This window comes from Balaenoptera musculus, chromosome 4, assembly GCF_009873245.2.
Source record: "Balaenoptera musculus isolate JJ_BM4_2016_0621 chromosome 4, mBalMus1.pri.v3, whole genome shotgun sequence".
In the NCBI taxonomy this organism is placed as follows: Eukaryota; Metazoa; Chordata; class Mammalia; order Artiodactyla; family Balaenopteridae; genus Balaenoptera; species Balaenoptera musculus.
The window spans coordinates 140,962,463-141,084,358 of NC_045788.1; the positions used below are offsets into that span (position 1 = coordinate 140,962,463).

The 121,896-nt window shown below is 53.4% G+C and overlaps 2 protein-coding genes across 7 annotated transcripts; both read right to left on the reverse strand.

Annotated features, from left to right (window-relative positions):
• Window positions 1-16,709: 16,709 nt before the first annotated feature.
• RIPK4 (receptor interacting serine/threonine kinase 4) lies at window positions 16,710-40,564 on the reverse strand. 4 transcript variants are annotated; one of them, XM_036850638.1, is made up of 8 exons: window positions 40,335-40,564; window positions 31,116-31,407; window positions 25,671-25,819; window positions 24,037-24,086; window positions 22,365-22,523; window positions 21,479-21,582; window positions 19,799-20,060; window positions 16,710-18,009 (listed from the first exon to the last, which is right to left on the reverse strand). In XM_036850638.1, the coding sequence occupies exons 1-8, from the start codon at window positions 40,514-40,516 to the stop codon at window positions 16,850-16,852; spliced, it is 2,358 nt and encodes a 785-aa protein (XP_036706533.1). In that variant the 5' UTR covers window positions 40,517-40,564; the 3' UTR covers window positions 16,710-16,849. The 4 variants fall into 4 exon arrangements, with proteins under 4 accessions (XP_036706533.1, XP_036706535.1, XP_036706534.1 ...); XM_036850640.1 differs by lacking the exon at window positions 40,335-40,564 and adding an exon at window positions 39,412-39,623; XM_036850639.1 differs by lacking the exon at window positions 40,335-40,564 and adding an exon at window positions 32,379-35,989.
• A 21,889-nt stretch (window positions 40,565-62,453) lies between these two features.
• Window positions 62,454-118,737, reverse strand: PRDM15 (PR/SET domain 15). Of its 3 annotated transcripts, none has more exons than XM_036851763.1 (24): window positions 118,679-118,737; window positions 104,127-104,172; window positions 103,506-103,599; window positions 101,917-102,070; window positions 99,388-99,640; window positions 92,556-92,657; window positions 91,053-91,277; window positions 89,427-89,547; window positions 87,848-88,029; window positions 87,639-87,733; window positions 87,217-87,304; window positions 82,392-82,559; window positions 80,142-80,239; window positions 77,814-77,945; window positions 77,107-77,241; window positions 76,245-76,408; window positions 75,272-75,351; window positions 74,877-74,996; window positions 72,085-72,216; window positions 70,416-70,499; window positions 69,848-70,023; window positions 65,570-65,650; window positions 63,751-63,960; window positions 62,454-62,924 (listed from the first exon to the last, which is right to left on the reverse strand). In XM_036851763.1, the coding sequence occupies exons 2-24, from the start codon at window positions 104,161-104,163 to the stop codon at window positions 62,454-62,456; spliced, it is 3,402 nt and encodes a 1,133-aa protein (XP_036707658.1). In that variant the 5' UTR covers window positions 104,164-104,172; window positions 118,679-118,737. The 3 variants fall into 3 exon arrangements, with proteins under 3 accessions (XP_036707658.1, XP_036707659.1, XP_036707660.1); XM_036851764.1 differs by having other exon boundaries at window positions 118,675-118,724; XM_036851765.1 differs by lacking the exon at window positions 118,679-118,737 and adding an exon at window positions 104,846-104,975.
• Window positions 118,738-121,896: the final 3,159 nt, after the last annotated feature.

The window sequence follows — 121,896 nt, forward strand, 5'->3', positions numbered from 1 at the left end:
CTGGATTATCCGGGTTGGCCCACCGTCATCCCAGGGGAGGACAGTCAGAGGAGGAGACCTTTGGGGAAGCCGAAGAGGGAGGGATGCGATGGCCGGCTTTGAGGATGGAGGAAGAGGCCACAGGCCAAGGAAGATGGGCAGCTTCTAGAAGCTGGAAAAGGCAGGGAAAGAATTCTCCCCTAGGATTTACAGAAGGAACCGGTCCTGCTGCCACATGATTTTATCCCAGCCGGGCCCACATCAGACTTCTGACCTGCAGTACTGTGAGCTGATAAATGCGTGCTGTCTCAAGCCACTGAGCCCGTGCTGACATGTTACAGCAGCCACGGGGGGTCAGCCCGGCCGCCCTCTCACTCCCGCTCCATCCCCGGCTCCCGCCCTGGCCTGGCCCTCCTCCTTGCGCCTGACACCTTCCTCCTGCCACCTTCGACCTCCAGACTCTTCTCTCCCGATACGGCCTCTGAGCACGATGGTCCACTTTTAGGCCTAGGAGGGACCTTACAGGCCCCAACTGTAACTGCCTGGATTTACAGCTGAGGACCCAGCGGCCAGGACAGGGAACTCGGTAGAGCCCGAAGGCCTTCATTTCCTCAGGTGCACACAAACACAGGGCTGCCTTCAAGAAAACCCAGCCCAGAAAATGAGGCTGCACTCGTGTCCCGAAAGGAGGCCTTTCCCCGCTGGGGAACACCCCTTCCCCACCAGTCACTCCTCAGGAGTAAAGACCAGGCTACTCACATCTTCAGGACCTGAATGCCACCCGCTCTCTGCAAGGGGCTGGTGGGCCTGACGCCTGTCCATCCACACCCACTGGACAAATGGCCTGACCCTGCTCCCCTCACTGGCTCTGAGCCCAGAAAGCCACAGCAGGAAGTGTCTCTCCATGAAATACAGCCCTGGGGCAGGGTGGGGGCGGGCAGTAGTTACCCTCCTTGCGTGGGCTGCACAGAAAAGGGCCACGTGGACTTAGGGCGTTAACCCTCTACCCCCGCCATAGCCCACGTAGTTTGTTAGTTGAGGAGAGAACGGGCGTGGGGTTGGGGCTGCGGCCCCGCCTGCAAAAGCACAACTTTGTCATTGCGGAGGCTTCCTTTCAGCCAAACCTAATCCATCAAGACAAGTCATGCTCTTTATCTAAATGGTATTTTAAAATTTTAGGTTGTGTTGACTTTACAAGTTTGCTTTGCTTTTATGACTCTGTGAGATCTATAAGTAAAGTAGCTTAAATCGGCATTGGTAGTTTGCAGGAATAGCTTTCCTCTCACCCCGTCTTCACGCTACCCGAGAGTATGAGTTAACCAGAGCTGCTGTAACAAAGCACATTTATTCACTCACTGTTCTGGAGGCTGGAAGTCTGAGGTCAAGTGTCACAGAGCCCGTTCCCTCTGGGGTCTCTGAGGCAGGGCCTGTCCCAGGCCACTGTCCAGCTTCTGCTGGTGGCTGACAGGCCTTGGTGCTCCCCGGCCTGTAGACGCACCACCCCGTCTCTGCCTCTGTCACGTGGCTTTTCTCCTGGGTGTCTGTCTCCGTGCTCCTCTTCTGGGTGACTAATCCCCTCTGCCTCTGTCTCCTAAGGACACCAGTCGGTGGATTTAGGACCCACTCCAAATCCAGGATGATCCTTAAATGAATTACATCTGCAAAGCCCCTATTTCCACATAGGTCACACCCATAGGTACCGAGGTGTAGGACTTGGACATACTTTGGAGGGGACGCTGTTCAAGGCAGTACACCGAGGTCGAGAAGTAATGCTCCAGCCCAACCCGCCATCTTTCAGAAGCAGGAACAGGGCCGGGGAAGGTAGCGCGGGGGGCCTGGCACCGACCAGCTGTCCTCAGACCTCACCCCTGCAGCCGTTGCCCACACGACTGCTTGGTGCCTCCTCCTCACAGGACTGTAGAATCCGTGTCTTCTGTTGGTCCAGGGATGTCCCTCTTGAGGCCAGGCCTGTGGCCCGAAGCTCTGGGCAGAGGGGCAAGAACGGCGGCATCAGAGACCAGGGTCGGGTCCTGGCTCTGCCCCTTTTTGGTGTCATTCAATCTCTTTGCCACCGAGGCTCTGAGGGTTCCCCTTGGGAGCGTATAAACATATCTGCTGGGCTTGGCTGTGGCCACAATCCACGAACATGTGTCCTCTGTCTCTACAAGTTCAGAAAACAGCAGTTAGCAGTTCACCTGGGACCTAGAAGCTGGAGGCCAGCCATCCCCATGAGGATGGAATCGAGAATATCAGGTCCGAGGCTGCACGCAGCCCATTTGTAGAATTGGCAGCTAAGGGCCGGGGGGGAGGGGGCCCACATCCCAGACAGAATGTGTCCCGGGAGCTGCTGTGTCCACAGCTCAGCTAAGCTCAGTTCACGGCAGGGAGGGCAGTGGGGCTGGTTATCAAGCAGCCATGATTTTTTTAAACAGCTTTACTGAGATACAACTCACACACCATACAATTCACCCCTTCAAAGTGTTCAACATAGTGGCTTTTGGTACCTTCCCAGAGTTGCGCGACCATCCCCACGCTCAACTTTAGAGCGTTTCCATCACTTCCGAAAGAAACACTCTACCCTTTCACTAACACCCTGCAATTCCCCCCCAGCCCCTGGCAACCAAAAATCTACTTTGTTTTTCTTTGGACATGCCCGTTCTGGACATTTCATGTGAATGGGATCGTGTAATACATGTTCTTCTCACGCCCTCCTTTTCCTCCCTGCCACCCCCAACCCTTCACCGCTACCTACACCCATCTGCCTGTCACCTGCCGGAAAGAAAATGACTCCTTTCTTGATGGGGTGGGGCACCTGTTACGAGTGGTACCTGTTACCTGTTCTTTGGTGGTTTGGAGGAGAGGTGTCTGGGGAGACGCCCTCAGCGGTTCCTTCAGTGCAGACACGCGGGAAAGTACCACAGGCGACAAAGGGCATCCTCCTATGGGGTCCATGCGGGGACCCGACACTCCTGGACGTGGGGCACAGAGGCTTCCTGGAGAAAGCGGCCAGGACTGGGTGGAGGAGGGGGAGGGCGGGCAGCAGGACCAGCCAGGAAGCCCCAGGGGGAGGGGACAGGTGTGTGAGTGGGGCCGCTGGACCCTCAGGGGCCGGGAGGGAGGTCCAGGATGGTGACCGGAAGTGGGGCTGGACAAAGGCTAGAGTCTAGCTCCACCCCGGGCACTTTGCCATCGTGTCCTGTCCCAGCGCCCACTGGGGGCTGCAGCCTCTGCAGACGGGGGCCGTGTCGCCTCCGATTCTGTCACCCTCACGCCTCCCCCAGAGTCCTTGGCCCTGAAGTGGCAGCCAAAGACAAGAAACAAGCAACTCACCAGGCTGGAGAGAATCCTGTTCCCCTCATTTCATGGCTGGTGTTGCAAATGGCAAAGCATGTTGTCTTTGTAACGCAAGAAATGTAACCCCTTTTCTAATAGAATTATGACATCTGTGGGTTGCAGTAAAACTTATGGAATAAACTTACTTGGGAGAAATCCAAACTCTGAAGTATATAAAAATAATTTTTTGGGCGGGGCAAGGGATAAATTAAGAGTTTGGGATTAGCAGATACACACTGCTATATATAAAATAATAAGGACCTACTGTATAGCACAAAGAACTACATTCAATATCTTGTAATAATATCTTGTATAATGAAAAAGAATCTGAAAAATAACACACATATATAAAACTGAATCACTTTGCTGTACATCTGAAACTAACACAACATTGTAAATCAACTCTACTTCAATAAAACAAAAAACAAATTTAAAAATTTTTAAGTTTTATACTTTTCAAACAACCAGGAATTACTAGGAAGATGTTACATAAGTAGGGTTGCCAGATAATATATAGGGCACCCAGTTAAGGGTGCATTTCAGATAAACAACAATTTTTTTATCATAAGTAGTCATAAATAATAAAGTACAAGTATAAATTATAAATATCTGTAAGTTATTCATCAATTTTTGTAAGTCTCTTGCAAAATTTGGGGTATACTTATGCTAAAATTATGAATCATTTTTAAAATTTCAAATAAAATGTTAGTAAAATTGAGAAATGTAAATTTTAATAAAAAATTAATAAACTGTGTTACAGCTAACTTTTTAGCGTAAAAGGATGTCTCATGCAATATTTGGGATACACTTTCACTAGAAAATGATCTTGGGCCATAGGTTTGCCTCTCTGGGGCCTCGGTCTTTCCACGGCTAAGGTGTCAGTGCCGTCACCCACACCCCCATCCCCATTTAGTCAGGACCCTCCTCATCCCCTGGCTGTGGCCACAGTGGCCTCGGTTTGAACCAACAGGGTCAGGGCAGTCGGCCCCTGGCTGTGACGCTCTGACTCAGGCAGGCCAGGAAGCTTCCCTCCGAGGGGCAGTGGGAACGCAGGGAGCCCTTCCCCGGGGCTGAAGGTGGAGGGAGAGCCCGGCTGTGAGTGAGGACGATGGGGAGGCCACCCAGGAAGGCGTGTTCAGGTAGGTCGACGTGATGATTTCCTGTGGCAGGTCCCAACGGGCCATCTCTGGCTTTGATGAATGAAGGAAAAATGTGCCCAGATCAGCAGAAGCGGGTTCCTGTGACTCGGCAACCTCAGCGGCCGTGTGGTTGTCTGTATTAACCTCTTCCCTCCTGATGTTTCATCTCCAGAGAGGAAGTGCGCTCCAGGCCCCAGCGGCACTGCCAACCCACCCTGCGTCCCTTGGGAAGCCAGCACCTTCGGTTCTGTGGGTTTACCTGGGTGCCAGGTGGGGGCACTGATGTTCACCCAACGGAAGGGGGCTCCGTGGGAGCCTGGTGACGCTGTGCAGCCCTCAGCACCCAGAGCCGCTGGTAAGGGTGGGGGGAATGCGATGGTTAATTTCATGCGTCAGCTTGGCTGCACCGCGGTGCCCAGACATTTGGTCCAACATTATTCTTGATGTTACTGCGAGGGTGTTTTCGTATTTTTACATTTTTATTTATTTATTTTATTTAAAATTTTTTTTTGGCCTCACTGTGAGGCTTGCGAGATCTGACCAGGGATCAAACCTGTGCCCCCTGCAGCGGAGGCACGGACCCTAACCACTGGACCGCCAGGGAATTCCCACGAGGGTGTTTTCGGATGAGATGGGCATTTAAACTGGTGGACTTGGAGGAAGCAGATTGCCCTTTGTAATGTGGGTGGGCCTCACCCAATCAGTTGAAGAACTTAATAGAACAAAAGGCTGTCCTTCCCTGACGAAGAGGGCTTATGCAGCAGATGACCTTCAGACCTGAGCTGGGTCTCCAGCTTGCTGGCCCACCCCACAGGATTGGGACTTCCCAGCCTCCACAACTGCACGAGCCAATTCCTTACGATAAGTTTCTTAATTTACGTATCTCCACATCCTATTGTTCTGTTTCTCTGGACAGACCTGACGAACGCAGGGCGCATCAGGCCTGCTCCCTCCCCCAAGACCGGGAGGAGCGGACAAGCATCAGACACGCAGCTCCCCATCCTCGGCCAGGGCTCGGAGAAGCCTTTTGGAGGGGGCCAGATTTGGGCCAAGTAACCCAGCAGAGCCCACAGAACTCCCCAGCCCCTCCTGCATGTGCCAGCCCCACCCCTCTGTCCTCGACACTGCCACGGCCAGGGCGTGGAGATCATTACTGCCGCCGCCGGTAATCACCAGGAAACTCCACCCGGCCCTGCACCCACACAGAGCTCCAGACCACCCAGGCCTCCTCCGACTTCTTGGGAGTATCTTTGTTTTGCCATTTCAGAAGCGCTCCTACAAAGGTGTGGTTCTGGGGGCCCAGGTCTGAGCTGCCGCCTCCCCAGGAAGATGTGTCCTGTGAGTGGAGACTCCAGTCACGCAGGGGGTCCTGTCGTGGAGATTTCCTCGGGGAGCGAGCCCGGCCAGCCACGAAGGAAACGGTGGAGGACAGGGTGGGGGGCGGGGACACCTGGACAGCCACCCTGGCCTGAAGCCCATCTCGCCAGCCCACGAGGCCTGGTCCTAAAGGCTCATCCTATCTGTTGGGAAGAGCCCAGGCCGGGCCAGGATACTCCCTCCTGATTCCCATGCTGGGGCCACAGGAGGGAGTGTTCTGAGCCACTGCTCAGCTGACTCCAAAAAGAGGCCAGAATTCACTCTGAAGGCGGCACAGGCTGCTTCCCGCAGCCCCTGTTTCCGGCCAGCATCCAAGTCCCTCCCAGCGTCCCAGCCCATGACACACCCCAGCTCATTGTCTGCACCCGCAGGGGCTTTCCTGGTCTCCCTGACCTCCCTGTACCGTCACCCAGCGGCCACCTGAGGGCTGACTCCTCAGGCTGGGGACCTCTGGGCCTGTGGGCTTGGTGGCACTGCCCTTTGTGACCCAGGGGACAAGAGATGGCCCAGGCTGCTTGGTGGGAATGTGGTCTGTGCAAACGATGTAGGAAGTGAAGGCGTGAAAGATGGACTGAACGGATGCTTTAGTCCAACATCTTCACGCTGCCCAGCTTCATGATACCTATAACAGTGGCACGGCAAATCATAAAACAAGATGGAAATCAGCTTCATGATACCTATAACAGCGGCACGGCAAATCATAAAACAAGACGGAAATCAGGGTAAAATATGGGCGCTCCGGGCACCACCCACCTCGTTAGCGGGACTCTAAGAGGAACTTGGACAAGCAGCCCTTTGCTGGCATTACTTCGGGTCCCGGCAGCCATGAACTTGCTTCTGTTGAGGGACCTTTTTTTTTTTTTTAATTTATTGAGGTGAACACGCACAACATAAAATTAGCCATTTTACGGTCATCGATTGGAAGCATCCAGTACATCCGCAGTGTTGTGCTACCCCAGCGTTTCCTGCCCTCCAAAGGAAGACCCTGGACCACTAAGCAGTTTTTCCCCAGCCCCTTCCCCCAGGCCTGACCACCACATCCGGGACATTTCCTATCAATGGAATCATGCAATACGTGACCTATGGTGTCTGTCATCTTTCACCAAGTGTAGTGACTTAGAGGTTCATCCACGTGGTAGCAGACATCCGCCCTTCCTCCCTTGTTATGGCTGGATAACATTCCATTGTTGCTCCATTGGGTGGATCCCGGCATCCGTTGCTGGATACTTGGGCTGTTTCCCCCTTTGCTGGTTGTGAACATGCTGCTCTGAGCGTGGGTGTACTTGCACTTCTCTGAGTCCCTGTTTGCAACTCTTTGGGTATATACCACCGATAGTTCTTCATAGTTCATGGACCTTTGGACCCTCAGTTTTCAGGCGTCACAGCTTGACCAAGAGCACACAGTCAGGAGCAGGAGGCCAGGCCTGGGACCCAGGTTTCCGGCTCTCTCCCAGCAGAGATGAGGCCGCCATGGTGTAAAGGAAGGGAAGGGAAGGTGCGTCCACTCGCCTTAGCAGGTTCGGCAACACCCATCAGGCCGGGCCGCAGGTGGTGTTCTCGGCGGTGGGGCCCACGTTGCTACCACCACCCACCCAGGCCACGTGAACTAACCAGGTTGGTCCGCATGCTGGGGCGGCTAGAGGAAACCTGGTTAGGGCCGCAGAGAGCGATCGAGGTTCAGCCTCCCACAGACAGAGGGAAATCCTGAGTCTGGGTGGAGGAAGGGAGGGGAGCGGGAGGAACAGGTTCACGAACGAAGCCGGACCCAGTGACTCAGCGCCAAGTAAACACTGGTTATTCCCACTCGGACTAAAGGAATGAGAAGGAAAGTTCCCTGGTAATGCCACCTTCCCAAGAAGCCACCGTGAGCCTTTGAGGGTGGGTTTGCATAGAAAGGAAAATCTGTGTGGACTAATTACAAAGTCGGTGTGTCAGATCTAAATCAACGGAGCAAGTCTTTGAGGTCGATTGGGTGGGCATCATGCATGTGCATCTTCCTTTCTCCCTCGTGAAAGCCGGGAGGTTCTCAGCTCCTAATTCAGGCACTGGCACTTGGGAAGTACTGAAGAACGCTTGTTGAATTGATGTTGAAAGTCAAGGCAGCTGCCCTAAAAAGTGAAAGCAGAGATTTCTGCAATTTGGGATCCTTCAGAGAGACGGGTCTCTGCCGTGACACCCTGCCTTTTGCTCTTTCCCAAGCCCCAGGGGCCCCTCTCATCAGAAAACCAAGTGTAGGCAGTGTTTTCAGACTCTTTCATGCTAGCTTGTGTGTTTTTAAAATCAAATCAGTAAAAATACACAGTGTAAAAAGTAAAAAGCTCAAGACAAGGAAACAGAAAATAGCCGTCCCCTGCCCTAGTTGTCGCCCACCACCCGGATCCATCTCTCACACGGTGGGGCAACCACGTTCAAATCTTTAGTGTTCACCCCATCACACATGTTTACTGCTGCTTGTCTGCTTTTTCTGTTTGATTTTAGGTCTTCTTTTCTGACTGTGGAAGATGAAGATTTAGCCCTTTCATAACAGCCCCACCCATACCCACAGCCACCCAAGGTAGTTATGTCACCACCCACAATGAAATCAGAATTCAATATATATCCCTAAGAACCTCAGGTAATGGGATTATCAGATAATAGGTTTAAACGGGCATGTTTAAAATGATTATAGATGTAAAACAAGGAAATGAACACAGGTACTACTGAAAAAAAAGAACAAGACATAGAAGGAATGAAGTAAAACTTTTAGAAATAAAAAATATAGTGAGTGGAATTAAAATGTCAATGGATAAATTAACTACAGATTAGACACAGCCCCACTATCACAAAGTCAGCTCCACTCAGCAGCTAGAAGATACAGCTCCTATTCAGGGGTCAGTCATGCAGACGGTAGCACAGGGAGATAAAAAGATGGAAATACAAACAGAAAGTTGAGAATTAAAGGAGAAAATTCACAGAGAAAATTCTAGATTGAAAAACCACCTTCCTTAGAGTGTTGACAGCATTGTTCTCTTGTCTTCTAGCTTGTCTTTTGTTGTCTAGCAGTCCAATGTCATCTGATTTAGAATCCACCCCCCAGCCCCCGGAAGCTTCTAGGACCACCACTTCATCCCCATCCTGACTTTCCAGGGTGCTGTGCTTTGGATGGCTGTCCACCCAGACACTGCTCTGCACCGTGTGATGGGACTTCTCTAGCTAAGGGTCATGTCCTTTACTTTGGGCATGTTTACCTCCTTCTCTATTTCTGGAACTCCTATCATTGGGATGTTGGGCCTCCTGGAATGATTCTGACTGTCTTTCCTTCTTTTAAGACTTTCATTTCTCCCATCACATTTAAAAATTTTTCAGTTTCTGTTCTTTAAATGTTTACACACACACACACCTGTTCTGGTTTCCATTTATTTAAAATCTTCTGTTTTCGGAACTTCCCTGGTGGTCCAATGGTTAAGACTTCGCCTTCCAGTGCAGGGGGTGCAGCTTCAATTCCTGGTCAGGGAGCTAAGATCCCACATGCCTTGCAGCCAAAAAACCCAAATCATAAAACAGAAGTAATATTGTAACGAATTCAATAAAGACTTTAAAAATGGTCCACATCAAAAAAAATCTTTAAAAAAAAAAAATCTTTCGTTTACTCTCTGAGATGATTGTAGATTTTTAAGTTTTCTCTCCATACTTTGTTTTCTGTGATTGTTTTCTCTGCTTGTTGGGCTGGTTGGGGGTGGTGTCTTTGTCTTTCTTGTGAGGGGCTCACTGTTTATCTTACTGACACGAGTTAGTAAGTGATGTTTGGAAGCCCTGTGTGCGTGGGCCGGGTTTATCAATGAGCGGGTTTCTCTGCAGGATGATGGAGGGTGGGGACCTTTAACTGTCAGGGCCATAGATCTTTTCCTGCCTAGAGGTGCTGGGTGCTGAGAGAAGGGAGAGAGGCTAGAGGGGCGGGGGAGGTGCCATTCTCACCTGCGAGTATAGAGAATTGGCCTAATTTCCTCTCATTGAGTTCCCTCCCCCAACACCACTCTGGATACACCGGGGGTCACTGGGTCCAGGCATACCTGGTTCAAACGTGTCCCGTCTTTGATGGAGCAGGGGCAGGGCTGGGAGAGGTCTGCGTCTAAGGGCCCCCAGGAGGATGTTGAGCAGTCCTTGTGTCTGTCTATGCCCTTCAGCATCTGGTACCTTCACCCCTGAAGACTGACGTTTTTAATGTCAGATCAACACATTCAGTTGGCTTTGTTCCCGGAGGCACAGGGAGAGGCTGAGGGGCAGGGAGATGTCTCCTGTCCTGGGAAGCTGGTTGGTTAATTAGCAGGGCTCTCTCCCCACAGCCACCCAGGAAAGACCAAAGGAAAAGGAGGTCCCGTGGCCACAGCCCACAGAGGAGGCAGCAGTGTCCCCAAGAGCCAGCTTTCTCCCGAGCGGGGGCCACCTCCCCACCGACCACACTCACCGTCCCCGCCAGGTGCCATTTCACCTGGGGCTCGCTTTTCCAGTGGCCCAACCAGCCCAGGCAGTGACTCAGGGAGGAAGGAAGGAGGGAGACCTCATTTTCTTTGGTTGCCACAGAGGGACCACAGCTTGAGGAAACCTCCAGGCTCTGAGCCAAGCGGCAGCATCCAACTCAGACACGTGTCATAAAAAGTGGGTGTCCTCCCCCAGCACCCTGGACCCCCACACTCTGGGGCAGCACCCCACAGACTCTGAGGAGCACCTTACTGGAGCTACATACAACTCTCCATTTATTCTTTTCCCTACACGTACTCGTAGGTGTGAAATGACCAGCAGGGGTGCCCCCTGCCCTGGCCCGTCTTGTCTCCCGTTGCACTGTTTTCTCATCCTCATCCAGCAGCCAAACGTTTTTCTTTTTTTTAAATTCGAGCTTACTTCTTGTAGTGCAAACATCTTTATTATAGATGTTAGCACCTTCCAACAGCCAGGGAGGCAACTTACTCTTTGTGTAACCCCTTCATTACCGTGGTCCACAGCAGTTACCTGGGGGGCTCTGGAATGCTCTTCCCTCCCGCAGCCCCCAGGGGCAGTCACCTGAGCAAGGGCATTGTTCCGTTACTTGGTGGCTTCGTCCCCTTCAATCAGGTGGGCACCCTCTTAGGTCTGGCTTGGCTTGGGGAGGGCAGGGGTCCTGGATCTGTACCTCCCCTTCCAGGGAAAGTTCAGGAGCTAGGGATGACTCGTCTTCCCTCCAGAGGTGGTAGCCACCTCACGGAGCCTGGGAACAGGGGCTCTTCCCCCACTTCTGATGCATCTAGTGGGTGACCCCAAGATTCGCTCTCTGACCCACCCACTGTGGCTTGGAAGCCACTGGGTACTGTCTCCACGGCCCGGCTGACGGTGGTCCTTCCAGGACACTCCTGCCCTTCTCCCGGGGTTCTGAGAGGGGCCTGGATCAGGGACCCCTCTGTCCGATTCCTGAGAAGATGCCCAGACACACATTCCACATGCAGCTCAGGTCCCCAGGTGGTTCCAGCTGTTCTGAGGGCTCTCTGTGGGGGTCCCTGTGTGATGACACCTGTGGCTGTCACTATCCAGCCTCTAATCCACCTTTTCCAGCAGAAGTGTCCTGATTTTCCTCTAGGAAACTGCCACCCCCATGTTCCGGGGTGAGATTGACCAGCCTGACCCAGCCTGCCAACCAGAACGTTCTCTTCCCCTGGCTACCACAACTGGTCTCAGGAATGGCTCTACCAGGCAGAGAGGCCACCATATTACAGCAATTCTGAGATGCCATGAATGATAAAATGTACCATTACCTAAAGCACCTCCAAAAGAGAAAAAAATGCTGCCAACTTCAATTGTAAGATGCCATCTACTCTCCCAGGGCTGTTAAAATGTGGGGAGAAAAAAAAAGTGTCTAAGTTTCTATGAATGATGTGTAATTTGGGGGTTGGGAAGGGGCAGATACTGGGGGAAAGAAGCTCTCTTTCTACTGGGATCCTCGAACTGAGGTTATTTAAGCTTGGAGAGGCCAGGGCATTTTTTTTTTTTTTTTTTTTTTTTTGCAAGGGGCCTGCCTGCCCCTTAATGAAACCAACACTGGGGAAGGGTGACACTTGTGAACACCTGGATCCAGCCATTCCTGACACTGGCCCATGAAGCAGTATATTTTTCTTTGCCAAGGGGTCCCAAAGCTATGACTAGCACCACTGCATGGGACACTGCCCACCCGGTGCCTCTCCTCACTCAACAGTCACCATCAGGGCCACTGTCCCCTGATCACGATGTTAGTGCATGGACACAACAGAATGCCTGGAGCTCCAGCACCTGAGAAGGTCATGCAGGTCCTTGTGTGGCAGATCCTGACCCCCTGACCTCATAGGATAATTGTAAAGGAAAGGAGGAGGAGAAAGAGGAAGAGAGGGAGATAAGGATGGGAGGAGAGAGAAGGAGGGAGGGAGGAATGGAAGGTGGGAGGAAGGGCAGAAGGGAAAAAGGGGAGGGGAGGAGGGGAGGCCGAGTGGGGAGGAAAATTGGTCCAGGGTTAAGAGTCAAAGTTTTCCATAAGCGGGCCACCAAAGCGCAAGCTTAGGGGCAAGGACTGCTGAATGTCAGCGTCTGCAAATGCCCACTTTCTCTCTGCTGCCGTATCCACAGGAGGCCTTAATCACACTGCCTGCCTCACCCAAGACGCTGGACAGTGAAATACCTCCAGCAAACAAAGGCCCCGGAGAACTGGAACCCGGTACCGAGGCCTGGAAGACGGTGACTCTTGGCGAGTCAGTGCTGGGGGGGGGGGGGAGGGCTCAAGTGGGAAGCCAGTTGTCTGCGGAGGGAGCCCCCGGTACCCAGACACGTGTGCTGGCGGCCGTCTCGGGAGCGCACCAGGAGCTGGCTGCCGGCCCCTGCCCAACGGGGATTCAGAAGGAATCTGCACCCGCCCACAATGTCCTAACCCTTGTTGGACACGGAGTCACGAAACCGTGGAAACAGAAGGGACACACCAGTCACGGTCAGGTGTCCGACCGACCTCTCCACTCTTGAGTGTGGCTGCAGGTGTGTCTCTAACAGCGACATGGTGACAAGAGAGTCATGCGGCACCTGAGCCCAGGGGACCACATCCCCGAGGCCGGGGTTGAGACCTCTGCGACTATGTGCTGGGTGGGTCCCGTCCTGGTGATCCTGGTTGGTAACAAGGGAATGTTTGGTGTGGTGTCGCCCCTGGTTCTGACCTCATTCCCAGGCTGCGGGAAGGACTGCAGTGAGCGGGGTCACTGTGGACCTGGATGCCAGTGCTGGAGGGCACTGCCCTGGGCATCCACTTGCTCCAGCTAAGAACCACTTCTCTTCCAGAACCTATCATCTCCACTTCCCAGAGCTGCTGAAGAAAAGGCTGGCATGCCTTTCTGATATTGCCCCGGGCCAGGCCCCAGGGGGTACCATCTGGGGGTGTCCCATGGGACCCTCAGCCCCAGGGCAACAGCAGAGCATCTGGAGTTTAAGACTCACTCTTGTTTCCTCCCAAGAACAAAGAGGCATTTTTTTTTTTTTTTTTTTGCAGAAAATCTAAGAAAAATTCATGCAGTCCTCAAAGCAGAAGATGCTCCTAAAAGAAAAAGCATGGAACAGGGATCAGAGAAAAATGGGGGAAAGGCCCGACTCTTACGGGAAGCAAAGAAGGAAAAATGTAATGTTGTTCAACTATCTCAAGACAGGAAGGGAAGTGAAGAAGGTACACACTGGAAGAAAAGGAAACTTAAGCCAAACGGCAGAGGCTTAGTAAGTGAAAGTTCCTGTGTCTTGACTCCTGGCACAAAAGGATCTTTGAAAGAATCCTCGTTCCACGGACCAGGGCGCTCTCAGCTGGTGCACTGCTGGGCACAGGCAGGGAGGGACCTGCTGGCTCAGGCGGCGAGAAGGGACAGAGGCTGAGGGGGACAGCCAGCACAGCGGGGAGATTTGTTACACACATGGGGACGGGGCAAATGGGCACAATGTACTGAGGACGATGGGGACCAACCTCCTCACTGTCAGAGGAAGCAGATACAAGTACGGAGAAGCTGGGATATACCCTGGGGTGTTGGGCCGTAACTGAAGGCATCGATGTGAAATCATGGTTCTCCAGAAGATATGGGGACATGTATGTGTATATACATGTAAGTTACACACACACGCTTTTCCCAGATCTGTCTCCTGAGGGACAAGAGGCCATGACACTCCAGGAACAATGAGCACATCTAATGCCCAGATCTTGGCTTCTAAATACCATTCTTCACTGAAGGAAACTGGTTGCCTTGGAGAAATGGCTGCTTCTGAGGCTGGGGTGAAGGAAGTACAAGATGTGCCTGGACCACCTCATTGTGTCAGAAAGCAAGAAGTGCTCGAAGACTGATGCGGATGCATCAAAGGGACACAAGAGCCAGTGTGAACTGGCCAAATCAGGGATAATCCCAACATCAAAATAAATGATAACAATCGGTCAAATAGGAATTCGTGAGCACATGATACAAATAAAAAAATTAAAAGGTAAGCTGTACTTCATACACAGTGTCACGTCTGTGGTATTTCTGCCAAAAATGCTTAGCCACCACTGTAAAGCAATTATACTCCAATAAAGATGTTAAAAAAAAAAAAATGCTTAGCCTAGGTCAAATCCAGAAGAGACCTAAGACAAACCTAAGCTGAGGGCAGTCCACGAAATTACTGGCTGTACCTCCCCGAAGGCAAGGTCATGAAAGACGAGACTGAGAAACGAGGGCTGAAGCCTGAAGAGTCTTAACGACTCAACACAGCGAGATCCTGGGCCAGGATGGAATGGAGCCCTGATACTGTGGTTGGCAGGTTTTTTTCCTATAAAGGACACTCTGGGGACAATCAGTAAACCCTTGAAAAGGATTTGTCGATTAGATGATAGCGTTGTATCAATGTTCATTTCTTGATTTTGATAGATACACTGTGGTTACCTAGTGGCTACAGTCCTTGCTTTTAGGAAATACACACTGAAGTATTTAGGGGTCATGAGGCATATTTTCTGCAACCTACTCAGACAGATGGATGGATGGACAGATGGACAGGTGGATGGAGAGACGGATGGGGGGATGGATGGATGGATAAGTGCATGGGGGACGAAGAGATGAATGGATGAGTGGGTTGGGGGATGGATGGATGAACGGATAGGTGGGGAACAAAGAGGTGAATGCATGAGGGGGTTGGGGGATGGATGGGTGGGTAGATCAGAAAGAAAAGGGAATGACGAGGCAAGAGAGTTAAATGTAAACAAATGGAAAATCTACGAAGGGGACACCAGGGTTCTATGTACTATTCTTACAACTTTTCTATAATTTAAAATTATTTCAAAATGTAAAGTTAAGGGGAATTCCCTGACAGTCCAGTGGTTAAGATTCTGTGCAGGGAGCATGGGTTCAATCCCTGGTTGGGGAACTAAGACCCCGCATGCCACATGGCATGGCCAAAAAAAAAAAAAAAAAAAAAAAAAAAACCTTACAAAGAAATAAAAACTATGGTGTTGGGAGCTTCTTCCCTAACGGTTCACACATGGGGAAGGAAGGTCCCGGGCTAAGGAGGCAGGAAGCCCGGGTCCACCCTTCCACCTCCTCCATACCCCCCCAGATCATGGGTAAATTCAGGGCACACAGATTGCCCTTCCAAAGGGCATCTCCACACCACACGTGACTGCCTCAAAATCTGGTTTTCAGAAATCAGATTATTCGAGCTCATGTATATGAAAATGTAGTCTCATCGGCTTCAAAAAGGTCGGAAGAGAACTTAGCTTTATTGACATCAAACAGAACTTTTTTCTTCCACGTGTTCTACATACAACAGTAGCACAACACATTAAAAGCACAAGGCATATTAAAACATAGCCAGTTCTAAGCAGTCCGGATATTTCCTGTCACAGAAAAGAAGTATCCTGCCCACAGATTCACATTAACATACATGGTACGTTAACATCAATCTCTGTTTCATACACCAGTCCAAAGGGCATGTTTGCATACAGGGTCGGGTCCTGGAGCAAACTGACTCTAATAATAGTATTGGCGGGCGGGTGCATGTGGGACACAGGTGACAACGAAAGAATGGGGTTTTTACATCCAAGACCGTGAGGCTGTCTCCTGGAGCCGACTCAGGGGGGGGTCACACCCCAAAAGCTGAGGCCCCTGCACAGAGCAGCCATTTGTAAAGCAGGTCAGAAACCCCCTTGGAGACCCTAAAACAGCATCACTCGGCACAAACCGCCACCCTGCCAAGACTGACGGCTGGAAAGAAAACGGTGAGGAAGGTGGTTCATCTAACTAGGTAACACGGTTCTGAGTCCGAAACCGAGGCTGTCAGTTAATTTTTCTTGACTTTTAGACACTTGACTCTAAAGTTCAAACATTTTCTGCAACAAGAAATGAACTAGGGCAGGTAGCACTCATGCATACGTGTGTGGCCAGCCATGAGGACTGAGTGATGGACAAATCTGGGTATGAAAGGGCTGGTAAGATGACTGTTCTTGCTTTAAAAACCAACCTACCAGTTCACACTCGTGGCGCAGAAAGCAGACTATCCAATGAGATGAAAGTTGTTAACAGATCTGAAGCGACAGCTGACACTGTTCGTGAATATTGAAGATATTCTTCCGCAGAACAAGAGTTCCACGAAAGACTTCTGGAACAGGCTTCTCTGCCTGCCGCCGCAAATGGAGAGAGAAGACACCGCTCCTCCCGCACGCCCGCCTTCCCAGCCGCAGGTGGCTCCGCTCACGACGGGGGGCTCACGGCCCTGTCACCGAGGGACCGACGGCAGGAGCGAGGGGTGCAACCAAATGCCTCCGACCCACTGTCCCTCCGACACCGGGCGCACCCGTGGGCAGTGGTCGCGCACGCTCCGATCAACCGCATCGGGAGGGTGGGCAGGCGACGCCCAAGCAGACGCCGGCGCGAACCCGGAGTCAGCGGCCACCGGCCTCCCGACGGCCCACTCGGTCGGCATCCCGCAGGCCGCAGACGGGGCGAGCAGAGCACGCGCGGGGGCCGGAACGCTGCGGGGGCCCCGGCTCCGGGGGCGGCAGGCTAGGTCTTGCTCCGCCGGAGGAGCGCGGCGGAGGGGCCAGGGCCGCCCTGGAACTTGAGGCTCTGCAGGTTGACGTGGGCCCCGTGTCTGAGCAGCGCCTCCACCGTCTTGGCGTGCCGGCCCCGGGCGGCCAGGTGCAGCGCGCTGAGCCCCTGCTCGTCAGGCAGGTCACGCACGTCGGCGCTGACCAGCTCCTCCACCACCTCCGAGTGCCCGCCGGCGGCGGCCAGGTGCAGCGCCGTCTGGTGGCGGGGCCCCCGGGCCAGCACGTCGGCCCGCTCCTCCACCAGCAGCTTGACGGTCGCCAGGTGCCCAGCGCGGGCGGCCAGGTGCAGCGCGGTGCAGCCCTCGGCCGTCACGGCCTCCCTGCGGGCGCCCCGGTGCAGGAGCAGCCTGGCGGTGCTCGTGTGCCCCGTCTCCGCGGCCACGTGCAGGGGCGTCTGCGCCAGCAGGCCGCAGACGTTGACGTCGGAGTGCAGGTCGATGAGGACGCGGGCCACGCGGTAGTGCCCGCGCTGGGCGGCCAGGTGCAGGGGCGTCCTCCCGTCCAGCGTCTGCGCGTCCACGCTCACCCCCGGCTGCTTGGCCAGCAGCTTGACGATGGGCAGGTGGCCCTGCCAGGCGGCGTAGTGCAGCGGCACCCAGGCGTCCTTCCCCGGCAGGCCCGCGTCCACGCCGCGGCGCAGCAGGATACGCACGATGCTCTCCTGGCCGTGCTGGCAGGCCACGTGCATGGGCGTCCGGCCCTCGCAGTCTGCCTCGTGCACGGAGGCGTTCTTCTCCAGCAGCAGCCGCGTGCTGCCCTCGTCCCCGTTCTGGGCCGCGAAGTGCAGGGCCGTCCACTGGTCCTCGTCCGCGGCGTTGACGCTGATCTTGCGGGCCAGCAGGAGCTCCACGACGCCGCGCACCCTCTTCTCCACGGCCAGGTGGAGCGGGGTGGAGCCCTTCCTGTTGGCGAGGTCGGGGTTGGCGTTGTTAAGCAGCAGCCACTTGACGCAGTCCTCCTGCCCGGCCTGCACGGCCAGGTGCAGCAGGCTGGCGCCCCCGTCCAGGACCAGGTCGACGTCCTGGGGCTGCAGGATCTTCATCAACCTGCTGGTGTCCCCGTTCACGATGGCATCCACGAGCTTCTTCTTCTGGACGTCGGTGGCGCTGAGATCTGCGGGGAGAGCAGGTGCAGGGGTCACGTGGGGCTGCCTCCCCAGGCCCGGCCGGTGTTTTCTACGTGGCCCCCAACTCCCCGTGGCCTCCAGGCCGCTTTTTATCTGAGATCGCTTAAGCGCTGTGCTGTCCATGCTGGTTTAGTTTAAGATCGAGTGGGGAGACCTCGGGCAGGGCAATGAATGTCTCCAAAGCGCTCTTTTGTCAACGTACAAAGTAAAAATCATTCTACCCATCCGGTAGGGTCGTGATTGGATAACAATCCTGGGACAGGGCAGGGGCAGGGGAAAGCACCTTCTAGACAGAAAACCCAAGGTATATAACCCAGGCCCCTGCTGGTGCTCAGAAAGGGCAGCACAGATCAGGCAGCAGCCCCCAACCCGCCGGAGAGCTGGCAGCCCCTACCCCAGGCCACCCCTCCAGGGCCCACCACCTGCTCCCAGCCCAACCTCCAAACCATGCCTCTTGTCTCAGCACCACCACGGAGGATGCTTTCTAGAATAATCCTTAAAGGACTGAGTCTCCCATCTTAGAAGGACTGTTATTCGCGATGTAAAGGTTAGATTTAACGTAAAAATCCTATTACGTTGTCGGGTTCCGATTTAAATGAAACAAGACGCCCTCACGTGAAACATTTTCAAGGGGCCCTGCGCAGGAGGAGGGGGCGTGGGGTGTATTAAGAAAACGGAATCAGCCCAATGGGGACTTAGTGGTTTAACGCTGGCTTCTGAGATGGGCCAGTGACTGATCCTCTCTAAGCATGAAGATGTCACTTGAGGGCATCAGTCCCCGAGAGAAAGTTCTACATCTCTCTCCGTGGGAGGCGGGTGCTTCTTTCTTTTCAGCCTCATCGCCGGCTGCTAACCTGCAGCCCAGCCAGGCCTTCCCCACCTCTGCGCCTCTGTAAGGAGTTTCCTCAACCCTAAGTGCCCCCTTTCATCCCAAATATTCCACTCTAAAAGTTCCAGGAGGTCCACGGCATCTAGGAAAAAAGTCCTCACTCCAGGAGGAACTCCCCGATTCCCCAGGAAAAACAAGCTCCCCTTCCTCCTGGGGTCTGTACCCTTCCCACGCCCCTCTGGCCACCCCTGCACTGTAGCCCTGAGCACGAGCATGCGTATTTTCCTCATGGAAAGGAAACCTCACCCGTCATCCTCACAGGCAGCAACGAGGGGGTGCAGTGGGCACCAGCCCCCCACCCGAGGGCCAGCACCTGGGACAGGGCAGGGGCAGGGGGAAGCACCTTCTAGACAGAAAACCCAAGGTATATGAACAGGACCAGGGAGTTACAACCCCCAAGGACAGCTCGCCCATCAACATGCACGGCTACGGTAAATGGGAGCCCACGAATAAGAAAGAAAGGGGGTGTTTTCCCAGCACCGTCTGGGAAAGGGGGTACAGGGCTGACGTTACGAGAGAGAGGTCTCCAGGGAGAGGGGTTCCATACATCCACTGGGCTCCCTGATGCAACTCTAGTTCTTCAACCTGCAAGCCGGAGGTCAGCCCCTGCACGCCGTGTTGGCACGGGCGAGACCCTCCCGCACAGCCAGGGGTGTGACTCACCCCTCTTACACCTAAGTGACACCCGCTCGGCCCACGTGCATCTCTGCATTTGCACTGACGCCCAAACCCAATCAGTGAAGGGCTGCAGAAAACACAGGAGAGCTACTGTGAGGTCAGGAAGCCGGACGCCTGATCCTTTTCAGCAGCTCACACTCTGCCCGGCCCCCCAGCCCCCCGGCCCCCCGTTAAGCTCATTATTTCCCAGGGGCGGGTCCTCCACTCACCGCCCGCTGAAGGCTCCCGCTCGAAAGACAAGGACAGCGACCCTCTGGAGGAGAAGGCAGAATCCACCGAGGACACCCCGGAGAGCCTCTTGCCGCTGCTCGCCGACGGAAGTCTGGATTCGGAGGAGCTGCGGCTGAGCTCTTCCGGGCCCTCGAGGGTCTGGGAGATGCCCGAGTCTAGCTGGGACAGCAGCTCGGAGAGGCTGTAGTCGTTGTCAAAGGTCGGGGCAGAGGCTCGCTTGAGCGGGGTGGCCACGGGCGCCTGCAGAGACAGCAGACGGAGGGGCTGAGGCTCCGTGCGGGACCTGACGGGGCGGGCGGAGGAGGTGGGCAACACGTGGGTCCCCCGTGAGCCATGCAGGGAACTCAACTCCCGTTACCATGGTTCTAGGGGGCCCAGAGACCCTGCGCTGGGTCCACCCGGCGGGAGGACATGGTAAGAAAAGACGACGACGGGGACGGAACACCCGTCACCATGTGGGGCCCCGTCTGCGCAGTGACGTGGCCCCGAGTTATCCGGACGAGATGTGAATAAGCTGCAGGAGGTGAAGCCTGTGTGCTGGCCGTGTCCACCCAGGACAGGTCAGCGCTGATACGAAACGGAGGAAGGAGATGGGACGGGGTCCTAACAACCTGCCACCCTCCCCGGAGCTGTGCGAGTCTAGCTGGGGGGTCGCATGTGTACAAGCGTGGGGGGCAGGGGCCGAGCTACAGGGACAGCACGGCACTCCAACCCAACCCACCCTAACGGGCCCTTCCGAGGGCACTCTCCTGCCCGGCCGCGAGAAAGGCAGCTGGTGGTGAGGGGTTAGAATCTGCAGGTGACGCGTGATCCTTCCCGGTTCCCGCCCACTTGTCCCCAAATCCTCCCTCTCCTCGGGAACTGCTAAGCTGCTCCGACCCGGTGGCCTGGTGCACTGAGTCACACCCACGCGCTGCGCCTTTCTTCCCCTCTTGGCCGGGGGGCGCGGGCACCAGGTCGCCTTCCCTGCCCCTTTGCCCTCTGACCTCATGCACACGCCCCTTCCTGCTCAGACAGTAGACACACCATAACTGTTTACTTATCTCCCGGCCTTACAGCACAGCCTGGGACGATAACACCAGATAACACCCAAGAAAGTCAGTTTAGCACACTCCACTTTACAAGTGGTGAAGGTATTTATTTAGTGAGCATAGTTAGAATTTATCACATCTTACCTAACCTGTGTGGCACTCATAAAACAAAACGTTTACAGGTGGTTAGAAAGTGGCCAGATCCCCAACCTCGAGGTGCAAAAAGACACCCAGACCCCCGAGCCCAGGCCCCCTCCCCAATCTGGCCTAGCAGGGGCCTTCAGCTCCCCTGCTTCAAAGAGCATCCAGCCGACAGCTACTTAACGTCAAGCGTGGGCCCGCTCTGCCCTTTCCTAACCACAGACAGGCGATGGGGACGGGTCACTGTCAGGCAGGAAATCAGTCTGAGGCCAGCGCGCCATGGACCTGCCCCCTGCAGGCTTCTGAGGCCAGCTCACCAAGGCAGCAAGCTCGAGGCCGACCAGCTAGGGACAGGGGCAGGGGGACGGCCCAAGCCTCAGAACAGGGGGCGAGTGGTCCAGGCTGGCAGGGCATTTGCAGAAAAGAGAGACTCAACCCCCGAAGCCAAGTTAGGGGAAACCAGGCCCCCGGGAGGGTCCCCATTACCTCGGCCTCGGCCTCAGGGGGGTTTCTCACATCTGGGTCTTGAGTCGTCTCTTTCACCTCATCATCAGGTTTTTCACACAGGTCCTCGGTTTCAGAAGTGATTTCTTTTGGGGAGAAAACACAAAAGGATATATCTCCTCGACACTGACTTACACAAGTGCTCTACTTACATGTGTGACCTCGGGCTGGGACAGAAGAGGCAGCACCTGCAGCGTCCAGTCTCTTGACCGGTCAGCACTGCGGCCTCCCAGGCTGCTGGCCCCCGGCCAAGCTCACGGCAACCCCGCAGGGGCCCCCATCGGCAACCACACACAGGGTCTGGCCACACTCCAAGCAGGAGTCACCGAGGCCCCGTTTCCCCAAGAAGCCAGGCCCGCCAGAGCGCGTACCCCGACGGCCCGGCGGCCAGCTCCTGGCGGGAGGCTCCCACTTCATTCACGCTGGTTTCCCCATAGGTTTTAAACGTCGTGATCAATTCCAACTGCGTCAGGATCACCCTCCTAGCCAAAGGACACAGCCGTTCCCCAGGGACAAGGCCCCATGAGAAATGCAAAGAGAGCCGCAGGCCAGCGGTCACATCGTCCCTAAAAGATGCACTGCTGCATCCGAGCCTGCAACACCAAGAGCAGCCTCCTGCGGGCCACAGCAGGCCACAGCCAGGGGCGGCCAGCTGGAGCTGACCACGCGGTTCCAGCCGCCCCGCCCCAGCCACAGGCAGGGGCCACAGGCGGGGGCCACAGGCGGGCACAGCCTGTGGGTGCCGGGCTCGCCCTGGTGCTCCTGTCTCTGGACAGCCTCCCCTGTCCTGGCCGTCGACTCTGTCACCCAGGACAGCGGCACGACCCTCAAGCAGCCAATACTCCGGGAACCCTCTGGGGGCACTCACCTTGGAAGCTGGGCCTCTCCCGGGGGTCCCCGTGCCAGCACCTCTGCATGAGGCGCAGGAGGCTCTCGCAGGCGCGAGGCCTGGGTCTGCAGACAGGCGGCAGCTCGGGGCGGTGGCCCTTCACCACTTTCACCATGATGTGCAGGATGTTTTTCTCATCTGCAAAGGGAAGGTGCACAAGTCAGGGCAGCTCGTGGGGCTGAGGCAGGATTCCTTATCTTCGGGAGGAGTGACAACCGTGGGAAAGTTTGGGGCACGTCACCACCACCCACCCAGGAGACACTGTATTTCCTTTGCAAAGCACAGAGCATTCTTTAATCCTTAACCTTGCAGGGCACATCTGTCCTCTGTTTTCCAGGTTTTAGAAACTATCTGTGATCTACCAAATGGAATCACTGCCTTGTATCACAGAGCAGATCTTTCTGGGCATCGAACTCAAAGGAAAACCAAGTTCAAAGGAGAAAAATATCAAACGAGATAGGTTCCAAAGGGGTCCATGCCCACCAAAGGGAAGAACACTGATAAATCATGGAGTCACATCGCCCAGCCCCAAGTGGCCCAAATTGCCCTGCAGTGACGAAAAAGTCCTCCTGAATTTCTACCCCAAAGCGCAGGTCCCCGGCGGGCCAGGCAAAGAGCCGGCCCGAGCGACAGGGCACCTGGCCACGCTGAAAAGAATCCAGACCACGGCCCTCCACCGAGGAGGAGACGGCAGGGAGACAGGGTAACGACGTACAGACAAAACCCTGCAAAAGACCTGGGGGCCACATGCTGACTCTGATCTGCATTCTTAGATCTTTTTGGTCAGACCAGAAAAGAGTGAGTAGCCCAGGTACTGGACTTTTCCAATAAACCAAGTCATGGTACTGAAACCTCGGGGCCGGAAATCAGCACGGTGGGTGCCTGGCAGGGGGAGGAAACCCACAGCTCTCGGGCCGGTTTGCTAACCCGGGGAGCAAACGCCCAACAATTCTGGAGGCTGGTTGCCCCACAATAGGAATACACTTCACATGACCGAACTGTACACTTCAAAATGGTTCAGATGGTCATTTTTATGTGATGTGTATTTTACAATCAAAAATTAGAAAATTAAAAAAATATGTATCTGGAAATCACTACAACGGACAAACCTACAGAGACAGAAAGTAGATTAGTGGTCATCAGGGGCTGGAGTGGGGGGATGAGAGTGACTGCCTAACCAGCCCGGCGTTTCCTTTTGGGGTGATGGAATATTCTAGAACCAGACGGTGGTGATGATTGTACAGCACTGTGAATGCACTTAATGACACAATGTACAGTTTAAATGGTTAAAATGATAAATTTTATGTTATGTGTATTATATCACACACACAAAAGAATGAGCTAGTACCTAACAAGAGTCACTGAAGAGACCCCATCAGATCCGTGCCTTTCCCTGTATGTGAGCTGCACGGCAGAGCGCCTTGTCGGCATATACGAAAGCCTGCGATGAGGTGGGCCGTGGGTCTCTGTGCGGACCTGCTGGGCAGGACAAGGCAGCCCTGCTCCCCACCAGACGGCCCGCCAGCACCACGGCCCACAGCGGCCCCGACTGTGATTCGCAGGCACTTCTGACACAGAGAAAGGACCACAGAGCACGCCCTCCACTGCTCGGGGAGAGGCAGCTGCATCACCCCTAGACATGTCCACTCACCTGCAAACGGTTTCTTCTGTGTGAGCACGCCCCAGATCACGATGGCAAAGCTGCAAGGGAAAAGGCACATCAGTGTCTGCGTGCCAGAGCCTCATGTAAAGCCAGAGGCCCCAAACACAGCAACAAGCTCGAGGAAAACCACCCCAGAGTCTTCGAGAGACTCAGAGAGAGAGAGAGGGGACACCAAGGTATTTTTCATGCATTTTTTTAAATGGGCAAATACTCTTATTGTGGAACAAGGCATGTGGAAAGCTCAAATGTCAGACAACAGACGAAACTCCACCAACTGAACTATGAGTGCAAACAGCAGGAGGGCTTCCTGAAAGGAACGCCACCCTGTCTCCGGACCATCAGCTCGTGGGGAGAACGGCGGGGTCCGCTTCACTCACACCATCTTCTTGCAAACACTGGGCCTCAAAATACCGACTACAGCTCTGGGCGTCTCGAGCCCACTGATGTCATCTGAGTGCATGGAAAAGATGAGGGGGCACTGGCTCCCAGAGCCCTTTTTGGTTGTTAGAAATTATATATACTTGTGTGTAATATATATATGTGTGTGTGTGTATGTGTGTGTGTTACCTTTATATAATTTATATATTAATTATATATATATGATTACTCTGGATATACCCCGAAAGAGCTCAATCTGGTAAAATTTTTAAAAAAAACAGAACCAGAAGTCCAACCATTGAGCTACCAGCCTGCACTGGGTTAAGAGCAGCTGTTTCCTGAAACGCCAAGAAGTCCCCATTGAAAATTAACTGAAATCTACAAGTTCAAAAGTTGAAACTCTCAACTCTGAAATAAACAGAGAATCTTATTCTCCCCAAACCCTCCAGGCAGGTGCCCAGCGCCCCGCGCACCACTCCCTGACAGACGTCCAGCTCAAAGCCCAGCAAAGCACATGCACCGGCGGCTACAGTCAAACCAGTCAGCCAGGACTCCAGGAGGTGTCCGTGACCCAAAGGCGGGGCTCAGGGTGACAGTCACATCATGTGAGACAAGAACCACAGTGAGGGGCTTAAGTGCCTGCTGGCACCCGCCCTCCTGCTCTCCTTCTCCGAGAAGTCTGAGTGATTAAGACCTTTACCATATGGAAAAGGAAGGCGCCAAATGATTCACGACTGTTCTCTAGCACAGAAATCCCCGGTGCCAGTTTGTGAACAGCCTCTAGGGTGTCTGTGCTCCTGTCACGCGTAAGTGACGTTCAGAAGTGTGAGTTCTGGGCCACGAGGGACTGGATTCTGGAGCCTGAATCCACACGCAGACAGACACACAGACCACTTGGAGCAGCAGGGTCTCTCAGCAGACAAGCTATAGAGCCCGTGTTTCCTACATCCTACAAACACCAAAGCTTTCGTGGTTTGGGAGCTGCCGATCCGGTTGCATAACCGGCTCTAACTGACACCAACCATTAACGTTCTCCAGCCGGGGCCAGCAGCGCTCACAGCAGAGAACTCCCGCTTGCAAGAAAGCCCTGGGGTAGCCCGTACCCTCCGCCTAAAAGCCCTTTCATTTGGACTGAGCCTCTTATCTGGCGGCACCGAGGAGCCCCTGGCAAAGCCCCCCTTCAGAGCACGAGGAATCCAGGTGCAGAGCCCCTGGCGGTCTGGGGCTGCACGCCTGACACACACCTGTACACGTCGTGCTTGGTGTCGAAGAGCCGGCTCTTCTCCCGGATGCGCTCAGGAGGAAGGTAGGCGATGGTGCCGAAAAGGCCGTCCATGCTGAGGTCGTGCGAGTGGGACAGCCCGTTGCACTTGGCCAGCCCGAAGTCGGAGATCTGCAACGCAGCGGCGGGAAGGAGCTCGTCAAGCTTGGCTGGCAGCTTGCTGAGAGAGGCAGCCGGGGTTGCTGCTCTGGGACGTTTTAATAGCATGCCCTCCCCCCCGAACCCTGGCAACATCGGGAGACGGCGCGGTGCCCCGACCTGGCTGAGCAGCCACGTTCAGGAATCAGCGCCACGGCTCTCACATCACCTGCGCGCCCCGGCGCAGGCGGGAAGGCCAGGCCAGCCTGGGAAGAACCAAGCCTGAGAGCATTAGGAGCTTGACGGACAGGGGAAAAGATTACACTTGAAGGAAGGAATTCACTGGGAGAGGGAAGGCAAGGGAGGGGGCAGCCCTCAGAGGCAAAGCAGTTATGCAATCACACAGCTGGGCCGGCGGGCAAGCGGCAGCTGGTTCTTCAAAGGGAAATGCGCCTTCAGAAGCCCTTTAAAGGGAGCAAAACACACCCTGCCAACCTCAGCGGGGCCTTCTGTCCTCCACCTGGAACGTTCTAGGAACAGACACTTGCTGGCTCCAAACACAGCACCCAAACGACAGGTGTGACATACATCCCCTCCGCCGCAGGGCCCACCGGCCCAAGGGGCACCTGGACCCGGCAGCTCGGGCCCCATACACCTCTACCTCCGCGTCTCCTTAGTCCAAGGCGTCCTGAAGGCTCAGGGGAACCCACAAGGGGGAAGTCACTGCGGGGCGCCCGCCCTCCCCCCTGCAACCCAGGGTGTGAATCCAGAGCCCTCAGAGGTGGTGAAACGCTGTGTGGGATTAGGCCACACTCTCTGGCATTAAAGGACTCAGGATCCACGTGGGAAAACAGCCCCTTCATAAATTCTCCTCCGAGGCGCGTGGGTTTTTCTAAGCCTTCCAATGAACTCTGGGCTCCCCTCAAACACACCTCTGGAGTGAGGGGAAATGAGGCTGAGTCAGGCCCTTAGTTCTGGGCTCACCTGCCCACAAGGTGAGCCAGGGGCCTGGCGTCATCACCGCTGAGCAGGGCGAGTTTAGGACTGGGGACTCGCTCCTTCAAGGGGTCTCTGACCACATCTGCGGTGGGGGGGGGGCGGTTTGGGCAGAAAGCCTGCGACAGTGGACCCGGCCCCCCACTTCTGCAGTCAGGCTCTGCCCGGGGTGGGGCGTGGGTCCACGCGAGTGAGGCCGGCCTGGCCATTTCGGGGTCCCCAGCAGCGGTCCGTTCTCTGACCTCCAAGAAACTTTCCACTCAGGAAAGGGAAGTGCCAGTTCCCCAGAACGAACCCATCACCCCGACCCTGCAGCTCGGGACCGGGCACAGAGCAACGCAAGGTAACAGGTGGACGAGCGGGAAAGTTTTAGTACCAAACTCCCAGCAGCGTGGACGTGTCAGATTCAGGACTGCGGACGGACGGGGACGCAGGGATCCTGGCACCTGGTGCCCCACCCCCATGTTGGCAGCCTTTTCTTCTTATTTCTGCTGTTTTCAGGTACAGCCAGCTGCTTCAAGATACACACTTGATGAAAAGAAAATAAGCCTAAATTCTACGTAAAAGCTCCGGCATCAAAAGGCAAACTCAGAAATGAGAATTCTCTGATGGCCACCGACCCTCCGGCCCACAGGATTTCTCCACCCGCCCTTTCTCACCTGTCCTGCCCAGGAAGGGCCTGCCTCGTCTGCCCCCGGGTTCCCGGACAGTGGGACAGTGTGGCAATCCCTGAGAACAGCAAGCGCCCTATAATTTACAAACGAACCCGCACTTAGCGCCCGCCTCGGTACTGCCCGGAGCCAGTGCTCACAGGGGCCCCCGAGACATGGCCCTTCCCCTGCCAGGCCCAGCTGGATGAGACTAACAGAGACTAACAAAGGGCCGGGTCAGGGCTGTGCCACCTTGGAGTGAAAGGCCATTCTGGACCACAGAGAACAGGACCCTGGGTATCCCTGTGAATACAGCCTGGTCTGCGCAAAGTGGGCCCCAAGTATAGCTTGAGATTTTAAATCGAGTTATTCCCTTACCAACTTGAAATGGGTTTACTACTGACGCTAAAATTAATATTTTAGTAGTGATATTTATCATACTTAATATTAACCTCACGTATTAATTTAATATTAAAGTGTCTTGAATACACTTTCCAAAAACAGGTGGTTGCTGTGAAATTTTCAGTTCCAATCATCCTACGTATGGACAAAAAATGTAGCCTCCAGGGACCAAGGGAAGGGGGTGGAGTGACAACTTAGGATCTTATTTCAAGATTCCAGATTAAAGTTGTATCGCTAAAAATAATCATCAACTAAAAACTGCCCAGAAACCCAGCGGCCGACCTAGAAGCTCAGATGAGGCTCCCACTGAGCTGCTCCTGAGGATGAAAGAAACGCCTCCTGTGAATATATTTTCTGCTTGTTTGGGGCTGTGCAGGGTGACTGCCCACCTGGTTAAGGAGCCACAGGGCTTCCCTGGTGGCACAGTGGTTAGGAATCTGTCTGCCAACGCAGGGGACACGGGCTCGAGCCCTGGCCCGGGAAGATCCCACATGCCGTGGAGCAACTAAGCCCGTGCGCCACAACCACTGAGCCTGCGCTCTAGAGCCTGCGCGCCACCACTACTGAGCCCGTGAGCCATAACTACTGAAGCCCGCGCGCCTAGAGCCCGTGCTCTGCATCAAGAGAAGCCACTGCAATGAGAAGCCCCCGCTCGCCACAACTAGAGAAAGCCCGTGTGCAGCAGCAATGAAGACCTAATGCAGCCATAAATCAATCAATCAATCTATCTATCTATCTATCTATCTATCTATCTATTTAAAAAAAAAGGAGTCACAGAAGTGCATTCCCGACCCTGGGAAAGAGGGGCCGGTGGCCTGGCCGCCTCCTCGGAGCTGCAGTGTCCCCTCCCTTCCTGTCAGTGGAGACTGCTCCCAGCCACCCCAGGTCCTTATTAACAAGCCACTTGGTCCTTTAAGGAATGTTCACCCACTTCCTAAAACTGCCACGAAGTGCCAGGCCTGCCAAGCCAGGGGTTGACAAGCGGAGGAGGAAGAAAGCACTCAAAGCGAGGGGCCCCGGGAGCCAACGCAGAAACGACCACAAGGACATCAGCCCCGGGCGCCAGTGAGCGGCACTCAGCGCCCTACTGGGCGAGCGCTAGGTCCTACTGTGTACCCAGCACCGGGGACCATCCCTGGATGAAGGTCAACATCCCGGCGTGGACAGGACAGGAGGAGACTAAGTACTGGCCACTCCCAGCACCCAGAGCACCAGCCCTCGCCGAGCGCACCCACAGGCCAGGCGAGGAGCCCCCCAGGCACAGGGCCACCACCCCACCTGCCAGGGACAGAGCGCGCGAGGGCTGTGCTGCCGAGCAGGACGTCACCGCGGTCCTCAAAGGGCGGGCCTCCTGCCCCAAACATCCCACATGGCTGTTAGGAGAGCGGCCCGGACGGTGGGAAGGGAGTGAGCTGAGATACAGGCCCAGCTGGGCCAACTGCACTCCGGGACTCTGAAAAGACCGCTCAAAGGGATGGGGTGCAATCAGCGGGGTCTCCCTAAGAAAGGCACGTTCTATTACAATGTCATCTCAGCATCCTTAAAGACGAGTGGAAGGCCTTCCCACACCCTGTACCCTAATCCAACTATGCCTCCTGCTTCCCCTGCCCCTAAAAACCCAGAACTTTCCGTGACTTTTCTTGGGTTGCTTCCTCCTCCTAAAGGCCCTCCTGCAGGTGCCCCCACTCCTGACTGGTCCTCTCCGAAGACCAGTCCCATCCAGTGACATGCTCACCCGAGCTGGAGTTTCAGTGACTCCTCTCCCACTGCACCCCAGGGGCTGTCGGGACACCTACCGCCTGCTACCCCCTGTGCCCTCGTGCGCCACTGCGTGCCACCCGTGACGTCTGTGAGCATCTCACGTACGGCAGTGGGTCGGGTGGGAGTCCAAGGGCTCCAGGGCCGCAGAACCTGGTTCTAACCTCTGCTCAGCCACCTACAGCTGGACAACACTGGTCCTCGATTTAACCCCTCTGAAGGGGCCACCGTCCAGTCGGAACCTCCCCTGGCAGGTGGGGCAGCTCCCGCAGACAGGGCCTTTGCACACAGTGGGGACCCCTCCTCACCCCCCTTTGCTTGTGCTCATTCAAGTTTGAGATCAAAGGTTTCACTCTGACTTGGTGCCCACGGACCCCACGCTCCTAGTCACAACTCTGCGACATTCGTGGGGGGCAGAGTCCACATGTGAAGCCAGCACCCCAACCGGAAGGAAACAGGACTGCAGGGGTGCTAGAACTCAGGAAGGCTGGGAACCACCACTTGTTGTTTGTTTCCTCAATTTCCCCGCTTCACTTTAGCGGGAGGGTACTTCCAGCTTCTGATAAAATCTTATTATCGAAGGACACTGCCTTAAGGACACCTTGTCGTTAGTGTCCGACGTGGAAACCGATTCCCCCACCGGCCACAGGCTGGCTCCGCCGGAGTGCTGTGCCTGCCGCAGAGTCGGGGTGCAGGGGGGTGGGAAAGGATGCTGAGGGGCCGGAGGGGACGCCGGCCACGGCGTGTGGCCCTTCCTGATCCGCCCTCCTGAGGGACAGGGTGACCTCGGCAGGCGGGCGAGCCTAGAACCCACGCCACTGAGTGGGAAACCCACGGCTAGTGCCCCCCACGGTGCGACACGATGGCCCTCCAAGGGAGAGACATTTTCAAAGAAACACAAACCTACCACCCTAACAAGGGCCAATTCCAAGGGGACGGCCCCTGATTGTAGTGATATTATCCCTCGTGCTTTTCTGCTTTATAAACTTATCAAAAAAAGAAGATCGGAACTCACAGGCCTTGAAGGAAGAGAACAGAATGCGTCCCTCCAGGGCCCCTCTCCACAACACGCCGCAGCCCCCATTTCCGAGCACCCCGAGGCTCCCATCACCCTGAGCCCGGAACCACCAAGGGGAAACAGGCTGACCCAGCCTCACAGGGAGACGGCCGAGCTGAGGTCCGCTTTCCAACCTGATTTTGTACGATGGCCAACAAGACCGGAATCCACAAATCCACAGTCTCTTTTTCCAGGGTGCCCAGAACCTAGCGTCCTGATCCAGGATCTGGGGGAGTGACCCTTGTTCACAAGAGTCCATTTTCCAGTTACACACCTGTGGCGTTTACACCAGCCACACATGGCAAGACTGGGGATCCTGGTGCCGAGAGGGGCCTCTGCTTTGCGTTCTTTCCCGCAAGGGAACCACCTCTTCTTCGGCCCTCTCGCTGGCCCTGAGGTTCCAGTCCCGTGGCCCCCCACCCAGGGCATCCATCACTCCGGCCACCTGGCCCCCTCAGGTCCCTACCTTGACGTGGTAGTGGGCGTCCAGCAGGATGTTGGCGGGCTTGAGGTCCAGGTGGAGGAGAGGCGGGGACATGCAGTGCAGGAAGTTCATGCCCACGGCCGCCTCGTGGATGATGCGGAAGCGCAGGTCCCAGGGCAGCGGCTCGGAGGCCAGCAGCTTCTCCAGGGAGCCCGTCTCCATGTACTCCATGACCAGGCCCACGGGCTCCTGGCAGATGCCGTACACGGGCAGGATGTAACGGAACTTGGCCATCTCCATCTTCTTGGCTTCCTCCAAAAGTTCCATGCGCTCCCTGGAAAAGTTCAAAGACGTGAGGAATGTGTGTGCAGCGGTCACCTGGCCACAGGCACTGTGGCCAGGAGATAAGCAGCTCCACACGGCTGACTCACTAAAATGCACGTACACGTATGTACAAGTGCACGTATGTGCGCATGGGCGCGCGCGCGCACACACACACACACGGAGCTCACTTTAATGTCACACAATTAAATTCTAGGCCTTCCCACGTCTTCAGTCCATGGTTATTCAAACGCATCTACGCATCGTGGGGTTGTTGTAAGCGGGGAGGAGAGAGATCGCAATCATTATCTGAAAACACTCAGGAAGCACTGAGCCAATGCAGGCTCTGAGCTTCAGATGAGGAGGCGGACATGGACAATCCCTTCTCTTGGGATGACGGAAGGGACGTTAAGGTTTGACCAAAAGCTTTAACGAATTATCCATCCAAAGAGCCCAGCCCCCTTCTTTGTGAAGCCCATCCCTCTAGCTGGCCCCATCATTCCTGAACCCTAACCCCGCACTGAAATTAACGGAGCGCTGGTCTAAAGCAGGGTCTGCAGACCGCTGCCCAAGAGCCACCTTCTTTTTAAAACCATTATTTAAACTGTAGTAAAATGTACGTAACACACTACCTATCGCCGTAACCGTTCACAAGTGTGCAATTCACGGGCACCACATCCGTTCACGACGCTGTGCAACCAACACCACGCACTCCACCCAGAACTCTGTCATCATCCCAACAAACACTCTGCACCCACTCAACAGGAACCCTCCTTGCAGCCCCCGCTCCCAACCTCTCTTCCACTTTCCGTCTATGAATTTGCCTGCTCTAGGGATCTCACGTAAGTGGAATCCTGTAACATCCGTCCTTTAGTAACTGGCTAATTTCACTCATCATATGTTGTCCAGGTCCATCCACGCTGTAGCACACACCAAAACGTCACTCCTCTTATGGCTGAATATTATTCCATTGTATGAACATACCGCACTGTGTTTATCCGCTCCTCTGTTGATGGACAAGACACTTGGGTCGTTTTCACCTTCCGGTTACTGTGACTAATGTTGTACATTTATACACACAGGTGTTCAAGTCCCTGCTTTCAACTCTTTTGGATACGCACCGAGGCAGAGAGTTGCCTGGTCACGTGGTACTTTGGTGTTAAACCTTTTGAGCAACTGCCAGACTGCTGTGCACAGCCAGCCCCTGTTTTGTAAAGAAGCTCCGACGGGACGGCAGTCTCACCCATCCAGGTCCAGAGGGACGGAAGCTGTCTCTGCACTCGCGGCAGAGATGCGTAGCTGCAACGCAGACCCCGTGGCCTGCAGAGCCTGAAAGGTCTGCTCTCTGCCCTTCACAGAAAGCCTGCAACCCCTGGTCTAAGGTCACTTCCTGGTACAGCCTTTACAGACTAGCATCCACGGCCTTGGTCGGCGTCAGCGTGATGGGTCCAAGTCTCAGAGTGCACTCAGGAGAAGAGGCCAAATTCCACAAGGACAGGGTCTGGTCTGTTCTCAAACACGGCCACCGTAGAAAGCAGCCGGGGAGCTGGCTGAAACGCAGGGCTCCGCTCCTGGAGAACGGGCTCTGGGTGGGTGCCAAGAACCTGCTTTCTAGGAAGCTCCTAAAGGATCAGTCTAGAACCACACAGCCTATGGGAGCTGGGAACTGAGGCAGGAAGCAGCCGAGGCGGCCTCAGGGACACCCCCCGCCCGAGAATGCAGATTCCCACACAAGCCCCCCAGCCCATGACCCAGGACGGCTCCGTTCCCCCCACAGGGGCTCTTCCGGAGCTTGGGTGCACCTGCCACCCCACCTGCCCAGCCTGCTGCAGAATCAGCAACTACCACGGAAAAGAGTCTGTTTCTTACTGATCTGACCTCCTCTCTGAGACCGCAGCTCACTCCCAGGCTTCCCTTACAGGTACGAAAACACTTCCCAGGGAGGAGGCGACCTGCAAGGAGGAACCACGCCACACTATTTACCAAGGTCTGCTGCACCCAGCTCTGCCTGTGGTGGGCTCAGCTGGACAGGACCACAGCGCCCCTGCCCACCCGTCCAGCCCCTGCATATGGGAGGGGAGCTCCCCATCCCGTCCTCCCCCAGGAGAACACTGGCCAAGGCGGGTGTCTCAGGGAGAGGATCCCTGGGTGCAGACCAGTGGTTCTCCCCTGGGGGCGACTTTGCCTCCAGGAGACATCGGGCACCGCCGCTGGCATCCAGCGGGTAGAGGCCAGGAGCGCCACCCTGTACCTTGCAGTGCACAGGACAGCCCCCCGGGCAAATACTTACCCAGCCCCAAATGCCAAGAGTTAAGCCTGACAACCACTGGAACAGAGCTCACGCATTTTCAGCCAAATTTAAAATAAACCACTAAAGGGACTTCCCTGGCGGTCCAGTGGTTAAGACTCCGCACTTCCACTGCAGGGGGTGCTGGTTCGATTCCTGCTTGAGGAGCTAGGATCCCTCAGGCCCATGCCGTGCGGCCAAAAAAAATGTTTTAAAATAAACCACTACAGTCTGGAATCACCCACCTAAGTACTCCCAGCAGTTACTTTAATTTTAATCTGCATCCAATTAAAAATCACTTATTAACAAGTATTTACTGAGCATCCTCTACATGTTAGAACTGAGGACAAAAGAGACCCCTTCCCTGCGCCTTCAGGATGTTTACCTTCTAGGGGAGAAGATGGAAAATCACCCGTAAAAAAAGAAGTGTAGCTGAAAATCCAAGTTCTTTGAGGGGAAGTACAGGGACCTGGGGATGTTTAATAAAGGGGGTCCCTAACTCGGGTGGGCAGGGGGCACCAGCAAGGGCTCGTAAGGTCAGTCCCGTTCCTGCACCGGAGCCCCAGGCTGGGGGCAGCAGGGGCAGAGCGGCCACGAGGCACTCAGGGCGCACACCGGGGCCCTGGCTGCCAGAAGTGTAGAGAGAGGAAGCTGGTGGATGCAGGGCCCATTTTCGAGGGAGAAGCATTAAGGCCTGGTGACCGACTGGATGTGGAGAAGAGGGAGGTAGCAAGGATGACCTAGATGTCTACTGGGAATCACTGGGCGGCTCCCCATTTACAGAATCCGCAGGAGCGGGGCAGGCAGGGGGCAAGGGGGTCAAGACTTTGGTTCTGAACAGGCTCAAGGAGCAAAAAAAAAGGCCCTGGCCTCAGAAAAGAGTGCGAGAGGTATCAGGAGTGAATCATGACACGACTATAGAACAAAACTGAGCTCAGCATGACGTGCTCTCTTAGCACTCTGGTCAAAGAGCCAGTGAATGCAAAACACGATGTCCACAAGAGCCCCCGTGGGGGTCCCCGGGCCGGGCTGAACAGTGGGTTCAGGTGCCTGGCCCAGACCGGCCAGCGCCGGCTGCAGCCACAGTGCTTGCTGGGTTCCAGGATGACATGCAGGCAGAGCCCAGCGCTGTGCCCGGTCCCGAGGGACACATGAAAAAGGAAAGGGGGGCATCAAGCAACATTTCAAAAAAAGGTAGTCATTTAAGGAGAGAAGACGGCACCCTTGGGCCCATCTCCTTTCTCCTCCCTGGGGAAGACCTCACGTCACCTACACTAACCAGTTCAACCACGCTCCTAACGCTCTCTCCCGAGCTGTCGCGGTGGGGATCAGTACCGCTGCTGCTCTGTTTCCTATTTTAAGAATCAGTTTTGTGACCTGTCTGGTTCCACTGCTTTTATTCTCTTTTAAAGTGGCCAGCGCGCCAGCGCTCCCCACCAGCGTGAGTCCAGCACACGGCGCCCACGCGGCCCTGGCACGGGTCCGGCCGCAGGACGGACAGAGACCTGCTTCCGCCAGGAGACCACAGGAGGATCCCTCCAGGCCCGCAGGCTTCCAGGCACTACGGGTTCCGGAGTTACAGGCCGGCCACTCACAAGGATGGCTTTCTTCTGCTTTCAGCAGACATTCTGAGAGGCAGCCGGATCGACAGCTGCGGAGGATGTCGATTCCACTGAAGCTGAAGGTCTCGTTAAGTGAAGCTCCATTCGCCCAAAGGGCTACATACGTCAGAGCCAGGTGACTTCTGACAGCTGAGCTCACTGGACTCAGAAGAGCCGCTGGCGGGAGAGCCCCGCCCCGGTGCACCGAGGTCAGCAGGTTCGCGGCTCTCTCCCCTGCCCCGGGCCCTCCCCACCGCACTGAGAGTCCATTTACCTTAGTTTAAAAACAGGGGGGCAAGCCACTGCAGCTGTCTGCTCCAGAAAGCTGGCCACAGCCGCAATGTTCTCAGACAGCCCGCACCCTTTCCGGAAGCAACACCAGGAAGCTCGGCCCGCGGACCACACATCCCAGGAGGAAGGCCAGCTATCCTGGAAGACAAGGCCTTGTTTCCAGGACAAATCACCTTCTCCGTGACAGCCCGATCAGAAATGCCTAAGAGCCGAGGACCCCGCCGTGGCTGCACCCCTGGGGCGAGGAAGGAGGTCCCGGGATCACCCAGCAGGGGGTTCCAGGGGACCCCCCCCCCCAGGGAGCCCCTCACTCAGGCCTGGGGAATGGGTTGGCCGGGCCTCCTAACCGCCCTCTTTGGTCACGTTCAGAAGGGTTGGCACAAAAAATGTTCATCCCGTTTACATTCTAGTAACCACTGAGCCGAAATCCAAGCCTCCCCATCCTCTAGGCCTTTCTTCAGCTGCCCCCAGGATACCCCCCAGTACCCACTCCCCCCCAAGTCCCCACCCGGCAGCGTCAGCAATTCCACAAGCCTGGGCTGGGCCCTCTCCGGGCGCTGCTGGAGAAGACGGGAAAGTGCTTCTCACCCAGAATGAAACCACCACCGTGTCAATTATTTTTTTAAATATATTTTCCTCGAAGCGCTGTTTCCGGTTTATGCCGACGACAGCACAAAGGAACTGGAGGTGGATTACTGTGATGACTATTATCACTTTAGCACCTGAGAGATTTTCAAACCAGTCCCAGAGCCCAGGTGCGGGAGGGGGGCCGGGGGGCTTCAGGAGCCCAGCCTCCTCACAGCCCACCATCATCATCAAATCCCATTCCACCCGGTGACGAGCGACGTTCCAGGCCACCCGAGTCCACGGACATCAGTCTTCATTAATACAACCTAAGAATGGTGACGTGCTAAAAGCGTGTCTACGATTAGGCACAATTCAGTAGGGCTGGCGTCATATTTCTCCTCTGTAATCATTCCCATCACACCTCCTTTCTCCCATTTGGGGAAGGGCTGCTAATTCCGTTTCCCAGCAGGAATGGGGAGAGCATCCCTGCCCCACCCCTCTTGGTCCGAGATGGAAAATCTAGGCATTAACAGGACCAAGTCGGGGTTCAGTTTGTTAAAGATACTTTCTCAACAGCACTTGCATCCATTCAATTTTTCTTCTCAATTGAGGCTGGCCAAAGCATACGTCCCCCACCCCAGGGAGGGCGTCGGGGTAGGGAGAGATAGGAGAAATCTCACCAGACTGATTATTTCTAAAGGACACTTTCTGGAGAAGCGGTGGGGTTCTCCTCCAGGCTCAGTCACAAATTCCAAAGACATCCAGCGGGCGAGGGAAGCTTTCTGGAGGCATGTACCTCGGAAGGGGGAGGAAACGGGCCCTGGGACAGGCCTGCTGAAAGAGGAGCAGCAGGAAACTACGGGAAGAGGGTCGGGGTAGAGGGAAGGGTGCCCGGTAACAAAGTGCTCCTCAGAGGGAGAAACCTGGGAACCACTTGTGGGAAAAGGCAGCAGGAAAAATGGTTTAATCATCCGTTACTGATGCCTCCCAGCCAGGCCTTCTCACTGCGCACCAATCCATCTATGTTCCCAGGGAGCCTGCGAGGGGTTCCCACACTGCTATTTTTAAAACTGACAAGAACCGGGCTTGTCCAATTGTCAGCTCTGTGCTTACAAACCCGGGGTTTGCTCGGGCTCGCCCTGACTAGCCGCGGCCGATCACCAGCCGCTGCCGGCGCTCAGTTATCCTGGGCTTCCTCTTAGCCAGGGGCTGGGGGCCGGAGGAACGGGCCTCCAAGGCTTAGTTCTCACCTAAAGGGGGATGCCTCCCCCGCAACTAGACTCCAGCCGAGCCCTCATGATCCCCTAATGAGGGTCAGCCAGGGTGGCTACACGTCTCCGCAAAGCTCCCAGATGTGCCCGTAAGGAGAGGGAGTGCAGATCAATGGGGTGTCCGTTGGGAACTCCCCGGGGGTGCCCCTTGGAAGCCCCTTGGCAGGTGTCTCTCTGCTCTCTGGGAACTTCAAGGGGTGTCTGGGACCGGGCAGCCCTGACAGTCCCCCCCCAGAAGCACCTGCTCACATGGCCTGGGGCAGCCTGCGGCGGTCAAGGGGTGGCATGAAGACTGGGGCCAGGAGCCCCCAGCCTGCCCGGAGGGAGAAGCAGGCGATGAAAAGGGGTCTGACCCACACCTGTACCGGCGGTGGGTCCCTATGTAACCAGCACAGGAGGCCCTGGGAAAGAACAGGTCAGGCCCTCATGGCAGGGGTGAGAGGCGCCACCCTTCAAACAGGTGAGACAAGGCTTAGCCGGGAGGGGTGCAGGGCTGAGGGCTGCACCCAGGAACCCCGGTAAAATCTTATTCCCCGCTCCAGGGAACATCTTGCAAATAGAAGGGTCAAGATGGGAGGCAGCTCATTAAAAGAGCCCCGAGGCCAACCTGCCAAACTCTGGCAGGATGGGGAGCACAGGAGCCATTTCCAGGTCTAGAGGCAACCCTGCAATGCAAGCGGTTCCTCCTGCACCACAGCGCACGTGACACAAGCGCCTAATGGGAATCTCAAACCAGAGAGAGTCAATAATTAACCTGGAAGACTCTTCTTTACAAAGAGCAGGGGTTTGACCACCCTCTCAATCAGAGAACCCAGCTCCCGCTGCTAACGCAGAACGCCGGCCTGCTCCACCCAGCCTGGCAAAGTGCAAGAGCTGAATCTCTTCCTGTTGGGCAACGCTGACCTCTACCCAGCTGTCCAGTACATGCCACCACCTGCCTATTTGGGGCAGGGCAGGAAAGCCTTCCAGGTTAAGGACAAAAAACTTTGCAACCAGGCAATGCAAGATCCTAAGTGGCCCGCCTCACGTGGAGAAACCCCACCTCCAACTGGGCCACCCAAGAAACAAGGGCCTGGTCGCTTGAAAGAACAGATCCTGAGGGTGCAGCCTGCTGAGTCAGCCTGGGGACGTGCTTGTTTACTAGGCTCTTCCGATACAAGACGTTGGTGCTAAAACCTGCGCTGATGAAGAAAACTCGGCCAGAAGACTCCAGCAGGCAAATAAATGTCCCCGAGAGCGTAAAAATACCCACACACCGGCAAGAGTCGTGCCTTTCAGGCTCTAACTAGTGACTGGCATTCAAAGAGGTTTGGATTTCATCCAAACAGCCACGGCGCCCCTCCCGGCCTGAGAAGTTCCTGGGATCCGAGGGAGGCACAGCTTCACAAGCAGTTCACCTTTGCGTTAGTGATGTTTGCGTGACACTCGTCACCACTCTACTGAAGTTTCCAAGAGACACTGTGCTTGAGGCTTAGAGCAAAAAGCCGCCAATAGTTCTGCTGTATAACCTCCCAGGCCAGGATGAAAACACAAAGCCACCAAGTGCACGGGGGGCTTCCTCCTGTCCGGGACCTGAGGGGGCACACGCTGCAATCCTCTGTGCACCTTAGTCCAGGGACACGCACACAGCCACCCCGGAGATAAGCATCGCCACCATTCTGGGGGTGAAAAGCTGGAGTTCGGAGGCCCCAGCGCTCAAGACGCCGAGGATTAGAAACCAGGTCTCTGAGACAGCAAAGGAGCCGCTTTTCTGAGCCTGTGTCTGTTGGGGGCTGACTGTACAGGGGGCTCTCCACACAGAACACAAGCACCACACAACTTCCACGTAGAACGCAAACTTCACCAAAGGAGAGGTAATTTAAATGCGCTCAACCGAAGCTTATAAATTATTAAAATGCAACCGTAAATAGTGAACACCCCTCACCCAAAAAGAGCTACTCTTCAAGACCCTCCTCCCACCCCACCCCTAAAATTATATACACAGACCACAATCCACTGACCGAATTTAACTGGGGCAGCTCCGGTCCTTTCCAACTGTCTTCTTTAACTTGAGCACCTCTGTTACCGAGGGACAGGCAGGTGGCCTCCCAGTTTTGGGATGGGGAAACTGGGGTCCAGGAGGGCACTTATGGTCCAGCCATAAGTGCAAGGCCGCTCCGCAGAGACTCGGCCTCGAAATTAAGTCAGCTAAAACGAGAGGGTACGGCCGGAGAGCGCTGAATGTTGGAACCTGGCCCCCCCCACCGGGCCGCCTGCCGGACCCCACGGCCAGGCCCAAGCCGGGTAACGCCGACGCTCAAGTGCCCGGGCGCCGAGGAAGCGGGCCAAGCCAAGCCAGGGCTTCCGACCGAAATAATTACCTTCTTACACCAATTTGTGCTCCAAAGTAAATTACTAAGTAAGTCGAACGGAGTCTAACTCACAAAGCCCAGATCCCCACACGGCACTTTTTCTAAGCCAGGCGCAAACCGCAGCGCCCGGGTGGGTCCTGGGCGGGCCGGACGCGCCTCCGAGGGGCGCGGGTCCAAGGCGCAAGGTGAGCCCGCGACCCTGAAATTCCGGGGCTCACCGGAAGCCAGGTAACAATGCCGGGCGCTGAACACCGGCTTAGGCAAACGCGGCTTCCCGAGGCTCCCCGTAGGAGCCGCAGCCCGGGGCAGCGGCGTGAGCGGTTAGACCCGCAGCTCGCCAAACCACCCCCAACGTCCCTCCGGCCGAGCAAAGGGCGCGGACCCCGCCGGGGGCTCACGGCCTCGCCCGGCGCTTGCTTCTCCTTCCGAGGCTGCTCCCGAGGCGACTCAGGTGGAGAGAACGGGAACGCCCGCAATCCAAGCACCCCGACCCCGGCCCGCCGCCGCGCGCCGCCGTGAGGCCGGGCCCCGCCGCCCGCCCCGGCGCCGCCGCCCCCGCCCGGGCCGCTGACCTGTCGTCGACGTGCAGGCTCGGCGAGCACTTGATGGCGAGCCACGTCTTCCAGTGGACGTGGCGCACCTTGTACACCTGCCCGAAGCCGCCCGACCCGACCTTCTCCCAGCCCGCGAACTCGCCCGCGTCGAACGTGCGCAGCAGCCCCAAGGCCCACGGGCTCCGGCTCTCGCCCTCCATGGCGCGCGTCTAGCCGCAGCCCCGCGCCGCCGCGGCAGCCCAGGTGCCCAGGTGCACGCCCCGCCCACTGACGTCACGTCCGCAACGCGCCCCGCCCCCCCGGGCCGGGTCACCGCAAAACGACCCAAAGACCGGTGAGGACTCAGTGCTCCCTCACCGTGTGCTCAGCGTGAGAAGGCCCGGGCGGCTGTTGACCTGCGTGTGCGCGTGTGTGTGTTTAGATGATTGTAGAGTCATATGCAGTTGTAAAAAATAATTCACTCTGCCAAATGTTTCCCCACTGCTATCACTTTGCAAAACTTTGCAAAAAAAGAAAAAAGTAGATACTTTGATACAATCCACCGGTCTTATTCAGATTTCCCCAATGTTATTTGTCGTTGTCAGTGAACAAGAAGTTCCATACAATGCGATCACCTGTGTAGGTTCGTGTATCTGTCACTACAGTCAGTTTATGGGACATTACATCACGCGAGAAACCCTCCCGTGGCCCTTTTATAACCGAACTCCCAAGTCCCGTCCACCACTAATCTTTCTTCTATTTCTAAAATACATTATGTTTGCACACAGGAATCACATAGCGTGGGAGATTTTGGAATTGGCATTTTGCACGCAGCGTAATTTCCTGGAGATCCACCTTTCGCTTTTTTACACCGAAGTTTCCACTTTGAGAGTAACATTTTTTTTTTTCCACTTACCCTAACAGCAAATCTAAAGTGCATTCCAAAGACAGCAGGGGTTCCCATTCTTTCCTAGAGAACGGCATCTTTTTACTTGTAGAACAGACCACTTGAGAAGATGTTTTTCCACCTTTGGGAGGAAAAAAAATTTCCCAGCCTGAATGCAACCTGGGTCAGAGGTCGGGAAGTGTGATTGCGAATTTCTACGCCTAAAAGAACACTCATCGGTGTAGACTGTGCAGTGAAGGAAGATTTATTTTTGGCCAAATGAGATGAATAATGGGGGCAGGACGGGGGAGACGAGAGGGAGCATTTTAATGACGTCAGCTGTATTTTTATGTTAGTCACGGAAAAGGAGAGGTTGATCTTAGCCAGCACATAGAAGCCTCAGACTCAGCTTCCACAGACCTTACCTTCCCCTGGGCACATAATCTTATTTTACAGCCAGTAATTGAACCCATTCTCTCCCGGGGCTTCTCTTCCGCGGGTGCTCACACATCCGAACAGGACGGTGCTTGTTGCAGGACCTCGGGAAGATCAGGCAGCCACATCCTTTTCCATATAATCTTGAAATCACAGTCGGTCTCCTTGAGACTGGAGTGGCAAATGGTTATTTCAGGCTTGTTTGTGGCAAACGTAACTAACATTTAAACTAACATTTTAAAAATAATCGGATTGAAAATATATAAAGATACCTTGCAATATATAAACATGGTCATTATTTTGGTGGGGAAAAAAACTGAGTAGAAAGTGAGTCACCGGCGCTGCTTGTGGCACCTTTCTCTAGACTTCCTATCACATCCAGAGCCTCATCTACAGGAAGTCCAGCAGCATTGGTGACTAACAGTCCACACAAGTCTAGTAATAAAACACACCAATTTCATTTCTTTAATCACCTGCTTGCTTCACTCGACACATATTTACCGAGTGTCTGCAGCAGGCTCAGCATTGAGCTCCTGGGCCAGCCCCCAGCTACAGGAGGGTGGGTCCAAAGATCCAGCCCCCAGCTGCAGGAGGACGGGTCCAAAGATCCAGGCCACAGCGGGGTGGACTGGCCTGGCAGCTCCTCCGACTTCACTAGCGTCCTCATACTGGCCATTCAACCCACTCTGACGGTCAGGTTTTTAATCTGTACAAGGAAAACAAAGTCCCTTGCAGGAATCGTGAAGACAGGTGAGTTCCAGACCCTGTGGGGTTATAGGAGAGTAATCGTTATTTATGTTAATGGTCATTGGTCATTGGCGGGTAAGGTTGACATTTCCAAGTATAAAAGTAACTTCCAATGAGAAACAGACTCATAGATATAGAGAACAAACTAGTAGTTACCAGCAGGGAGAGGGGCAATATAGGGGTAGATAGTTAAGAGGTACAAACTATAATGTATAAAATAAGCTACAAGGATATACTGTACAACACAGGGAATACAGCCCATATTTTATAATAACTATAAATGGAGTATAACCTTTAAAAATTGTGAATCACTATGTTGTACACCTGTAACTTACATCAACTATACTTCAATAAAATAAAAAAATCACTGATTTAAAGAGTTATAGTTTCAATATTTTAATGGTTATTTTAGCATTGTTTATTTTACTGTGTGAGGAGATAAACCTTCACAGTTACTCCATGGCCATCTAAGAAACTCCAAAGATTGTTTACATATAGAAGATATATGAGACTAAAGAGTCTAAAGGAAATTTTTTATAGTCTTATTTTCTTGTGCAAATATTTAACCTAAATACATAGCAAGTAACAGCGATGAACTAGGTGAAAAGATTTAAAATGAACACAGCAAATCATTTAAAAGGCACAAAATATAAAGAACCATCATTTTTAAACTGTAGATGTTTTAGCACTTGTAAGCTTTAAAAAAAAAATCCTAACATACCGTTTTATGTATGAGATCAAGCATATACAATTGAAATTCAAAACTTTTAACGTTAGCTTTCAAATACAATAAATCTTATTAGAATATTACATAAGAAAATGCATACTGGATTGAATTTGGCATCTTAATGAGCTGTAGCAAGTTTCTTAGTAAACAGAGAACCTTATCTATAATTTTGTAAACATTCATATTCGCTGAAATGATTGAACCCACTCCAGTGTCAATAATTTTTATATCACTGAAAACTTCTTTTTTTAAATTTATTTTATTTATTTATTTTTGGCTGCGTTGGGTCTTCACTGCTGCGCGTGGGCTTTCTCTAGTTGCGGTGAGCGGGGGCTACTCTCCGTTGCGGTGCGCGGGCTTAATTGCGGCGGCTTCTCTTGTTGCGGAGCACGGGCTCTAGGCGCGCGGGCTTCAGTAGTTGTGGCCCGCGGGCTGTAGAGCCCCGGCTCAGTAGTTGTGGCGCACGGGAGTGCTGGTGAGTAGGGGAGGGGCAGAGAGGAGCGAGCCCCCAGGGATGCTGCTGGTCTTTCTCCCTAAGAATTCCTAGGTCCGCTTCCTCCTCCCTCGGGTCCTCGGCCTGCGCATCTCATAGGCGGTCCCTCCGGCTGTGCCCGGCTGCGAGGGGGTGTCCCCCCTCCACGTGGCCATTTAGCACGGCGCGCTGACCCTGCGAGCCGGTGAGGGGCCGGGAACTGCCTCTCCGTCCCACTGTGGGGTCAGGCCGACCCTGCAGGCCAAGGACAGGCAGGTGCGAGGACTCTCATGGGGCAGGGTCCCGGCGCCTTGACTGTGGATGAGTTTGCCGGTCCCTGAGCGGGGGGGTACCTGCCTCAGGATGGCGTCGGGCTCCAAGGACTGCGCATGGCAGTGTCGGTGGTTTATTACTTCTGGGACGTGTGTCTGCTCCGTCCGTGGGTTTAAACCTATCTTTGTCCTCCTTGGGGGTCCCCGGAGCAGCGCGACCCCTGACACAGCCTTCGTAGGTGAACGGCTCACTTAGGTCCTGGAGCCAAGCTGACCGTGTTCCCGGGGTCCAGAACGAAGCCAGCGCCTTTAATGTCCTCCCGCTGGACCGGCCCTCAGGGAGGGGGCAGTGGAGCCCAGGCCACACGGCGGCATCCTCCCGGCACCTCCCCTCCCCTCCCTCCTCCTCCCCTCCCCCTCCTGGCCCCTCTCCCCTCCCCCATCCTCCCGGCGGCTCCTCCCAGCCCTGCCCCCTTTCTGCCCAGCAGGCTCCTCTCTAGGAAGGTGGCCTTGCTCTCCTGGAGCTGCAACTCCTGCAGCAGCCTGCATGGCTGCTTTTGAGAATTCTCTGCATGATGTGAACGCTATTTGCTGCAAGAACATAACTTGTTCACTGCTGCCATTATGCCTCCATTAATTCTGAAAAAGTGATTTGGGAGAAGAGGGCACTAGAAGCAGGATTCCTGGGGAGCATTTTCACAGCCACCCCAGGGGTCGGGGGAGAAAGGAAGGAGGGGGGCCTGACTCCCAATTTCTAGCTTTTCTCAAGCAAATATGTTCTTTTTACCCAAGCCTCCCATTTCAGAGACCCCCTTCTCTGACGCTAGTGGTCCCATACCTGTCCTTCCTGGGTGTCTTCCTGTGAGGTCATTCACTGGGTCAGTGCCCTGGGAACAGAGCATCCAGAGGCTCTCAGGTGCAAGAGCTCGGCATTAAGCAGATGCTTGTTGAATTACACTTGTAATACCGCGCTGCATGCTGGCCTTTAAATGCTGGGCTCCTTAAAGCCCCATCTAGGGGCTCTGCTCCCTCACTGGACAACAGAGCTGCTCCAGAGGGCCCCTGTCTGGCCCGTATTGGGCCTCTGCCCATCTACACAGGGCCAGGAGGCACTCACCCTCCAACAGCAAGCTCTGGGCACCCGTGACCCCGGAACTCTTAACCCAAATGTCCCGAAACCCACTCTTCACCCCCTGCATGGATCCATCCTCCAGAGGATGACCCCACTGCTGGTGTGAGCGCCCCACGCCTAAGGCATGGCCAGAGGAAGCTATTTGCAGGGGATGAGGGTGGACCTGGGGGTGGGCCCCGGAGGCCTCTCTCTGCATGCCACAAAGCTGGAGGGGGAGAGAAGGAGGAGCTGGGGTCTGAGATTTCCCAGCTGGACTCCGGCCCTCCAAGGTGTTGTGAAGGTGTGTTTGTCAAAGCAGAAGGACAGAATACATTTTATTTAACATTTTGTTAGCTTGATTTATAATTTTCACCAATTTTGACAATTAGCATGTAGATTTCAGTCTGTACCCATCCCCGGGAGAAATGTCTGCACGGTCTGATCACCAAGACACTAGCTCTTCCCTCCTGAGAGCCTCCTGAGGGAACTTCTTTTCCCATGCCAGCCCCTGGGCCATTTGCTCATTTCCCAGCGGGGTCATTACAGCCCCGCTCCAGTCTTCACACTGCAGCTGATGCTTTGAAAACACAAAACCCACCTCACTGTTTTAGTTCGGAAATGGGCCTGCCTTTCCAGCTTCATCTTCTGCTCTCCGTGGCTCTTGTCATTGGGTGGCCCTCCCCCACCCTGCTTCTCCCAGGTCCTCCGACTCAGGCTCCCCAGGGCCTTTGCACAAGCTGTCCTGTCTGTCTGGGAAGTTCAGCTGAAGCCTGGTTTATTCCCACTCAGCGCATCTCTCTGTTTTCCCGGTCACATACTTCTGTTACAAGCTCATGGGGCATGTGGCTGGGTGTATCATCGTGCTTACTGAGGGGCTGCTGATTAATACCTGGTTCCTCCACTCTGGGCCCCGTGGGGACAGGGCAGCCTCCCTCCCTCCCCTGGCAGAGGCCCCTGTCCGACGCGGCCCCGCCCAACTGTCCTGGTTCATCACTGATCACCACCCCTGTCTGTCGCAGCCACTGGCCTTTTTTCCCCAGCCCCTCTGCCCGTGTGGCTCCTGGTCCTGGGACGCTCTGGTCCTAATCCTCGGTGGGCCTCACCTGCCTTCATCTCTTTCTGTTCAGTGTCACCACCTCCCCTTCCTGTCTACAACGGCACTGACCCACTCTACCTGGACGGCAGCCCCTCGGAGTCACGCGGGAGGCTGGGGGCTTTGTCATCTCTCTGCTGACACTCACCCTTGGTGAGTTCGGTGACTCAGGATGAGTCCTGCTTGGCTGGCCTCCAGAGCCCCCAGGGCCTGGGTGGTATAGCACGGGCTCCCTAGGTCAGGAAGTCCCCAGACCTCCTCCCCACACGTACCTTTAGCATCTCAGCGTGCCTAGGCCCAAAGAAATGCCCGGAAGTTTTGTTTGTTAAGTTAGAATCAAACAACTTGAAAAGTATTTATGGGAAAACAGTCTGGCAGGTCCTCAAAAAGTTAAGCAAAGAATTACCATATAATCTAGCAATTTCCCTCCTAGGAATATACCCCCAAAGAACTGAAAACAGGAATTTGAACAAAACTTGCACACAGATGTTCACAGCCAGGAGGAGGCTAACCCCTGCCTCCCCACCCCCGTCCCCCCCACCCCGTCCCTGAGCCACGCCCGCCCCAGGGCCCGGGTCCTGCACGCACGTCGCCTGCAGCAGCCTTCTCTAGCTGCTCCAGATCAGCCCTCACCAGCCAAGACTTTCTTCCCCAAGACGTCTATTTGGAAAGGAATTCTCCTTGGGTACTTCTCACACACACCCAGGTGGCTTTGCCAAGTTCTCAAGGGAGCGTCTCGGCAAGGTGGACTTCTGCCACCTGCGGGCCGAGCGTGGGAATTGCAACGGCGGCCGCTGGGGAATCAGGCTCCCAGTCAAACGGTCTGCCGGTCACTCGGCAGATCCTCGTGGTGCACAGCTTTGTGCCGGGCGCGCCGTGTAGGCAAGGGTGGCCGTGGCCTGGCTCTGGCCCCCTGGGTCCATCAGACGGGGCTACAGCGGGCATCATGGTGGTGCTCGGGCTGCCCGTGGTGTCCAGCCCTGCCTCGCCACCTCCCAGCGGGTGACTGAGCTCTCTTGCCTCAGTTTCTCCCTCTGTAGAAGGAGGAGGGTGGAACTGAGGATCCCAACTTCTCAGGATTGTGGGAATTAAACAGACAAACGTGTCCCCAGGATCGTGTCTGCATGGCCTGTGCCAGCGTCAGCACGATTGTGTTTTCTTCTTCCTGTCTGGGCTGTTTTCATGGGCTTTCAGTGATGCACTGAAAACTTCTGCTGTTAATTCCATCTGGTGTATTTTCCCATTGAAAATACACTTCTGTTAAAATATTATACAATTTGTAAAAGCAAAACATTGGAAGTAACCCAAATCCCCAGTGATGGGGCCCTGGGTGAATTACTGTCACTCCTCCACATGGAGGAGAAGCAGGCAATCGGGAAGAGGGAGGAGGTCGGTCCCTAGGGGTGGTGCTGGGGTGATCACAGAGATCTCTGTGGACAGAGCAAGGGGGAGGGAAGCGCAAAGCGTACATTACAGTTTGTCCAGGACAGGTGGGGGATGGGAAGGCAGCCAGCCACCCATCTATCACCATAACCCATCTATCAATCAACTACCGTTCAATTATTTATCTGTCATCTACCCATCATAATCTATCAGCTATCTATCATAATCTGTCAACTAGTTATCAACTATCTATGTACCTATCTAGCATAATCCACCTATCAATCAGCAATCATTCAACTATTTATCATCTATCTATCATAATCTATCAACTGCCAACTATCTATCATCTATCTATCTATATTTTTAAAATAAGCAATAGGAGAATAATCCATAAGTATCGTTGAAGGATACCTATGGGGGAGGGGGGGTGGAGAGCAGGAAGACCTGGGGTGGAAACCCACCACCTTTGGACGTGCCTTGTTTTAAAGGTTTCACTTTGGAACCATGCAAATATTTCACTTACTTACAAAACAAATTAACTTTTAAAAAGCAATCCCTAAAGGTCAAAAATAAAATACGACAAACCATGTGTATATCCTTTTGGAGGCCTGACTGACCAGAGGGGAGCTATCTCAAGTGACTTTGAAACATGGAAATTTGAAAGTCACTCCTGGGGAAAATACCCGAGGACAAAAAGAACGATGAGAAAGAGAGAAAAATCTTAGACCTTTCCCGATAATCATGCTGCGGGTATTATTATTCGGGAATGATGTGTGTTGAGGAAGAAAGCAAATGAGATATTCAGAGTCTGTTATTACCTGTGTTGTGGAGTTTTTTCGTTTTGAGAGAGTGGAAGTTAAGGAGCTCTGAACTTAAAGGGAATGTTAGCTCAGAGTCATCAGCAAAATTGATAAAATTAGATAATGTAAACATGCTGTAAATTGGGCTGGTTATCCATCATAATCTAAGTGCCTATTTGGGGGGATTGTTCCTCCAAACAGCAAAGGTCTCTCCTCCGCTGCACCTTCTGTCAACTATTTTTATGTAGACACAAAATTCCCATCTCTACCAAAACGAGAGGCATTGTATTTATTGCAGTGATCCTTTAGGCCATCCTGAGAATAAAAGGTGAGATAGATTATTCAAAGTTTACTTACAGTCTCTTAAAATGCCAAAGCCCTCCCCGCCTGATCAATTACTTCCATTCATGATCAGTGATGAGATTATCATAATTTTTTATTTTTCACTATTAATTCTAAAGGTCACCAAAACATATTCACTTTCTGGAATAACATCACGTTTGAAAGTTATCAGACAACAGTAGGTCCAAGTTGTACACGCAACGAATAAAATCATTCTGCAGAAATCAGGGTTTTCATGCTTTCAGTAACCGACTCCCGTTCGGACTCCTGATCCGAAGTTCTGGAAGGTGATTGGAGTGAAATCCCACCTGCTGGTCCTGGGACACTGGTCACGCGAGGTTCCCACGAGCTTACCTGGAGAGGCACTGGCAGTTGTAGAGCTGGAGAGAAGTCAGATGAAGGTGACTTCCATCAGTGTCATCCTTCGATTATTCTCAAACACTCCTCTGCTTTATGGCACTCATTTCATTTGTTATGTAAACCTTAAACAAACGGTGCATTTTTAAATGCTCCTTTTTGATTTGCAGAGAGAAAAGTCAATATTTATTATTAAAGAATGTGGCTGAAATACAAGACCTGTCTAGAGGGAAGCAGGGAGAAGATCAAAGGCGTGACTGCAGAATACATGGCAAAATTAATTAACTTTTATAAAACTTTATTCTGAAACTGCATTCCCTCCTAAGGTCTAAAGCACTTTTCTTTACCCTGTGTGTGTGCACGTGTGTGAACCTGAACCAGGGTCTCCCCACTCAGCTGCACCAGACCCCCTCCCCAGGGCACTGTCACCCAGACATGCCCACCACACCCACTGCCCATCACACAGATGACCCCACGTTCTACACATGGCATTCGGGGGTCTCTGGGCAAGGGACTGGTGAAGGTAGCCCTACCCACACCCAAAGAACCTGCAAGTCTGGCAGAGATTTGAGGAACGCCTCCAGTGTGAGAGGCAGAAAATAATCAGAAAAGGGAAACTCAGAAGAAACAGAGCGAGTCCAGAGAAAACTGCGGGAAACTTAAAACAAGAGACCTGCACATAATCTCAGGGGAACGAGATGTTTGCACCTATGAAGTTAGGACAAGATGGGGTGGTAGGGAGAAAGATTACCAGAGAACCAGAAAGAACTCTTAGAAATTAACACACAATCGTAAAACTAAAAAATTGAAAAGCCAAGGAGGTCTACCAGAGATTTCAACAAAAGGCAAAGAGATGGAAGGAAAAATTAGAGTAGATCAGCAGGAAAGGGCCAACGTCCAACTCACAGGAATTCCAAAAAAGGAGGAGAGAGAAATGGAGAGATTGGAAAGTTATCAAAGAAAGAACACCGGGACCTTCCAGGACTGGCCTACAATATGTGCTCCGCATCCACAAAGTAAAAATGCGGAAGAGAACGAAAACAGGGAGGACAAGGCAGTCGAGCATCCGCCACTTCTCACACCTCATCTCCCAGCCCCGGTGGGAGCACTCACCTTGAGACACCCCCGTCATATGATTTTATTTCTCTTGGGTAAATACCTAGGAGTGGGATTGCTAAACTGAGGGGGAGATGTACGCTTAACTTTAAAAGATACAGGCAGACAGTTCTCCAAGGCAGCTGAACCATTTTGATCTCCCACCAATGCCAAGTACACACACATACACACAAATGCACACATACATATGCACACATACATACACACATATAGACATATGTACTTACATACATATATACATACACATATATACATACCTATCTTATTTTATATGTACATACATATATGTACGTCTTTTAACAAAATTAATAGACTTCATTTTTTTAGAGCAGTTTTGGGTTTACAGAAAAATTACACAGAAAGTACAGAATTCTCATATACTCCCGTCCCCCTGCACCCCTACAGTTTCCCCCATTATCAACATCATTATTTGTGTCCTGCATTTTTATAATTTATGAACCAATACCAGTAAATTAGTCTTAACTAATAATTTAAAATTAACATCTAAATTAAGTAAACTAATGTTAACATTTAAATTAACTACACATTGAAAACAGGTGAATGATTTTTTTTAAGTGTCCCATTTTGGGATCAACTTTAAATACTTTCACTTTCTGTGGAAATAATTTCTTCTGCAACCAGCTAATATCTGCATACAAGTCAATAGCGAGCAGTAGGGGCAGAAGTGCGTACGTGGGCTGGGAGCCAGGTGCACCTTAGCCAGGTAAATATTGGCAGGCTGGAGCCCGGAGGAGACAGCAAGATTGGGCTGTCAGTTCCCTGAGAGCCACAATACACCCTAGGGTTAGAGTTCAAGGAGAGATCCCTGCCTTTCATGCCAAAGGCTTCTATAAGCTCTCCTGGAGATGCTTTTGTAACTATTACATAAAAAACTACCCATTTTTTTTAGGAGTCTGGTATTAACATATACATACTACTATCTATCAAATAGATAATCAACAGGGACCTACTGTAGAGCACAGGGAACTCTACTCAATATTCTATAATAACCTATATGGGGAAAGACTCTGAAAAAAGAATGGATATATGTATGTGTATAACTGAATCACTTAGCTGGACACCTGAAACTAACACAACATTATAAATCAACTAGACTCCAATATAAAATAAAAATTAAATTTAAGAAAGGTATGGCATTTAAAATAAATCACCATTATGAATTTAATGGAGAAAATATTAAATTATATAACCTTTTGTCTTTCTCTCTTCTGTTGGCGTTGTTCCATATTGGTGTAAGATGTAAAGCAAAAATTTGATATTTTATTAACTCAAATTCATATGATCATTTTTGTATTTTAAGATCGCATAACATAAATCAGAAATGCTTTTCAACCTCTCCATCATATCTGAAACTTGAAGTGCTGAAGATCATTCTTTCATTCATTCAATAAAGTCCTATTTAATTAAAAAACAACTATCCCATTTACTTTTCTTCAAGCTGGTAAGAAGATTCGTGTTATAGTTAAGCATATGACACCTCCCAGGTGTATGTTTCCTGTCTTGCTACCAATGTTCCCTGAGGACAACCAACCTCAGTTACTTTCGTCCAACTGTCTTCTTGATTTTGTCCAGTTGTCACAGCAACCACAATTCCAGAGCCATTTGTCTCAGAGAGGAGACATTTACACAAACCGCAGTGCATAACAGACAGCTTGCGTAGCTACCGAAAAGGAAATCGGTAGAAACGCGAAAACAATCTGGTTTATCTGAGGCAAGATTTTACCTCTTCAATGTGCAAAACCAAAAAAAGGCTTTGCAAGCCACCGCCATAATATTTGCATTACTTATTAAAAGGTAATTTAGTAGCAAAGATGTTTAAAGGAATGTCAACTGTCTCGAATAAATATACATTCTGTTTCCAACAAGCCCCAGCTATTTGTAGGGCGCTGTGGCATGTGTTAAAGCAGTGGTTTAAAATATCTTAACCTACAGCCCCAGTGGGCCCACACTTCCAGGACGGTCTCTACCTCGACGATGATTGGGGGTGGGCTCCGTGGGCCCCCTTCCTCCTCACCCCTCCACCCCCGTGCTGGCTTCCTATTCCCTTCCGTGCATTGACAAGGGAAGCTTGGACTGGATGGTCCCTACTAACTGCCAGGGGCTCTCCCTGGCCACTCAAAGCTGCAGGGAGAATGAAGCGCCCCCAACACTGCAAGCAACTGCAGATTGCCTTGGTCAGAGGTAGGAATTGAGAGAAAGAAATCGTAGTTGCTATGGAAACCATACATTTTTCTATGCTAAACTATTCAGCATCAAATCATGGGCCAGGTGCCAAAAAAATGAAAACCACCATTAAAAAAAAAACCTCGGGCTTCCCTGGTGGCGTAGTGGTTGAGAATCTGCCTGCTAATGCAAGGGACACGGGTTCGAGCCCTGGTCTGGGAAGATCCCACATGCGGCGGAGCAACTAGGCCTGTGTCCCACAATTACTGAGCCTGCGCGTCTGGAGCTTGAGCTCCGCAACAGGAGAGGCTGCGACAGTGAGAGGCCCGCGCACCGCGTTGAAGAGTGGCCCCCGCTCGCCACAACTAGAGAAAGCCCTCGCACAGAAACGAAGACCCAACACAGCCAAAAATAAATAAATAAATAAATAAATAAATAAATTAAAAAAAAAAACCCTCATTACCAGGAAATTCAGAATATAAAGAGTCCATTTTCTTTTTTTTAAAGATGAATTTGTCATTTTTTCTAGGGATTCATCTCGGTCTTTCTTTCCTCAGGTTTGGTAGACTCTAATTAATCAAATTCTGAAACTTGACTTATTCTTTACCCTTTTCAGAATAGACTAGTACATAGTTATAAAGTGACATATCTTTTTGAATGTAAGTTTAAAAATTTCCATAAAGTGATCTGTGCATTATCAGAAAAGTACAAAGCATTCTAACTCACCGGGCATTCTAATCTGGCTCCATAGAATTCTCTTATTGGCAAAGTATTTGCTACAACACTGATAAACACATGCTCTAAAATTAAACATAAACGCACCAAAAACTGAAACATAAACTTGTTAGTAAAGTATGGTTTAATAAAAGATTCTTTAAAAATATAATTCATATTTTTCCTGAAAATCTACGTGAGGTGAAAGTAAATACCAGTGAGGCCCACACAGAAAGCAGACTTGAACACAGATAGATAGAAATAATTCAAACAAAATAAAATTGCAATTACAACATTTTAAATATAAATTGTGATAATGGATCAGCCAATAAAAGTATTTCAGAAGACATTTCTACCTGCATTCTGATGTACTGTTAAACACTCATTTGCAAAAACACGCTAAATGAATATGAAGAATAAAAACCTATTCTAGGGTTTCCCTGATGGTGCAGAGGTTAAGAATCCATCGGCTAATGCAGGAGACATGGGTTCGATCCCTGGTCCAGGAAGATCCCACATGCCGCGGAACAACGAAGCCCACGCGCCACAACTACCGAGCCTGCGCTCTAGAGCCCGTGAGCCACAACTACTGAGCCCACACGCCACAACTACTGAAGCCCACATGCTCTAGAGCCCATGCACCACAACTACTGAAGCCCACGTGCCTAGAGCCCGTGCACCACAACTACTGAAGCCCACGCACCTAGAGCCCGTGCTCCGCAACAAGAGAAGCCACTGCAATGAGAAGCCCGCGCACCGCAATGAAGAGTAGCCCCCGCTCACCACAACTAGAGAAAGCCCGTGTGCAGCAACGAAGACCCAACACAGCCACAAAAAAAAAGAATGTGTATATATGTATAACTGAGTCATTTTGCTGTACAGCAGTAATTAAGACATTGTAAATAAACTATACTTCAATAAAAAAAGAAAATTGGAACCTTTGAAGGTTCATGGGGAAGTCCGAGAGGAGAAAACATGAAGAGAAAAGGCCGAAGGACTAGGGCAGGTTAAGAAGTTAGTTCGTGGGTTTAAGAAGTGAAAGGCTATTAGACAAAAGGCTATAATCACCTCTTCTTGATCTTTACCACAAACAGAACAGGAATACCCTCAATTATCTGACACAAGGAAGGTTTTGGACAGAAACAATTACATTATGAAATCTCTTCCACTTGCCTTATTAACAATAAAATAACATGTCTGGGGGAGTTTAGCCATGTTTCTGTTATTGGTTTGAAATCAATTGCCGAATGGCAGCTCAGGGCTGTAAAACTTGCGTTGTTCCCAAGTTGAGGAAGAAGACGCTCTTCTGGGCTGTGAGTCACCGGAGCCAGGGCTGAGCCCGGGATGGAGTGGCTCCCAGTAGGAGTTTTGACAGTAGTAGTAGTAGTAGTAGTAGTAGATTTGCACAGCAAGCTGGAGGCGACGGTAAGCCCTGGAGAGTCAGAAGTCTGCCTGCGGCTGGTGACTAGTCGGTTAGACTGTTTAGGCTTTGACCCCCTTGAAGGCAGATGGGGGGTGGGGTGAGGGTAATTACAGCCAGAGCGGGAAAGCTGAGCCACGGCTGACAAACAGTCGGATGGGAGCCAGTAAAACCATAATTTTTTGTTGCATTTGCAATTAAAAAGGGGAAAAAAACAGTATGGAGGTTCCTCAAGAAGCTAAAAATAGAGTTGCCATATGATCCAGCAATCCCACTCCTGGGCATATATCTGGACAAAACTATAATTTGAAAAGATGCATGCACCCCAATGTTTATAGCAGCACTATTCACAATAGCCAAGACATGGAAACAACCTGATTGTCCACGGACAGATGAATGGATAAAGAAGATGTGGTACATATATACAATGGAATACTACTCAGCCATAAAAAAGAATGAAATAATGCCATTTGCCGCAACATGGATGGACCTAGCGATTATCATACTAAGTGAAGTAAGTCAGAAAGAGAAAGACAAATACCATATGACATCACTTATATGTGGAATCTAAAATATGACACAAGTGAACATATCTACGAAACAGCAACAGATTCACAGACATAGAGAACAGATTTGTGGTTGCCAAGGGGGAGGAGGGGTGGAGGAGGGAAGGATTGGGAGTTTGGGGTCAGCAGATGCCAACTATTATATATAGAATGGATAAACAACAAGGTCCTACTGTAGAGCACAGGGAACTATATCCTGTGAGAAACCATAATAGAAAAGAATATGAAAAAGAATATATATAGGTATAACTGAGTCAATTTGCTGTGCAGCAGAGATTAAACACAACATTGTAAATCAACTATACTTCAATACAATTTTTTTAAAAATAAAAAGGAAAAAAAATAGGCCTCCGTTTTAAAAAAAAGTCTGTACTATTTGGTGCCACATTCAGATGCTGGTTATTTCGGGAACATTCTGATGAATCCCTGTGGGATGCTCTTAGTCAGAAGCCTAAGAATGTCGGCTTGGTGTGGGCCAGCTACACTGGCGTCTTCTTTTCTTAAGAGAAACTGTTTGGCCATTCAGGCAAAAATTCACAATGTCTCCAAAAGTACGGACACGGTTCTAAATATAAGAGAAGAAACCCAATTCCACACACATGACATTACAGATCCATTAAGACAAAGTTTCCTAACGATATTTCACTGGCAGTGAAGTCTACCCTTTGCTTGAGAAACCCTGCATCATGTCACAGTGAGATGACAGCCATCTCAGGGGGCCATGGGAGGGACTGGCTGAGCTGACGTTGGTGGAGCCCCAAGCAAGCAGGAGTTCGGGCTGTCACTCTTCTTATCCGAAATTGACATGCAGGGTGTTTAAATACAACTCCTTTCAGTTATGTTTTTGCTGATGCTTATGAGATGTATCCAAACTGAAAATCTAGGGACATGCACTTCAGCTCCGTTTCTAAAGAACTCGAAAAATAAATGTCCAACCTACCAGAAAGATAACCAACCGCAGTGAAAAGATCTTTGCTCAGGATACTGAGATACTAAGAACACGAGGCATGGGTATTTTTTTCACTATGGCATTTATTAGAAATTTCCGGCGGGATGGGCGGGGGATGGGAGGGAGGTCCAAGAGGGAGGGGATATATGTATACATATAGCTGACTCACTTTGTCGTACAGCAGAAACTAACACAACATTGTAAAGCAATCATGCTCCAAAAAAAAAAAAAAAAAAACTTCCCTTGTTCTATTCCATTCATCATGTGTCTCCAATAGACTGTTACAGCAAGGATGCTAGAAAGTGATGTAGGATGATTGGCATGCATGGGGGCAGTCCAGGGAATATGATTTTTGAAAACCATAGGGTGCATGCTGACATGTACTTCAGGGTCTGCAAAAATGTACTACAATGTTGGCCATGAACCCTATATGATTGTGTCGAATGAGTGTCTTCTTTACTGCCATTTCCATTGTGTGATCATTTAACATAACGAAGAGCACTTGTAGTAAAGAAAGAAACATTTTCTGCTAAATGGTCACCTGCCATTAATCATTAAGCATGAAGAATCAAAAGGCTTGATTATTTTTTTTTACGTACATTTTTTAAAATTAATTAATTAATTAATTAATTAATTTTATTTTTGGCTGTGTTGGGTCTTCGTTTCTGTGCGAGAGCTTTCTCTAGTTGTGGCAAGCGGGGGCCACTCTTCATCGCAGTGCGCGGGCCTCTCACTATCGCGGCCTCTCTTGTTGCGGAGCACAGGCTCCAGACGCGCAGGCTCAGTAGTTGCAGCTCACGGGCCCAGTTGCTCCGCAGCATGTGGGATCTTCCCAGATTAGGGCTTGAACCCGTGTCCCCTGCATTGGCAGGCAGATTCTCAACCACTGCGCCACCAGGGAAGCCCTTGATTATGTTTTACTATTTGCTAACAAGGGGCAAAAATCATAACTTGATCAACAAAGTTGAAGAAGTAATTAATAATCTTATCAATAAAATCGAGTCATTGGAGATTAGGATTTCCAAGAGTCTCATGAAGACAGAAATTTCAAGTGATAATTCCAACTGGATTTAACAAAGTTGGGTTTTTTTTGGGGGGGGGAGTGCTTCAAAGCTTTGGTGGCCACCCTTGGGGAAGACACTTGCCTATTAATCTCTGTGGGTCAGGCTTACTGTCGGGGGCGGGGGGGGGTGCTCAGCGGAAATGATGAAATGATGAGAAGAAGCGCAGTCCCCGCCCTTCCGGAACTTACTGAACAGCAGGGAGGCACAGATAGGAACAAATTCATAGAATGGGTAGCGAGTCAGTGTAATTGCCAGCTGGCACGCACTGTGCCTGCTTGCTGTCGGAGTGGGAAATGAGGGCTTCTGCGGGATTCCAGGAGGCTTCTCTGAGGAAGTGACGTTTGAGCCGCGATCTGAGGGCCAAGCAGCATTAACCAAGCGGAGGGTCAGGGCACTGGGCGTGCGGAGGCCCTGGGAGAGGATGGGGAGGAGGGAGGCGGGGCAGCCCCTGCAGGCTCGAGGCCGCAGAAGGGATCGGCGTGTCCAGGGAGCACCTTGGGTCCGTTGGAGGACGCTGACCTTGGTGCGTGGGTGACACGTAGAACGACACCTTTACAAGGGCCAACGAGGCCACCGTGTGGAGGACAGACTCCTGGGGACGAGCGGGGCCGGGGCCGGGTGGCCCCTTACGGGCTGTCAGCTGGGAAGGTGCGGGGTGGGTGGTGATGGGGATGGTGACACCCGGACAGATCCAGAGGCACAGGGGGTGTAAACGTGGCATGGCTCTGGGCTCCCACCCGTGTGAGTAGGTGGAGGGCAGGGCTGTGGGCTGTGAGTGGGGACAGTCGGGGAGCGCCAGGTTTGGGGCCGGGGGTCATGAACTCCGGGGTCAGACGTGCGAGCTTGATGGTCCTTGGCGACATCCAGGTGCTGAGTCCGTGTGCTTTCCCAGAACGGAGGACGGCAACGCACAGACGAAACGGCGGTCGCTCCTGACCACAGCACCCTCACCCCCAGCCCCGGATCATTCTGGAGCCTCCGACAGGGCAGCCTTTGGATTTCAAGAGCATTTCCCGCAGCACCGCGGCCGTGCCCTCTCTTTCCTTTGTGACCTTGCTACCCTGTTTAGTGGCTAAAACTAGGAAGAGAGAATTCCTGGGGTTGAGGGAAAGCTCCAGAGGGTCCCGCGAGGGGGTGATGCATTGCACCCAGGGGGAGCTGAAAGGCCCACGTGGAACCGACAGTAAACAGCGGGCACCAAGTCCCGCGTCCTGCGTCCTCGCTCTTCCCGGGAAGTATGCTGGCCCGGGCTCTCTGCAAAGACTCAGGGTGGGTCTGTGTCCCACTGAAGGGACACCTTCCCATGGAGAGGGGGGTCCGTCTCCCTCCTTATGGAGCAAATGTGGGCAGACAGACCGCTCAGCGAGGAAGAGCAGGAGGCCTGGTGCCAAGGCAGTCTGGATGTGGGGCGCCTGCCCTCAAGTGTTGTCCGGATGCCAGCGGCCTGCACCTGGGACTGTAGGGCCCCGGCTCGGGGGGGAGAAGCCTCAGGTCCATGGGTACCAGGGCTCGGGGAGGAGAAGCCTCAGGTCCATGGGCACCAGGGCTCGGGGGGGAGAAGCCTCAGGTCCATGGGCACCAGGGCTCGGGGGGGAGAAGCCTCAGGTCCATGGGCACCAGGGCTCGGGGAGGAGAAGCCTCAGGTCCATGGGCACCAGGGCTCGGGGGGGAGAAGCCTCAGGTCCATGGGCACCAGGGCTCGGGGGGGAGAAGCCTCAGGTCCATGGGCACCAGGGCTCGGGGGGGAGAAGCCTCAGGTCCATGGGCACCAGGGCCCGGGGGGGAGAAGCCTCAGGTCCATGGGCACCAGGGCTCGGGGGGGAGGGGTGGTCCCAGCCGGCTCGCTGTGCGGGTCACCCAGGTCACTCTGCTGCTTGCAGCACACGCAGGTCAGATCATTGGCTGTCGTTCCAGGACCAGGACCTCCTGATGCGGAGGCACTCAAGCCAGATGCAAACACCCACAAGAGGAAGCAGCCAGTGGCCCGGCGGTCTCCCCCTTTCTAGTGGAATTGGTTGCCCATACAAGAACATGCTCACAATCTGCTGGACGTTGAGGGGGTGAATCCTATTCACTGGCAGAAGAATTAGCTGCTACCAGCTGTTCTCTAAGATACAACGGAAGTACCTACAACAAGGTTCTCGTAACTCAAATCCTTAGACGATGGGATGACACTCCAGGTGTTTCATAACTTTAAGGTGACTCTTCCTAACAAATCGGAACGTATCATTATTTGATCAATAAAATAAGGGACTGTTCCAGACCACGTGCCCTAAGAAACGCCTTGCTCACTAAGTTCTCCCCTCTCTCTGGCTGCTTACCTTTTTTTGTGTCCATTCTCTCCATCTAAGCTTTACGAAAAATGCTACAACCACTTGCTTTGTTGCTTTTAAACAAACAAACAAACAAACCCTTGCGAAAGCTTCTGATATCTCAGTATCTTGTTTACTTTCAATGTTTGGGTCATTTAAAATAATCCAAACATTTCACAGGGTCTGAACTATATGGGAATTACAACCATTCTCAGAATATACCAAGTGTGTCCACTACTTGGAACGGGCGGTCTGAGCAGAGGGCCAGCAATGGAAAAACACAGCTCATGGCAACTTCTATTTGTCGTTATACGAACTAATGGGACACGAAATACACGTGACCTCTCAGCCTTGATGCCTTTCAAAATCCAACGGGAAAGTCACTGACACGGCCCTGAGCTGGGAGCCTCGATCTCTGGCCGCTGTGACTGTGAAGTCCGTGCACCTGCCTCCCGGGCCCCGAATCCTCCAAGGCGGGTCCCTGTCGGTCAGAGTGGAGGGGCACTCGGCACGAGGAACACGTTCCACTCGGGGCCCCCGTCCCCTCCTTGCCTCAGGGACACGCAATCCCGGGGGCCTGCTCTGCAAGGCTCACACCGTCGGGTGGCACAGAACGACACAACTTCACAAATTCACCGGCCAAAACCAAGCATCTTCTGTTTATTAATTTAGAATAACCCCGAGGGATTCACAGAGCTCAGTGGTCACAACGGCTCCATCTAATTTCCTCCTATGGATACAGCTGTGCACTGGGATTAGTTAAAAAAAAGTAAATCTTTTCCATCAGGAAACAGTGATAGAGGTGCAGAACAGTCTACAGCTGATAACTCTTTTGGCTGAGGAGTACTTTCTATTTTTTATTTTTTGCTTCCCAGTTTCTTATATGCAAATTCATAGCAACTGTTTTAAGACAACACGAACCTATTTTGCCTCAGACAGTGACCCTATTAGACCAAATATTTCTACAGAAAACTCAGGAGTCAATTTGATTTTTACTTAGAGTTCTCACTTATTGTAACAGGAAGTATGATTAAGCATCTGTGTAGTTAAATAAACGGCGGGAAGTACACTGGGGCCACACAACCTAAATCAGGTTCTTTAAAGACATTTGATGCGTTCTTACTCTAAGCATAAAAACAACTTCTCTTAAAAAAATAAAATTGTGATTTAAAAGGCCTTTGTTTCATAGGGGAGAGGAATAAAAGATAAATGCTAGCGGGTGTTCAATCATGTTTGGATTTTTTACTTGGTCATTCATCCCTTATATTCTGCAAATGCAAAAGGAAACGGTCAGAGATTTTTAAGAAAATACCTTAGGAACCTTGGCGCTTTTGATGATTCCACGGATACCTGGACCACTTACATTTGGAGAACAGAGACAATACTTAGAAAGTATATCACCCCCAGCCCAAGTTCATTTGATGAAACTATTATGTATAAAGCAGTTAATTATATACATAAATAACATAAAAATAATTATCATAAATTAAAAGTCAAACAATCTCCCACTACTAATTCAAGGGAGAGGTGTGAGTCGGGAGTTACCGGTGAGCTGGGTGTGGAGGGTGCATCCTGAAGCCCCTTTCACATGCTGCGTGGGTGATGAACTTAGTTCACGAAAGCATGTATTGCACAAATCAAAGCCTAGCCCCCTCCTCAAAATCTTGCGATTTGGAATGAAGCGAAGTGCTGAGAACGTTGCATTTTGCGTAACAGGTTGTCCGTAGCCTCACTAGCAGCATAAGGTTATTCTGCCTCATTTATCCACTACTGACGGTCTCCCAAACAATGCAGGATCGGGGACAAATATTGATCAGGACAAAGTAAGGCAAACGTATCATTTCATTCTGGACAGCGTTAAAGCATCAGGAGGGTGGAAATCAAGCTTCTTTGCCCGCCTCTGTTTCCCTGGCTGGGCGGTGGGAGGGCTGGCTGCCGGCTGCCACCTTGGTGGCCCTGAGCCTCACCTGCCACTTCTGAGACGGGCGCACATGTGTGAAAGCGCGTCCCCCGGGGGAGCGGAGTTCCCGTCGCTCAGCACATTCATTCATTCATTCGTTAGGGGCACTGACGCTTCTACTGGTCAGCTAATAGCCTTTCTGCTTTCATACTACTTGGCAGGAAATAGCACTGTCTTCGTATTTCAGAGAAACCTATACCTTTCTTGGGTAAAGAGCCAAGCTCATTCAACATTTTTATAGAAAACTGGTCTTGAAACACACCAACCTTTGGAATTAAAGTTTAAACAGAAAAAAGACATGAATTTCTCCCCTGTTCTCTAGTGCAGGGGATTCTGTCTGCGCCTCAGCCATAATAAATATATTTGGATGGCAGAGAATCCTGAGACAACTCTAAGGAGCCTCCAGAAGGGTCAGCATGAGGCTCACGGCCCCTGCATCAGGGCAGCCGTGTAGAGCTGGACGGGGACCCACAGTCCCACAGTGCAAACGACTTCTGTGTGTTAAAGGAAAACAGAGGACGACGTGGCCTCCACAGTCTCGATCACACAAGGTATGCTCGAGATGAAGTTTAAAAAAAAAAAAAGGAAAGAGCCATGCTGAAAATCGATTCACGAATTCTATCACCAAGATGCCTTGGTCGGCGACCTCACGTGACCCTTTGCCAGAGAGGAACTCGTGAAGGCCCAGAGGCGGGGCGTCCGCTCCCACAGGGCATCTTCCCACATGGTTTCAGCCCAAAGGTGCAGAATGAATTTGACTCAGCTCAAATTTCAAAGAGAGTAAACATTACTTGAACTCCTATCTGCTCATTAGCAAAAAATGTCCAGGAGCCAGGAGAAAACTGGCTACATTTTCACACAGTAGCGGAGCCCTAAAGGGAAAAATGAAACAAGCCACTTACATCCCTAATGACATACAGGTCTTACCCGGCTGCTCCTCTCTGGGTTTCCTTTCCCCAAACCCTGTGTCCATCCGCGTCCTGGGAGGGAAGCCTGGGGGCCTGGCCTTGCCGGGCAGAGCATGGGGCCTCAGGGGGACCTGCTCGGGGTCACTTCTGAGTTCAGCTGACAGACTGTGATGGTTGTTGGGGAATTTGGAGATAATCCTGCAAAAGCTAAGTCAACCTTACTGATACTGCAACGTACGGTGTTTTGTTTTTTGTTTGGTATCCAGCAAACAAATCTCAAATAAAAACAAAAACAGACCACCTGTCTGTGGTTCTCTCCCCCAGGTCCCCGCCAGGTGCCTCAGTAGCTGTACATCTGCGGCTGCTGCTCGGCCGGCACCGGGGGCTGGGCGGCCTGCGGGGCGGGGGCCGGGGGCGGCAGCACGTCTGTCTGGGGCACCGCCCGCCAGGTGAGCGGGTGCTGCTCGCCGAGCTGGCTCCCCAGGGGCGTGATGGAGTTGACCAGGGTGGTCAGGTTGATGAAGTGGGCCACCGACTGCGGATTCGAGGCTTCCGGCTGGGGGTGGATCTGGAGGTCGTTCTGGCGGTTGTGCAGCATGGCAGAGCCGCTGACGGTGTCAAAGGTCACGGTCAGGATGGAGTTGTCCAGCTGCAGCTGGCGCTCCGGGGTGGTCAGGTGCCCGACGGCCACCGGCTGGAGGTTGGTAAACTGAGTCCCGGCCGCGGTGGTGATGGGGGTCACGGTGATGTTGGTCAGGCCGACGGAGCTCGACGGGGTGGTCACATTGGGGTCACCCAGCGTCACCACCACCTGGAAGAGTCACGCACAACACGGGACCGTTAGTTCCTGCAGAATCGAGAACAAGAGCAGCTTCCTGTGCTGTACTTTGTCACGGAGGCCATCTCGTGACGCTGGAAATCATCACACTCCTGGCCCAAAGGGAGGAGGTAAAATACCTGCTGGTGAGAGATTAAACCAAGTTCATTTTTCCTGGAAAAAGAATTCTAGTGAAAAAGAGAAACAAGATACAGACACGATCATCGAGGCCATCAGCTGGAACTGAGAAACAAAGGATTTCAGTAGCTAGGAAAAAAACCAGAAAAAAGTAATGAGAAAAACAGAGTGCATTCTTCACTGTCTCTTAACTTCTGTGAAGTGATGATGGTAAGTGGAAATCCCAACTGTAAAGGTCAGAAGGGCAGGGAACCAATGTGCAGTGCAAGAGCTAATGAATGGAAAAGAAGGCAATGCTCTTCCCCACAGGCAGGGATGACACGCAGGAACGCCTGCAACCAGGATGACCAGGGCCAGTCGAGGGAGGTGCGGCGTCCGACACATGCCGACCAGGAGCCGGGGGCCTCGAAACCCCAGCGGGGAAGCTTTGGTTAAAAGCAGCAGACTGGCCGGCCGCACGCCGTGGCGTGCAGGGTCGGGCCCTCCCCGACTGGCCGGCACGCTCAGGCCATTGAGAACCTCCCCAAACTAGACACAGCCCCGTTCCCAACCAGGGAGGATGGCTGTGACTTCTGGGTCTAAGCTGGGAAACGCTCACGGGGAAACGGGGCACGTGCTGACCACGGCCAGAGTCCAAGCCCCCCACGCCCGGGGCCCCCAGCTCAGCACAAGGAGCGGCGACCTGCTGGATGCTCTGCACCGCAGAGTTGGTCTCGTCCCCGACGCCGCCCGAGAACGTGGCCTCCTTCTCCGAGAACTCGCTGAAGGCGGCCTCCTCGGGCCCCGCGGCGCCGGCCTCCTCCTCTGGCTTCTGCTTCCTCTTGTGAGTCCTCCTGGCGGCTTTCACGTGCTTCCCTTCCGCCAGGTCCTCCTGCTCCAGACTCAACTCAGGCTGCAGGAAGAGAAGGCGCGACAACGGCGGCTCAACGGGCCGTGTCCCCGAGGCGGCCAGCGCATCCCAGCCCTGTTCCTGGACACCAGGTGACCAGGCCTGTCTGCTGACTTGCACTTCTAAGGACGGGGGCAAGTTCCTGTTGCTTTCAGTTGCTTTTCTTTCAAGTGAAGGATTTTAGATCCAAGTCATATTTTTAAAAGCCGCATTTTGTGCTGAAATAGAAACATCTCTAAAAACAGATTTTTTGAGCCACTGTTTCAGCCCTGTTGAGTTCAGTCTGAGACTGAAAAATGCTTTCACATCAGGACTCTCATCCCCTGGCTGAAACAAATTCACTGCAGACACAATCTTGGATCAAAATGAGGCTGACCGCGAGAATTGTACGGTCACCTTTTCTGGGGACAGCAAATAGGGCCCAGCGGTAATGGTGACCCCAGACGGGTGCCCTGCACATGTCTTCTTGAGCTGCTAAGTGTGGCCTGTTTTCCGACCTACAGCTGGGCTGGCCCAGCATCACGGAGGCCGCTGAGCCATGGTGGCGAGCAAGGCTCTCCACCCCGGTCACCCACCACCCCTCCTGGTCCTCGGCACCATCCATGAGACTTGCTCCCACCCAGTGGCAGGCAGACCCTGAGGAGGCCTGCCAGGACACGGCCACTGAGGGGTTGCCCTGGTCAGGGGTGGGCGTGGTCCTGGCCCTCCGGGGCTGCTGAGGCGTGGGGCACGGCGGCTCAGTATAACCGGCCGCTGAGCGCCGCGCCCAAAGCTCCGTTGCAAAACACAGAGGTATAAACGTGATTTTCAAATAACCGAGAGCATGACACGTTTCCTTTAAAATAAGAGAAGCTCTTTATATAAAGGTATTGACTAAAAATTCCTTTTAAAAGTAAGTTCACCTAATACATTGAAAGTTATTTCGCTTCTAATCATCTAATCGTGCTAATAAGCTTTTCTGGAAACCACCTGTGATGGTTAAGTTGAAGTGTCAACGTGGCTGGGCTCGGGTGCCCGGCTGGGTGTCTGAACTCCAGTCTAGAGGCTGCCGTGACGGTGTTTTTCAGATGCGATTAACACTGAAATCGGTGGGTACTGAGTCATGCCGCGCACCCCCTGCAATGCGGGTGGGCCTCGTCCCATCGGGCGAAGGCCTCGAGAGCGAAGACCGAAGCTCCCAGCGGAAGAGGGAACTCTGTCTCCAGAGGGACCTCGGGCACAGCATCAACTCCTCCTGGGTCTCCAGCCTCCGGCCCGTCCTGCAAGTTCTGGACTTGCCAGCTCCACACTCGTGGGCGCCAATTCCTTAAAGTAAATCTAATTCTCTCTGTACACACACGTACACACGTGTACACACACTCTCTATTGACTGTTTTCTCTGGGGACTGTGACTTAAGAAACCATCTATTCTCCAAAAGGAAATATGTCAGGATTCAGAAAACTGAAATTCTAGAAACTTTTACAGAAACTAAAAGGCTCCTGGGGTGACGACCAACTGATAAAACAGAGGCAAATGAGCGTGAAACGTGGGTTTTTTTCCCAAAGGCTGCTCAGGACACCTGCCGGGGCCCCTCGGGTGAGACGTCCTGGGCTCCGCGTGCGCAGGGCTCACCTGGACGATACCGATGGAGGAGGCGTCGATGGTGGTGGTCTCGGGGAGGTGGTCCAGGTCGTCGATCCTCACGGCCAGGACCTAGGAGTGACCACAGGGCGGTGAGCCCAGGACACCACGCCCGAAGGCCCAGGCTCAGGTCAGGCGGGACCCAGACACGCGCTGACAGGCCGCCACCCTCAAAGGCGCCCACGCCCTCACGGGCCCTGCTCGGGACTTGAAAACCTGGATTCCACAGTCCCGTCCGGGCTCTCCTTCCCTCCTCCCAGGTCCCCTCTCTTCAAGTTTCTGCTGTGCTCTCACACACGGGGGTGTCACCTCGCCCCTGTCCATGTGTCACTGCACTGTCCACCACTCGAGGGTGGAGACTATTCCTTCCCTTTTAGTTTAGTGAAAACACTAACGTGCACAGTGCATAATGCATAGTGTATTCTCACTCAATCTTGTTCTTTCAAACCGAGAGCGGAGCGGGATAAGACACAGTACAGGAAACCTGTCCTACAAGGAACCATCAAAAATGAGACATTTACACTGTAAACACCTGACTTTTCTACCTGAGAAGTAGAGCAGTCCGGGTAGTTTCACTGGTCATTTCTGATGAAGTGCACCTGTGAGCTGCACTGGCCGGTCCCCAGCACGCAGGCCCTTACGCCACGACACACGCCCGTGGCCCACCCGGTCATCCCTGAACCTCATCCACACACCTGCTGACGCCGGCTGTATCGTGACTGCGAACACTTAAGTGAACAAATCACAGGTGGGGCGACGGACCCTGAGCGCAGAGAGAACGGAACCCCTGGGAGGGAGGTGTGATAACGGGGAGTCGCTGAAGGGAAGTGCTGTGGAAAAACTATACAAGACCAGGGAAACCAGGAAAGTCTACCTGCACGGGCTCTTCAGCCAAATGGCTCTGCAAGCATCTTTACATTTTTGCTCAACAAAAATTAAGAACAAAATTATAGGCTATACATAGCGGGTGTGGCGCATTTAAGAAGAACGATGGGGAGCTGCATTTCCGGACTTAGGTTCCAAGACCAGGGCTGGGCCTTCTCTGAAAGGACGGCCAGCAAGGTGGTCGTGGTCATGTGTGTTTCAACATAAATCCTGACGTGGCGCTGAGGACCCAAGTGTGACTGCGATGCTGCAAAGCTGAGTCACAGCAGCCAGAAGCCACCAACTGTCCTCTCCCACCATCACGTCACCACCTCCATCATCATCACCACCGTCACTGTCACCACCACCACCACCTCCAGCACCGTCACTGTCACCACCACCTCCACCACTGTCACCACCCCATCACTGTCACCACCACCATCACCTCCAGCACTGTCACTGTCACCACCACCATCACCTCCGCCACTGTCACTGTCACCACCACCACCACCTCCAGCACCGTCACTGTCACCACCACCACCACCACCTCCAGCACCGTCACTGTCACCACCACCACCTGAACCACCGTCACTGTCACCACCACCACCACCTCCAGCACCGTCACTGTCACCACCACCACCACCTCCACCACCATCACTGTCACCACCACCTCCAGCAACATCACTGTCACCACCATCACCTCCTCCAGCACCGTCACTGTCACCACCATCACCTCCACCACCGTCACTGTCACCACCATCACCTCCAGCACCGTCACTGTCACCACCACCACCACCTCCAGCACCATCACTGTCACCACCACCACCACCTCCAGCACCGTCACTGTCACCACCACCATCACCTCCAGCACCGTCACTGTCACCACCACCTCCATCATCATCAACGACGACCTCATCAGTGTCCTAGTCACACGGTCTGGAAGCTGATGCCACGAAAAACAACCACAGGAGCATTTGCTGGCTTTGCTCTTATTCGGAGAGGAGATCACGCATGCAAAGTACTTTGTGTGTCTGAATTTTTTTGAATGTACCATTCACTCAAAGCAGAGGGAAAGACCATACCTTGAAGTAATAAAATCGCATCAATTCTGAAAGGTCTCAAATATGTGAAAGCAGTTTACGCTTAACACCTTAGCCGGCCTCCCCGGGTCCCCCGCCCCCGAGCCTGTGCCCAGCACTGCGTGGCCCCCTGCCCCGCACCCCTGCACAGCCAGACCCCGGGGTGGCACCCACACGGCAGCAGAGCCCTCCCTCGGCCTCGTTCCATCTATTCCTCTCTGTCTGGCTTGTCTGCGTCCTACCCCTCCCTCTGTCTCCCACCCTAGACAGTCGGTGCAGGAGGACGGGGCGCACCCTGTCCGGCCGGTCACCAGCGCTCATCCCCACAGGCACTTAGCTGTATCTGTCTGAGCAACACAGAAGGAAATGACAGAGAAACATCAGAGGATCAAAGCGGGAAGAGGCTGAAGGCTTCAGAGACAAAAGGGACGGAGGACAGAGCCCCGACAGAGGAGCGCTCTGTCTGCTGGAGTCCCCCCCCAAGAGCGTTGTGCCGCCGGCATGGTGGGTGTGACAGGAGGAGGCGCAAGGAGGTGGCCGCACAGAGGGGCAGGCTAGGAAGTGACGTCAGCCAGACGAAAGCGTCTGCCGAGCTGCCCTGCACCCGCAAGGCCTCCCGCACCCAGCAACGCGCATCACACGACCCGTCTGCAAAAACTGCCGTGCACGCTGTTAGCACGTGTAGCCACAAACACCCACACGTAACCAAGAAATCACTCCCACACGTCACGAGCCCCCGGGGGAGGCTGCAGCGCCGGCCCTGGGCCCCGAGACCTGGAGGGCGCTGTCTGCCGACACTTCGGGCTCCTGCTCCCAACTTTGTTTTTCTAGGTGGAAACGCTAGCTGGCCACTCGGTGAAAAAGGCCAGGAGTAAGGAGAGCGAAGCTGGTGGAGCCCCAGCTCCCCGTGCTGAGCGGCAAGAGGTCGGGGTCAAGGTAACACAAGAAAAAGACGCACTTACCACCCAAATGAGGCAGAGGGTGCTTTTATAATTGCAAAAGTAACCCATGTTCACTAGAGGAAATTATTTAAAATGGAGAACAAGATAAGAAATAACCAAAACTTCAACGCCAGGAGAAGACCACTGTGTAATGTTTTCGTCCTTTCTTGTTTCGCCCACCCCATTCATATTACATAGATGAGTATCCCATAAACACACACACAACGTGAATGACATACCGTGTATACACATGCAGTACACGCACGGTGTGTACGGCTTTCTTACAACAAACACTCACACTTTCACTCAGAGTTCTCTGCAAACACGTTACATTCAGGCACATCACTAAACTACCACTAACTTAATCACATTCCGCTTGCTGGACGTTGAGGGGTCCAAGTCGTCACTTATAAAACACTGGAGGGATGGTGCCGCTACCCCCCGGGAGGACATGCCTCGGCCGGGCGCCCGGCTCACGCCCGCCGCACGGGCATTTTGAATCTGAGAACCTCCGCTAATTCAACGGAGGAAGGATGGCACCTTCTACTGTTAAAGGCTTTCTCCTGTGTCTTAACCACAGGTGTTTCCTTTCATGAATCTCCATGGACACACTGGGTTCTCCGTGTTCTTCTCATGGAATGCATATTACCTTTAATGTTAACAGTTTCTATCTGTTAACGGTAGTAATATCTTAACACATTTTTCCCGTTTTCCCTTTGACCTACAGAAGTTCTAAATGTTATGCCGCTTAGTCAAATCATTTGTTCGAGACTTCTTTCACCGCTTTTGCGCTTAGAAAGTTCCCACCTTTCAGTGATATAACTATTTTCCTGTACTTTCTTCTAGCTTTTTCAGTTTACTTCTTTTTAAAAAGCATTAAATTCTCCAGTGCCCTGGACCTGCCTTTAGAACCAGCCCCCGGGTGAGCCAGGGCCTACCTGCCTCCATACAGCGTCTCCCCCTCAGTCCCCAGGGCCACCTTCTAATCAGCCCCTAACACCACACGGAGGCTCCCCGTCCTGCATCTTTTTTTAGTTGCCCAAAGGGAGGAAAGGGGGAGGGGTCAGGGTCGTACTCCCGTCTCGTTGTAATTCCAGCGAGAATGTAATTTATAACCTCAGCAGAAAACACGTCCCAGGCTCTTCCGTTCACTCACTCGTTCAGCGCCGTCGGCGCGCAGGCAGAGGGGAGTTGCCAGGCCCAGGCCCCGCCTGGAGGAACCACGGGCCAGCGAGGGGCAGGGGTGGTGAGCCAGGGCGGCGGGGCCTCTGCGCAGGAGCCGCCACCGGGCAGAGGGCAGAGGGCAGAGGGCAGGGGGCAGAGGGGCCGGGCCTGCGTGGGGAGGCGGGGGGAGGCAGGCAGAGGGCCGCCCCGCCCAGGCTCACCTCGGGGTGCTTGCGCCGCATGTGTCTGCTCATGGAAGCCCTGGTGGACACCTTGGTCCCGCACAGCTGGCAGCTCTGGGCCTCTACCTTGTCGTGGGTGAGCTGCACGTGCTTCTGCAGCATGTACTCGGTGACGTACTTCTTGTCGCACACGGAGCACGTCCACTGCTTGCCCACTTCCCACACGCACGGGCCGGAAGAGAAAGCACGGGTCGTGAGCGGGGTCAGCCTGTGCACGTGCGGCCAGGGTCGCCGGCCGGGCCACCCACCCGCTGGTCAGGCCGCGGGACAGGCAGCGCGGCCTCCTCCCCTCCTGGAGCCCAGTCGCTACTCCAATGTCCGAAAATTCAAGTTTCCGACAATGTCCAAAAATTTTAAAAATTCAAAATTTTCAATGTCCGAAAATTCTGATGGGCTGAGTTTTTGGGGGCAAGGGGCCATCGTTAAGGCAGAACAGCACCAAAACATCTGAAAAAGCCTATCACAGCCGTGCCATGCCCGCCGCGCATGCTCCGATGGCCTCAGCGGAGACCGCGGCGGGCGGCCGGTCCCCAGGTGCCCCGCTTACCCGTGTGGATGAGCTTGTGCGTCTCCATCGTGTTTCTCTCACTGAAAGTTTTTCCGCACAGTTCGCACATGAAATCTTTAATCCCTGCAGAAGAAGGCACACTTAATTTCACGTTTCACGAGTGTTTTAACTACACACAGAAGCTGTCTCGTCCTTGACACATTTCTGTATTTGCAGAAGCTGCACAGGAGGTAAACTACCAGGAGAGAGCACACAGTAAATGCTCATTCCCACACGCGACCCGCACGCTGTGGCTTGAAAGCTACCCTACGGCTGGCACGCAGGCGCGCTCCTTCCGCAGAAGGGGTGACAAGGACAGTTTCAGCCCGAGGCCCACAGACTGCCACGGAGTCTAAGCAGAATCCGATTCAATGAGCTTACTCTGCACAGCTCCCGACCAGGGAAGGCAGGGCCACGTTTATGACACGTTTAAGGCTTCCACCGGCTTCATTCCAGTCCTGAGTGTTCAGATCAGTCACTCGGTCTGGGGTGAACACCCTGCCTGCCTGAAACCTGGCAAGGAAGCATCAAGGTATCGGACTGTTTCTCTCCCCAAACTGACAAGAAGGGAATCCTTAGAATGCCTTTGAAATAAATGTTTCCCCCCAAATGGAAAACTAGGTAAGTGATTTTCCAGGTCCACTCATCTCCGACTTATCTTGGCCCTGTATTCAGCGAACCCCTCGTATGGTCACCGTGGCTCTCGGAGGCCAGAGGCCACTACAGCCCAGCAGGTGCAGTGTTGTGAGACCCGAGAGGAGGTGCAGGACCCAGTCCCAGGGGGTGAACGCTTCCTAGAAAAGGGGAAGCGAAACGGATGAGCTTCCCCAGGAAGAGGAGGGCAGCACACTTTTGTGAAAGCCCAGTGCCCTGGGGGCTGGAATTCCAGGAGGACCCAAAGCAGACCTGCGTGGTGGCCTGGACAGCCCTGGGGGCAGTGAAAGCGGTGGGCGCACAGGTAAGCTGGGCCAGGCAGTGGCAGGACTCAAGTCCATTTTAGGGAGAACGCGGAGCCAACCAGAGGCTCCTATCAGAAACTTCAGACACAACTCCATCACCCAGGGATAACCGCCTCTCACTCCGCTGTCGATCTTAATCCTCTTATACACACACGTTCATCCATACACAAATGTTTTATAAAACAATGAACTCATGTGTTGTAGAGGCTGTTTTTTCTCCCACTGGATCATGAATGTCTGTGTAAGTTAACGTATGATTCCATCACTTGCAGGGGTGCGCTGTCCCTCATGGTGAACACACCATAATTTAGCCACTGCCCTACTGAAGGACACTGAAGATGGCCCAGTCTCCTGTCCAGACGACAGGATGACCAGCGTGTACACACGCCCCGGGCCCCTGTCTGATGGTTTCTCCCTCACACGCTCCTGCAGGGAGACGGCTGAGTGGGTGGGAAGGCGCTGAGGACAGCTAGCTGGGCGGTAACCTGAGCTCCGTGAGGGCGCACAAGGATGGAGGGCGCTTGCAGGGACCGGGAGCTCCTGAGAAACCGGCGACCTAACCAACCCACCCCCGAGAGCTTGATCAGGAAGCCTGGGGCCTGCTGGGAGCTAAATACCATAAGGAGTGGCGGCGGCTCCTTCCCGAGCTGCACCTGCACCGCTGAGCTGGCCCCTCTCCGCGAGAGCGCCGCGGCCGGGGGCGGACTCACCCGTGTGCCGCTTGTAGTGCTTGAGCATGTTGACCTTCTGCGCGAACTTGCGGTGGCACTCCCTGCACTCGTACTCCTTGATGCCCTTGTGCAGCTTCATGTGGTGGCGCAGCGCGTGCTTGGTCTTCATGCCTGCGGGACGGAGCGGAGCGGGTCTTCGGGGGCCCCCGCCCCCCACAACGCCCGCCCCAGCCCTGCCACGGAGCCCAGCGGCGCACGCATCCCGCCCCCTCGCCCCGGCAGACACAGGTCTGGGTGAGAGCAAAGAGGAGGGACAGGGCGCGGGGGCTCGTCTCCGAGAGGACCCCCTCCACCAGCGGTGAGGGGGGCCGTGTGTCCTCGGAGGCCAGACTTAGGGGGTCGAGGCCGACTTCCAGACGGCCCGTCTCGGCGGGTGCCCGCCCAGCCCGGACGGTCAGTGCTCCCAACAACAGGAGCTGTGGGTGGATGTGCAGATCTAACCACTGTGACCCGACTGAATCATCTGGTAGGCGGCTCCAAGTCGCCTGAAGTCCGCTGCTGATCTTGGTGATGTAAATGTTAACTAAGATTAGATACTTTAAGGTCCAAACACAGACTTTCCATCTACGTTCAGGTTAGTGTAACAAAGTCAACATTTGCGGAAAGGAGCGAAATATGCTAAAACCTCCCTAACTCAGGTGCTGAAGAAGGAAAGACCCTGGTTTAGGGTTTGAATCAGTGGTGGAGGGTCTTAGGCCAGGAGACCCACCAGGTGAGCAGTGCTGGACAGGAAGGGAGGGCTGCAGGGTCTGTGGGCAAAGGGCGCCTGGGGGGCTGCCTTAGCATCTCATGGTGCATGAAGTGTTTTGAACAAATCTTCCTGTGTATCCTCGGCCACTAGTGCTATACGTGGAAACACAACAGACATGGCGCACGGGCCTCTGCTGCCAGGTGACGGGACTCTCATTACTTCTACAGCCTCCCACTTGAATAAGACCCGGTCAGGTCCAGAATTTGGGGGGAAAATGTAAAGTATTGATAATAATAAGCAAGGGCATTTCCTGCAACATCACTTGGAATGATAAAAGACTGCACACCAAAAACCCCTGAAGACATAAATTAAAGGGGCTGGTTGTAGGAATCCACAGGATGGAATCCTATCAAGGTTTTGAGAGGAAAATTAGGGCAATATTTGCCTGATATGAAAAGATCACCAAGATGGATATGGAAGTCAATAAAAAGCAAGGTATGGAAAGAACAGGTAAGCACAAGCATCTGCTTGTGTGTGCCACTGATCATAATATGAAAGTAAAATGACCACTGACAGTTTAGGGTTATGGAAAATGAATATGGTAACCCACGTATTAACACCTGCACTGTATTTAAAGTATTCAGAAGTCATGAAAGAAATCATGAAACTAAACATTAAATACACTTCAGATATAAAAATGTACATAACACAAGACGTGACACTGACCTCAGCGCCCGCCCTGGGCACCCCTCCCTGCCCTTCCAGGGCCCACTGAGCAGACTCAGGTCCCAGGTGTGGCTGCCCCCTGCCCAGCTGGGGGGACGGCCCACCACACCTGTCTACCTACAACCCTTCCCACCTCTACCCGGCTCTAGCTCTGTGGGAAAGGGGCTGGAATTGCTGCGGCAAAGACGGGGCTGCAGCTGGAGCTCCAGCCAGCACGGCCAGCGCTAAGACATGCGTAGAAACGTCTAGAAATGTCCGTGCACAACAATCAAATGCTGCTTTTGAAGAGGGTAACTGAGGTCCGAGGTGGGAATAACTTTACTTTGCATATCCACTTGTGTAAAAGAAATTTTTTTTTGGTTAGGTGCCTGGGTTACTTTTTCAATAAAACAATGTACACACTGCACACAGTTATTTTGGAGAACAGACAAGAAACTGTCACCTGTGCAGAGAGGGACTGGGGGCCGGGGGTGGGGGACTGTGCACTTTCTGCTTTTCTCTGCAGTTCTTTTAGCCTTCTACATATAATCTTATTTTATGAGGCTAACAGGGGTTTATCCAGTGAGTGGAATTAGGGGGCATTTGTGTTTTCTTCATACTTTCCTAAAAATCACATAAAGGAAGAAGGTAAAAACTTTATGGAATATTAAATTTTTTAAAAGACCCTCACAGCAAGGCCGATGAACTTGATCTGTCCCATATCTGAAGGAGGGTGGCACTGCCGCTCTCCACCACACAGAACACTGGCGGCCACTTGAAAGCACCAAAGATCCGCTGCCCCCAGTCTTCCTGACAGTTCTGGTTTGTTTTCAAACAGAAATGGGTTAAAATTGTACCATGTACTGCGATTACCTTGTTTTTCCTCATTCCACTTACTGATGTGAGATATTTTATTAATAGATTTATTATCATTTAACGCATTTCACCTGACTGAAATAGAGGTCCCAGTCATCATTGATAACAGTACATCACTGTCTTAATGCACAGCCGGGCCTAGTCGGTAGTTCCAGTCGGCAGTGGAGGATTTTGCGCCTATACTCAGGCCGTATGAGGGTTCTCGGATTATCCTGTACTTCAAAGAATTATGTGTGGCACTGTTTCCCTACTTTTAAAACGATTTACTTGCGCTTTGATTTCACCCCATCTCCCTGCCTTTGGACGGCTTTATTTTTCTTGCTGATCCCCTTTGGGTCTTATCTTTCTTAGTAAATGACTCGGGTCTGGGAGACCCCCCGTGTGGCCTGGCCGCCCCTCCTGCCTGACGGCCAGGTCCCCCCACCTCCGTGCGCCCGCTCTCGCCTTCGCCCCTCTCCCCCCACTGAGCACACAGCCCGGGTCCCCCACCTGCCCTCACCTTTCCCACACTCGGCGCACAGGTACTCGCGGATGTTGTCATGCACGCGCATGTGCTCCTTCAGCATGTCCTTCCTGGCAAAGGACTTCCCACACTGCTCACAGGCGTGGCTTTTCACACCTACAAACCAACAGGTCAGACTTTCAGAGCAGGAGATCCGCACCCACGGTCACCGCGTGGCGGCAGCGACGGGGAGAAGCTCGGTCCCCCGCCTGCAGCTGGAGCAGTGCCCGCTGAGCCCTCCTTCCCCGGTCCCCGCGAGGACCCAGAGGGGGCAGGGGCCGAGCTGGGGGGGAGCGGTGGCAAAGACGGACAGAGAAGCACCGGCAGGGAGGCGAGAATGACCACTGGGCAGGAAGCAGCTCGGGCCCCTGCGTCCTCCCAGGCACGGCTACCTGTGTGGATGAGTTTGTGCCGCTCCAAGTTCCCGATGCTGTTGAAGATCCGCCCGCAGATCTCGCATGGGTGGATGTACCTGAAACCAGACACAGGCTCAGGACGGCCCGCACAGCCTCACGGGGCCGTCAGCGGCCGAGTGCACCTGCCTGAGCGCCTCTATCAGCAGGTGGGGCATAAAAGGTGCTATGCGGGGGACAAGGGACCCAGAGACTTCAGCCTCCACCTGGGCTGAATCGTCCCCCTCAAAATTCACACGCTGGTGTCCTGATTCCCAGCACTGCAGAACGCGACGGTGCTTGGAGACGGGGGTCTTCACAGAGGTGGCTAAGTTAAAATTGAGGTCCTCACGACAGGCCCTAATTCAGTATGACTGGTGCCCTTATAAACAGGGACACAGAGACACGCACAGAGGGAAGGCCACGAGGACACAGGGAGAAGATGGCAGCCGCACGCCAAGGAGAGAGCCTGGGACAGATGCTCCCTCACGGTCACAGAAGGAAGCAGAAGATCTGCTGCATCTAGAACGTCCGGCCTTCAGCACTGAGATAATACGTTTCTGCTGCTCAAGCTGCCCGGTCGGCAGCCCGAGCAGACTACTCAGCTCTAAACAGGGCTGTTGCCTGACTTGCTTGGACACACAGCGCTGATCACGGGCTGTAGCCAGATGTGGGACTGACACTCATGAAACCTAATTACTGTGGGGCAAAGGCGCTCTGGTCGTACGTAGGCAGGGCCTGCAACGCGGCCCCCTGTGTCAGGGGTCCAGGAAGGCGTGCAAGCTGGGAGAGGCCTGATGACCCACGAAGGAGCGAGGCCAGTGCTTCCCCCAGACCCGCCCAGGGCTCCCGGAGGAGAGATGACTTGCTCTACGCTCCGGAGGGCTGATTTGAGCACCTGCCTCTCTGCAAGGAAGCCAGCCCTCCCTCCGCACCACCCTAGACCAGGGAGCCCCTGCCCGGGGGGCCTCACTTCTGCACGTTGGGGTCAGGCAGGTTCTCGCGGTGGATGACCATGTGGGCGTGGTAGGTGGCCTTCAGGGCGAAGCGCCGGTGGCAGATGCTGCAGCCATAGCCCTTCTCCTTGTGCACCTCCATGATGTGCTTCAGGTACTCCTTCCCGCGGCCGAAGGTGAGCTGCGGACAGGCACACTGCTCACGTGCGCACGCAGCCCGGATCCCCGCGGCTAACGAAGCGCCGCCGCCACCCAGGTGCCCTGGACGCCGGGGAGAGCCCGCTTCCCAGCAGGAGAGGGGGGACTCCTGAGAGCAGGGCCAGCGGGGGGGTGCATAAGCAGCAGACTCCAGGTCCTCCTGGACCTCCTGGCAGGTCCCGCCCCACCCCCGCCGGCTTCCAGAACCCCCCTCCTCTCCACCCACCTGACCCCATCTCTCCCCCAAGCCTGAAGGCCCTGACAGGTGCACAGCCAGGGAGAACACAGGGACCTGCTCGGCAGTGGTGAACCACAGTTTCCTGAGCAGTGAAGCCGCAGAGACCACGGCCGTACAGCAACCTGCCGAAAACTCACCGCGCCCCCAGCCTCTAAGCAAGGGTCCCTGCCGTGTGGGGGGCGGGCGGAGGAGAGAGGAGCCCTGGCCTGCGCCCACCTCCGTGGACACGGATCCCCACCGGTCAGCCACACAGGCACGTGTGGACCAGACTGATTCTGAGACAGTGGTCCCCTGACGGCGGTGAGCCCCGTATCCACCATCCCTGAGAGGCAACGAGACCTGGGGTGCCTTCCAGGACATCTGTGAGGCGCCCCCCCACGCCAGAGCCTCTGCGGGCCGGCAGCCCGGCAGCCCCAGGGCTCGAAGGCTGCAGGTCCAGTTACCTGACACCTTTTGCAGCTGTACTTGTGAGGCTCCGAGTCTGCACTCTCGTCGGAATTGTCATCATTCTCTTCCGAGGAGATCCCAATCTTGCCAATAAACTCCTCCCTCTGGTGGTCATCCATCAGCGCGATGTCCTGGAAAACAGTCACCGGGTCCAACTTCTAACATGCTTGGTGCAAGCTTTAACCGGTGATTTGCAGACCGGATGCAGAAACCGTGCCCTCGGGTCACCTGGGACAGCCCAACCCCCGACGGTAGTGCCATCAGGCCCCGCTCGCGTTCAGGTGACTGTGAACACCAGGGCTGGAGCTGCTGGGAACAGCCACTGAGCTGGGCCGCGTCACCACCGACCACTCCCTCCTTCTCCCTGGATCGGCACTTCTTCCGCCCACCCCCCCGGAGCCATGACCCCGAATCCTCCCTCCTCTCCCCACCACACCCGCAAGCTCCCGTCTCACGTTCCTCAAAGGCAGGGAGGGAAGCAAATGCCCCCCGTCCCGACCCTCGACCCTCGTTCTTCTCCCGGGAGGTACCTAGCGTGGAGGGGTTTTATCGTGAGCCCTGCAGGTGGGCTGCAGGAGACACAGCAAAAAGACTCCAGAGGGCTCACCGGAAGAGCGGCAACGTGGCCACGCTGACCACGAGGGCCGGCCCCGCTCCCCCCACCCCCACCCCGTGCGGCCCCGGAAGGGGGACGCCAGCTCACCTTAAAGTGGACGTGGATGTGATCCCGGAGCACGTCCACGCGGAAGAACTTGCGCCCGCAGATCTCACAGGTGTACTTCTTGTCGCCGTGGGTCAGCAGGTGCTTGTTCATGTTGCTCCTGCAGGAGAACACCTGTGGGGAGGAGAGCCAGGTCAGGGAAGCCTGCTACCTTGCGTGCCCGGCCCACTGGGAGGCCGTAACCGGGCACAAGAGCGCAGTTTCTCCCTAGGGTTTGAGCTGCAGCAACTCCTCAGTGTCTGAGACACAAATAATCACGTGGTGCTAGAATCATGACCGTTCAACCGTTTAAGTTGGTGCTTCCATTACAATACAGAATTAACCATTGTCTAGTCTTCACCATAAACGGTATTCTGCTCAATTTTATTCAGCTCACTTAAATATTTCACTAGGATGGGGGCTACCAAGAAGACTAAGTCACAGAAACAGCTGCAGTTTTCTGAAAGCGGATATCAGAAAAGAGTTATGTCCTCAGTGGGTGTTCCGTATTTCATGCACAATTCACACCGCCTCCCCCAGTTTCTCAGTGCTTCCTGTCTAAAGTGAGGCGTGTGGAGACTCGGTCATTCACCCAGTACTCATCCACTGGGTGTCCCCTCTGCTGCCCACAGGCGCGGTGCAGCCCTGCGTCCACCAGCAGAGCTCAGTGGACAAAAGCGGCAGCAGAGACGACCCCCAGGGCCCGCACTGATCTGAGAGTCTTTGCCCACACGGCCTTCGCCCCAGTGGCCGAGTAACCTGGAGAGCAGGCCTCCTTAGAGCTCACCCCGACCACGCATGGTCTCAGGAAGAGAACACGCCATGAACGAAAGGGAAACGGTTCACGAGGAACAGAGGCTAACGCCTTCACGGGACATTGCTTTTCAAGATCTGCAGGTGACTTGGGGCCAACAGCCCTGAGACCACAGCCCAGGGAGGCTGGGAGGGAAAAGGAGTCAGCAGGGCAGGAAGATGGGCCTCCAGGGAGGGACGGAGGCTGCAGGTGTCCCCCGGCACCTGTGTTCTCCAGGCAGGCGGGGCTGGAGACAGGGGATACTTGGAAGCAATGAAGAATTCAGTTCTAGAGACATTCAGGCTCTTTCACCGCCTGCCTGGACCCTCCGTGAGTGTTCAGTGAACATTTCACAGAATAAAAGGTGTCTGAATGTCAGTCACACAGCTGGCTGGTTTCACGTACACCATCTCCCAAGGACATGGAAGGGACACGGTGCCACCGCTCCTCAGAGCCGGCGGTCAGTGGGCAGAATGAGTGGGACACGTGAACACGGGGCAGCCGCCACCCTCCCCTGCCCGTGAGCGGCCCGGCCTGGCCACCCAGGCTCAGGCGTGTGTTCCGTTACCCCAGCTCCCCCTCCGCCTCCAGCCCCCAAACCCACACTAAGTCAGAGCCCCAGCGCGGAGCCCACAGGCCACGCTACCCTGCGGACCTGTTGCTTTGTGGTTTGAAAAAAATCAGGAAATTTCCCGTAAAAACACGGTTTCCGTTTTCTCTTGAAAAGGTCAAAAGATCTGGCAATGCTGCCACGTGCCAGCTGGCTGGGCCGAGTCACAGATGGCCGTCCGCCTGGGCCTTCACTTCTGGCGGCTGCTGTCGCTCCAGGGCCACGCGGCTCACGTGGGCTGCACGTGGCTGAGAACCTGGGCGAGCCGAGTCACGGGAGGTGAGTCTAAGGAGCGAGCAGCCGCACCTCCAGCCGAGACCAGGCGTTTGTGCGCAAAGACCACCGCCATCTCACGTGGTAAGCTGACGTGGCCTGGAGGGCAGCGCCCGGACAGGGTTCCCTGTGCAGGGCTGACGTGGCCCGGGGCTGCTCGGATGGGGAGTGCACTCCGGACGTGTAGGGCCTGCTGAGGAGTGAACCCCCTCTGACGGCCAGCCCGACGCCCCAGACAGATCTGCTCGCTCGGGGCGCCGGCATCCGTGGACCGGGCACGGAGCACACGGCTGTGGCTCGGTCAGTCTCTCAGTGGGAAAGGCTGCAGGGGGACCAGCGCTGACCAGGAAAATAAACCCGGACCTCCCGTCTCCGCCAGAGGCACGTGGCTCGGGGTGCTGGAGATGGAGTGTTCGTGCCGGGGTGGCACTAGTGAAAAATCGTGGCCGAAGAGAGACGAGGCTGAGCTCCTTCCTCCACAGCAAGAGAGCAGATGACCAGAGCAACAAGTGAGGGGACGCCGTGGCTGGGGACACCAAGTACCCACTCGATCTTAACGTTCCCCCTCCCCCGCCACACACAGTGCCTAGAGCTCTGAATCTTCCCCTAAGAAAGGGTGAGCTGTGCCCCGGGCCCCGGCCCGAGCCTGCGTTACCTTGCCGCACACCGGGCATCCCGACGGCTCCTTCCTGTAGCGCACCAGGTTCTCGCCACCGCCGGCCTCCACGTCTTCCCTCTTCACCCGCCGCACTCCTGAAACCCCACGCCCCCCGCCCGAGAGAGTCAGTATACATGAGACCTTCCCACATCAGCCAGGGTCACCTCCAGCTGACGGAGGACAGGGCTGCCCACGGGTGGGACAAAGGAGAGAGCGGGGTCACTCGTCCATGACGCACCAGCGCTCCGACACGGGACGCGGGAGGGAGGGCAGGCGGCCTGCACCGCCGACTCCGGAACCCGGGCCGCACCTGAAACTTGGAAATCCAAGGGCAGCAAGTGTCTTGAGCTTTCCACGCAGAGGAGTCAGAATGAGCTACTGGTAAGGGAGGTATTTGTGCTCAATCTAAAGGCTCAAGGGAAAGGTGGGGTTCTCAAAGGCGTCTGTAAGTAGGAGGGCATTTTTAATAAAAAGATACTAATATTCACCCTTCAAATTAAATCAGCCCAATGAGGATCAAGGTAAAAAGTCAGAAAATAATAAAGTTTCTGTGGTTTTAAGGCATAAGTGTTCATAATTGGGATCGAAACAGACTTAGGAGTTCTCGGGAAACAGGAAATCTATGAATAAAAGAAAGAGAGAAGTTCCTTCTCATGGTCTCTCTCTACACCACTGACCCATCCTTCTGGGACATTCCTGCACAGCTGGGCTCAAGAACGGCCAGCACGGTGGCCTGGAGACAAGTACGTCACTCCCCAAAAAGCTCCCAGCGGCGTAGAGCACACAGGTCTGAACTGGGCGTGGATTACGCTTCCGTATAGAGGGAAAAACCACGGAACGGCCACACAGCATTCGCTCATTCCCGAGGAAAATGATCTGAGTGTGTCAGCTGTAAAATGTTGTAAGATAAAGTTGTAAAATGCAACCCACGTATCTGTCAATCAGGAAACACCTGACTTCCGGCAGTAATGGCGGCACTTATGGGCCCGCCTGGGGCTTTATCATCAGGGTCCGGTTCAACCAGCCCGGCAGGTCGGCACAACGGCCATCCCCACAACACAGGTGAGGAAACCGAGGCCCAGCAGCATGACCAAGGCCACCCAGTCACTAAGCGGACACCAGGCGCTAAGTGCAGCACCGGATCACAGATGGAAGGGGGTGGAGCTTATGAACCCACGTGAAGAAGGGCCAGGTAAAAAGGCAGAGTGCAAAGGTGATGCAGGACGTGACCTGACTCCAGGCTTGTTTTAAAAGCCATGAAGACACGTGTACACGCACGGCTGTGTGCGATGGTCAGACTTCGTGTACAACTTTGTTTTCTGACCTTTTTCCCCCGACAAGCGTACGTTTCATTTACAATTCTTTGTAAAATGATTTTTTTCAAACTTTTATAACAAGGTGCTCTGGTCAGTGAGTGCTGCTTACAGAGGCTGGTCAGCAAGAGGGCAGTGGGTTTTAGGGTAAAACACTAACATGTCAAGATCACTAAAACTAAAATGCTATTTTGAAAGAGGGTCCGTCTGAGCAGGCTCTTGGAGAAAGCCTCCCAGGTAGGGCAGGTGCTCAGGACACACCTGTGGCCCGAGGTCCCCGGTCTCTCTCTTCTCTCAGGGCCCCTGCCTTCCCCTGCACAGCTCAGGGTCTGCCCTGTGGGGTCGCCCGCAACCCCCCCTCATCCCTCATCGTGCTGCCTCCCGCCTCCCCCCCCATTAGCGACCCCACTGAAGTCCACCTTTCTCCTGCGCTGGCCTCTCGTAAACCCACCACACGACAGGCAGCCCCCAGGCACCCCAAGCCCACCGCAAATGGCGAGGGTCATCAGGGGCCCCTGGGGAAACAGAGGAACAAGGGCAAAATCACTCACGGCCCCAAACAGCCTCCGCCTGAAACGTTCCGTTCCACGCACACGGCTGAAAGCACACCACACCCCATGTGAAATTTCATACACTGCTTTTCTCCTACTTTCGTATGGAAAGCATTTTCTCACAATATTAAGTTCTCTGAAAACAAAACGTTTTTGGTGACTGATAAAATTCAGTCCTACAAAGAGTCTGGTTTTCCTAACCTTCCCCGCTGTGGAGCGTCTGGGACATTTCCACCCGTTCCCACTCGCACGTGATGCTCTAATCCCCCATCAGGACCTCTTGATGCCCGAGCCGATCCCCATCAGGTGGCGCCTCGCCAACAGGCACCCACGGAGGCGGGGCCAGCGTGAGCCCCGCCCCCCGCCCCGGCAGGCGCACTCACCTTCCAGGTGCCTCCGCTGGTGGTCCAGCATGACGTCCTTGCGGTAGAACATTTTGCTGCAGACTTCACAGGCAAACTTCTTGTCCCCGTGCTTCTTCTTGTGCTTGGAAAGGTTGCTGTTGGTGGAGAAGAATCTGAAACACATCTCACATTGGAACGTCTTATCATCTGTCGAGGAAGCGGGGAAACACACAGCGACTTTTAGGTACGTGACACCGAGTACAGGCTCAACATCATGGCCGTGGGACCGGCAATGAGGCACAGAAGGAGGGCGGGGCCGGGAAACAGCACCGCCTGAGCTGACGAAGCCCCCCTGCCAAGCCAGGCCTGAGCAGCGTGCAGAGCAAACAGGTAGCTCACCTCCTTCCTCCCTGGTGCCACTGGTCTCCCACAGGATCTGGGGATCCGTGGCTGGACCACAGCTGTCCTGGGCCCTCACCCCCTCACCCAGCCTGACCGCAGCGCCGGCCCCTGCTTCCCCCGGCGTCAGATGAGCGGCATCCTGCCCCGCCCCACCGCTGCCCCGAAGCCCACCCATCACCTGCCCCTCCTCTCCCACGCGCCCTCCACAGGCCCCGCCCCCATCGCACAAAGACATCCCCAGTGTCTCCCACCTGTAAACAAAACCGTCTGGTCCCTAGGTCCCCTTTGGGAGATGTGCACCCACCCCCAGCAAACACCCCCTCCCCACAGTGAAGCCTTCAGAGATACCCACAGCCCGGTGTCCCTCCCCAGTCCCTCCCCAAAGGTGGCCAGACTGCCCCACTAGGGCCTCTGACAGGCCCACCCTGCTCTCTCCCTCCAGGTGCCCAAGGCAGACCCTGGGGTGTCCTGTCCCCTTCCCCCGGCCCGGGGGTCTGCTCCCCATGAGCACAAGCACAGGGGCCATCAGGGCACCTGCCCGGCCCTGGCACCTCTTCAGCTGTCTGCCTGGGCCCCAGCCACCTGGCCTCCGCCCCTGGTTTAGGGGGTCTCGGGGCCTCGCCTAGCACTCTCCTCTCAGCCTTGTCCTCTGCCCTCAACCCCACCACGCCCACCCTGCTCCTGCCAGGACACACAACTGCCCACGGGTCCGTCACCTAAGCCTTAAGTCCCAGATGGCGGCCCTCCTGCAGCGCCGGGAACACCGTCCCCTGTCACCTGAGCGGGTGGGTGTGACAGTGTGCGTCCCCCTCCAGAGCGAGGGCCTGAGGTCACATCGTGTCACCCTCATTTCTGGGCCTTTGGCTACAGCCCACTGAGCACTTCCCTCAGTCAGTAAACGTTTGCTGAACGCGCAGATCCCGGAGGCCGGAGGCAAAGTTTCATTTCCTACAGTGATTCTGATTGCGGTCATCACTCCGCCACACAGCAGACTCCCGTGTCCAGAATCGCAGCCTGGGCGCTGCTGACACGCCGGCCGGGTCACTGCGGGAGGCTGTCCCGTGCCCTGTACGTTGAGCAGCGTCCCCCAGGCAGCTGCTCCAACCAAACTGGCTGCAGACTCTGCCCAGCGTCCCCGGGGACTCAGGCCTCAGCAGTTTAACTTCTGCCAGGCGGACCCCGACGTGCAGCCCAGGTGGAGGCCCTGGGGTATATCCACACAATCCCCTGTACACGCGTGTGTGTGTGTGCAGTACCTGTGCTTATCATGCAGACATTTCCAGGCTTATTTTAGTGGTTACATCATATTCCACCCACTTCATACATCGCAATTTACTTCATCATTTTTGATACTGTGGGTAATTTAATGATCCTTTTCCTACTAGATTTCCTTAGCATGGATCCTTAGGAATGAGACCACCAGAGACAAGGGCGTCTGCCATCCTGCTCTGTGAAGGGCCGTGCCTTACAGGGCTGTTCCATCAGATCACCCGAGACCCCGCCCACCTTTGGCCTGCTAAACCACACAGGTAAGCCTCCCTCCTGGGCAGGTGGCCTCACAAGCCCAGGAACCAGACAGCCATGGAAGGGCCAGCGTGGCCCTTGGACTTTCGCTTCTTCTCTCTAACGGGTCGAGTCCCTCCCAGCGTACGGAGAGGACCCACCTCTAACCATCCCCAGCAGCTCCGGTGTGGCCTTCGCCGGGTGACGGCAGCGGTGGAGCAGCTGTCCGGGCCAGGCTGTCACCACAGTGGCTTTTCCTGCCATGGCGTCCACATGTCACCAGTTCAGGAATCCAGGCAGGTGCTCGACGACAACCTTCTCCCACCCGTAATCCCTGCTGCCCTCGAGGTCTACACTCATGTTTTAACAAAATGCAGCAACTGAGAGCAAACACCTACTATGTGGTGGACAGTCAGGCTCTCAGCATGGCTGTGCCCCACTCTCTGTCTGCCCCCTGCCCGGCCAGTGCCCGCCTCACCTCCACACGCTCACATGAACTGCTCGCCCACTCCCAGCTGGGGGCTGTTCTAATCCTCAGGCCAGAAAGGCTCTGCCTCTCTGCTAGTTCATTAAAGGGAAACACCTGCCCTCCTGATGGCCGTTAACCTGAGGGGCTGGGAGGCGTGTGCCCCAGCCGCTGGTTTCCCTGGTAAACTGATGAGCCAACCTGATGTCAATTTCCCCTATAAGTGGCAGCCTCCTTCTCCCCTGAGGGGGAAGATCTCTGCCTGACGTGTGCTGCCTGCCCTCTGCACGTGGCGGGGTGTGGCTTCAGGACCTTTGTTTCAGACGTGTAAGGTTCCCCCGTCCAATAAACCATTGATGTCTCTGTCGCTGTCTCCGGGCCCTTTCTTTGGTCTCGAGGTTGGGCAGCTCCAAGGCTTGCAGGCCTGGGGATGCAGCCCAACACGTGGGCTCTGGTGAAGGAGGGGGCGCAGGGTCACCCGGGGAGACCCTGTCTTGCCTGAGGGCCTGGACATGGGCCTCTGCTCTTCTCCAGCTCCCTCAGGAAGGTCGGGGGCAGACGAGGGCCATTTAGATAAGCTCCACCTGGCCTCCTCACACCCAGGACAGGCCCTGCTCAGTGAAAGCTTGAGAAAAAGCCCAGCAGACCCATCATTTCAAAGCTCACACAAATCCCTGACTTAATGGTCTACGGAAGACACATTCTCCTAACATGAACACTATAAGAAAGTACAACAGCATGCAAATAATATATTATACAAATGACCTCAGCTCCCAGGTTTATCCTTGGTCTTCCATCCAAAACTTCTGACCTTTGAAATTGGAGAGAAACTGCATTTCAATTCATTGCTGCTCTGTTAACTTCTATATAACGAAGACAGACGAACGTCTGGTTTAACAGAACTTTTTGCTGACATGTAGCAACTGCTGCTTTGACTTAGTACCTTCTGTTTCATTTGTGTCCAGAGAAATAAAGATGAAAAGAAGAGAACTTGTCTGCCTCAACCTCCAGCGGGCCTCAGCAAACACCTGGGCCGGGAAGGGGCATTGCCCTCCGCTCTGACGCCCACCCACTGAGCTCGTGCAGAACCGAGCCTGGCCACACGGAGCGCCATCCTGCCCGGCGACAAGCTCAGCTCGAGGATCCTCTGACTGACATGGCATCAAAAGATTGGTGGATTTCCCCCAGGTTTTGGGAACACCTGGGCTGCAGAATGCAGGTGGCGTAGCACCCGGAAGTGCACCTGGAAGCTTCCAAGGCCACTTCAAGCTGTGACTGACGCTCAGGGCAGCCAGAGCTCAGGTGAGACAAGACTCACCTGCCACTCAGAAAAGCTCCGCCCTGGGAGCGAGGCACTGCGGACGGAGGAAACCACAGTTTCCAACAGGAGCCCTCAAAGCGGAACAAGCAAATGAACCAAACAAAGGGACACGGCAGAGGCTGCAGGAGCGGGTGCCGGCCACGGGCAGGGAGGGGCAGCGGCGGTTTAGGTGACGGGGTAAGGGTGCCCTGAGATGCGGGCTGGCCGGCACCCTAACAAGAACCAGCACAGCGATACAGAGTGACCGGTGACACACAGAGGGCTCGACAGGAAGGGGGTTCGGAACCAAAGGTTAACCTGGCAGGTCTCTAAGCCGACTGCCACTGGTACCCACCCCCCAGGTGTGCGACGATGCCGAGAAGAGGGGGCCGAAAAGACAACAGCGACCCTCCGCCAACCCCATCCTCCCTGGGTGGGGACGCAGCCGCCCGCCTTCCCCAGCAGGGCACAGGGCAAAGAGCCGCGGGGACAGGACACGGGCCTCCCCTGCCGGCCGGGCTCCTGCGCAGCCGTCCCCTGGCCGTCCACGGGGATTTACACATCACATACACTCGCCAGCGGTGCGCTTGGCCAGACACGGGGCCTGAGCCCCTCGGCCAGGCCCAGAGACCCGTCCCAGCCACCGGCTGGTCCAAGCACGCCGGCTTCAGCTGCATGCAAGCAGACGAGGGTCCGTGTCACGAGTGGGGACTGGGGACAGCGGCAGGTTCAGTGGAGGCCGGTGTGTGCGAGGGAGCGGCAAGGCCCTCGCCTGGACCCGGGCGGGGTCCTCGGAGGGAGGAGGGCGGACGGTTGAGGAAGCTCCTGCCGACAGCGAGGCGGAAGCCCACCCCCCAGCCGGGACCCCACCTCTTCAAGGACTTCTCACGGGGTCCCAGAGCAGCCCTACCGCTCACCATCCTCGGCGACCATGAAACCCCCCTGCTTCACTACGGGCTCAACTGTGGGCCATACGTGGCTGCTTCTGAGGAATAACAGGATGTGAAATAAATCCCCTTTTAAAGGGAAAGTTTCGGTCTCTTTAGAGTAAGTAACAGCTGCTTGAAGCACCCCGAACGGAGGGGAACGTTACAGGTGAGGATGCCTGTTAAACCCACCTTCACCCTCTGCCGGAACACCTGGTTCCCACCCCGCCAGGTACCTGCGCCTCAGCGCCGGGCGGGGCCGCTCACCTGTCCGGCAGTTGTGAAACTCCAGCGCACTCTGGATGCGGAAGGTCTTCTCGCAGGTGCCACACCGGTACCTGTACTCGCTGTCGACCTGGTGGGAGGGGGGGACGGGAAGCGGGGGCAGCTGGGACGCACCCCCTCAGGGAGCTGCTCCAGCCACGGGCCCTTCCCCCCGCTACCCTCCTGCCCAGCGTAGAACGTGAACCCTGCCTGGCCGTCCCCCTGCCCCGGAAAGGGAGCCCCGCGTCCAGGTGACCTCGCTGCCCATGTGGGCCTCCCGCTCGGCCCCGAGCCCTGGCGGCACCCAGCCAGGCCCGGACCCACCTCGGCCGCTCCGGCGCCCGCTCCCTCTCCCGTGACTCTTTCGTCAACGTCAACGGTCTGCTTTCCTCCGTCACTAGACAGAGCAGTGGTTCTTCACCCACCTCGTTCCTGCTGTGCTTGTAAGAGACGTGCTGCTTCAGACTCTCCTTGCGGCTGAACAGCTTGGTGCATTCCTCGCATTTAAACAGCTTGTCGCCTAAGGGACGAGCAGTGACAAGCCGCGCGCGCCGCTGCTCCAGGTGCCCTGAGGCCACGTGCCCGCCTGGGACACGCCGCCCAGCTCCCCGCGCCGACGTCCGCGGGGACTCACCGTGGGAGCGCACATGCCTGCTCAGGTTGCTGCTGTTCTGGAAGATCTTGCTGCAGATGCTGCACTGGTAGATCCGCCTGTGCTCTCCCAGCTGCCGGACCAGCTTCCGCCGGATGCCGTGGCGGCTCGAGAGGACCAGGCTCCTCTTGAGGGTGATGCCGCTGCTCTGATGGTGGGGGAACCTGCGGGTGAGACACACACGCTGTGAGACGGGGGAGACGGGGTCGTCGGAGAAGAGAGGTCAAGGTCACAGTCACCTGGGAGCGAGCCCCTGTCAAATCTTCCTAGCCCGGCACGAGAGAGGGGGGCCGTGCTCAGGCGCACCCCTGCAGCTCTGGGGCACCTGGAAGGGACAGACACCCTGAACGTACAGTGGCACCACTTAGCTTTTCCTGTACCGGCCACTCAGCTCCCTGGGCATTAACTCCGGCCACCAGGAAGCCTGGAGCTCAGTTTGTGCGCCGACCAGAGTGACCATAACTGTTCTCTTTTCTGTCACTTGCCTCTACCCTGTTTCATATTTTCCCTGAACCTGATTTTTCAAACTTCTTCTCCCTATTAAATGTGTTTCTGACGGTAAGTTACCGAAACCCTCTGGGCAATAAGACGGAGTATAAATAAGTAGGTCAGGGTCACCATTTCTGACACTGCTCTGCTCTGTTTTCAGTTTTTCCACAGCTTTCCGGACCCTACAGGACCAGGCGCATTTTGACCCCGTGGGAAAAGGGCTGGAAAAAAATACTGCCACCAGCTTATTCAACTTTAGGGCAAAAAACTGCCTAAGAATAATAACTAAAATACAAATATTTTCCTCGTTCATAAAAAGAAGAAACACACAGAGCAAGGTGTTAAATTTACAGAAATTTAAATACAAACTGTTCTATCATAGCAGCATTTGTTCACAGCAGCCAAAAGGCAGAAGCAACACAAGTGTCCTTGATGGAAGAATGGATAAACAAAATGTGGTCCATCCACATGATGGAATGTTATTCTGCCTTAAAATGCAAGGACAGTCCGACACCTGCTACAACACGGATGAACCTCGAGGGCATTACGCTAAGTGAAATAAGCCAGTCACAAAAAGACAAACACCGTGTGAGAACACTTATATGAGGTCCCTAGAGACAAAGGTACCTCCTCTAAGGTCTTCACAGAGACAGAAGGCAGAATGGTGGGTGCCAGGGGCTGGGGAGGGAGTGATGGGAGTCAGTGTTTTTAGTAAGTATGGAGTTTCAGTTTGGGGAAGATGAAAAAGTTCCAGAGATGGATGGAAGGTTGCACTGCAATGTGAATGTATTTAAAACCACCGAATCGTACACTTAAAAACAATTAAGATGGTAAATTTTGTACTATGTGTATTTTACTACAGTAAAAAATATTTTTCAAAATTTTAAGCTATTTTCACAGTGGATGCACTATTAACCCCCCTGGGCTCCAGAGTTCCTGCTGCTTCCCAAGCGCATGCGTTTCCTACAAGAAGTAAACCATCCCCTCTCATCTGCCCTTCCCTCTGGAATGGATTAGCCACCACGGCGCCTTTGCCTGTGAAGCCGGGCCCGCGTGCTGCTCTGGGACATACTTTGGCACTGAGCTGGCGTCGCTGGGGGTGGTGGCCAGCTTCCCCAGAACCAGCTCCATGATCCGCTCGTCCGGCGACGCAGTCACAGGCTCGACCTCGGTCATGATCTCTGCCACTTGCTCTGTGTGGAGGGGACAGGACAGGCCGTGTCATCACCAGGGCCGGGATGGAACGCAACCCAACCAAGATGACAGGCCCAAGGGGCCACAGCCAGGCCAACGTAGCAGACACAGATCACAAGATTGACACAGGGGAAAAAAACAACAAACTAGAAAGAGTGTAGAATCCACACATTTACCTGCAGATTTAGAAAAGCAACATATTATTCTTCACTCAAAACTGGAGTTATAATCTGCGATTAAGTCATGACATTATCTCAATCCCTTCTCATACCACCTAGAACTGAAACACTTTGATGTACAGTGGGACCTTATAACCTAACTAAATCTGTCCTGACAGAGATTTGGAAATATTAATTTTTATAATTACACAAGCCATCTTGAGTATGTTCAAAAGCAGATCATCATTTTGTACAAGAGTCAAATATCAAATAACCACCGTAATAGGGACCCAGGCCTGAACCTCTGGACAAATGAAATATGGGAAGGTTACATGAAAAGATTTAGCCACTTCACCTACTATGATGTCTTCCTAATGCAACTTAGAATTAGTGAAATAATCATTTAATAAGCTTTTCACCTCCTTCTCCTTTTCTCTACTTGTTTATAGAGAAGTAGGGAAACCGTCCAGGGGAAGTTTAAACCACTTCTCCTGAGAATATTATGTGAGGGCTGCTCCTCTGAATTCTCTTTGATTCCAAGAAAGGATAAAAATTTCTTCTCACTCTCGCAGAAGAAATCCTGGGCTACAGCAGACAGCAAAAAGAAAAACTGCCCAGCGATCAGTAAGGAAGGTAGTGAGGGGACGCACTTAGTGTCTGAGCATCATGTCTGGTCCTTACGTGCGAGACCCGCCAGGAATCCTCTGGCACCAGGCACTTCTGGCAGAGGCCACGTGAGGGCTGAGGGGACACGGCCTTGTGGGAATCCCACACCCGAGAATGAGGGCCCAAGGTCCCTCCAAGCTCAACTGAGGCTACCGTATAGTCAGAGAAGGGCTTTAGCCACGGCCTGGGAACCAGCTGCACGCCCGTCCCCAGGGGACGCGGGAGCAGACGGTGGGGCGTCTACGTGATGGACCAACACGGCTCAGCAGCAAAGGAGAAGCAGAGGGACCCCAGTGTGGACGAGTCTCCCCTACACGCCGCGTGGGAGATGCCGGGCACAGAAAGAGTGCCCAGGACGGGAACGCCAGTCCACGCGGAGACAAGCAGGGAAGCGGCTGGGGGGGATGGACGTGTTCTCTGTCCTGATATCCGGCTACACAGGTGGACCCGCTTGTCACAGGTCACAGCCGGCACGCCCTGCCAACGGCACTGCGAGTCACCGTACGCGAAGAGCCGCTTCAGCGGAAGAGGAGGGCTGAGCCTTCGCCTCCGTGTGCGCTCTGGGCCGAGTTTTGCTACCCAGCATGGAGGCAACATGGCCTCAGGTCCCTCGCCATTCCCTTCACTGCTACCCCAGGGCCAGCACCGCATGTGGGCCCCGCCCCCGGGACCAGCCTCACCTGCGGGCTCCTTGCCTTCAACAATAACTAGAGGCTGCTCTGGTTTGGATGCTTTGGGTTTTCTCCCCCTTCGAGGCTTTTTCTTCTGCTCTTTGGCGGCACTGACGCTCTTGGGAACCGCGGGAGGCTCCCCCCGGGGCACGTCTGCTTCCTTCTCTGCAGCCGGGTCCTGCTGGCCGGCTGGGGGGACGCTTTTGGATTGTTCCAAATGGCCCGACAGGTGCTCTGCAGGACAGGGAAGCAAAAGCATAAGGCAGGGCGTCCGCTCCCCACCTCCATTTTGTTTGTTTTTAATCTTATTTGCTAATAGTGTGCCCTCTGCACAGGCAAATAAACTTTATTTCTTCTGCTTTGAAAACGACAGCATTTCCACTGCACCAAACACAACAACCATTTTAAAAAGGCAGTCAGGCGATAGAAGCAGGGCAGTTTGTAAAATCACGCACAGTTTTGTAAAAACTAAAAGCATGGGTACACGTGTATGAGCAAAGGGAAACTGTGGAAGAACACAGCAAAAAGGTAATGTGGGTCTCTCTATGGTGACCTTACAGGCAGTTTTTATATTCTTCTCAAAGCTTATTTAAGCTTTCTAATTTTTCTACAATGAATATATAATACAATTATTTTAAAACGTAGCCTTTGAAGAGGAATACTGATAAATATTCAATTCATAATGAACAAAATTGTCTTTCAAAACACTGCACGAAAGCCAAAAACCTTTATTTTCAATGGAAGAAACCTCAAAGACCTCCCAAGGAAAGACAACTGGGCCACACACAGGAAACAGACAGGGGTGGCCACGCTCCCTGAACGAAGGTGAGCTGGGCTTAGGCTGGCCGGAGGGCAGGGCACCAGCAAGAGGGCAGAGGAGTGACCCATGAGACAGATGGGGACTAGCGCCCTCAAGCGACCACTGGCGCCCGCCTGCACATTCGGCCAAGGACCGATTCTCCCCATCGACAACCTCGACTGGCTCACACAGGCCTCGGTGTGAAGTGGCGGCTATCTCCCCATTTGTTCCACACTCAGGGCCACTGTGCAGGGCGAGAGCCCTCGAGGGGCCAGGGAAGGAAAGGGGTGAGGGAATGAGGGAAGGAAAGTTTTAATGCAAACAACGTTACGTGCTGCGTGTCACGGGAAGGGTTTGGAAGTTTGGCCACGTAGCAGAACAAGCTAACGATGAGGCCACCCGGCTGCAAATGCTTGGGAAGGCTACAAAAATAGAGACTGCCCCCCACACCAAACTAATGCTCTGCTGAGCTTCAGAGAAAGAAAACAAGATCCCTCGCTGCCAGACACGCAGAGAAATTCAAGCTAAAGCACAGATCCCAGGAGGAGGCCTGGGAGACACAGGCTGGGAGCTGAGCTCCTCCCGCAAAGCCAGGGAACTCCCGTGTGTTCTGCCACCATCCCAGAGGGATGGCGAGGAAGTGACAGAGCACGTCGGGGTGAGCGCAGCACGGGACTCGCTGGCGTCTGGCTGGGCAGGCGCCTGCCCCTTACCATTCAGCAGCTGCAGCTCAAGGAAGGCGGCCGAACACACCTTGCACACCCACCGGCTGGGTTCCGCCTCCACTGGCGTGCTGCTCTCTGGGGTGCCTGCAGCTTCAAAAGACAAGAGGGGGAGGTGGTCCAGCAGCTCCTCTCTCTGTGCAGCCCAGCCCAGTGCAGGGCACACCTGCCCTCGTAGGAGGTGACATGACAGCGGTAACAACTGCCACCTCTTGGGAGCGGGTCCAATGCTCCAGGCACCGTTCTCGGAGTCGTACCTACACGGACTCGCTCGTGCCTGTGAACGTCCCCATCTCACAGATGAGGAAGCCGGGCACAGAGCACCGGAACCAGAGCCTGACGCAGGGCTGCCACCCGTCACGGAAAGGTGGCCTCCTCCCAGAAGCCAGTCTGGTGGGGCCAGACACCATCCCCCGTACAACTTCAAGAAAAGAAACAATGCATGCTACGCCCACATCGAATTCCCCAACCTCTCACTGGCTCGTGTGACGAGAAAGGGCGGAACCCCAAACAGCCAGGCCATGTGCCCTGGTGTGGCCACGGCTCCTGCCCAGCGCCGGCCAGCAGAGCTTTCTGCAATGACAGAAATGTTCCGTAACTGCCGGCCAGGGGGGCGGCCACGTGCGCGAGTGCCCCTGAGGAACTGGACTTTCACTTTTATTGAACTTAGGTTGAAACAGCCGCCTGGGGCAGGTGCTTACTGCGGGGGCAGTGCCCCTAGCCCTCCTGGCACCCCCGTGGGAGTCTGGGGGGCGGGGGGAGGTGACCAGGGTCCATGGAACACAGAGGGAGCCCTGGCTGCACACGCTCCTTCTCAAAAAAAACTACCGGTCTTCCCTGGTGGCGCAGCGGTTGAGAATCCGCCTGCCAAGGCAGGGGACACGGGTTCGAGCCCTGGTCTGGGAAGATCCCACATGCCGCAGAGCAGCTGGGCCCGTGAGCCACAATTACTGAGCCTGCGCGTCTGGAGCCTGTGCTCCACAATAAGAGACGCCGCGATAGTGAGAGGCCTGTGCACCGCGATGAAGAGTGGCCTCCACTTGCCGCAGCTAGAGAAAGCCCTCGCACAGAAACGAAGACCCAACACAGCCAAAAACAAATAAATAAATAAATAAAATTAAAAAAAAAAAAAAAAACTACCGATGCTCTTGTGAGACCTCGAAGTTGGGGATGTAATGGCGAAGAACCTTTGTACTCTATTCCAAGTGAATCACTAAAGGGATGCTGCCTATAAGCTTAAATTATACCTAATGCCCCTCACTGGGAACCCTGCCTCCCAGGTAAAGACAGTTAAACTAAAACACCTTTGTTTGGCTCACAGGAAACATCCTGGCCAGGCTCACCTGTGAATGGCTGCAGGAAGGAAGAAATTAACACATCCCCTGACCGGAACCAGGAAATGCCTGATTTTATTCCCTCCCCTTTTAGTATAAAAGCAGCCTGGATTCTAACTCAGATGGTTCTTTGGGACACAAGTCCACCATCTCCTCGGTCTGCTGGCTTTCCAAATAAAGTCGTTATTTCTTGCCCCAACTGGTCTCTCGATTTATTGGCTGCTTGTGCGGTGAGCAGGACGAGCTGACTTGGTAACAGGGACATTCTAAGTGAATGTATGTTCGTGATTTCCCGGCCCGGGAAACTGATTCGCTAAACCCCACGTGGCAGCCTGTCGGGGCTGGACGGGGGCCACCAGCCCTCACCACCACCTCCACTCCTGTCTCTGTGCAGCTTGTGTTGACACGGACGACCCACAGCAACCCTCCGGAGCCACTCACAAAGCAAGACCATCCAGAATAGTGACTGCACACGCATTCAGAACCAGGAAAAGGCACACCTCTGTCTGTGTCAAAAACCAGCGATAAGGTTGCAAAGGATGGAAGAAACAGACGGAGACCAATGCTACAACCGTTCGCATGCATTTTCTGAGTCTCCGTAAGATAACAAGAAGAGAGAAACGTAACTGCAGTATGAAATTTCTGGTTATACCAAGACCAGAGCAGCAAGAGTGAAGAGTGCGCAGCACAGAAGCAGGGTACTGTTGCGGGATGTGCCCTGCGGCCCGGCCGCTGCTCTCCTCTGCACGCATCTCTGGGAATCCACTGAACAGCATCAGGAGGAGATCGGGGACAAATGGAACAAAGGGCCAAACTCCTGTATCTCACTCGCCTTCTCAAACACACATGGTTCTACAGAGGGCAAAGCACTCTTGCACAGGAGAGTTTCAGAGAAGGAGGCTGAGAAGGGGTTCGCTGGCAGTGGATACTCGGGAATAAAGGCAATTTCTTTTAATCTGAGTGAGCTGCTATCTCTCCACCACGAGGTCCCTGCCCAGGAATGGAATTCACATAGGCCTGACCTGTGGCCTGACCTTCGGCAGGAAACCCATCTCTTCGGCCCCGTGTCCTGAACGCTAGGTCAACGGGACTAACTAGAAGAACCAGTCACGACTGCTGTCCTCCCACCGAGGGCAGTACTCTAGTTTCCAAAAATTACCTTTACAAGATAAGACGTTTTAAGAAAAAATGAGCCAGCAATCAGAAGGCAGTTCCTGATCCCAATCACACACACGTCCAACGAAAGAGAAGTGTCTACGCAAAATGAAACAGCAGCTGGCAGTGGAGAGACAGGGAGAAGGCCCACAGCAGGACGGTCAGCAAAACGTGTAATGAAGATCAATCACGTGGTACATCAGCCTGTACAGCAGGACCTCAACAGGCAGAAGTGCACGGCTTTTTAAATGACGGAAAAGAAACGGCAGAACTACAGGGACAGAGGGTAGATGCTGGTCGCCAGGGGACGGAGTACAGAGCTGTACAAGGGAACCTTCTGGGGTGCTGAGAACGCTCTGTATCTTGATTGTGGTGGAGCTCACACAACTGTAGACTTCTGTCCAAACTCTGAACTGTCCACCTAAAATCGCTCTTATTGTTTGTTAACTACACGCCCACAGTGCTGGTTTTTGAAAACTATTAGAAAATGCTAATCAAAAATGCTAAGAGTCGTTAAGATGCTGATGTTATATGTGATTTAAAAGTTCCCCAAATGTTACGAAATGTATTTGTATTTCATTTTTTTCACTAGAAAAGTGATTTTGAAAATCTGATGCTGACAGCCGACTCTGAACCCCACGTATCCGCCCGCTGAGACCACTGGGCTTCCTGGGCCTCCTCCTTCATCTACCAACGGGCCCAGGTGTGTGTAAAGAAAAAAAATCAGCCTTAATGTGAGCTCAAGGAGAACATGTGATTAGAAAAGTAAATCCACTACCAGAAAAAAAAAATACACATTAATTTTTGAAAGGAGTGTGCCAGGTAGAAGGAAACCCACTTCCCTCTGTATTTACAAGTCTACTCTAGGGCTTCCCTGGTGGCGCAGTGGTTGAGAATCTGCCTGCCAATGCAGGGGACATGGGTTCGAGCCCTGGTCTGGGAGGATCCCACATGCCGCGGAGCAACTAGGCCTGTGAGCCACAATTACTGAGCCTGCGCGTCTGGAGCCTGTGCTCCACAACAAGAGAGGCCGCGATAGTGAGAGGCCCACGCACCGCGATGAAGAGTGGCCCCCACTCGCCGCAACTAGAGAAAGCCCTCGCACAGAAACGAAGACCCAACACAACCAAAAATAAATAAATAAATAAATAAATAAATAAATAAATAAATAAATAAATAAAATTAAAAAAAAAAAAAAAAGAAGTCTACTCTGCCAGTCTACAAATTGGCCGATTTCTATGACAAAGATGTTTGAAGCAAATTCAAAAAAGAGAGAGAACTAATGAGCCTTAGCAGTTCCGATGCTCACCTAGAAGGTTTATGAATAATGCAGGGCAGACTGCTCCTTGCCCACAGGCCCCCTCGTGACTCTTCTGGAGCAAACTGGTTCCTAAGGCCCCTTCACCTTGCTCTGACCCACCCCATCGGGCTAAAGGTGCAGCGCTGGCCACAAAGGCCCCGTGTGATCTCACGGGTGCGTCCAGACCAGAGGCGGGACGGGGAGCGGCGTCGTCTCATGACGGGCAGAGGTGAAGCCATCTCCTTACCTGTCAGACCTGGACAATCAGAATCATGCAGCAAACCAGCTTTCCACGGGTTTCTAGGCCTCTCTTCACAGGTCTTATCTGCTCCCGTTACTGAGAAGTGGGCACCCAGGAACCCAGTACTCCCATCGCACGGCTTCCGATGGGTGATGTGTTCAAAACACACACCTGAGACCGCCCTGGGCCCTGGGCACCTGGATGGGTGGGGCTGGAGCAGGGTTCCAAAGCCTCTCTGTGCCAGGAGGGGACGTCAGGGGAGGGGGGAGGGGCCTGGGGAAGGGGCTGGGCAGGAGGCCAGGGTGGTAGGAGACAACGCGGGGGTCCTAGGGTGGCTGCCACGTCCCCAGGTGCAGCAATGGTACTGGCGCCAGCAGCACTGCCAGGGCCAAGCGGTCACTCAGCAGGGGGCTCTCCCAGGAAGAAAAGAAACAAGGAACCCAACTAACCAACTAGTTAACAGTAGTCAGTAACTTCCATCGCATTGCCAAGAAATATGTGCTTGCCATTTGTCCCAAAACAGAAAGTGAAAAAAATCATAAAAGTTATTTCTAAAATTTTAGAGTACCTCAGTTGCTTATTTATTTCCCCAATTCAGAAGCTAGTTTAGGGTGACCACGCTGCTTGCCTGGTGTAATTACTAACAGCGCCCAACGTTCTCAGAAGCCCAGAGGAGGGCTCACAGCTACCCTAGTGTCCCGCTTGAGAACGGTTAGAACGGAATCAGGAGGCAGGGATCGGACAACACGGTCCTGGGCTAATTTCATGAAGATCTAGGCTCTCAAACGCAGCCCCAGATTAAAGAGCCCTCCGGAGGCAAAAAGCCAACAACTGGTACTCTAATAAGGGGAGGTGACCTCTGTGTTGACTTTGACCTTGAGAGCCATGAGGGGCATGTGTGCCACCTCCAGGACACAACTGACAAGGTCAGACTCTACAAACCAAACCCTGACGTGCAGTCTGGGCTGGTCCCGGGACACACACGGGGTAAGGAATCCAGGACATGAGAAAACCAGGTCAGGAAGATCCTGGTGACCCTGGACAGCACCCGGGGAGTTGGCCTCACCTCAGTGCTTGAAAGTGACTCCTGACCCCGCGGAGTGCCACTGCAGGTGCCTCCCAGGGGCAGGGGCAGGACCAGGTACCCGGTTTTAGCAAATCCTAGAGGGTGGGGCTAGAGCAGTCTGGTGAAAAACCCAGGGCCTCTCCAAATTCTTTCTGTCCCCTTTACTATCAAAATAAAGAAAGGCCCATCAAGCCCAGTCTCCCTCTGCAAATATCCCTGTGAAGATGCAAACCCTCTACTGCCACCAGACCCCACGTGCAGCCATCTGTCACTCCCGGAGCACCCCCCAGAGGCTCCACGGGCCACCACCACCCAGCCAGCCTGCAGTGACTGAAGAGGGGTCCTGGAAATTCACGTCCGCCTGGAATCTTTGGGTAGGGTCTTTGCAGAGGTAACCAAGAAAAGATGGGTCAGACTGGTTGAGGGTGGTCCTAAATCCAGTGACTGGTGTCCTCATAAGGAGAGAACCCAGAGACACAGGGAGAGACCTAGGCAGGGATGGGGTGGTGCAGCTACAATCCAGGAACGCCAAGGGCTGTCGGCAACACCGGAGCTGGGAAATACGGACCTTGGACTTCAGGCTTCCAGACTGTGAGACAACACGTTTCTTTTGTTTTAGCCCCGGTGTGTGGTGCTTTGTCTGGGACGCCTCACGGATCCCTCCCTCCCTCCCTCCCTCCCTCACACTGCCACGTGAGCCCACCCGGAGCAGCTCCCAAACCTCCGCCACGATGCACACGTGGGACAGACCAGAACCTCCCAGACCTGCCAACCCCCTCACTCTACGGAGCCGTCTGTACCCCGTGGTGCTCGTAATGAGAGGGATCATCTCCTTGTCAGAACCCTGTTGTTTGGGGGTCGGAAGGAAAGTCAGTGTCAGCTTCTCCCCCACAGGAAGTAATCTTCGTGGCAGCAACAAGCATGTCTGCCCCGGGCAGTACCAGGTGGAGCCGTATGAAAGCCCTGCTCTCCCAGGCCACAGTGCCACATGTGAGCCACTTCACGTGGTCCCTCAGGGTCAGGTGGAGAGGATGAACACCCCAAGGACGCACAGCGTGGGTAGAGAAGATTTAAATTCATCGGCCCCTTCACGGGTGATACCCCCGACCCCAGGTCAGCAGGACATGCATTCTGATTTGCTTTTGCAAAAGGATGTGGGTGAGTCACACGTGACTCCACTAGGTCTTTCTTTGACGACACATGCTACACAGGCACACACACGCGTATACACACACGTGTATACACACACGCACACCCCGACCTCCGGGAAGAGGCTGCTGGAAGGTGGCCAGCGCCAGCACTGGAGCCAGAATCCGGGTTCAAACCCTGATTCCTTCACTCTTTGCACTGCGATTCCGGGAAGGTTCCTTACCCTCTCTGTGCTCCGTTCCCTCTGCCCAAACCCAGGGGCCACAACCTGACGCCCTGGGACTAGGTGGGTGAGTGAGGCTTGTGAAGCCGCAGAGCTGGGGGCAGAGCTGCCCACCAGCAAGCGCCTGGCTTGGGGCGAGCTCTTCTAATGGTTCCTCAGCCCGGATATTCAACAAGCAGACCTACAGACCCACCCCGTGGTGTCAGGACCGAGCCCTCGGTGCTCCCCACGCCCGCCGGCCCTCCCGGCCCGACTCTTCTCACTAACACCGAGCTGCTGCGTGCGGCCAAGGGGCCGTGGGTCCCCACGGGGCGGCAGGACGGCGGACGCGCTGGGGACAGGGGCCCCCACGTACCGTGGAGCCCAGGGCAGGCCTGCCTCAGCATGGGCTTGTCCATCCTCTTGGCGTAGAAGGCCGCGTACCACACGCGCAGCTCGGTGCCCGGGGGGATGTCACGCGAGGTGGTGAAGTACACGTCGCTGCCGTGCTGGAAGGCCGTCAGGTTCTGGTGCCCGGGCTCCGCCGCCGGCCGCACCAGCATCATCCAGTTGCAGTCGTCCTCGTTGGAGGTGTCGAAGCACACGGGGTGCCCGTCCTTCTGGAACACCTGGGGGTGAGCGCGGCCCGCCGAGGGGCCGGGGCGGGGGCTGGTTATACACCGGTGTGCGTGTCAGCACGTGTGTGTGTGTGTGTGTGTGTGTGTGTGTGTGTGTGTGTGTGTGTGAGAGAGAGAAGGGGGGCTGCTGAGTGACCAGTCTGGACAGCACCACATCAGAGGCCAAACCGTGCTCCATACAGGCCTCTTTAGGCATTTACAGTGGTGGGAGGGCAGAGGGAGACCCCTGAACAGGTCAGGCTGACCACAAGCAAAAGGGAAGCAGGAGACACAGCAAAAGGTCAGGTGTCACTGGGAGACCCAAGTTCTCCGAATGGCTCAGGTGGGAACTGGGACGCCTAATTTCTACCTGTGGTCCAGGTGCGCACCCGGACGCATGCATTCTGCTGCACGAGGAAACCTGAGTTCTGCTCTTAGGCCAGGAGTTATCAGGAGACCTGAGTTCTATGCGTGGCCCGGCTGGGAACTAGGACATCTGAGGTCTACTTGTGGTCCAGGTGTAGAACCTGGGCACTCAAGTTCTAATCAGTTTTCAAGTGGGCATGAAGGCACTTGAGTTCTACTCCCAGCCCAGGTGTCATCAGGACACCTCAATTGCAGGCATGGCACAGGTGGGAATCAGGACACCTGAGTTCTACTCCAGTTCCAGACGTCCTCGGGACACCTGAACTCTATACCTGGCCCAGGTGTCATCGGGACATCTGAGTTCTACACGTGGCCCAGGTGGGAATTAGGATGCCTGAGTTCTACTCATGGTCCATCTGGGCATCAGGACACCCAAGTTCTTCTCCCGGCTCCGTTGCAAGTATGGTCAGTGACTTTAGCAAAGTCCCTCGATCTTTATAAGCTGCGCCCTCATCTGCAAAGCAGCACCACTGTTTTATGGATTAAATGCAGGCAGGGACCAGGGGAGAAGCTTGAATATTTTGAAGTTCAAAGTAACCACATGGAATAGGGGGTTCCTGTCTGCCATTTTCTGATGCAATCATTGCTTCCTCGTTGTAGGAAGAAATCTCCCCACTCTTCTGGGCTTTTCCTGTAGGGGCTCCCCACTGCTAAGAGCTAGAGGCCCTCTTTGAGGATGGAGCCCTCGGAAGCAAGGGGAGGGGACAGAGGGGTCCACCAGGTGCCTAACGACCCTGAGCCGGTGTGGGAACTGCTCCCCTGCCCTCCCTCCATGGGCATAAAGCTGCCCCCAACACCCAGGTGCCCCCAGCACCCAGGCGAGCCTGTGCTGGAAACAACTCAATACGAGACGCAGACCTTCAGAATCTGAGTCGCCGAAAGAAACCAAAACAGGCACAAAGGACTTTTTCAAAGGGGCCTCGGCCAACCTCGGGCCCATAGCGATTATGTGCATCAGCCCCAGGCCTCTTTACCTCACTCCTTCACATAAAATAACGTTTCTTTCTTTTCTTTCTTTGCAAACAAATCAAGTGCCTTTCCTTTCGCTCTGCTGTGCTGAAATCTGCCTTGTAAACTCAGTTCTCCAAGGACTGGTGAAACTCTGCGGTCACCTAGATCATCTCTGTCCTGAAACACGTGGGTCTCTGCTAAGGGTCTCCAGGAGAGCTCACCTCTCGGGGTAACCGTTGCCCGACCAGCACCTGTTCCTCTCCGTTTATTTCACAGGTGTTTTTGAAGGCTGGCTGAGGCTGGGCGCGTACTGGGTGCGGGGACAGAGCTGTGACTGACACCCACGTCCCTCGCCTCACGGCGCCTCCATGGGTCTCACTTTAAGTGATCCAAGCCCTCCCACCGATTTTCTTCCATTTCGTTTTTCTCAGTGTTGTATAAAAGCTGTCATTTTCCAGCCTGATGTGCTTTTCAGAGCTGCCAAATTTTGCACTGGCCTCTCATCAAGGCCTCGACAAGACACCTTCCTTTCAAAAGAGCCTTGCAAAGTATCCTACGCTCTGCACCGGTGTGAAAATACTAACGCACTCCTGCAAAAATACTAACGCACCCCTGCAAAAATCCACAGAAAGTCCCCCTCCTAAAGCCTGCACTGGGGGTCTACTCTTGCATATGTTTTAAATAGACTCTCTTTAATGTCTTGCAAAATACTTAACTCTGATGCTCTTGTGATATAAAAACAAACTAAAAAAAAATCTGAACATTGTCTTGGAAATTCAGCAGAACTATAATACCTAGAGCTGTTTCCAAGACATTTATGAATCACGGGAACTCAGCGGGCATCGCCCCATCTGCATGAGGAAGGTCACAAAGCAGGGGTTCTGCCTCCCCCCACTGGCCCCAGCTTTTACCTTCAATGGAAACGCAGACTCCTTCTCCCATTTGGCGACTCTCCTCGACTCAAATGGGCCAAACTGCGTGCGCTTGACGAGTTGGGTCACAGCAAACACCCCCTCAGCTCCATCTTCCAGGCGTCTGATCTCCAGGTTGGAGGGAAGGGACGACCTAGAAATAGAACAAAGCAACAGACTCTCGGCCCCGGGCATCCACTGACCGAGGTGCCACCCACAACAGGGGACAAGAGAGTTAGGATGACGGAAAAGGTCGCTCTCACTGGCCCCCAGAGTAGGCGATAGAGGGGCGTTGACTCAAGGATGCGTTTAAAATCCCCGCCCAGGAGACAGAGCCGATGCGTGTGTGTGAGCACACATCCTAAGTGTGGGCTTCAGTCAGCCAACAGAGAGAGGAGGACCACAGAGAGACCACAAAGAGGTGCCATGTGTAAAGTACCACGGGGAAGACAAGAAGTGCCACCGCATTCCAAAGACCAGAAAAGCATTTCCAGCCAGGTTGCACTGGGCTGGTTTCATCGAGGATGTGGCCTTTCTAAGTAAACTCGGAGAATGTCAAGGATGGGGCACGCGTGCCAGCGGGAAGGCATGTGGGCTAGGACCCTGCGTGAGCCAAGGCCAGGGCCAGCCTGACCCACGTCGGGAGTGGGGCGGACCCCCAGCGTGCCTGGAGCACACACCCCTCACAGGAGCGAGCAGGGGGGCTGAGACGAGGAACCTATCACAGAGGGACCGATGGCTCCCACGGGAACTTTGTGGGCAACAGGCAACCACTGAAGGTTTTTGGAAGAGGGCTCATCAGATCTGTACTTCAGGCGAAATTAGTAAACTCTTCGCTTTGTGCAGGGAAGCACAGTAAGACAAGTAAATAAAGAGGCTGGGAAAACCAGTTGGGCGGCTTCTAGGAACAGCGTTGATTAGATGGCAATTTTAGCGCCACTACATGCCAGGCCCTAAATCAGGTGTAACGATCACAGCAACTTTCCAAGGGGCAGTTATTCTCTCCATTTTACAGATGAGGCAACTGAGGTGCAGACAGGCGCACGTCTCGTCCGGGTTCAAACAGCTACTACATGGTAGGTGGGGCTGTGCCCCTCCCCGCCAGGGAAACGTGGGCTGGCAGAGCTACAGAGCCCCTCGCCAGATCTAGGCGCTCGTCCAGAAGCTGCCACAGCTTTGCCTGGTTGCCCGCATCCCCGCCCCTTGCCCACAGTGGGCACTTGTTAGACGGCAGGCCTGGGCTCGGACCCCAGGGGAGACTGAACAAGCTCGGCCGTGGCCGCTCAACGCACAAACCAACTCAGCCCATCAGCTGAACCAGGAACTGGATAAAAGACATTGACTCTGAAGTGTCTGCAACAAGCCTCGGCGCATCCTGGCGGCAGGAGACTCAGCTCACGGTGGGACGGAGATTTCGGACAGCCTCACACGTGAGGACAACCCTTCTCACCGAAGTCTCTCCCACTTCTTTTGCTGTTCCTCCCCCCTTTTCGTAGACACGCAGACCACCAGGCTCTTGCAGCAGGTGACATGCCGAAAACCCTGTCTGACAGGCGGGACGATAAAAGCAGCTCAAGGTGGTCACTCACCTTGCCCTGCTTAACACAAAGGAGTCTTTGACCATGACCACTGGGCCCAGCTCGGGACATTCAGAGTCGTGGTACTGGCTGCAGTCTTCACACCCTGCAAACAGACATCCCGGCGTCAGAGGGGGCGTTGAGTGGGGAGGGAGACGCCCACAGAGCATCGCGCGGCCTGGGGGTAGGCGACAGTGCTCCCCACGAATGCAAAAAGAGTGCAACGCAGGACGTGCGCCCCCAGGAGGAAACCCAGCTCCACGGCACGCTGCAAAGTAGGCCAAGTCAGCTCTGTGGGGACGGAGGACAGCGGTGTCCCCAGGGAATGAGCGTAAATGAAAATTCACCAACTTAGCCTGTTTATCATAAATCTAACGTGTTGTAAACCTCTTTCTAAAACCTGGGGTTACTTATCTGAGTCAACCGCCACCCCTGCTGAGTGCCCTTTGCCGGGAGTTCTCAGAAAGATGATCCTTTTAAAACTGTACCCGGCAGCACATTTCTCGTGCAATAAATCGTGGTTCTTAAAACAAGTAAGACCACGTCTAAAGGAGACAGCTCTTCTCTACTATAAAAACCAAGCATGGACGTGGCTTTGCCTTCCATGGTGAGGATGGGCCACGGGCCACTTACAGATGAACATGATCTCCTCGTTCCCATCTTCAGCCATCGCCACCACCTGTCAGGACAGAGCGCTGCGTTAGTGATCAGCTTTTGGCCAAAGGCATTTTAAAAATTGAAGTATAGTTGATTTACAATGTTGTGTTAGTTTCTGCTGTACAGCAAAGTGATTCAGTTACATTCTTTTTCAGATTCTTTTCCATTGGCGTTTTTAAAGACAGTTCCTGCTAATGGCCCCCTCGAGCCTGTGTAGGGACTGACTTTGTGCTTTTTAAGAAATTTTTTATTTTATTTTATTGGTCCTGCCACGTGGCTCGCGGGATCTTAGTTCCCCGACCAGAGATTGAACCCGGGCCCCTGGCAGTGGAAGCGTGGAGTCCTAACCACTGGACCGCCAGGGAAGTCCCTGACTTTGTGCTTTAAAGGCAACAGGCAGCAGGGTCCCCTTTATCGTGGGTTCGGGTGGGGGCCTGGAAATGTTTTCTAACCTAGAATGCTGCTGCTTTTCAATAAGCCATTGATGTGAATGGCTCTGAATTAGGACGTCTTCATGAACTCAGGCTTTCATCTTTCATATCAGCCATCCATTTTCATTTGTAAAATAAATATACCACTATTTTAAAAAGCCAGTTTTCACACTGTTGCTTCTATTTTTTCCTCCCTCACGGGACTGTGAATTCCTCCAGGGTAATCACATCTCACGCGACCTCCATTTTTTTCCACCTGCTAACCTGTGCATGACGCCAAATTTCTCTCGGCGGGACTAAGCACCGCCTGACATCATGGAGGAGAGCCCGCCTGCTCTCCACAAAACCTTTATCACAACCGGTCACTTCTATCTCCTATTCAACCTTGAGGTTCACCTCCATAGCGGGCAGCTGCACTCAGGCCCCCTGCATATTCGTGGGCGATCTGGACGTGTTCAGATGGGGCCTCAGATTCCCGATCTATAAAATGGAAATTAAAATGCCCACCTCATGTAGTTTTGGGGGGAGGATAAAGTGAGATACACCCCGTATGTGCCACTCAATAATCATTCCTCTTCCCTCCCACCCCTCCATCCCCAATTAAGCTAACTCAACACATCCTTCCTGCATCCCACTCCGGGCCAAGCCCGAGTGTATCACTAGGGACCTTTCTGGGGAAGTACGCAGGCCGGCACTCCACGAATGCCGATTCCAAACGCCCTCTGCCCCATTCCCATCCCGGGAGCTTTTGAAGAATGAATAGCAGACAAATGCAAAGTCCAAATGAAACCTTATTTGCTGAACACATGATTAGTTGAAAGGTCCACCAGAGAAGAGTGAATTAGTTATAAGGAAACAAGGCAGAGAGATGGCGTTTCCAATTTGCCCCTAAAATGCCAAGGACCAATGGGCATATTTTTTCCCCAAACACAGCACAGTTTTTTCTGTTCCTGGGGACACCCCTTTACGTTACACGATGCCTCATGTGGCCTCAGCACGTTTAACTTGGTGTTTCCTGGTTGATGGGCTCCACGGGTGGGGTCAGGGGCCAGTCTGGAACGGGGGCAACGGCTGGTCACGGAGCAAAAGGAGAAGAGGGACAAAGAGGCAGAGGAAACACATGAAAACCCGCTTTCATGAGCTGCTGAGGTGCCCCCAGGAGCTTGAGAACCGTCTGCCCATCAGCAGGAACCCACTCTACCCACCAACACCAGCTCACGATCAAGGAAGTTCTGCAAGAACAGTGGGTTCTTAAGGGAGCCCTCAAACTGCCTACAAAGCTGGCAGCATCGGAGGGTGCGGACAAAGGGAACCGCTCTGGCCTTCCTCGTGGCCCAGTGTGGCCGCCTCCCCTGTGCCTGCCTCTGGTCTGGCCTCTCAAGGCTTCCATGTCTTGGCTATTGTAAATAGTGCTGCTGTGAACACTGGAGTGCATGTATCTTTTCAAATTAGAGTTTTCTCCGGATATATGTCCAGGAGTGGGATTGCTGGGTCGTATGGTAGCTCTATTTTTAGTTTTTTAAGGAACCTCCATACTATTCTCCATAGTGGCTGTATCAATTTACATTCCCATCAACAGTGCAAGAGGGTTCCCTTTTCTCCACACCCTCTCCAGCATCCGTTATTTGTAGACTTTTTAAAGATGGCCATTCTGACTGGTATGAGGTGGTACCTCATTGTAGTTTTGATTTGCATTTCTCTAATAATTAGCAATGTTGAGCATCCTTTCATGTGCCTATTGGCCATCTGTATGTCTTCTTCGAAGAAATGTCTATTTAAGTCTTCTGCCCATTTTTGGATTGGTTTGTTTTTTTGTTATTGACTTGTACGAGCTGTTTGTGTCTTTTGGAAATCAAGTCGCATTGTTTGCAAATATTTTCTCCCATTTCATAGGTTGTCTTTTCCTTTTGTTTATGGTTTTCTTTGCTGTGCAAAAGCTTATGAGTTTGATTAGGTCCCATCTGTTTATTTTTGCTTTTATTTCTACTGCCTTGGGAGACTAAGAAAACATTGCTACGGTTTCTGTCAGAGAATGTTTTGCCTATGTTCTCTTCTAGGAGTTTTATGGTGTCATGTCTTATATTTAAGTCTTTAAGCCATTCCGAGTTTATTCTTGTGAATGGTGTGAGGGTGTGTTCTAACTTCACTGATTTACATGTAGCTGCCCAACTTTCCCAACATCACCTGCTGAAGACACTGTCTTTTCTCCATTGTATATTCTTGCCTCTTTTGTTGAGATTAATTGACTATAGGTGTATGGGTTTATTTCTGGGCTCTCTATTCTGTTCCATTGATCCATATGTCTGTTTTTGTGCCAATACCATGATGTTTTGATTACTGTAGCTTTGTAGTATTGTCTGAAGTCTGAAAGTTATGCCTCCAGCTTTGTTCTTTTTCCTCCGGATTGCTTTGGCAATTCTGCATCTTTTATGGTTCCATATAAATTTTAGGATTATTTGTTCTAGTTCTGTGAAAAATGTCACAGATAATCTGATAGGGACAATAAATCTGTAGATTGCTTTGGGTAGTGTGGCCATTTTAACAATATTAATGCTTCTAATCCAAGAGCAGGGGATATCTTTCCATTTCTTTAAATAATCTTTAATTTCCTTTATCAATGTTTTATAGTTCTCAGCATATAAGTCTTTCACCTCCTTGATCAGGTTTATTCCTACGTATTTTTTTTTGGGGGGGGATGCGATTTTAAAAGAGATTGTTCATTTTTTACTTTCCCTTTCTGATATTTCACTGTTAGTGTGAAGAAATGCAACAGATTTCTGTTTGTTAATCTTGTATCCTGCTACTTTGATGAATTCGTTTATCGGTTCTAGTAGTTTTTGTGTGGCACCTTTAGGGTTTTCTATATAGTATCATGTCATTTGCATATAATGACAATTTTACCTCTTCCCTTCCAGTTTGGATATCTTTTATTTCTTTTTCTTGTCTGAGTGCTATGGCTAGGACTTCCAATACTATGTTGAATAGAAGTGGTGAGAGTGGGCACCCTTGTCTTGTTGCAGACTTTAGCAGGAAGTCTTTCAGCTTTTCACTGTTGAGTATTATGTTGGTTGTGGGTTTGTCATAAATAAATTTTATAAAGGAGCCTCTTGAAGTCTGTGTTGTGCTGGCAAAATCCCTTTGGTGTGCAGAATGTTCCTTTGCAGAAGGGAAGTCCAGTCTCCAGACTTCTCCAACAAGTAAGAAATCCCAGAACAAGGGATTGTAAATAGTACTGTTGTAGGGAAAATGACAGAAAAATATTCAAAGTGTGAGATGCAGCCATTTTAACCACCGATCCTGGGGAAACTTACTTATACCAGTGGTTCTCAGTGTGGTCCCTGAACCAGCAAACAGTAGCACTGGCAGCACCTGGGAATTTCTCAGAAATGCGAATTCTTGGGCCCCTCCCCAGACCTGCTGGGCTGGGGCCCTGCACTCTGTGTATTTGCAAACCTCCAGGTTATTCTGATGCAGCTCAAGTCTGAGACCTGCTGCTTAACCTTCAATCCTTTTAACACTTACATGATTCCTACCGCAAAAAGCAAACAAACTAACCACAACAGTGATCACTGGGGGACCACAGTAATCATGTCAGGAAACCAGATTCGTCATGAGGGTCAGTTAGGCTTAGACCAGGAGTATCTGTGTGTAACTCGGTGGGAAATGGGGAGCGAGGGGAGATCTGGGGCAGATGTTCTCTGTGACAGCTGAGGTTTACTTGGCAGCCCCCATGATTACAACTGTTAAAAACAATTCTGAAAAAGAAGACTAAAGTGAGAGAAATCAGTTTACCTGTTAAAAGCTTAATTATAAAGGACAGTAATAAGGACTGTGGTATTGGTAGAGGGACAGACACACAGATCAATGGAAATGGAGAACAGACTCACAGAAATATGCTCAACTGATTTTGGACAAAGGGGAAAAGCAGCTCAGTGGAGGAAGGATGGTCTTTTCAGCAAACGGTGCTGGGGCAACTGGACATGCAGAGGCAGGAAAAAAAAAAAAGAACTGTGACCTCACATCCCACACAAAGATTAATTCATAATGGATCAGAGACTTAAAACATAAAACAGTAAATTTTTTTTTAGAAAAACAGGAGAAAATCTTTGAGATCTAGAACTAGCCAGTTTTTAGACTTGTCACCAAAAGCAGAGTTTATTAAAGGAAAATTGATAAATGGGACTTTACCAAAATTTAACATTTCTGCTCTACAGAAGATGCTGTTAAGAGGATGAACAGACAATGTAAAGACCAGGAGACATTTCTGCAAATCACATAACCATATGCAGAATATGCAAAGAACTCTCAAAACCCAACAGTAAAAATGCAAACAAGCCAATTAGAAAATGGGCAAAAGACATGAATAGACATTTCATCAACAAAAACACTGGAATGGCAAATAAGCACATGAAAAGATGTCCAACATCATTAGCTGCCATGGAAACGCAAGTCAAAACCACAAGGACACCACTACACACCTTTCAGAACGGCAGGATGCCGGCGGGGATGAGGAGACTAGGACATCTGTGTTCGCTGGTGGGAGTGGAAATCCATTTGACAGTTTCTGATAAAACCAACATGGCCTATGACCCAGCAATGGCATTGGTGGGCGGTTATCCCAGAGATATGGAAACTTACATCCACAAAAAACCTGTACACGACTACTGAGGGTAGCTTTATTCCTAATAGCCCAAACTGGAAACAACCCAGAGTCCCTCATTGGGTGACTGGTTAAACAATCTGTGGTCCATCCACAGCCTGGAATACTAATCAGCAACTAAAAACATGAAACTACTGACACACACACAACCGATCTTGATGAATCTCCAGAATGCTGCTGGGTGAAAAAAGCCAATCCTCAAATGTTACATGCCGTATGATCCCATTCACATAACATTCTTGAAATGACAAAATTATTGAGAAGGGGACTAGAGCACTGGTTGGTGGGGGTAAAGGAGGGAGAGGGGTGGCAGGAAAGAGGAGGAGGCTATAAGGGGGCACCAGAGGGCTCCTTGCGGGGCTGGAACATTCTGTATCTGGACTGCATCAAGGTGACCATCCCTGCTGCCACCCGGTACTGGAGTTGTGCAAGATGGTACCACTGGGGGAAACTGGATAAAGGATACACGGATCTCTCTGTGTTCTTTCTTATAACCACCTGGGAACCTACAGTGATCTCATCAAAATCAGTGAAATCAAATCACTGTAGTTCAAAAGCAACTTCCAGCACAATGCGTGGGAATGGTCTGGATCCTGGGGGAGATAAAGCACATATGACTTTTATCGGACAACTGGATATCTGAATACCGACTGGATATCTGACCACATTTTGACCATATTAAGGAACCAGTATTAAATGTTTTAGGTGGGTAACAGTACTGTGGTTATTTTTAGAGTCCTTCTCCTGTAGAGACACAGAGTGAAATATTTACAAACGCAATGATGTGAGCAGGGCTTGCCTCGCGGTCCTACCGGTGGGGAGTGCTGGACGGGGTGGAGGGGGCGGCCAGACCTGGGCGACAGCAGCCGAGCTGGTGATGGACACGTGCGGTCGGCTCTTGCCTGCCTGTCCACTGTTTCGTGTGTTCATACTAACGCTATTTGTAAATGGTGCCGACACACTCTTCCCAGGTCCTCCTCTTCTGCTGACTCTGAGTCCTGCCCCCAAGCTAGCCTTGAACGCACGCCAAGTCCACTGAACATCTTTTTCTTCACCTCACTTGACCTCTGGGTCACACCGGATGTGGCTGACTGCCCTCCCCTCCTCCACAGCCACTCCTGTCCCGACCAACCGCACTGAGCTGCTCTCTCCCGGTGCTCCGCCCCCCTGGGGAATCCTACTCCACCACTCAATTGTTGTCTTGGCTCCCACGGGCTCAGCACCGGCCCCTTCTCATCCCTCCTCATGCTGGACCCTCTTCCCAGGCAGTCACACCTGCTTCTGTGGCTGATGCTAATACCACGTGGGTGCCGGTGACCCTACTCGGGGTCCCACACGTACACCCCGCTCCCCGGCCGCACCTCCGCCTGGAAGCCCGCAGCAGCCCAACGCACCAAAAACAAACTCCGGGCCACTCCCAGCTTCCCTGCCTGGTGCTCCAGGGGCCACGGGAGGCCGAGTCTGGCTCTCAGGCAGGTGGTCAGGGACCAGGTCCCCTCCTACGGCTGCGAACGTTCATCACCCAGAACTTGGATGCAGGCAGACACCCTGCCGCCACCCGCAGCTCAGACAGCCCAGAAACCTCACTGGACCGTTGTCAGTTTCACACAAATTTTCTATAAAAACACAGTGCAGTTCCACAGATCACCTGCCACTGGGAGTGTTCCCCAGCCTGCGGCTGGCCAAACACCACCCGGAGAGGAAAGAGAGGGTAAGACGAGCCTCCCCCGCATCCCAGCACCGACCAGCTCGATCCAGATTCCCCGGGAAACAGGTCCTGGAAGGGGAACCATACACCAAACGTGGGACAGAACACTCTTTACAGCAACGATCACTCAGATTCCAAGTCCTCAAAGTGCCTCCTGTAGGTGATCGGACAGTGTTCCTCCTTCCGAGACAGGCTTGCTTCACTCAGCATCACGTCCTCAAGGTTCATCTACGTTGGACTGTGTGTCAGAATGGCCCTCCCATTAAAGGCTGAATAATACCCCATCGTTATTCACCTGTCGATAGACACTTGGGTCGCTTCCACGTTTTAACTACTGTGAATGAAGCCGCTATGAACAAGGGGCAAATACCTCTTCGGGTCTCTGTCTTCGACTCTTTTGGGTCTATATGCAGAAGTGGACTTACTGGATCATACAGTAATTCTACATTTAATTTTTGAGGACCCACCATACTGCTTTTCATGGCAGCTGACCATCTTCCATTACCTCCACACCCTCGCCAACGCTTGTTATTTTCTGGGGTTTTTGACAGTAGCTGTCCTAGTGCGTGCAAGGTGAAAAGGAATTTTTTTTCGCCTCGCCACGTGGCACGTGGGATCTTAGTTCCCCAAACAGGGATTGAACCCTGCGGTGCCCCCTGCAGTGGAAGCAAGGAGTCTTAACCACTGGACCACCAGCGAAGTCCCGACAAGGATTATTGTTAAATGTGATCTGCAGAAGCTGGGGTTTAGAAAAAACAATCAGATTTGAAACACTGGAAAATGAAAACTTCACAATTTTAAAAGACAGGTAGCTAAAAATAACTCACAGAAAAAGGCGTTTTCAAGAAGGTTGTTGATATAAGTATGAAACGAAGGTCATCGCTTGTTTGTTCACCTGGCTGGGCCTTCCCAGGCCATCCCTGGCCTGCCTATGTGATGGAGGGGGACGGACAAAGGACAGAAGTGATGAAGGCTGAGGTCCTGCAAGTCTGCTATTGGCCCAGATGACTTAGCAGTCCCTCCTTGTCAGTGACCAAAGCAGTGGTCTCAACAGAAGTATAAGGTAAGCCACACATGGAATACTTTCTAGCTCTTTAGTTTTGAAAGAATTACAGGAAGTTTCAAAAATAGCACAGGGAGGTCCCCTGAACCCTTCACTTGGTTTTCTCCAAGGGTTATATCTTACATAACTATGTGTATCACATACATAGTAGGAGAGCGTAACTGCAGCACACTCTCAAAACCAGGATACTGACCTTGGCACTGTGCGTGTGCACGCAATTCAATGTCTTCTCATCACAGGTGTAGGCTCATGGGACCACCTCCCCAATCCAGATTCAAGAATGTTCTATCACTGAAAAGACCTCACTCGTGTGCCCTGTCCCCTGACCATAGTCACACCCTGTCCCCTGACCATCCCTAACCCCTAGCAACCACTAATCTGTTCTCCAACTCTACAAATTTTATCATTTCAAGAGTGTCATATAAATGGAACCACACAGTATGTGGCCTTTTGAGATTGGCTTTTTTTCTTCACTCAGCATAATGTCCCTGGGTTGTTACATGTACCAATAGTTCATCCCTTTTACTGCTTCTCACTCCATGATGTGAGTTTAACCACTCACTTACTGAAGGAGCTTTGGTTTTGTCCCCATTTTTGGCTATTACATATAAAGCTGCTATGAACAATTGTGCACAGGTTTTTTTGGACATAAATTGACATTTCTCTGGGATAAATGCCCAAGAATATAATTACTGGGTCCTATGTTAGGTGGATGTTTAGTTTTTAAAGAAACTGCCCCACTGCCAACGTCTGAAAGATCCAGTTTCTTGGCGTCCTTGGCAGCATTCGGTGTCACCGTGTTTTATTTTAGCCATTCTCACACGTGTGCAGTGGTATCTCATTGTGGTTTTAATCTGCATTTCCCTCATGGCTAATGACATAGCACATCTTTTCCTGTGCTTATTTGCCATTTGTGAATCCTCTTCGGTAAATGTCTCTTCATGTCTTTTGCTCATTTTCTAGTTGGCCCCTTCCTGTCCCACTGCCCTTCAGGTCTGACACTGGCTGCGTGGGCCTGCCTTCCACTGTCACCTGGGATTCGTTTGTCCTCTTGGGTGTGGAGCTCTTGCTTCCTGAGCCCCCGTTGCTTCCATCTTCTTGGTTTATTCCTTTGATCTGGGGAGCACATTTTCCAGTAGTTTCCTTAGAATGGTGCCTGGGAGGTAAATCTCTTGAGAGGACTTGCCTGCCTGCAAATGTCTTTACTCCAATCTCAGGGGCCAGCTGCTTTGCCTGGTACGCGGTGGTTTTCCTGCAGAAGGTTGAAAGTGAGACTCCATCGTCCTCAGCTTCCAATGCTCCAGCTGAGGAGTCTGATGACTTTCCAGCAGGCAAACCCCCTGTATGTGACTCCCTCTCCCCAGATCTCTTAGACTGTTTTAGCTCCAGGGCCCTGAAGCCTCACGGTCTGCCTTGGTGCTGAGCTCCGGCTGGTCCTTTCAACCTGGCTCTCCTGTCCTGCAGTCCTCAGATTTTCTTGCGTTATTTCTTTTATAATTTCTTCTGTTTCCTCTTTCTGAACCTCTCAGTTTCATCAAAGATGACATCTGTTTTTCTGATTTTCACATCTGGTTCTTTAGGAGGGATTTCTGAGCAAAGGGGGCAAGAGAGGTCTGCATTCTGCCATCTCAAAAATGGAAACTGAGTTAACATTGACCTTCTCAGGCTGATGAGAGCTCTAACGGGCAATCATCTTTTGCTTAACAAAAAAAAAAAAAAAAAAAGAGGGGAATGTGAGGCCTGATTCTCACTTAATAGGCCTTGTGAGACAGACAAGATATTTTAAAACTAGGCACCCTGGGAGCTTTGGTGGTGAAAAGATCCTCACACATTTTCAGCATAAGGGCGAGAGCACAGTGGAAAGAGAAACCACAGAGAACAAAGTCCAGAGAAGTCAGATGTGCAGGAGAAAGGGGCCCAGAGGGATGGGGGGGGGGGGCGGGGGGCATGGAAGCAATGGATCAATGAACAGAATTGAAGCGTCTTGGTCAGAACAGATTTTGTAAACCTCTTGACCAATATGGCACCAAACTGCACTTATGTTTTTGGTCACAATAAAAGGCAAACTTACTATAACTAATTAGCATATATATTTTTAAGCTTACAAAAGGCCAAAGGCCTTGAGTTATAAAACACTGGGAACCCTCCTTCCCCAAGACAGACTCTCTGTCCAGCAGGTAGGGTCCCTTCCCCCCGACAGCGAGCAGGGAGTGACAGCTCTGGCACATCATCCCCTGCAGGCCCTACACACGAATCATGATTTAGGGACACTCGAATTATAACATTTGCCTCTGGCCTCATCATGGTGGAAGGCCATTTACTGAGGGTTTTCTGATGGTACCTGCAATATTTCAGCGCTTAAGCTGGAGAAGCAGATGGTGCTGAACATTGAAGCAAGTCAAACGGAGCCCTAACATCCAGCACCCCTCAGGCGAAGAAAGCCGTCATCTCTGGGAAGCCCACGCTTCAATTTTCTGTAAGTTTGCGGAAACATGACCCCACAGGCTCTGGGAGACGCCAGGGGAGCATCCAGAGTTGGGCTTCCTCAGATGCTATTAGGAGGAGAGGCTTCAACTGGGCCCCCACTGTGACCCTGAGCTGTCCCCCGCGCCGTGACAGCCAAAGGTTCCTCACCACCCCAAAGCATCCATGAACAGCCTCCCAGCCGCCGTGACCCCCTCCTCTTGTTTCCTCCTCCAGGAACTCCCTCCACCTGCCAAACTCCTACCTAACCTTTAAAACCTAATCCAAATGGCCCCTCCTCTCCAAAGCCCTCTTGGCCACACCTGTCACTCACCCCACAGGCACACTGCAGCCACGTCTCCCCGGGAGGCCCCGTCCCACCTGCACCTCCCTTATTACACACCTGTCTCTGCTGCAGAGTTACGCCCCTGGATTATTCACACCAGCCTTCAACAGAGCTCACTCGTGAAAACAAAACAGTTTTAACTGTGGCTCTAATGCCGCACTTCGGTCCACCAAAGCCCTCCACTGTGGACTGCCTCCCTTTCATCCCCTAGGCAGCATTCAACCCCTCCCCCTGGAAACCCTTTCCTGCGAGGTCTCCTGGTCTTTCCATCCCGACCGCTGCTCCTCCTGAGGCCCCTCTGTGTTCCCATCTCAAGCCGCCACGGTGGGGCAGCCCAGGCCGGCTCTTCGGTCCTTTCTCCATCCAGACCCAGCATTGACCCGCCATCACCTCCCATGCCCGAGTCCACCCAGGCCCCTGAGCCCACCTGACGCATGGTTCCATGACCGACCTCTTTGCCAACAGTCCCACAAAAGTGTTTTACAAAATGCTATTTCCTGCCCTTCAGCTGACAGTGTAAGCTGCTCAGCCTTACTTTAAACAGCTGCAAGGGACGTAATCTCCAGCATATTATGAATATTAACTTCTTAAAATAAAACTGCTATGTGGCTCTTCTAAACACATCTATTGGAATCGAAACACCACAGCGTGATACCCACTGCCATCCGGTCACAAGGCATGTGGACAAGCTCTTCTTCATCTGTCAGGAGGCTCATAGCACTTCTGTCTTTACCATTGTCCGTTTCCATCACCACAGATGTTAAACCCAATGTGTTATGTTTGTGCTTGAAATGACTATTGATCACCTTTTATGCATACAGATCAAATTAGTCTTGATTTCCTATGACCATGAGTTTGTGCTAATTTCTCCTGGACTACGCTATCGTTCCAATAACTGGGACACCACTGATCAAAATGGAAATACTGGCCACACTGGTGAACAGTCACCTAGCACAGAAGCTGGGTTTAATGAGATAAATAGGACCTTTCTGCCAATCCAGTCACATATCACGGAATTCAATTCAACTCTGTTCCTACCCTTCGTTTTTACAGATGTGAGTGCAGGAAACCCTGCTCCCACAGACAAGTAGTTGGGACGGAAGAGCTTTGTTATAGTCGCCGCTCAGCAACGACCCCCTGCCGAGGTCTCCCATGCACCGTGAAAGCCACATATTTGTGAGCTGACCACGGCCCATACCAAGACTGGGGCTGGGGGTCGCCATCTTCTGGACAGTGGGAGGGACCCTTCCTTAGGAAGGGAGCACTTAAGGAAGGTGATGACCAGGACCATGGGCCCTGGGCAAGGGTTTCTCCCACCCAAGGGGCAGTTTGAAGATGCTGCTGGTCTGCCAGGTCCTGATTCCCTGACCACCCTTCAACCTGCACACCTGTCACCTGCACCTCAATGAATAGCACCTCCTGTCACCCCCTGTACATTCCCCACCCAAACCAGCAGCAAGGCCTGCCTCGCTCTAGAAATACTCTTTGTCCTGTCACCTCATTTCCCCTCTGCCCCCACCGTTTCTAGGGGAACCTTGTCGGGCAGCCACGGGGTCCTCTCTAAAAAGACACAGATCCTTTGGACCCCTGCCCCAAACCCCAGTGGTGTCCACTTAACTCTCAGGGTAAACTCTGAGTAGAGTACAGCCGGTGCCACCCTCCTGTGCTGCCCCAACTCGGCCACACAAAGCTTGCTGCCACCCCAGGGCCTTTGCACTTGCCACATCTGCCTGTGACACCCTCACCCCAGATCTCCACTGAGGGCCTCGCAGCACTGGTTTCCACTGAAATGTCGCCTTCTCAGACAGACCTTCCTGGTCCCCACTGCCCAAGTGTGCCTACCCCTGCCCATGCCCCGCCTCCACCTGTCACCCTTCCTGCCTTCTTCTACATACTCTAACCACTGCCCACCTCCCTCCCTCCAGAGCATTCGGTCTACCAGGCAGGGCCTTCCCTCTCGCCCTCTGCAGCGCCTGGCATATGATAGCTGCTGGGTGGATGGCCGACGAACACACACACGCGTGAACCATGTGAGATGAAAGACAGGTATTGCCATACGTCACAACTGTGGAAAGGAGGCTGAGAAAGCATTTGAGTCCTTGCCCACAATCTCAGCCTCTCAAATCACATGTGCAAGAAACAGCTGCCTTCAATCTCCCTTAAATCTGCAAAATGGGAGAAGTGTTCTTCCCCTGGCCTTCTACACAGATGATGATATCAAAAGAATGATATATGAGAGGTATGTCCCAAGCTAACGGAGTTCCTTCTCAAATATAATTATTCCCAGAAAAGCTATTAGCCTTGTAATTGGAGGTGATTTTTAAGTTTACTTATTGGTCTTCTGGAAAAAATAACTATTCCTTCTGCTTACAAAATCGAACATATTGTATTCTTTGTGGGCACCTTTTTTGCAAAAATATGAATCAAAGATATAGGAGAAAAAAACTTTATACAGGATAAATCTTACTATCTTTCCCTTTCAAAATTCAAACTATAGTCCTATTTCTTAACCATTCACCATAAGGCAGTGATGTCAAGGAAATCCAGAGAAGCAGAGTGGAGCCATGAAAATGTGGAAAATGTGAAAATGTCCAGGTTTGAAACAAAATATGGTGGTGCTGTGTGTGTACTGGGGGTGGTGGTGGAGGGGGGGAGACTAACTTATAAAAACAAAGTGTCTACATCATTACACTCTCCAGGGAGAGTTCTCACTGTTGCCTTTGAAGATCTGTCACAAAACCACTTGCTCATTTACTTTTCGTCCTTAAAAATACGTCCAGGAACCAAGCTGGGTTTCTCCAAATTTATCTGGTGAGTCCAGATTCTATGAGAGTGGCTTAAGCAAACGTGGTTTTTGTGGGTTGGCCGCTTAAATATGTACACGGGTGCACGTGTCTCTGATCACACACTTGTTTCTACCATTTTAATCTACCCTTGGTGGGGTAGGGGGGCAATTGCTGAGCTTCTGTGGGAAAAAAAAAAAATCTCATCTACTACCTTAAGAGCTTAATAGAGATAAACACATAACAACTATAGCTATCAGCACGGTGGATATTTCCATAATGCGTTTTCACTTGTCTTCTCAAAGCTGACCTTCATCGCGAATACCCGTCCCCTCGCCAGAGGCCACATGGCCGGCTGGTCCACCTGTCCGCGCCAGGGCGGGGCCAGCGCGCCGTTTCCCAGCACAGCCACCCACCCCGAGGGCGGGCACATGTCACCTGTCCACGGATTTCACTACCTTGCCTCTGCCACCCAAGGGTTTACACAAACAGGATGCAGGGTGCGCGGGGTGGCGGCGGGGGTAGGCTGGACAGCCCCGTCGCCCGAATCGTGGGGTCTGCCTTGCTAACCGCAGGAGCGGGGGGTCCAGGGACCCTCCCCATTCGCCCCCGGGGGCTGGGCCCAGGACGGGGGAGAGTGACATCACGAGGCACCATCGGCGACGAGGGCGCCCGGGGGCGGGACCGCGGGCCGGGGGCCGGGGGCGGAGGACCCCAGCGCCGCGCCCACGGGCGAGCGCGGCCCCGGCCCCGCGCCCCGAGCGGGCGGGCCGGGGGGAGCGGGCGGCGGGGCCCGCGGCGGGGCCGGCGGCGGGCGGGCTGGCGGCGCGCAGGGCGATCCCGGAGCGGCTCCGGGAAATCCAGCCGGGTTTTGACTCCGATCGCCCACGGTGCCCGCAGCCGGCGAATGTAACAAAGAACAGGCGGCATGGCGGCTGGACCGGGGCGGGCGGCGGGCCGGGCGGGGCCGGGGGCGGCGGGCCGGGCGGGGGCGCGCGGGGGCGGCGGGCCGGGCCGGGCCGGGGCGGCGCGTGCGGGGGCGGGCGGTGGGCGCGGGGCCCGGGCTTTACCTGCCTTTGGAATGTGCAGAGCGGGATCGGATCCGGACTCCGGGTTGCGATCCGCTCCGGAAACTACGCAGCACCGGAAGCCGGGGGGCGGTGGCGGGGCATTGTGGGAGTTGTAGTTCTCCCCGGGCGCGGGCGGCGTGGACGCGAGAGCGTGGGAGCGGACGGCCTGGACGGGAGAGCTGGGGAGCTGGCGGCCTGGACCGGGGGTGGGCGGCCTGGCCTGGGGAGCAGGCGAGCGGGCAGCGTGGACGAGAGAGCCTGGGAGTGGGCGGTGTGAACGCGGAGCGGACGGCCTGGGCGCGGAGGCGGGCAGTGTGGACGGGGAACGGTGGAGCGGGCGGCATGGACCAGCGAGCAGCAGGGCGCGGGTCGTGTGGACGGAGGAGAAGGTGGCACAGACCAGCGGAGCGGGAGCGGCTGCGGTGGACGCGGACCTCGTGGACGAGGGGGAGCCGGAGCGGTGTAGACAGGACTGTGGCAGGGCTTGGGCGGGGTGTACAGGGCAGTGGCGAGGCGTGGACGGGGCGCGCGGTGAGCGAGTGGCGTGGATCCGGATCGGCGGGGAGAAGCCGGGCGGGTTCCGGCTGCCCTCTCCCCGAGAGTGGAGGGAGCGTCAGGCGGCAACGCGCGGCCCCTTAGCCGGTGGCGCAGCCGGGTCCCGCCACCCCAGGCAGCTTTGCGCTGGCAGCTCGCGCAGGCCCCCTACCCGCACCCAGTACCTTTCTTCTGATGGCTCCGTCGAACCTGAATTCCCTGGAGGGGGCTGGGAGGGTTAGGTGAGAGCGGGGGTCGAACTTTTCTTCAAAACAGTTCTAAGATTTGCTGCCCAAGCGTAATGATTTCGGGATCTAGCCCATGGACTGCTGCCATTCTTGGTCATCTTTCTGTCCACTCAGTGAACGCTTGGAAGCCCTTGCTCTGCCCCCCAATTTCATGAATCAGAGCAGCTCGCTGGTGAGCGGAGAGCGGGGCATTTCAATCCAGGCCCAGTGAGTCCCCGAAGTCCCCGCCGTAACCACTACCCCACACTGCTCTGTGCAAAGTTTGCACACGGACCCAGGCTGCGAAATTGAGGCCAGAGAGCTCCCTGGCACTGTTTCTGCCCCTCCCTCCACCCCAAGCTTGGGGGCTGGTGTGGCCTCCTGACCCCCACCAGTCACAAAGTATTAGAAATAGAAGGGGCCAGAGGGATGGCTTATCTAGTCCTGGCCTCTCATATTCAGAGATGTAAGCTATCTTGTTCATTTCTGCCTGGCAAAAACCTTCGTTAACAAAGTCAAAGAGAGGGGCTGAACTGAGGGAAATGATTTGAAATTGATATTAGAAAGGGCTCGTTCCCCTCATATATATAAAACTCTTAAGGACCATTAAGAAAACGATAAAGAACCCAATAGAAAAATGAACAGTCTATGAACGGTGCACAGAACATGCAATGGCTCCTAAGCATAGGAGGTGCTAGTCAACTATATTGTTGCAACTATGTATGTAAGCAAAATCACAGTGAGATCATTTTTATCAATTACATTAGCAAAGAATTTTCAAAGTTGAATAGCATGATTTTGGAGAGACTGTGGAAAAACAGATGTTCTCATCTTTTCCGGGTGGGAGATTTAAAGGGTGCAACTTCCATCCGGGCCATTTGTTAATATCCACAGAAATTCTAGATGCACATAGCCTTTAGCCCAGCAGTCCCACCTGCAGGAATTTATCCTTCATCCAGACTCACTTGTATGAATTGGTATGTGTTAGAGGTTGATCTTTTTGGCTTGTGGGAACTTAGTTCCCTGACCAGGGATTAAACCTGCGCCCTCGGCAGTGAAAGCGCCGGGTCCTAACCACTGGACCGCCAGGGAAGTTCCGAGGTTGATCTTAAGTGCCCTGTGATCAGCAGGGCACATCCTCAGGGAGTGGGGAGGCAGCCTGCGGAGTGTGGAGTGCTGCCGGGGCTCATTTCGCCACCCCGCCCCCCATGCTTGATGTTCTGCAGTGGCTTCCCAGTGGCACTCACGGTAGGTCTGCACCACAGCCTCCTACACCTAGATCACCTCACCTGTGTCCCCTCACCTCCACCCTGCTAGGGCCCCCCCCTCCTCCAGTGGTGATGTCCCAGCCCGCCGCCAGGCTTCTGTTCCTCCAACACATTCCCAAGATCTGCACGCATTCCCACTATCTTGGAACACATTCCCCGGTTCTCCACCACCATCTCCCCGTCATTCAGGTCTTTGCCCAAATGCGCCCCAACTCTCAAGAGCCCCAAACTGACCACGACAGCTAATGTGCTCCCCCCACCTACACACCCACCCCTCTGGTGACATCACTCACAATGCTCATCCCAGATGGCTGGTTCTCTGGTCTCTGCACACTAAGTATCTACTGGCATATAGGCACAAAAGCAGGTCGTTTATAGAAAAAAGTGTCAGGTCAGAGCAAGAGTGGAAAAGCAGACAAGACCTCAACCCCCCTAAAGCCATTTCTCATAGCAATGCATGCAGCCCAGGGCTGGGTCCACATTCCCCAAGGTCATTACATCTTCAAAAGAAATCTCAGCCTGTTCATTATATTCTATCTGTGAGGGCTGGAAATAATTCCTTTATTTGTAGCCAAAATTCTAAAATTAAAAAAAAAAGGTTTGTTGCTGAAAGTGTCAAATTCTCACTGTTAACAACTAATGCAACAGGTCTTCACTGAATTCCAGGCAGAAAAAAAGGAAAACCACCTATAAAGGACGTCGTGGAGGCAGTTGGGGAAATGTGAATATAGACTGTGATACTAGATAATAGTATTGCATTGATGTTAAATTGAAATTTTTAAACATTAATGTTAGATTTCCCAGACATGATCATTGCATTGAATTATGACATGAAGATGCCTGTGTTCTTAGAAAAAGCCTTCTGAAGAATTTAGGGTGAAACATGATGTCCTCAAACAATAATTGATCGATTGACCGATAGATGCTGGATAGAGCAAATGCAGCAAAACTGGGGAATCTAGGTGAAGGGTATGTAGGTTATTCTGTAGGTTTGGAATTTTTAAAAATAAATTGGGAGAATCAAAAAAAAAAACATAAACAGGGAAGAGCCTCCCTTATTGTCAGTGGATTTTCCTTCCTGAACAGAGACTAGCTGTGACGTTAAAGATGTCATCAGTTTACCGTGCGGCCCCAGATTGGGTGTCATGCTCTCAGTCCTGACACTGGCCTGCCTGACACGTGTACTTTCCAAC

Bases quoted from the DNA above. Each gene is read 5' to 3' on its own strand.
- RIPK4 (XM_036850638.1), bottom strand. From the start codon at position 40,516: ATGGAGGGCGAGAGCCGGAGCCCGTGGGCCTTGGGGCTGCTGCGCACG. The intron at 31,408-40,334 runs GTCAGCGGCCCG...GAACTTTTCCAG, and splicing joins AGCCTGCACGTCGACGACAG to GGAGCGCATGGAACTTTTGG. The intron at 20,061-21,478 runs GTAATGGGGACC...CTGTCTCTGCAG, and splicing joins CCCCTGAGGCCGAGGCCGAG to GCGCCCGTGGCCACCCCGCT.
- PRDM15 (XM_036851763.1), bottom strand. From the start codon at position 104,163: ATGGCTGAAGATGGGAACGAGGAGATCATGTTCATCT. The intron at 91,278-92,555 runs GTAAGGGGCAGG...CCTGTCCTGCAG, and splicing joins TGAGCTGCAGCTGCTGAATG to AGCACCTGTCGGGCCATTTG. The intron at 75,352-76,244 runs GTGAGGCCCCCC...GTCTGGTTTCAG, and splicing joins CCTGACCCCAACGTGCAGAA to GTACATCCACCCATGCGAGA.